The 130,862-nt window shown below is 39.7% G+C and overlaps 16 protein-coding genes, 1 long non-coding RNA gene and 1 other non-coding gene across 36 annotated transcripts; 9 read left to right on the top strand and 9 right to left on the bottom strand.

Moving 5' to 3' along the window:
- The first annotated feature begins 2,939 nt into the window (after window positions 1–2,939).
- On the top strand, window positions 2,940–9,281 carry LOC115741123 (carotenoid 9,10(9',10')-cleavage dioxygenase 1-like). 2 transcript variants are annotated; one of them, XM_030674848.2, is made up of 13 exons: window positions 2,940–3,061; window positions 3,439–3,579; window positions 6,408–6,510; window positions 6,663–6,922; window positions 7,045–7,224; window positions 7,314–7,392; window positions 7,489–7,570; window positions 7,643–7,705; window positions 7,810–7,948; window positions 8,035–8,350; window positions 8,452–8,522; window positions 8,600–8,761; window positions 8,855–9,281. In XM_030674848.2, exons 1-13 carry the CDS (start codon window positions 2,951–2,953, stop codon window positions 8,963–8,965), a joined length of 1,818 nt encoding a protein of 605 aa, XP_030530708.1. In that variant the 5' UTR covers window positions 2,940–2,950; the 3' UTR covers window positions 8,966–9,281. The 2 variants fall into 2 exon arrangements, with proteins under 2 accessions (XP_030530708.1, XP_048133399.1); XM_048277442.1 differs by having other exon boundaries at window positions 8,032–8,350.
- A 1,480-nt stretch (window positions 9,282–10,761) lies between these two features.
- Window positions 10,762–11,601, top strand: LOC115740940 (putative RING-H2 finger protein ATL12). Its single transcript, XM_030674590.1, has one exon. It carries the CDS (start codon window positions 10,762–10,764, stop codon window positions 11,599–11,601), a length of 840 nt encoding a protein of 279 aa, XP_030530450.1.
- A 5,667-nt stretch (window positions 11,602–17,268) lies between these two features.
- Window positions 17,269–21,639, top strand: LOC115741129 (probable lactoylglutathione lyase, chloroplastic). Of its 8 annotated transcripts, none has more exons than XM_048277453.1 (10): window positions 17,269–17,579; window positions 18,033–18,259; window positions 18,361–18,485; window positions 18,588–18,652; window positions 18,853–19,065; window positions 19,169–19,216; window positions 19,748–19,855; window positions 19,979–20,119; window positions 20,406–20,477; window positions 21,504–21,639. In XM_048277453.1, the coding sequence occupies exons 1-9, from the start codon at window positions 17,523–17,525 to the stop codon at window positions 20,445–20,447; spliced, it is 1,026 nt and encodes a 341-aa protein (XP_048133410.1). In that variant the 5' UTR covers window positions 17,269–17,522; the 3' UTR covers window positions 20,448–20,477; window positions 21,504–21,639. The 8 variants fall into 8 exon arrangements, 6 of the variants coding, with proteins under 6 accessions (XP_048133410.1, XP_048133408.1, XP_048133409.1 ...); XR_004015438.2 differs by having other exon boundaries at window positions 17,273–17,579; window positions 18,055–18,259; window positions 19,979–20,069; XR_007198108.1 differs by having other exon boundaries at window positions 17,273–17,579; window positions 18,055–18,259; window positions 19,979–20,069; window positions 21,491–21,639.
- On the bottom strand, window positions 20,412–24,056 carry LOC115741128 (VAN3-binding protein). Of its 2 annotated transcripts, none has more exons than XM_048277448.1 (9): window positions 23,867–24,056; window positions 23,490–23,773; window positions 23,227–23,292; window positions 22,926–22,994; window positions 22,469–22,844; window positions 21,420–21,590; window positions 21,252–21,301; window positions 20,959–21,016; window positions 20,412–20,879 (listed from the first exon to the last, which is right to left on the bottom strand). In XM_048277448.1, coding segments are annotated over exons 1-9 (1,269 nt in total). In that variant the 5' UTR covers window positions 23,868–24,056; the 3' UTR covers window positions 20,412–20,685. The 2 variants fall into 2 exon arrangements, with proteins under 2 accessions (XP_048133405.1, XP_030530715.1); XM_030674855.2 differs by having other exon boundaries at window positions 22,469–22,841; window positions 23,867–24,053.
- A 7,225-nt stretch (window positions 24,057–31,281) lies between these two features.
- LOC115741124 (protein NRT1/ PTR FAMILY 1.2) lies at window positions 31,282–34,223 on the top strand. The gene is made up of 4 exons (XM_030674850.2): window positions 31,282–31,457; window positions 31,569–31,786; window positions 32,602–33,158; window positions 33,246–34,223. Exons 1-4 carry the CDS (start codon window positions 31,343–31,345, stop codon window positions 34,129–34,131), a joined length of 1,776 nt encoding a protein of 591 aa, XP_030530710.1. The 5' UTR covers window positions 31,282–31,342; the 3' UTR covers window positions 34,132–34,223.
- A 1,715-nt stretch (window positions 34,224–35,938) lies between these two features.
- TRNAS-CGA lies at window positions 35,939–36,020 on the bottom strand. The gene has a single exon. It is a non-coding gene; the product is annotated as a tRNA-Ser (tRNA).
- A 582-nt stretch (window positions 36,021–36,602) lies between these two features.
- LOC115741127 (probable beta-1,4-xylosyltransferase IRX9H) lies at window positions 36,603–40,483 on the bottom strand. 4 transcript variants are annotated; one of them, XM_030674852.2, is made up of 4 exons: window positions 38,662–40,482; window positions 37,948–38,197; window positions 37,436–37,647; window positions 36,603–36,853 (listed from the first exon to the last, which is right to left on the bottom strand). In XM_030674852.2, exons 1-3 carry the CDS (start codon window positions 39,564–39,566, stop codon window positions 37,477–37,479), a joined length of 1,326 nt encoding a protein of 441 aa, XP_030530712.1. In that variant the 5' UTR covers window positions 39,567–40,482; the 3' UTR covers window positions 36,603–36,853; window positions 37,436–37,476. The 4 variants fall into 4 exon arrangements, 2 of the variants coding, with proteins under 2 accessions (XP_030530712.1, XP_048133404.1); XR_007198105.1 differs by lacking the exon at window positions 36,603–36,853 and adding an exon at window positions 36,898–37,223 and having other exon boundaries at window positions 37,317–37,647; window positions 38,662–40,483; XR_007198106.1 differs by lacking the exon at window positions 36,603–36,853 and adding an exon at window positions 36,898–37,218 and having other exon boundaries at window positions 37,317–37,647; window positions 38,662–40,483.
- A 1,674-nt stretch (window positions 40,484–42,157) lies between these two features.
- On the bottom strand, window positions 42,158–50,073 carry LOC115741126 (bifunctional purple acid phosphatase 26-like). Of its 2 annotated transcripts, XM_048277445.1 has the most exons (11): window positions 49,799–50,073; window positions 49,220–49,286; window positions 48,140–48,369; window positions 47,000–47,200; window positions 46,735–46,846; window positions 45,989–46,215; window positions 44,714–44,852; window positions 44,144–44,364; window positions 43,160–43,281; window positions 42,884–43,045; window positions 42,158–42,546 (listed from the first exon to the last, which is right to left on the bottom strand). In XM_048277445.1, the coding sequence occupies exons 3-11, from the start codon at window positions 48,308–48,310 to the stop codon at window positions 42,489–42,491; spliced, it is 1,413 nt and encodes a 470-aa protein (XP_048133402.1). In that variant the 5' UTR covers window positions 48,311–48,369; window positions 49,220–49,286; window positions 49,799–50,073; the 3' UTR covers window positions 42,158–42,488. The 2 variants fall into 2 exon arrangements, with proteins under 2 accessions (XP_048133402.1, XP_030530711.1); XM_030674851.2 differs by lacking the exon at window positions 49,220–49,286.
- Window positions 50,074–55,651: 5,578 nt separating this feature from the next.
- LOC115741083 lies at window positions 55,652–57,166 on the top strand. The gene is made up of 2 exons (XM_030674799.2): window positions 55,652–56,244; window positions 56,439–57,166. The coding sequence occupies exons 1-2, from the start codon at window positions 55,753–55,755 to the stop codon at window positions 57,156–57,158; spliced, it is 1,212 nt and encodes a 403-aa protein (XP_030530659.1). The 5' UTR covers window positions 55,652–55,752; the 3' UTR covers window positions 57,159–57,166.
- A 3,555-nt stretch (window positions 57,167–60,721) lies between these two features.
- On the bottom strand, window positions 60,722–65,385 carry LOC115741019 (translocase of chloroplast 90, chloroplastic). 4 transcript variants are annotated; one of them, XM_030674714.2, is made up of 3 exons: window positions 64,927–65,385; window positions 64,529–64,655; window positions 60,722–63,467 (listed from the first exon to the last, which is right to left on the bottom strand). In XM_030674714.2, the coding sequence occupies exons 2-3, from the start codon at window positions 64,650–64,652 to the stop codon at window positions 61,195–61,197; spliced, it is 2,397 nt and encodes a 798-aa protein (XP_030530574.1). In that variant the 5' UTR covers window positions 64,653–64,655; window positions 64,927–65,385; the 3' UTR covers window positions 60,722–61,194. The 4 variants fall into 4 exon arrangements, with proteins under 4 accessions (XP_030530574.1, XP_048133391.1, XP_048133390.1 ...); XM_048277434.1 differs by having other exon boundaries at window positions 64,973–65,385; XM_048277433.1 differs by having other exon boundaries at window positions 65,015–65,385.
- An 878-nt stretch (window positions 65,386–66,263) lies between these two features.
- Window positions 66,264–69,835, top strand: LOC115740941 (uncharacterized transporter C405.03c-like). Its single transcript, XM_030674591.1, has 8 exons — window positions 66,264–66,344; window positions 67,568–67,969; window positions 68,354–68,571; window positions 68,865–68,929; window positions 69,027–69,128; window positions 69,308–69,425; window positions 69,508–69,643; window positions 69,725–69,835. The coding sequence occupies exons 1-8, from the start codon at window positions 66,264–66,266 to the stop codon at window positions 69,833–69,835; spliced, it is 1,233 nt and encodes a 410-aa protein (XP_030530451.1).
- An 8,599-nt stretch (window positions 69,836–78,434) lies between these two features.
- LOC115740943 (spermidine synthase 2-like) lies at window positions 78,435–80,933 on the bottom strand. The gene is made up of 9 exons (XM_030674592.1): window positions 80,846–80,933; window positions 80,651–80,727; window positions 80,324–80,446; window positions 80,134–80,238; window positions 79,934–80,006; window positions 79,756–79,827; window positions 78,813–79,011; window positions 78,580–78,706; window positions 78,435–78,497 (listed from the first exon to the last, which is right to left on the bottom strand). Exons 1-9 carry the CDS (start codon window positions 80,931–80,933, stop codon window positions 78,435–78,437), a joined length of 927 nt encoding a protein of 308 aa, XP_030530452.1.
- Window positions 80,934–83,615: 2,682 nt separating this feature from the next.
- On the top strand, window positions 83,616–86,355 carry LOC115741026 (putative flavin-containing monooxygenase 2). Its single transcript, XM_030674723.2, has 5 exons — window positions 83,616–84,053; window positions 84,189–84,426; window positions 84,818–84,993; window positions 85,179–85,537; window positions 85,854–86,355. The coding sequence occupies exons 1-5, from the start codon at window positions 83,616–83,618 to the stop codon at window positions 86,209–86,211; spliced, it is 1,569 nt and encodes a 522-aa protein (XP_030530583.1). The 3' UTR covers window positions 86,212–86,355.
- Window positions 86,356–88,520: 2,165 nt separating this feature from the next.
- LOC115741028 (thiamine-repressible mitochondrial transport protein THI74-like) lies at window positions 88,521–100,311 on the bottom strand. Of its 3 annotated transcripts, none has more exons than XM_030674726.2 (8): window positions 100,095–100,311; window positions 99,418–99,822; window positions 98,812–99,029; window positions 98,445–98,509; window positions 98,249–98,350; window positions 97,952–98,069; window positions 97,734–97,869; window positions 97,519–97,651 (listed from the first exon to the last, which is right to left on the bottom strand). In XM_030674726.2, the coding sequence occupies exons 1-8, from the start codon at window positions 100,173–100,175 to the stop codon at window positions 97,586–97,588; spliced, it is 1,191 nt and encodes a 396-aa protein (XP_030530586.1). In that variant the 5' UTR covers window positions 100,176–100,311; the 3' UTR covers window positions 97,519–97,585. The 3 variants fall into 3 exon arrangements, 2 of the variants coding, with proteins under 2 accessions (XP_030530586.1, XP_030530585.1); XM_030674725.2 differs by having other exon boundaries at window positions 97,775–97,869; XR_007198107.1 differs by lacking the exon at window positions 97,519–97,651 and adding an exon at window positions 88,521–88,532 and having other exon boundaries at window positions 97,740–98,069.
- LOC115741031 lies at window positions 96,373–108,686 on the bottom strand. Its single transcript, XR_004015421.2, has 4 exons — window positions 108,676–108,686; window positions 107,347–107,353; window positions 96,641–96,896; window positions 96,373–96,543 (listed from the first exon to the last, which is right to left on the bottom strand). It is a non-coding gene; the product is annotated as an uncharacterized LOC115741031 (long non-coding RNA).
- A 5,162-nt stretch (window positions 108,687–113,848) lies between these two features.
- On the top strand, window positions 113,849–117,312 carry LOC115741027 (uncharacterized vacuolar membrane protein YML018C-like). The gene is made up of 8 exons (XM_030674724.2): window positions 113,849–114,013; window positions 114,874–115,275; window positions 115,533–115,750; window positions 116,056–116,120; window positions 116,220–116,321; window positions 116,492–116,609; window positions 116,693–116,828; window positions 117,164–117,312. Exons 1-8 carry the CDS (start codon window positions 113,933–113,935, stop codon window positions 117,245–117,247), a joined length of 1,206 nt encoding a protein of 401 aa, XP_030530584.2. The 5' UTR covers window positions 113,849–113,932; the 3' UTR covers window positions 117,248–117,312.
- A 2,124-nt stretch (window positions 117,313–119,436) lies between these two features.
- On the top strand, window positions 119,437–120,987 carry LOC115741030 (phospholipase A2-alpha). The gene is made up of 4 exons (XM_030674727.2): window positions 119,437–119,578; window positions 119,685–119,727; window positions 119,889–120,014; window positions 120,711–120,987. The coding sequence occupies exons 1-4, from the start codon at window positions 119,441–119,443 to the stop codon at window positions 120,884–120,886; spliced, it is 483 nt and encodes a 160-aa protein (XP_030530587.1). The 5' UTR covers window positions 119,437–119,440; the 3' UTR covers window positions 120,887–120,987.
- Window positions 120,988–122,642: 1,655 nt separating this feature from the next.
- LOC125314844 (disease resistance protein L6-like) lies at window positions 122,643–127,634 on the bottom strand. The gene is made up of 7 exons (XM_048278081.1): window positions 127,539–127,634; window positions 126,451–127,082; window positions 125,285–126,365; window positions 124,817–125,101; window positions 124,492–124,711; window positions 124,317–124,419; window positions 122,643–124,130 (listed from the first exon to the last, which is right to left on the bottom strand). Exons 1-7 carry the CDS (start codon window positions 127,632–127,634, stop codon window positions 122,966–122,968), a joined length of 3,582 nt encoding a protein of 1,193 aa, XP_048134038.1. The 3' UTR covers window positions 122,643–122,965.
- Window positions 127,635–130,862: the final 3,228 nt, after the last annotated feature.

Below are 130,862 nucleotides of genomic sequence, written 5' to 3'. Positions count from 1 at the left end.
CTGGTTGCAGGCATGGCGGCCTGGCGAGTTTGCCTTTGCCCGTGGGTGGCGAGGCTTCCCTTGCTCATCCACATCCCGGCGAGGCCAGGCAAGGACTTTGCGGCCCTCGCCTAGTGGTTGGCGAGCTCCTGCAACCATCGCTAACCATAGCGAAGAAAAGAATGAAGGAAAAGGAAAAAAAGAAAAAGAAAATCAATAAAAATATTATAAAAAATTATCCACATTAGTGCATGTCGCGACACTTCAGCGATTTCCCTCTAAAATTGACTAGATGGATTGGATTTACACAAATGTAAACCGTTTAGAACTCAATTGGTAAAAAAAAAAAGTTTAGGATTTAATTGACACAATTACAATAGATTTAAGACTTTTTTGATAATTTTTCCTCATTATCGCATGTGTGAGCTATAATTACATAACCGAAATCTACGTACTATTCATTTTCTTAGTAAAACGAACCTGCTGTTAAAAAGAAACAAGTAAAAAGTATTGCATTTATTCCATTAGTACGTCCCCTTTTATTTCTGGTGTGTACAAATACTTCGGATAGCCAGTATTTTTCAATAAAAATCCATTTATAGATTACTCTAATAGAGTTAATAGAGTGTGTTTTCTTTGTAATCACACGCACACACGAAGAAAAAAGAAAATGATTTACCGTTGTTCAATTGACCAATGATGGAATCCTTGGAAGTCTCCATCCATGTTGGGAAACCCTCAAATACTTCATATCACCTTGGGGGACTTCATTGTATTTAAACTAAGATAGAATACATCTCTAGCGATAAACATGAATATCTATTAAAAAGACAAAAAAATTATTATTCTTTCTTCTTTACTAATTTAAGACAAATCTCCTACTAAATTTGGACTCTGCTGACAAGTCATCCTTATCTTTCCAATGGAATAACTATAAAAAAAGTCCTAAATATATTGCAATTGTGTCAATTTAGTGTAATTTTTTAAACCAATTTAGTCCTAAATCTTTTGTATTTGTGCCAATTCAGTCTTTCCAGCCGACTAGGAGCTATCGACACTAATGTGGATGCTGTCGGGCGAGCGGCCACGACTCTCGCTGGCCCTAAAGTCTAAGCAAAAAAAAAAAAAAAAAAAAGACAAAAGAAAAAATTATAAAAAAATTAAAATATTACTGAAAATTGCCACATCGGCGTTTGCTGGCCAAAGTTGATCTAAAGGACTGAATTGGTACAAACACAAAAAATTTAAGACTAAATTAGAAACAAAAAAGTTTAGAACTGAATTGACACTTTTCTAATGGATTTAGGACTTTTTTTTGTTGTTGTAATTTTTCCTCTTTCCAGCAGAGTGAGATACATCTGATTTTCATTTTCTACTGCTACATTGTCTTAATCCTAACTCCTCGTTACTAACTAATAAATGGAATTTTCCTGAAATTTCCCCACATCAGCTCCAACATACATAGAAAATAGACGGGTGTCTGAGATATATTGTGAGGTCGTATGACGTCATACTCTAAGACAAGTATATGAGGGTAATCAATCTTTAAAGTGGGACGGATACTTCTTCTTTGGGATTAATTTAAAATGACTATCGTGAATGTAAACTAACACGCTTTTATAACGCAGCCTATGTTTTTAAGTTGCCAGATAATTGCCCAGTTTTCTATTAGCAGCGATGGATTCTTGCACACCCACAACATCGAATGATCCAAGAACGGAATGCCAATTTTCGTAGTTTTCTCAGTTGTCTTGTGCCAAACAAGTGGCAAACTACTAAGTTTACCCTTTTGTTCTTTATTTTTGGCCGATTGTTTAGTTTGTTTTTTTCACATTGTATTTTCTGCACATAAATTCGTTGCTAAGTATGAATGCCACATTTCAAACGTTCAATTTGGTATCGTAATTTGTATCTAATATGTATTTAGCAAACAAAATTTGGTGAATGCTTAGTATCAAAGGACTGTTCTCAAATGCGAAAATTAAGCATGAGTTTGAATTTTTTTTATTCTTTTTGGGGTGTTGCAGTCAAAGAGATAATGATCAATCTTCGTGCGGCGACGATGTTAATTACATAATTCATTCCTCGAGATATTCATCGAATATCAGCACCTTGGGAGAGATCACAAATCATTGACAACACCTGACTACATTTCGTTTCCTTGGTCAATTTCGTATAACGGAAAGAAAAATAACCCACTTTAAGAGATATAAAAGATCCAAAAATAGGAAAATCTTTATCGAATTGTTGATTTTCTACGAAACAACCGGAGGAGATATGTTAAGTGCTCCAAACCATATTGAATTATCGATGTGGCCACTTTGCTCGACACCACTCACGCTCTCACCTCAACAAAGTCATCCATGCATGCCTAGACTAAAGAAAGGGTAAGCATCTTTTTTCAAACAGTCATACTTGAAGACATCGGTAGGGATCGAATTTGAGATCCAACATTTGTTTTCATGCATTAAACTCCAAGTCTTTATCCCCGGCTTTTGCGAACCGTTCGGGTTGCATAAGTATGCAATTGTATTAATATCCACCAGCTTACGCGTTAGAATATTCGAAGGTGAGCAATGGCTGGATTCGACCTATGTCGCGACACTTTGAGATATATCACCCACCCCGGCACATTCCCCTCCCAATAAACGACAGCAGCTACAGCTTTTGTTACAGACTAATTCTAATGACACAGATCATTGGAACGTAGGGTTTTTCTGCTTGGAACTGGTTTTCCTGCTTTCCATCGTCTGTCCTTTCTGGGAGAGAGAAGTGTGAGTGAATATCCGTCTTGGAGAGAGCGACATCTCTGTCATTGGACGACTTTTGAGGCCTCTTGTTATATATAGCTAAGGGTCGTGACTGCCATCACCGTAGCCTCTCTTTTTGTTCCTGATAACCACCATTATAGATGTAATCTCTCATAGCATTGCAGCAGCAGCAGCAGAAGAAGAAGAAGAAGAAGAAGAAGATGGCACTGTCTTCTCATGCTTTGCATGTCACTGCATCTCTTCACAAGCCATCCATTTCTCAAAGTCGTAGTTTTGATCGCCTGAAGCTGTCGGTACCGTTGGATCAGAAGGTAATACTTGTCGAGAGAGAGGGTGTCGTCGTTTCTTTTGGCTGAAAAACTTGCCGTCCAAATTCAGATAGTTCATTCTGTTTGTTTTTTCGGTATTTCATGCGGTTATATTCCAGGCAAAAACGTTCTGCATGCGGAAAGATTGATTCTTTATAACTTTTGCTATGGAAATGCCCTTAGCTTGGCAAGGTCTTAACTATGCATGCTCATTCTCCAATCTCCACATGATTTCAAGATTTCAAGTGAACAGTTCATATGATCATGTGAGACAAATAGATCCTTACTACCCAGCCTCCTCTAACTTATTGCTGTTACACATGCAATCAGATTCAGATTCAGTTTCATTCATGACCTTGCTGAAAATATTTGTCTCCCAGCCTTTGTGGAAGGTCAGGTTGCCACAGAAGCCGTGGCCAGAACACGTGCTTGAAGCCCTGAAAAGCACTTCCAGGAAAATGCTGGAGGCTTTCGTGGATTCCGTTTTCCGGTTCGTCGATCAGCCATTGCTTCCCTCTCAGGTACCAGAAAACTTGAATGACAGACATATGAATCATGGAAGGAGATAGAAAAAGGATTGAAATGGTTAGTTTTTGTGCTCTAGGGATAAAGATTTCATTAGGCATAGAGCTGGAATGGATTGGTTAAACCAGCCATCCAAACATGCTAAGTTCATTCAAGAAGCAACTTCCATGTTACATTGTCATATTCTAGAAAAAATGTCTCACTACCTACTAACTTGATCGCTGTCCAGTTCAAATATATCAAGAGTTCACATAAAATAATGTTTTTCATCTTGAAATGTGAACATGATGTTTGCATACCTTTAGACATTTTTCGTGTTTTTTCACAGGAAAACAATCACACTTTTAACTATCAAAAGTAAAAGTAATTATCAGGTGAAGTTTGAAAGCCCAAACTTAAACCAAAGGGAAATGCTTCCCCGACATTACTATCGGGGACGGCACAATCTCAACCGTAGATTCACACATCATCCCGCGTGTTTTGCATAAAGCATTCATTGATTATGAGATCATGTGGTAAAAAATAACTAACGATCTTGTCAGGCTAGCAACTTTCTAAACTAAATATCCCTTGTGACACAAAAATTTCAGTCGGGACACATAGGGCCTGCATGGTAATCATTCTCATTCTCCGATTTTGATTCAGGGAACAAAAAAGGATGAGAATTGCATTTGGTAAAGCAAATAAATTTGATTTTGATTCTGTTCCCGGAATCGGTTTTGGAGAATCAGAATCATTTTTAGAACAAAATCCAGAACAAAAAAAAAATTGATTCCGGAAAAAAGAATCACTTTTGAGAATCATAAAACAAAATAAAGTCTCACATCTCTTACTTTTCCCTTTCATTTCTCTCGTCATTTTTCTCTCAACCTAATAAAAATAAAATAAAATAAAAAGAAACAAATTTAAAAAAAATTGGAAAATCTGTAAAAAATCTCAAAAAATTTAGAAAATCCCTAAAAATAGAATAAGCTTATATTAGGCTAGTTTGACCTCATTTTCATAAATTTGCGCCTAAATTTCCAGATTTCATAGATTTCACTTTTCCGCAAAAAATGTCACAGAAGATAATGACATCCAACATGTGGATGATAACATATATACGCGTAACCGTGCATCACAAAATGTAAACATCTACACATGAAGCTGAAGTTAAACACCCACTTGGATTGAGGACAGAGGCTGCAAAATGATAGTGAAGGACTTGTACTTTGTATCAAGGAGGATAATTTTTTTTTTTCAGTGGATAATTTGATTATTCGGCTGCTATGTTTGCATGTATTTTGGACAACGTAACATTTACAGAAAAAAATGAGTTATTAATATGGGAATTGTCTCATGCTTCAATCGAACTTCAAACGTAATGTATTAAAATTTGTGTTTCATTTATGACATGCTAAAAAAATGCATTTTAAATTATTTTAGTGTGCATTGGAAATTAGTCTTCAATTTAGGATGAAATTTACAAAGTAACTACATAGTTATTTGACTTAAATGAAAAAAATTAAGAAGAGAAACAGTTTTTTGAAACAGAAATTTTGTGCAGTTATCAAACGCGTTTCTATTCCAGGAACAGAAATTTTGGGCGGTTATCAAACGCATTTTGATTCTCTAAAACTCATCCAGGAATAGAATCAGAAAAAGTCATTTTAATCGAAATTAGTTTTCCGGAACAGAATGGTTCCCATGCATAGCCATAATATATCAATAGTGGTCCATGCACTTCGTGCATTATTGAATAGCCTCTCTGATATCTTATTGCAATTTACGAGATATTTATGCTCATCATGATGTTGTCAAAAACATGAAATCATGTTTTTTTTTTATACCACCGATGGATCAAACTGTATGAGTGGTTTGCAGGAATTATTACTATATTGCGTTTTTAATGATAAAATTTATTTAAAAAAACTCAAAATTAGTAAATAAAGATTAAAATTTTTTGGTGGTTCTATTTAAATAAATAAAATCGACACACAACATATGAAATTATGACTTAAAATCGATTTACGAATCATAGAGGACACAAATTCATTTAGAGAAAGGGGTAATTTATCAAATATTTCCAATTATTTACTATAGAAGAATATTTTATTTCAACAATTTAATGTCAAGGAACCTATACTTTTAAAAAGTTATTATTTATAGCTCATCTTTGCTGTTGAGTATTTTATCAGAATAATGATTCATAAATAGCAACTATTGCTCGGGTATGATTTTGATGATATGATGATTGTCGAAGAAGCTAGGCTTTGATTATATCTCATAACAAAAAATACTAGATGGGTATTTCTTACTGTTTTTAACTTGTTCGCCATTATGACCAAAAAAAAAAAAAAAACTTGTTCGCCATGGCAACTACAGTAAACCAAAGAAGAACATAGTCTTTGAAAAACTGTTTTACTCTGCGGACCAGACTTAAACTACCTATTCCGCTCCTCCTGTGTCAATCTATTCCTATGAAATAGCTATTCCACTCTTGTTTTGATCCATTGGGTGAACCAAAGGTCACGTAAGATAGAATGAAACTAATGTAAGGAACAAAATGGAACTGAATAAAGATCGGAGATACAGTCGATAGATGGATAAGTGATTCTTTATCTCTCTTACATTTGGTATGGAAAAATTGTAATACAATAAGATTGGTAGGAAGTATCATAGATCATATGGACTCTAGACATGTTTTCTGCTCAGTTATAGTGGCTATTCCCATTTAGATACATTCCTACGCACCAAGCACAACCTTAGGATAATTCCAGAGATATAAATAGCAAGTTGATTTGGAAAATAGTGTGCCTAAAGTAAGAGCGTTGCATGCGTGCAGAAAAACTTTGCTCCAGTCGAAGAAATTGGCGAGGCAATTGTGGTCGCTTGCTGCGAAGGCGACATTCCTGTCAATTTTCCACAGGGAGTTCTCGTTAGAAACGGTAGGCAAACTACAAGTTTCAGTTTATTTTTCTTCACTCTGTAAGTAGAGAACTCAAAGTACGCATGGCACTCTCGGCAATGCTTGTAGAAGCAGAAGTACGACTAGCTTCTCAATATAGCTGACAATTGAGTCTAATGTATGGTGATGCAGGTCCAAATCCTCTGTTTGGCGGCCTTAAATCCACGGAATCAATCTTTGGAAGATCAAGCCAAACATGGGTCGAGGGAGAAGGCATGCTTCACGCGGTATATTTTGAAAAGGGATCCGGCGGAAATTGGCTACTATCCTACAAAAACCGATACGTCGAGTCCGACACTTTCAAGTTAGAGAAGCCACAAAACAAGCCGTCTTTTCTTCCAGCTCTTGAAGGAGATTCTTGGGCTATTATGGCTGCTTATCTCCTGAACACTGTATGACTATCCTTCCCTTCATCTGAACTTAACTCTTCTCCAAATATAAACATTATTTATTTGCCTTTACGTAAATTTTTAGCTCTATCTACAGCATAAGTTGAATTATTTCGTCTTAATAGCTTAGGTATGGAGCGGTGAATAAGTACATGAGCAACACTAATGTTCTCGAGCACGCGGGGAAAACATATACGGTTGCAGAGAATTACGTGCCTCAAGAAGTAGATATCGTCACGTTGGAAGCTGGTGGTGATTGGAACTTCGGAGGGGAGTGGGATCAACCTTTCACTAGCCATCCAAAGGTTCGATCTTTCAATATGTACAGTATGCCTCGCCATTTATAGGATTGATCTAATTTCATTGATCTGGAAATGATAACTTTGTACGATAGAGAGCACCTGAATCGGGGGAGCTGGTCACCATGGGAATAAATGCTGCGAGACCTTACTATGCTGTGGGCGTCATATCTGGTAATTCGCTCCATCTTAATTTCACGAAATTGTCGACCTCTATGATAAGCATTACAGGAACAGACTACGAGTCTCGAGATTGGTTAATTGTTTCAGCTGATGGGAAGAAACTCAATCACAAGGCCGATCTCGAGTTTGATCGGAGCATTCTCAGCCATGAAATTGGTGTCACACATAAGTGAGCATTCTAGTTTGGAAACTTCGGACGGCGACAATGTACGAGATTGACCAATGCTTTACTTGGTTTTAGGTACAATGTGATCATTGACCATCCCCTTGTCTTTGACATGAAGCGACTCCTCAATGGTGGACCGTGAGTGGAATCCAAAGTCTTGAATTCTTTACGTTCTTGTATTTTTAGCCATACTTTTCAAGCACGCCAAGCAGCTTTAAACCAATCGCTTTCTTGGAATGTAGGTTACTGAAGTATGACAAGGAAGGGTATGCGAGGATAGGGGTGATGCCTCGATATGGAGACGCGAGTTCAGTCCGATGGTTTTATGTAGAATCAAGCTGCACATTTCACATGTTCAACAGCTTTGAGGATGGTGATGAGGTATATTTTTCCTACAAGCTAAATTGGAGGGTAAAAAATCTCTTAGACCAGGCCTGAACTTGAACAATATTTCTGGACAAAAGCAGGTTGTGGTGAGAGGATGCAGAGCTCTTACAGCGGTGTTTCCGGGTCCCGATTGGGGTACAAACAAGTTCGATTGGTTCTCGAGAGGATTCGACTTCAGAGAACCGGTGGCTGCAAATGCCAACAAACACAGAGGCTATCTGTTTACCCGTGCCCACGAGTGGAGATTGAACATGGAAACTGGGGAAGTTCAGGAGTCCAATCTTACGGGCACCGAATTCTCTGTAGACTTCCCTTTCATAAATGCCGATTTCACCGGCTTGCCTAACAAGTATGGTTATGCTCAAGTCATCAATTCAAAGTCAAGCTCTGAATGTGGTAATGCAATGGCAGTCTCAACTCTCTGGTGCATGTCCACTTGCCCAAAACAGCCCAAAAGATCGGTTCCCCAATGTTTATGCATCACTTGTTTGATTCAGGAATGGCTAAATATGGAGGTCTAGTGAAATTATACGTCGGCGAACCTTGTCCTAGGCTATCCGACTCTGAGGTATTAGTGAAAGTTTTTTTGAGTCACTTTAATTAACCATTGTACATGAAAAGTACCTTACTGCAGCCTTGAATTAGGGAGGAGGAGATCGCGATTACTCGATAAAGGTCGAGTACCATAATTTCGAAAAGGACAGCTTCTGCAGTGGCAGCATTTTTGTCCCTAAGAAAGACGGTGTCGGAGAGGACAGTGGTTGGATTGTCTCTTGGGTACACAATGAAGAAACAGATGTGTCCCAGGTTAAGTTTGGGAGTTTCGATACAATCATCATGTAGCTTTGCCTACTGGGGTAACCACGTTCGACATGATTTTGAGACTCTGAAATTTTGCAGGTTCACGTGATTGATGCACAGAAGTTTGAAGGCGAGCCGGTAGCCAAAATCACTCTCCCTCAAAGGGTACCCTATGGATTTCATGGTACCTTCGTCTCGACGCCCAATTGATGATTGGGACACCAGTTTCTCATGTACAAATCATGGTAGTAGGCCTTACTTTTCTCGTCAGATAATAAGTTTTTGGCCTTTAGTATGTGTTTTTTTTTCCTAACATTCTGAGTCTTGTTTTGTGCTAGTATTTCCTGCTTATCATCAGCAGCCGCATCCGCACCGGAAAAGTAGGGAGTTAAGAGACTGGCTACCTCGAACTGCATAGCTCTATAATCTACTGTACACAATGAATGTTAAAAGTTAAGCATGTGTCAGGATGGTATCGGATGTTTAAGCCATCAAGACAATGACTGCGTTTGGTTCAGTTTTTCAAATGCGCTTTGGGCCTCTAAAGATCTGTGGCCAAATATCAGCGTGCTTTGAAAATTTATTGTTGGGATCACTTTGGGCAAATGCCAGTAACTCTCAAACCTCCCATGTTTTTAACTTCTTTTCGATCGTCCTGCAGATAAACACGCGCGCTAAGTGAGAGTGCAGGGTCTATTTGTTATATTAGCGCACTTTTTGGTTCAGGAGTGGCTAAATATGGAGGTCTAGCCAAATTGCACTTCGATGAACCTTGGTCTATGCTATCTAGTTCTGAGGTAACAAAAGTTCGAATCTAAAACTAATGAATCATACTAAATGTAAGGAATTACTTAAACTTGCCTTCAATTGGGGAGGAGTGATGAGAAGTTGATAAAAGTCGCGTACAACAGTTTCGACGGGAATTATTTCTGCAGTGGAAGCGTCTTTTTATTGCTAAGAGAGACTGCCGGAGAAGACAGCAGCTGGATTGTCTTGTCTCTTTGGTACACAAGGAGGAGACAGACGGGTCCGGAGTAAGTTCGGAGTTCACGACACTAAAAATTGTACTGAGCTTTCAATGAAACAAAAAAGTTCTGCTGCCAACTATGCCCGCTAATGATCTCACGATAAACTGCTGGTTGATGCAATTGATGCAGAAAAGTTTGAACGCTAGCCGATAGCCAAAATCACTCTGCCTCAAAGGGTACCTTATGGACGTCTAGGAACCTAAGTCATGTCACCGAATTGGTCACGAGATACCTCATCAGATGTGCGTACATCATCCTAATTAGCCTTGCTGTTCTCGCCAGATAGTGGATTTTACTTTGCTTGTACTCCGTGATGTTCATATTCCTGAGTTGTGTCATGCAATAACTAATGGACGAGAATTGTCCTTGTTAAGTTAAAGAAGCTTCAAAACTATAGGGTAGTTCAATGTGTGCAGGCCGCATTAACCTGTTCAGGATCATTCATTGGCAAGCCAATTATTTTTTTTTTGGCTTAAAGAAGTTCTAACTGCTTGAAATGGCCGATCATTAGGAGATTCGAAAGAGTAAATCCAAAAAAGGTGGTGGATTCTTCAGAAATGGAATCTGTTATCCGACAACAATGTCAAGTCGGATGAATATTTATTGTTGTCTTTCTTTATGTTCTAAAAGAAGTCATCGCTTCGGTGTTTGTCGTCGAGAATGAAACAAAATCTTCCAGTTGGAGGTTCACAACCCGACGGCAGAATACACAAAGGTTTAGGAACCTTCCTGCCACAAACTTATGTATGCAACCTGTGTAGTGTCCGGTGGCATTGGAAGGGTAGCTTAAATTAGATCGACAGAAGAAGACAGCATAATTGACCTGACCAAACCAATGATTACCGCGGACCATTCCGAATGAAAGACATAATTTCTGTGCCGTATATGCGCCCAGTTTACGCCTTATAAACCAGAAACAGGAACAGATTCGGTATTTTCCATTTGAGCAGATTCAACAGAATCTGATAACTCTTATCCATGAGGGCTTTAGCAGTGCTTGTAATGACTCTTTCCTTGATAAACCATGCGAAATCACAAGAAAATTCTGATTCCGGTTCCAAATTCCCCCACCCAAACTCTAGTCCGGTGTTCATTGCAGGAGTCCTCTCTGTGGTGTTCACTGCGATTCTTCTTGTTTTCCTCTATGTAAAGTTTCTTCACCGACTTCCGCTCGAGCTCCTGAGGCATGAAAACTCCAACTCCACTGGAGTTCAGTTGAGATCTTCAGGGTTCGAGAAAAGTGCAATCGACGCCCTCCCTTTCTTCAGGTTTTCCTCGTTGCGAGGATCAAAAAAGGGCCTAGAGTGCTCGATTTGCCTATCGAAGTTCCGAGATATCGAACTCCTCCGTCTGTTGCCTAAGTGCAAGCACGCATTTCACACGGCTTGCATTGACCAGTGGCTGGAAAGCAACTCCAGCTGCCCCTTATGCCGATACCCCTATGATCTGAGAGAGCTCATGCATTCTGCTAATTCAGAGAGCATGAGATTCGGTGAATGTTCTTCTAACTTGTCGGAGAATCCTGGCCTCAAAGTCTTTGTTCAGAGAGAACAGGATGATCAGGAAACAACGAGGCTCAGCCTCGGAAGCAGGACCCGCGATTTTAGCGAAAGCAACAGAGATGGTCATCCAAATTCCTTTCACAAGTTTAAGCATAAGATCATCCTCTCTGACATGACTATCAGGAACAGATGGAGTGATGTTAAATCTTCAGATTTGCTGTTCCTCAGCTCGGAGATGCTTCGTTATTCATCAAGTGAGAGATTTTCGCCCACGGAGTCGAGCGATGGAGGAGCTGACCGAAACAAAATAAGCTGAAGCCATAGTATTTCGATTTCGAACCCGGCTTCATCTTGCTTTTGTGAAGACACCGCAGCGCGATTCACTAACAATGCTGGGGAAAAGAGGTCTATGTCCGAGATAGTCACCTTTTGGAAATTTGCCTTCAGCATGAAGAACAGGTATCAAGAATCTCCATCTAGCGAGCGCGGTTGAAGAAAGGAGCAAGCGAGGATGCTTTGGCTGCGCATAGCACGTCGAACGGTTCTATCATTTGCCAGAAAAGAAATTAGGAAGGATGCAAATGTATCAGAGAAAAGGACAGATCAACTTTGCACATGATATTGGGCTATGAAACCTTGGTGACTGGCGATCTGCTCAATATTCTATTGTCATCTCAAGATTTAGGACATCTGCATTAAGTTCTGTACATGTTTTGGTTGAAAAATGTCACAGTTACTGCTTCTTTCACTGCACGAAACATGGTGACACCCTTTGATCAGACGCGAAAGAAGTTTTCGTGCTCATCGTACCATCGAAAGTCTTACGTATTATTGTGAAAATGCGATTGAGTCATAAAACTTTGAAAAAGTGCATTCAAATTTTAAAACTTGTAAATTGGTGCAATCAAAGTTTTTACGCCGTTAATTTGGCTAATGAAAATGCTGATGTGCTTTTGTTATTATTCTCTTTTTTACGTGTCATTTTCTTCTCAAATCTTACTTAAGTTTTTATTTGAAATGAACCCAAACTTGAAAAAAAAAAAAAAATGGGGTCACAGGCCCTTGCATGTGGCAACCTTCGCCGGCCCTTTCCAGAGATGGGCGGCGGCGGCCCATTAGTGAGGGCCCTGTGACTCTTTTTTTAACCTTGGGTTTGTTTTAATAAAGATTTTAGTCTTTTTAGTTTTTTAATATAATTTAACTAAATTTTGGGAAAGAAAATTAAAAAAAAATGCCATTTAGAGAAAAGAAAACAACAAAATATAATGTAAGAGATATACCACGATAGCATTTTCCGTTAATAAAATTGACGGAGTTAATGGAGTGATTTGATTATACTGATTTGATAAGTTTGAGGACTTTATTACACTCTTTGTAAGTTTTAGGGCTCAAGTACTTTCGCGGCAAGTATTGGGACTTCTGGCGCACTTATCTTTAAGCAATTTGAAAGTGACTAAACTTAATTGGTATCCAAATGTGGTGAATATTCCTTTACAAGTCAAATTAAGGATAGTAAAGTTAGTAACGTAAAAGCGCTCGTAAGTTCACACATGAATGCTGGTAAATTATAAAAATAATGGGTAATCACGGAAGTATAAAGAAACTTGATTCTTTTCAAAACAAGCAAGATTAAAAGTTGGTATCTTTGAGGCGTTGGGCGAGTTGGTGAGATCCCTGGGCCTTAGACAGTTAAACCGATGAGGTCCCGGGTTCGAATCTCCCCGACCGTGTCTTGGGGGACTTAACCGGTAGCATTGAGGCTCATACCCCCACCATCCCAAGGAATAGTCCATTACACGTAGAAAACCTCGATTATAAAAAAAAAAAAAACCTCGATTATAAAAAAAAAAAAGTTGGTATCTTAATGGGACAATTGTAGGTAACTTCGAGGGAAACTTAATAACTTTAACGGGTTGGTAAGTAACAAAGAAAAATGTCGGTACATTATCAAAGTAGTTGGTAATCATGAAAGTATAAAATAAGATAGGTATGTTTTAAAGATTAAAAAAGATACTGGCAAGTGACTAAAATTGGCTGATATCTTAATATGATAAATGTGAATACACCAGTCAAATTAATATTGGTAGTTTTGTACAGAAGTTAGCAACTTCCAAGATGTTGGTAAGCCACAAATATATGGGAAAATATCGCTAAAAACCCTAAAGTATGCCCATTGTGACACATTTATTTCAAATTTATTTTGTGACATCAAAAATCCGAAACTTATAACCTTTTGACACATTTACTCCAAGCTTTTTGTTATGACACAAATAACTCCAAATTTATACTTGTGTGACACGTTTACTCCAATTTTTTTTTTGTGATACCAAAAAATCCAAACTTGTAGACATGTGACACATATACCCCAAATTTTGAGGTAAATGTGTCTCATGGATATAAATTTAGGATTTTTGGTGTCATAAGAAATTTTTTTGGTTAAATGTATTACACTAGTACAAGTTTAGTGTAAATGTATTACATGGGTACAAATTTGAAATTTTTTGTGTCTAAAAAAAAGTTACGGGTGAATGTGTCACAATAAGCATAGTTTATGGTTTTTGGTGGTTTTTTCCCCAAAATAAAGGTTGTTAGTACTTTACTTAACCAAGTAAGACAAAAGCTTAGTAACTGATTAAAATTAGTTAAATTTTAATGTGACAGATGTTAGTACATTAATCAAATTGAGGTCGGTAATTTCAAATAAAAGTTAATAACTTCAAAGGCGTTGGTAAGCCACCAAAATAATGCTTGGTACATTATTGAAGTACTTCATAATGTCGAAGTATAAAGAAATGTTGATACTATTTGAAACCAAGCGAGACGAAAAGTTTGTAAGTGACTAAAATTAGTTAGTATCCTAATGTGATGAATGTTGGTAAACCAATCAAATTAAGATTGGTAATTTGCATAAAAGCTAGTAATTTTCTAGGTATAATTAAGTTATAAAAATAAAGATGGATAGATTATTAAAGTAGACACTATATTAGCCCAGATGGCAAGGAAATTCGCTCATCTCCTAGTGATCTTGGATCAAGTATTGTTGAGAGGACCTAAGCTAAAATATTGAATGTACTTGACCAATGTGGGAGAGTCGCGGAAAGACAGGTCGAGTAGGTGGAAAAGTCGAGATGCACGAAAGTTAGCTCGGATGCCACCTGGCCCACTCTAGCAAAAAAGAAAAGAAAAAATATTGACAATTTCAAGTAGAAGTATGATAAAAAGTTAATAAGTGGCTAAAATTAGTTGGTATCTTAACGTAACAAAAATTGGTACATAGTCAAATTAAGATTTGTAGTTACAAATAAAATTTAATAACTTTAAAAGAGTCGATAAGCCAGTAGAATAAACGTTACCACATTATTGAATAAAAAGTTGAAAATTGGCTAAAATTAGTCTATATTGTAACGTGAAAGATGTTGGTATACCTATAAAAGTTTGTAACTTTCACAGTGTTAATAAGTCATAAAAACAAAGTTAATAGATTATTTGACTGGTTAATACAAAATATTGATTTCTTTTAAAGGCTAAATACCACGAAAAAATCCAAACTAATATATTTGTGACAAATTTACCCTAAATTAATTTTTTGGCCACAAAAAATCCCAAACTGATACATTTGTGATAAATCAACCTTCCGTTAGTTTATGTTAAATTTTACTATTAAATTGTTGAGTTAGATGACACGTGATGCTTGAAGTAACTATCAATTTGAGGGTTTTTACACGCTGTTTGTCACAAGTGTACCAGTTTGAGATTTTTTGTAGTATTAATCTAATTAACAGAAATTAACGTATGGTAAATTTATCACGGATGTACCAATTTGAAATTTTTAGTGGTAAATTTGTCATATGTGTACCCGTTTAAGACTTTTTGTGATCGAAAAATTAATTTAGAGTAAATTTATCATAGGTGTATTGATTTGAGATTTTTCATGGTATTAACCTTTTGTTAAAGTATGTTGGTCAATGACTAACACGTGACTAGATAAGTTACCGAATACTTTTTCATTATCATCCATATTTATTATTTACCGACCAGTGAATCACCAACACAAAATTGGATCCCGATGAGCACTACTTTACTTAATTGCTATTCAGCATAAAGATTATATTATTGCATGAAAATTTTAAATAAGGATCCTAAATGCTCTCATTTTCTCAAATAAGGATATAAAGTGATCATTGTTTTAAATAAGGGCATGGAGTGCCCTCATTGTCTCAAATAATGGTTTAAAGTGGCCATGACTATTTTAAATAAGGGCCTCACCTCGCTGGCCAGCCATCCGACTAAATATTTCGGCCGATCAAAGGCATTTTCGTCAAAATACAATTTTAACCTTATTTTTAGTTAAATTAAATTAAAAAAATAAAATAAAGTAAAAGTGAAAAAAGAAGAAGCAAACACAAGCAAGGGGGATGGTAGGAAAAAACAAAGAAAAAATAATAAATAATAAATAACGAAAATGTCCCTATCAACTAGTGAGTCCGGACTTTATTGAGATTAATAAGGCCACTTCAAGCTTTTATTTGAAATAATATCTACTTCATGCCCTCATTTAAGATAAAGAGAGCACTTCATGCCCTTATTAAAACAATGTCAACTTTAGGCCTTTATTTAAGATAATGAAGCCATTTCAAGTCTTTTTTTTGAAATTTTCGCTATAATTGCTTCATATCATTGTCGACTCATCTCAAAAGGTGACTTAAATTTTGACATGATGATGAAATTAGAAAGGAAAAATTGTTCAAAATATCCTAAATCTATTGCAATTTTACCAATCCAATTATAAACCTTTTAATTTTGCCAATTAAGCCTAGACCTTTTCACATTTTGCCAATTGAGTTCATCCAGCCAATTTTGGTTAGAAATCGCTGATGTGGATGCATGTCGTCCTATGTGGCATGACCGACACTGTCGTGAATAATTTTCAATATGTTTTTTATTTTCTTTATTTTTGCATTTCTTTTTTTTTTTACAATTGTGACCGACAAGAGCTAGGTGACCCTTTCCAAGTCACTGGCAAGGGCCCATCGACCCTCGCTGGCTACATTAAGAAAAAATATTACTAAAAATTGTCTACATCGGTGCCGGTTATGCCACGTAGAATGGCTGACATCCACATTAGTTTTTTATATTAAAATTGGCCGAATAAACTCAATGGACAAAATTAAAAAGTTTAAAGATGAATTAACAAAAGTACAATAACTATAGAACTTTTTAGACAATTGAGAAAAGGAAAAGGAAGGGCTTTTTCAAGTTATCTATTGTAGGAAAGATTTGATTTTTTAGTGTCAAATGAATTGATATAATAAAGAGAAATGATTAAGCCACACTCTTTAATCTACTATGAGAATAACAATATGTTCTGAACAACAAAAAAAGAGAATAATAAATTATTATAAATTATTATATGATTCATTCTTTCAAGAATTTGTGGCTCACAACATAATGTTACTCTCGTAATGCCCCAAAGACTATTATACCGACAAAATCCTATAATAAGAAAGCAAGACTACTCTTCACCTAAGTAGCACCGATATCGACACGTGACACGATACGACATGCCGACACGTCATTTCTAAAAAAATAGAGAATTTCGACACATTACATATTAAATTTATATCTCATATATATATGATAAATATATATAAAAAAATCAAAGATGAGTTTCTTCTTCTTCTATTATGGATTCACAATTAGTTTTTTGTTTGGCTGACTGAGTATATTAATTTTAGAGTGATTGAAAATACGACTTAAGTATATATATTTTTGATAAATTTACATTTTGACACCTAATTTATTGAAAATGCTTAAAATTGATTAGTGCGTATTGAAATGGCGTGTCGGGATGTTAGACTCTCGTATCGCTGGTGTGTATGGAGCGCTAACCACATGTCGATTATATATCAGAGAGTGTATGAGTATTGAACACGATACGGAGGCCCAAAAGTGTGTCGGTTCTTTCTAGCTTATCACCGTCATCTACAGTCTACACAATAGGAACAGAGTAGGTGATCAAATGGGCCTGAAGCTGAAGCCCATTTACATGCACCCAATCTCCGTCTTCCAAATTCTCATGATTTTTGCTTTCGTTCGTTGGTGACCAAGCAAGTGCAGATTGCAACGCCATGTTGACGAGGATAATGGTGCCAGTTCCATCGCCATTTTCTCTCCCAAAAAAGCGTTCTTTTTCTTCACAATGCTCGTTCAAGGTCTCTTTTGACGACAACCAGAGCAATGAGACTTACTGCTCGAATTTCTCTCGGAGGCTTGCTCTTTTCCAACTGGGCACAGGTAAATTTTCATTAGAAGAGGAAATAGTGTGAAAAGTTTGGATCTTTGGGCTTCGTATTTGTTCTGGTGATGATGACGAGTTCAATTTCACAGCATTGTTCACTTTTTCTTTGTCTTTAACAAGCTCTGATCGGTTCTGCATAGTGGTTTCCTGAATGATAATTGCCAGTTGGCCGATGTTTACTTCTTTATTGGAAATATTCTGATCACTACGGGATTAATACTTTATATTGCTCTTTCTTTTGCGGTGATAGTTTAGTCAGTCTATAAAGGTTGATGCTTGAAAATGTACTCGGAGCATATGTTGTCAGAAAGCTCCTATTTCATGAATAATTCATGAGAGCAGTTTATGTGATGATAGCATTATGTGCGACTATTCTGTAATAATCGGTTGAGTTAGCTTTTTCAACTTCGCTTTATTCTGTTGTTACTAACGTGCCCCACAATCTGAAGAACTTTTGGGGACTCTCTCCAGCTATTCCTCAGTCACAAGTCTTGGGTGTAAAAGCATCTGAATTGCTTAGGCCCGCAGAAAGCACGGTCGAAACGAATAATGTCAGAAATGTAGCGGCAATGAACAGTAATCTCACTGAGGACAGTGCATTGCAGTGGGCTAAGAAGGACAAGCGAAAAATGCTCCATGTTGTTTATCGTGTTGGTGATTTGGACAAGACTATAAAGTACGTCCATTGAATGTTCAACCTGGAATTGCTCATATTACTCAATTCCTCATCCAGTGATCTGCCTTTCATGCAAATAGCTAATTAGCAAGATATTGCAGGTTTTACACTGAATGCTTTGGAATGAAATTATTGAGGAAACGTGACATACCGGAGGAGAGATACTCGAATGCTTTTCTTGGATATGGACCTGAAGATTCCCATTTTACTGTTGAGCTAACTTATAGTTAGTTGTGCCCTTTTAAATTTTTTTTTCCCTTTTGTGAATTTGAGATCTTTGCTCAGATATTCCTTTTATTCTTGGGCATAATTTGCTGATGCTTAACAGATTATGGCGTGGACAAGTACAACATAGGAAATGGCCTTCGCCACTTTGGCATCAGAGTGGACAGTGTAAGTTATCCTTCTTTGTCTAAAGTTTGTTTCTTTCTCGTGTCTATGAGATTGACAGTATCCTTTTTTTATTCGTCTGACTGTTTGCTATGGGAACCTCTAAAAGTTACTTCTTTTGTCTCTTAAATTTTATTTCGCCCAACGAAGTAGTCTTATCCACTGTACTATATTGTGGCTTATTTTCCAATATTTCCTTGCAGGTAGAAAAAGTTGTGAATCTCGTAAAGGCAAAGGGAGGTAAAGTGATAAAGGAACCTGCTCTGCTTAATGGAAGCAGTAAAGTAATTGCCTATGTGGAAGATCCAGATGGATACAAATTCGAGCTGTCAAAAGAAGCAACTGCTCCTGAGCCCCTACACCACGTAATGCTTTGTGTGGGAAATCTCGATCGATCAATAAACTTTTACAAGAAGGTGAGATTAATTATGAAGTGCTTCCTTGTTCCAACCAGACCATGTAAGCTCCGTGGCTTAGACGTGCCTGAGATAATTATTGCTGTTCTTTTTGAACTGCAAGGCTTTTGGAATGGACCTTCTCAGCAAACAGGACAACCCTGAATTGAAGGTGATTTAATGTCCTTCATCTTAGCCAATCTCAACTTATTTGAACTTTTGTTGAAAACATTAAGCTTAGGCTGTCCTATGAAGTCTTAAAAGTTGGGAACATGTACTGCCATGTCGTATTGTAGGTGGGGTGTATCCTCGTGTGGGAGGGTTGTGTGGCAATGAGGATTCTGCATCTCCCTAGATCCAGAATCTGTTTTCTTACTATTCTTTATCTTTTATCCCATGGCATGTGGTGTAAATGTGTAGGCACACTCATTTTCTTTGTGAGTGATGATTAGTAACGTCTCAAGAAGAGTCTGCTCCAAAACCATGTGTCTTTTTCGTCTCTCTTCATTTCATATCTGATGCATTGAACATAGTTTCCCTGATCTGAGCACAAGTTGATGCCTTCAATTATTTTTCTCCAAATTCATGGATGCTTCTTAGTTCCTTCTTAAAACAGTTTATTGGGTATGGTCTGCAGATAATCTCCCGTTAAAATGGCAATGTCTCATTCTCTGATACTTTCAGCATTTTTCTCACTTTCTAGTATGCAGAAGTTACACTGGGTTATGGTGCTGAAGACATGAACCCAGTCCTGAAACTAGCTTACAATTATGGGATCTCAGTATATGATAAAGGAGACGGCTATGCCCAGGTGGGTTCTCCACCCTTATGCTCCCACCAGTCTTTCTTATCCTTTGTGCAAAAAATCGCTGGGAGTCCTTGTGCTCGTTCTTGGTAATCATGTGACACACTGAGCTTTTATGTCTTTCATCAGATAGCGATTGGAACTGATGATGTTTATAAGACGGCCGAGGCAATTAAACTTTTTGATGGGATGATTGCCCGTGAACCTGGCCCGTTACCAGGTATCAATACAAAGATAACTGTTTGCTTGGACCCTGATGGCTGGAAATCGGTACGTCTCTTTTTCTTTTGATTTCCTCGGCTTTGGCAATACTCTTATTGTAATTTTGCCCGGTAGATGTTGCTGGCCAAATGGAAAGAGCTAAGCTCAACAGTGAGGACCTTTATAATCTTTCATTTTGAAAATTTGGTATGCATGTGGAACTCATTTTTATTCTGGTGCCGAATGATTTTGAAAGCATACGCACTCTGTATTTTCTAATTCCATTTAAATAAAAGTACAACATTTGATTCTCTCTCTCTCTCTCTCTCTCTCTCTCTCTCTCTCTCTCTTTTAGGTGTTCGTTGATAATGTTGACTTCCTCAAAGAATTAGAGTGACTGAAGCATCGCAGGGGGGTAGATAGTGAGGTAATCCAAATTCACCTTTGATTAGCTTTTTCATCTTGCTTGTCACCAAGTATTTCTTCTAGTGGTAGCTTGGAGATTACCCCATGACTCTTCCAGGCGTTTTAAGTGCTAGACTTCTCCTTCAATCAATCTCGCCATGCACAACTTTGTATGCAGAATAAAATTTTCTAGAATACTAAATTCCAATCATTCCCCTTTTCCCTCGGGATCATATCATGTTGGAACAGTAGTTCAGCATTTGCTGGATCCCCTCAGTCCACATTTGCTTGTCTCCCTTGCTCTGGCATTCAAACTCAACCACCCTGTCAGCTGTTACTATACCAAAGTAAGCCTTTTCGCCACCGTCTTCCCTTTCCCTTCCAGGCCAGGCTGGGATGTCATGATACACTCCGGTGACTACACCTGCAATTTGGAAATTTGCTTCAGATGAAATAGAGCCAAAAGGTGATGAAAGAGTTTAACATGAAAAGCATTTGCCTACATTTTTTCTTTTTTGTGAATGTTCCTGCCACATGCTTGCTTTTCAGCTTTGCTACCACCTGCCTCCAATTTTGAGTGGTCGTTAGGATTGAAGATTAGAAAAATGTATTAGCTATGGATTGAATGAAGCACGATAATAAATTGCTCTTTCATGAACTCGTGGAGCTCTGTCTTTCAAAGCAAACTAAGGAGAAAAGAAAAGGGAAGGAAAAAGCTTAAGTCCATCAGTAAAATTTGTTGTATCCTTGTAATTTTCTTAACACAAATGTAGTTGTCGTATTATTAGGTTTGTACCTGAAAGTTCGAATTTACATTGAAAGACACTTGTTTCCAGTGAAGGGCTCCTGTCATCGCATTTATGTTAGAAACTGAATTCAGAAATGTAAGAGCATTTGTGTTGGACAACGAAATTACAAGCATAAAATCATGAAGGGTTGCTTTTTTTTTTCTTCTAATACTAACCTTCCCTCGTGCGTTTAAGAAGTTCTCCTCCTTTTGACACAAAGTCTAATGCATTTGGCATTGACATGTAGTTTTCCTTGTCAGCTTCTCCCTTGTCCTCTGCCATGGCAAACGTCGCTCCTCCATAACCCTTTTGAAGCCTTGCTCGCAGGGTGGTGGCTCCTCTTAACGCTGCACAGTTTGAAGAGTAGAAGTTACACTTGATTGGATGGTTGTCGGAGATATACCAAGAGTGATAGTGCCCCTCAAGATGATAAAAGAAAGTATAGTAAGCTCTATGGGCAGGTCAAATTACACAGGTATCCCCTTTGTCCTTTTCCTTTTTTCTTTTAACTACATCCAGAAGGCGAGGAAGGGCAACATCGTGGCTACCCCCATTGGGCTCTACCATGAGGGTTCTAACACCCACTACATCCTACATTTGTTGTGATTTAAAACTGTAGAGAGGTTATCACTTAGCAATAGTCGTAAACCACTGATCGGTAGGCAAGCCCTGTCGCCTTAGCCCTGTCAAAGTGTTAAGAGGTCCAAATCCTATTGATCAAAGTGAGAGACATGCGTTGCTGCCACAAGCAATCCGAAGGGGTGACCTCGTGTTTGGGAAAAGAAGGCCACACCACCAGCAGTTCTGGGCACCCTTTTGTTCCCGAAATGCACCCTCTCCACTTTTCAACAAGTGATTTTTTTTGGGTAAGGGTAAGGATTTTCAACAAGTGTTTATAGCTCCATTTTTCTAAATTTTCTGTGGATACTTGAACCAATCAGCTTATGATGTGCTTTGTATCCTGTAAGATATATTAATTGAATGCGCATTCAAAGAACACCAAAATTTGATCAATAAACACTTGTGACATATGGGGCCAAATTGTAGATTTCTGAACCAGGGATTGTCAAACAAAGTGCAGGGGGTTTGCACTAAGATTTCCCATTGATAAAAGCGCAGTTCTATCCAACTAAAGCTTGCTCTGCCTCTTCTTGTTCCCTTTGAAAAATAATTGGCTTTATAGTCCTAATTATCCTGAAGAGTACGTTTTAAGCATTGCTTGTACCTGTAGCCGCTCCGGCAGTTAAGGCCATGATATCACCATTAGTCCTCGCACTGACTGCGGAGCTCACTGCAGCCGTAATCTGTTGGTGATCGGCTCCCATTTCCTCTGCAAGGTCGATGCAGTGGGATGTCACCAGAGCTGCCGCAGAAGCTATAGCTGCAGTTGTCCTAGAATGCTTCTTCTGGTGATTGGTCGGTTGTTCTGTCAAGGTTGCATTGGATGCCGCAATCACCGCCACGGCAGCTGCGACCCCTGCCACGGACACGGCTGCGTGTAGCTGTGCATTATGGGCCCGGGTTTCCTGCTTCTTCCTCTCTTTCTGGTCCTTCAACCACCTCCCAATCGTTTTCCCCTTCATTATGTTCTTGTAGATCTGCTAAACAAAGTAGCAATATCAATATGATGAAGTGTTGTTTCTGGAGTTTCATGGAAGTAGAAATTTTTAGGTATGATTTACCCCATTTCTGAGAAGTTGTTGATTGGAAAGGAACTCCGGGTTGAGTGCTTGATGGATTAGGAATAATTCCTTCACAGACAAGGCTCCCAACTTAAAACTTGATTTGCAGATTGTCACGTATGTGTTTCACTTGCTTGTATTTCGAAGTGAATTTTCTGAGCTCATGTAGAACATTCTTGGAACAAAAATTAACAGCCATTTTTGTTTGGGGTGCTTGAAAACTTCTTTTCTTTTTGTCCACTTGATGACAAGTGAAGGGCAAGTGTGTGGGGTGAGAAAAATTGGAAAGCTGTGAGTTTACCCTGACTTCACCACTGTCTCTTGGGGAGATGGATTCGGTTTCATTTGTTGGTGGTTGCTGAGCTAGCTGCAAGGTGAAAGGAAGAACTGTCAAAACCATGTACAACCAAAGCAGATGGCAAAGATTCTATAGAAGTAGCTACAAACAACCATAGCCTTACACTCCATCCTAGTGTCTATGCAAGTAGCTACAACCATAGGTTTATGGAACTTCTCCTTTCGGTGACGGAGTATTAAATACGAGTTTGGAATATGAAATCTTACGTAGTCTCTTGGAGACCTGGAAGTTGCATCGGTCGCATCAGTGCCAACCGAAGAAAAAGATGATCTCTCTACGTTGTTATTATTGTCGTTTCCAACGGATACATGAGTAGTGTCGAGAGCTTTTGAGAGCTCCATGGCGGAAACACTCCATGATCTCGCCAGAAACTCCATGGACTCAATTGGAGTCTCAGGGGTCACGCACGACGCTTGCAATGGCGACAAGTTCGCAGGGCTGTTCTCGTCGATATGCTCCAGCTTCTTCTGCTTGACGCTGCATGAAGTCACTGTGAACAACCCTCAGAAGAAAACTCCTGTTAGTCTCGGATGAAACTGTCATTCATTCAAGATTGAGCTCTAACTCAAGAGACAGAGCTTACTTTTTTGCACATTCAAGACTTGAGGAACCTGCAAGAACAAGCTGGTTAGGACTGATTATGATGTGAAGACTGAAGGGTACTTATAATGGGTTGTGGGCAAAGAAGCCTTTTTTTTTTTTTGGTTCTTTATCGAGGAAAGAATCATTATAGAGATATTGGACAACAGGTTGGGACAGTTTTGCTGGTGCAGTTTTAACCGGAGGATTTTATTTAAAAGTGTCCGCCGAGCACTTGTTAAACAATCAAATAACGAAAAATCACATTGACTATCCTCATAATATATATGAATACGTTACATCAAATTTTCATTGATTTTAAGCATGTCTAATAAGTACCTTGAGTACACTCATTAACCAGACACTCAACAAAAATCTCTTTTTTTTAAGGAAATCCTCGATGTGGGAATGCTCTTATCTAAGCATGCTTAATCTTGGAGCAACAATGCTAAACGATATTGGTACGTCAAAATGCTAATTTCCGAGTTAATTCTAGTTTCACATACATAATCCAGAAATGTTCTCTCCCATTAGATTCATTCTTATGCCCCTTCATTATCTTAGAAGTTTGTCTGGGAGCTACACTTTGTCCGCCCTAGCAATCACTTTCCGCTCTCGCCGGTACTACAAATTTAAAAGAGTGCATATTACCAAGCACGCATGTTACATTCTCTTGACATAATAACGTAGTTACTATACGATTACAGCCGTCTCAGATTACGACCATCTCGGACAATTACAACTGAAGTAAGTTTCTAAATAAGTATATTGGAGTTAACACCCAGGAAAAGAAATATGCTTTATAGCATCCAGTTAGAGTCTGATATTTCATTTTGTGATGTAATTCCTGCACTGTCATATTTCCAAAGCTCATTGGCAAAAGAAGCTGTGGTTAGTGGGAAGACCCCATTTTAAAGGGAGATCAACTTTGTCTCGTTACTGGTTGCATCTTCTTTTTCGGCTTTTGGACTCCACTGGTTTTTTGGTGCTTTCCACATAAAAGGAGTTGAAAGACTGCCTTCTTGAACGGCGGGATTCATGATGGCCATGGGGTTTCCTCTTCTTCCTCTTTGCCTTTTGTCACTATGAAGACTGAAATGACTAAAAGCGAGCAAGCGAGGGCCCCGTGTGCAAAACTTGATAGATCCTCTCCATGATTAAACTGTCAAAACAGTACATGACTGCTGCTGAACTTGATGGTTTCGAATTCAGTCCGCATCTTTGAAGCCAGGTTGGTTCTGGTTTTGACTGCATAAAAAAATTTCGGAGACAGGCTCTTCATTCGAAAATTCTACTGAGAATTACACCTGTCCGTCGCAGGTGGTGCAAGCAGAACCTTCCATAAGACAAAGTTTACTTCGGAGTCAACTCAATATTGCTCTGTTCTTCCTCCCCTACGTGAGATAGAATTCATTCTTTCCTCTTTGGCGTACTAAAAAGGGAAAATTACATAAAGTGTCCCTCAATCATGGCTCCATGTGCAATATCGTCCTAAACTTTTAACTTGTTCAGTGTGATCTCCGGTTTGGACTTTTTGTACGCATTCAAATTAGCACCTGAAGTACATGAAAATGTTCAATGATGTCCCGTAAACTTGAATTTCCGGAAGGACAACATTAAACATTGTTATCTAGTTCGGAGACTAAGCTAAACATGTACCAAGAGTTTAAGGATCTCACTGCACATTTGACACAATTCATGGACCATTGATGTCAATTATCCTATTAGAAACATGTTGGAAGTTGCATCTTGTCTAAACTCTCTCGTCCCGGCGAACGCTCTATACCCAGAAATAGATTGGCCTAAGCCATCCGCGAATCATGCATCTATTGGGAGCGCCCTTGCTTATTGTAACATTCAAACTCCGGGCCAAACTCCAAAGGGAATATGCGAATGTTAGCACTCAAGGTGATGACTATTAGAGGGCGGGTATTAGATAATGAATCAGTTTGCAAATCCTCGGTGCATGATACCGAAAGGAAACTACGTGTGATAAAAGGAACAAGCTTGTGACTATCAAGATGCAAGTGATTCAAGACGTACTATTTACTTCAACGTAGAGGCACCTTGGGCGGAGGGGGTAGGGTTAGCTCTTAAGTGCTGACTCCTTAATGATTGCTATTAACTCCAATCATGGTTCCCAATCAAAATTAAATTCTGCACACGGCCTAATGGGAGGATCCCACCTTCCACCACCCAGATCACCACAGTATACAATCATATGATTAATACATGGATTAATAAGCAAGTGGGTATGTACTCATTTTCCTACTCCCACCTTACAAAAGGCTATACAAACGAAGGCCGTCTATTACTTACGGTTTTACTAATTGCTGCCGATTCTTGATTTTGATGGGGAAGCTCAAGACGCCCCACTTCATATAGGAAAGATTCATCTAGTGCACATTCATCAGGATATGAATTGGCACGAAGAAATATGTACATCTTTAAAATGAGCGTCAATTTAGACGCCGTCGCTTCTCACTAATGTTCGATTCTAATTTAACAAGATGCATTGAGACAGTCAAATGAGTAGGCATTTCATTTTGTTCCACGGGATTCGAGCGTTAGGAGAATTTCATCCTAAAATCCTGCCACGTCCTAAAATGATTTTAAGAATGAGAGATGACTTAATGATTAGTATAATGTTGTGAAATTAGCTTTCAAATGTGTAAGAGAAGAACATTGAGTTTTGCTTTTCCTTATCTGATAGATTTGGGATGTGGACTTTACGAGGCTTTCCGGAGATGTCTCTGGGCCTCCAGACAGAGACCCAAAACCAATTTGTTTCTAAGCTGAAAATCGGGCCACCATTGGGCTCTCTCTTTTTGGTCTTGGGCTTAGTTTTCTTGTTGAATTTTCTGCAGTCAGTCACTCCAACAACGGGTATAGCCTATCGGTAGGGATGACCATCGGTCCCTCCCGGTTCAACCGGAGAACCGGCCAGCTTTCTAGAGAACGAGGCTGGTTCTTGGGTAGAAATTCTGCTACCCGGCTAAGGCCGGACTGGTTCAGTTTCTCAATCGGTGGTCTGGACAATAAGTTCTAATCGAGAACTAGTTCGGATAGAACCAATTTGGATATGAATCAATCTTCTCTGACATTTCAAAACAGAATTATGGATGTCGAAATGATGGGAAAAGAGCCGAACCTTCCTAAGCTAAGATAAATGGAAACTTAGATAGAGCATGGTAATACAGGGACTTACATAGAGAATGGTAAGAACCATAAAGTTTTGCAAACAACTTAATTTTAACCGAAGAAGCTCACAACATATTTGGTTGTAGTAATGACTATAAGGCACCGTTCGTTTCGTGAAAAATGTGATGTTTCTATAAAAAAAAATATATATATTCATATCTATTACTGGTTGATTGTCTAGTGTTTGCTTGAAGTAATAGTTAATACAGCGTAATCCCTATTGTTGTGGAAGCTATCATAGTTATTACACGTACTCCATGTGTAATACTTACTCCAAGAGTACGCTTGTCTTTTTTTTCCCCACTCACTTTACAAATGTGAGATTATTAATTATAAGTAGCATTTATTCTATTTGTATAATGATAACGCCAATTACAATTTTTTGTGACTTAATCCAATATTACATGATTGAAAAATAAATTAGTACTGTTTATAATATTAAACCTATCCATAATACTTAGCCTAAAATGAGTTGATCACTATTAGGTATAATTATCGGTGATTTGATTTAGGATGGACAGTTCTTATCCTTAAATCGAGAACCGCCCATTAAAAGCTTGTTCCATAAAATGAGAATCGGGAATCGCACACTTTCCTGGAGCCACTCGGGAACCCAACCATAGGTCCGGTTCCCAAGTGGGTCCATGGAACTCGGCGTTACATTGAGGCAACCGAGAGTGAGGTAAGAGGGAGGCAAGACCCCGACAACACCATCAATTATAGCATATTCATCAACACTAGCAACAAATCAAGTAATAACAACAAGAGTGACCATCACATAGAGGAACAAGAACAAATGAATTCTCAACATTAACCAATCTTTAGTTCCCATTTCCATTAGAGCAAAAATCATTTCATCCAATCACAACAACTTAAAGAGGCTCAATTATAAATTCAGTTGGAAAAAGGCACAGAACAAAGAAACCCTACTTCTTCTTACCACCCTTAGTCGATTTGCATCCCGAGGGCACTACGATCTCGCCCTTGAGCACGGGGATCCCCATGATCTCTCACAACTCCCCGAACTTCTTCCAGAATTTCTCGAATTTGTCGGCATTGAAGAGGACGGCGGAGCAGTTGCTGAGGTAGAAGGGGTGGTTGCAAAATAAGACATCGACGACGTACTCTGCTTGGGTTCCGTTGTGGTCATCACCAGCTCACCGTTGTAGTACACCATGGCGTCCTTGTAGAACTGCGAGTGTAGGTCCTTCTTCCCGCAGCTCACCTGCATGCAATTGCTGCTCCTTGCCGCTTATAACAACATTGAGGCGAGAGTGAAAGAGGGAAGCGAGGTAATGACTATGAGGGAGGGCCGGAGGCAAGGCCGCGATTGTGATGCCACGATAGAGGCCAAAGGTGAGAGCTTAGCTAATAGGCAATCGAGAGCGAGATGAGGCGAAAGAGTTGAGAGGATTGTGCGTGAGGAGAACCGAGAGGCGACCGGAGGCTAGAGCGTGCGTGATGAGGACTAAGGAGTGAGAAAGGAGGTGTAGCAAGCGTGAGAGAGAGCTATTAGGGTTTCTAAAACATAAAATATATATGTATGTATGTATGTATGTATGTATGTATGTATGTATGTATGTATGTATGTATGTATGGGTCCGGTCCCAATCGTTCGAGTGGGCGGTTCCACACCTAGCACCAGGAACCCGACCGATACTCATCGGTTTCCATTTATTAGAATTGGGAATCACCCAAAATTAGCCGATTCATTCCGATTCAACTAGTTTTCGTTCTTTTGCAAGCCCCCAGGTACGATCCTCTAAATTGTCATATTTTATATTTGTAATATGAATGATACAGTGATTTTAATTGCTAATTATTCTAATTGTTCCTCATACTGCTATATTATTATTATTATTATTATATCGGAATAAATGATATTTATTTAATTTAACCACATAAATTTTATTAACTCTAAAGCGTAGTCATAATTTATTGATAATAGATAAACTTTGTACATTAAATTGTTATTGCTTCATAATATGTATGGTGCGTTACACTCATCATTAGCTATTGAAGTGATAACTACTAAATTATGATATTTAATACATATAAGCACATGTTATGTGCTTATCTTTTAATAATTAAAGTAATCAAATAATATGTAATAGTGAATGGGGGTATTAAACTCATGCATCATGATTGCCCATTAAAATGATTATAAATATATTTGCTTTATGAAATTATTTAGTGTAACAGGTAATATAGTGCCTAAACCAACAACCGTTCAATAATGGGCTGATAGGTTACATTAACCTACATATCAATATAATCTTGCACGTTACCTAATTTATCAGATTCTGAAGTTTCTTTCGCTATCACCATATGTTAAAAATAGCTCAATTTTCATTTCTTGAATAACAATGTATTGTTTTAGACCAAATCTAAACAACCCGTTAGAGAAACTTAACAAAGTCATAAACCCCATCCTGAAGCATTGCGGGAGAACAAGCATACGCCTACGTAACCTTTTGATTTGATGCACCGCCTGACCTCAAATGGCGAAAAGGAAGACAATAAACGTAACGGCTGATCTATCGAACAAACTCAAAAGTCAAAAGCCCCTTTATTCTCCCTCGGTTTTGGTCAACGAATGAGAATTCTAATTGGGGAAAGCTTCGTGTCTGCAAGATTCAACCCTAAGACAAAGGTTTCAAACATGAAGATTCTAGTTCTGAAACTCTCGTTCCTCAAATTGGTTTCGGTTTCGAGGTAGACAAAGTGATGAGGAGGGCGTGGCCTTGTGGGGGTGTTGGCAGTGAAATTCTCAATGCAAGTGTACGTGTCAATGAATGTATCGAACAATTAAGATAATGATGAGAAAAAATATCGTCTCATGGAGATTGATGATTATTAAACTAATTAAATACTAAAATGGCCTAATTCTAAAATTTATCTAACAAGTAAAAATATAATTGAAAATAAAATAAAATAGAAATCTTAAAGGCAAAAGTTTGGAACTAGATGCGGTAAATCAATCAAATAAGTTCATTAGGGGATCCGATTTCACCATAACCCCTAAACATGAATTTCAGATCTTTATTCATACAAAAACAATATCAAACATGTGATAGCGGAATTTCCTCTGCTATTTACTATCCTATCCCTAGGTATAGTAATCTTACTCGGTTTGTCAATCCATTGTATCTCTATGTGAATTTAAACAAATATAAGTGCATTAAAATTTGTGAATATTCTCAATTTACAATGAATCTTTTGGATTACCTTATCACTGAAAGCCACACAAATAACATCATATATTTCTATCTACATTATCATTCATGATTACATATTATAATGAACAATTGCATATTATCATTTTTCAGTCTCAAACATGCATATCGGGTCATTCAAATGGTGGCCAATCACTTAAAAGCATCAAGCACAACAATATAAAACTTACATGAAAGAAATCACTTGCAAAACATAAACATCATAAAATTCATATCATCATGGTCGGGCTACATCGTAGCGTTAACCAAAGAAAATTAGAACAAAATAGAAGAAGAAACAAAAATATAAATTAAATCAAACATTTTGAATTAAAGAATGAGAATTCTGTCATCACTTTGTCTTCTTTAAAATATTTGAAAAGCTCTAAGAACAATGAAAGAATGATGCGAAAGTAAAAACCTAGATGCCCCCAAGCTCTCCATGTTATTCTATATATAGGGTAACATTGAAGACTCCTAAAAACAAATAAATCCCTAAAGATACCATGAAGATATCCTAAACATAATTAAATATCTAAGGATGACATTAAAAGTTCCTAAAAATAATGTAATCTTTTAACAATTCTGTTGATAGCATCCTGATTTACTTCTTTTTTTTTTTTCTTATCTTCTCCATATATAATTATTCTGTAGAAATAAAAAAAATTGAATAAATAGAAGGAAATCCAAAAGCTTTCTCATAAATATCGTATTATTTATTGCCTAAAATAGGTAAAATGTCTCAATTTTTATGGGGCTATCATATGTCCACGAGATTCAACTACCCCGGAGACATGGGAGCAACCTGTTGAGCAGTGGGACGACCAGTCAAGCCACTCCCTCGTACGTGTCGACGATTCCGCAACTTCCTCTTGATATTATTTGTTCTCTTTTAGTTTCTCGAGTCCCTTTCGGTTCGAGCGCTCGCCGATATAAATTTTCTTTCACACCCAGCTCACTTTTCCCAGCTAACGTTTCTGTGACTTCAGTGTTCTCCCTCTCCCTCCCTCCCTCGCTCTCTCTCTCTCTCTCTCTCTCTCTCTCTCTCTCTCTGAAGAGCAAAGATGAGTCAAATGGGTGATCGTTCTTGCGATCAACCGGCCAAGAAGACGGTCAGAGAGCCGCTCCTGGAGAACCCAACCCCAAAGGGAGGCCTCAGAACCATCCCCTTTATAATTGGTATTGTGTTCATACACATATCATATACACGTTCGTTCATTGCATGATCATGTCTGTGTATAGTTTTTGCTCATTCCAGTATTGGGGGTGTGTGTGTGTTCATATGTGCAGCGAATGAGGCGTTTGAGAAAGTGGCGAGCTTCGGATTGCTGCCCAACATGGTGGTGTACTTGACCCGAGAGTACCGCCTGGAGAACTTCGCCGCCGCCAACGTCCTCTTCTTCTGGTCTGCCGCCACCAATTTCTTCCCCATCGTCGGCGCCGTCCTCGCCGACTCCTACTTCGGCCGCTACCCGATGATCGGGTTTGGTTCCATCGCCAGTCTCCTGGTAAAGATTCATCACGTCGAGTCGTTTCGATTCATCATGTCGAGTTGCAACCATTAGTAATCCTCTTAACGGGAATCTTGTTTTCATGTTTATGATCTAACCCTCTAATCACTATTAGAAATAGGGTTATAATCAAGATTAATGCTTTAAGACACGGGAATTGATTCAAGAAAGAGATGTGCAAGAGAAAAGTCAACAATGTCATTGTAATAACTATAATCAATAAGTTTCTGACGAAAACCCTACACCTAACATAATCAATAAAACTGAATCATTTTTTGGTTTTTTGTGTTTTGGCGAATGCCGTTGCCTTTGCTTCTGGATTTCTTTTCCTTGGCGAATCATCCGCTGTCCATGTGGATGATGCTGAAATGCCGCACGACTATATTTTAGTGGGTGGAGAGTGACGCGTGAAGCAATGAAACGGGATGCGTCCTAGTCAAGGAGCCGTACGATGCTTTTGCCTTTTCTGGGCATTTGTTTGATTCATCTGTTGTTGGAATTCACGTTAGGCTCGTTTAACTACCTAATTGGCCGGCTTCTTTGGCTTCTGGCCTCGAGCGAAGTTTGGAGATCCCTTCGCTCGCGGTTGTGCAGAGTTTTAGCAGATGAAATTTATGTTTTAATCCAGACAGAAAAGGCGGAAATTCTTTTTTTTTGGTAAGGATTGGCTTTTGTGTTCTTGATCTTGTCTTGAATGAAAAAGGAAAATATTCAACGTTGAATTGCCTTATGTATAGCAGGTTTGTGAAATCATGCGAAGTTTGGTACATTTAAAGTGTTCGGATCAGAATAACAGATGTTTGGTATAACAGGGAATGATTCTTCTATGGGTAACGACGGTGCTTCCGCAAGCGAGGCCGCCTTCTTGCGACGAGTTCGACAAGGACACTTGCGGATCAGCAACCACGGCCCAGTTGTTGCTCCTATATTCTTCCTTTGGCCTCATGTCCATTGGAGCTGGAGGCATAAGATCATCTGCCTTGGCATTTGGCGCCGACCAACTTGACACGGCAGTGAGCTCCGAGAATTCGGGCAACTTGTTACAGAAGTTCTTCAGCTGGTACTATGTCTCGGTCATGGCAGCAGTGATGGTCGCAATGACGTGTGTAGTGTATATCCAAGATGTCGCGGGGTGGAAAGTTGGCTTTGGAGTCCCCGTCATGCTCATGTTCGTATCCACCTTCTCGTTCTTCTTAGCATCGCCTTTCTACCACAGGGTGAAGGTTGAATCAAGCCTGCTCACAAGGTTCTTCCAAGTTGGGGTCGCCGCCTTTAAAAACAGAAGCATCAAACTGTCGTCCTTGCGCCCGAACCAATCGTATCATGTCGGAAAAGGATCGATGCTTCAAGCGCCGAGCGAAAAATTGAGGTACTATTGGGCATACATTGTAATGTGATATACTGGCGATCGCATTTTGGGATTGCATCATTGAATTTTCCTCGCTCAATTCTTCAGGTTTCTGAACAAAGCGTGCCTTATCAGAGACACTGACCAACTACACCTCACAGATGGGAAGGCCCTGGATCCATGGAGTCTCTGCACAGTCGACCAAGTCGAGGAGCTCAAATCGCTAATCAACATAACCCCGTTGTGGTCAACCGGGATCATGATGTCCGTAGCCTCCAACCAGAACTCCTTCATAGTACTCCTTGTTGCCTCCATGGACCGACACGTCACCCCAAGTTTCGAAATCCCTGCAGGCTCCTTCACCATGTTCATGGTTCTCTCTTTGCTAGTCTTCGTCGCTCTCTACGACCGCGTATTCCTCCGTCTCGCCTCCGTGATCATTGGAAAGCCAGTCAATCCGAGCTTGAAACAGAGGATGGGGTCTGGGCTCGCTCTGTCCATCTTCGCCACTGCAGCACTGGCCACCGTGGAATCGGTTAGGCGAAAAGCCGCCATGGAGGAAGGACTTTTGGACGGAACCGGGGTGGTTAAGTTGTCGGCGATGTGGCTACTTCTGTACTTTGTTCTGATTGGATTCGCCGAGGGCCTCAACGCGATCGGGCAAAACCAGTTCTATTACTCGGAGCTGCCTAAGACCATGTCTAGCGTCGCCGCCACTCTGTTCGGGGTCAGCATGGCGGTGGCGAACCTGGCGGCGAGCCTCATAATCAGTATCGTCCAGTTGGCTACTGAGAGAGGAGGGATGGAGAGTTGGGTTGGGGACAATATCAACAAGGGGCACTATGACTACTACTTTTGGGTCATCACTTGTTTTAGCACCCTCAATCTTGTCTACTTTCTAGCTTGTAGCAAGGCCTATGGACCCTGCAAAGGAGAAGGTGGGGATGGTGCTTCAAGTAGAGTGGTTGATGAAGAGATTAGTGCAAGTTCCTAAAATTAGCCAAAGTGATTTTTTTTTTCTTCCTTTGACCATGAGTCAATTTGTCATGTATATTAACTTCTTGTCAGCAATATATGACACTTTCACATGATTGGAGTCACATATTTGGAATCATGTCTCAGATCCAATCACTTGTTTGGAATCACCATGAAGACATATTCAAAGAAACCTCAGAAACGGTAAGGACCATAAAACTCTACAACAACCAATGTGACAGACAATTAGCAGGCTCAAACCAGTCCAACTGACCCCAAATGGTGTTGTCAGGCACCCAACTCTCTCTACCTCCTCCTACTTGTCATTGTCATCAACAAGACTGACCAACCAAGTTGGCCGTTGTGTTCCCTACAGACAGCCCCATCTGATACAAGAGAAGATGCAATGCTGCACATGATCCTGGAGAGTTCAGTGTTGTAGAGCTCTGCTTCCACCAACCGCGGAGAACACCTCAGCCACACTGCTCGGACAATATTTCTGGATCAGCCACATCCAGGAGATGCTTGCCACTCCTCATGCATAGTCCTAGTAATCTCCTCGGATCACGGTCTTCTCCCAGATGCTTTCGACTATGGCCGGTATTGCCATTGGAAGGCTCGAGAGATAGAGGCCCGATTGCCATTCTCTGCTCAAGAGGAGGTCGTGGAGAGAGAGCCAAAGGAGGCTGATGATCATGAATGAGCCAAAGAGCCTGCAAGGATTTCGAAATTGGAAGCATGTTGGAATCACCTTGATTAAGGCCTTGAGCTCCTCCACTTGATCAACCGTTCAAACACTCCGCTGGTCTAAAGCTGCATCATTTGGTTTTGGGTTCTGAATCCTGCGTTTTTGAGGAGTGAAGACAAGCCTCGTTGAAAAAGCCTGAAGAGTGAAGACAGATAACGCCACAAAGAATACTAGTAGCAGTTTATGCAGAGAAAACTTTTGCAATACGTATCTACAGTCAATTCCTTTTCTTTTCTTTTTTTCACTCAGAGCGTTATGGTCTACCCCTCTTTACGAAACATAAAGTCGATCTTGCGCGCCGCAATTGCAATTTGATGCATCTGTTTCTTTAAGGGACCAGAATCACTTGAGCAAAGCTGGTTAGTAAATTCCCGTTGGCCTTGAGCTTCACATAGAAAGGAGAGGTCAAGGAAAAAAAGGGAGCCGAGAAGAACATAAAACACTTTTCCACCGAACCGGTCCTGAAGGTACACAATGCAGGAGAGTGCAACCAGAACTACGGGGGTAGTGAAAATGTAGTAACCATTGAAGAACCTCTGTGGTCGCCCGCGCCAACATACAGTAAACCCAAAGAAAAGGGTGCAGGGTCATGTTTGGCCTTTACCCCATTTGGTTGCCACCTTCTCTAGTGCTTCATTTTCTGTCAAACCCATTGAAGCTATGACACGGAGAAAGAAGAGAGGATAATATGATTGGTATGAATGTCTCAGCCTAAACGTGATGCGATGCGATGCGGGTATCACATGATGATGTGACGGTACATGGTTCTATTCGCACATAGACCATGTATACGGCGTCAGCATCAGCTACATCGATGCACCAAATCTCAGGATTTGAACTTTCATCAACATATGTCAGTCAGATGCTATCTAAATTACTTCAAGCCTTTGCTTCAAACTAAACTCCCCTCATTTCATGTCCTTTGCTCGACAATTCCAGCACATAATGTCGTTTAAAATGGAGTTACCCAACATTTAAGAAGCCCACAAAAAAATATGTCTAATGAATCGACAAGTGATTAGCATATAGACACTGAGGCAAAAAACAAAAAAAGAAAAAGCGAAAAGGAGTGATGTTTCGTCGACAGCAGGATTCGAACCTGCGCAGGCAAAGCCCAACAGATTTCGAGTCTGTCTCCTTAACCACTCGGACATATCGACTTCTCGTGGCTTAAAAATTAATGATAATTAAATAAAATTTGCTAAACTGTACCTGGGCGGAATCGGCTGAATCACATTTTTTCTTCCTATTTGACCGAACACTTTTAAAAGATTTGTGCGTGAAAAACCATAGAATGTGATTTCTGTTCTGCTATTGCTAAATCAACAGTGATCATGAAAGGGTGTCCAATGTCCATTGTCAACCTTGTCTCCCAAATAATTTGTCCTTGTTGCAACATCTCAACAGAATTAGGAGTGATCATTGCCAGTTTCTATTCCGTTTTACCTTCACAAACTTGATTTTAAAAGTGTCTGTTCCTTCTTAACATCGCCAGACATGTTCCTCTGACACCCGTGGTGCGAGCATCCTCGATTCGTGTTCGCATAGAAGAACATGGTGCCAAAGTTCTTCAAGAACCAGAGAACGAATCGATTAGAAGTTTTGATGTATCTATTTAACCACCGTCAATAAAATAATAGCACCAGGTAGACGGCAAAGATTCCTCAGCCACCGGCGGACCCGAGAAAAGAATGCAAATTGTTACGTGAAAATAAATTGAACATGGAAGAGAAACAAGGAACTGGAATCTGAAGTGACTGAAGTTGAAGATGGGTTTGAAGTAAACAGAGGTGAATCTAGCTCGATTGAGTTTTTTCCTTGCTAAAAGAATCCAAGAAAATCCAGAAATAAATAGGCTCATGTAACTGTACAATTGCAAAACCGTGGGAGATGAACACAACGCTACATAGAAGTACACAGAAATCATCTGCAGATGGTCCTCGTTTTGAAATGTCGACCAAGTCGAATCAAATCCCTCTGAAACATGCATCAGCTGCAGCAAAATTGGAAGTACTCATGAGATAATTTCTTACCGCTACAATGGAAGCAGAATGGAAGATGATTCGAGCACGATATCTTGTGTTAACATAGATTTATTTCATGTGAAACCGCCTTCTCATAGCAAGGTACAACTGGTCTTTTCAAACATGCGGAAAAAAACAAGGCCTTCTTGCTGGGTCATCGCAATGAAAACTATCAAATGCAGGATAGGCAGCTCTTATTTGTACAGCACTGGCCTAAAAGCCAAAATTCGTCTCTGCTTAACCACCAAAATAGATTATGAGGACGAATGTAACTATCTTCTTCACCAGTTCAAATGAAGAGGTCGTGAGTATGACCACCATGCCCAGCAGATTTCTGTCCTCTACAATGGTGGGATGCATCTACCTAACTTTGTCTGCTATGACAATTTGAAGTTTTGTTTTGTTTAATTGTCAAGAAAAACGTCCAATTACTTTACTGGACCAATTCCTATGACGTCTTTCATCTCCATAGCAACAATACACAATTGAATACATCCAGACATATCGTTGACAAGGTATGCAGTGAATAGAGATAGTAGAAATTGCATCACCTTGAAGTACCAATTTTGAACAACTTTCCCACCACAAACTGCTATGTCAGTGAGGCAGTGGCATTGAGATAACTCTTTGTGAACCAACTCTGTGGATAAAAGTAACCAGATGGATCCAAATGAAGATGCCAAACCATCACCCTTGAACAGTTGTGGAGTAAGCCTTCCATCTGGCTCTCATCCTCCACAATTTGTTCAACTAATGTGCTCACCTGGACATGCACATCATATTGTAAAACCTCAGTCATCACAGATGAGTCACAAAAATGCATTCAGGGAATTTCAGTCTTGAAACTTGAAATATAGAGGTTGAGAAACAACACTTTCATTTCTTGAAATTTGTGCTCGAATATAGTCCAAGTACATATGTCAGGAACCCAGATGGGGGCCAAAGATAGTTTTGTTTCAGTGGAATTTGAGATTTAGCTGGAGATGGTAACATATTCATGCTTATGTCACTACGGTGGTGCTTCATGACTTGATCAGAGCTACAGAAGTGAAAGGACAATTACCGGGAATTTATCTTTTGGCGTGTCAAACAGCCTGATGGGTTCAACGGTGGGTCTGTGCCATCTCTTGGGATCCCAAAGTATTGTGCTATTGAAGGCAAATCCTGATAGTTCGGCATAAAATCTTTTGAATCCCCTTCTTGATTCATTTGTATGCCACCCAAGTACAGTAGTGCCATTACAAATGGGACCCTCCAGTATGGCTCTGCTTCTGCTATCCGTTACTTTGGCCACCAGCCAAGTTCCAAAGCGCCTACAATAAGAAAGGAAAAGGTTTAACTATGACAGAGCAAGGAGAAGGAGATTCCTTGTGACAACCTTAGAAAAGAAAGTTAAGCTGAGTTTTAGATAAAACTAGGACGTTGCAAAGGGAGCATCTCAATAGGAAGATGGAGAGAGAGAGTTAATCTAGCAGATCCAACTGCTATTCTAGTCAATAAACGGAAGCCTTTTGTCATGGACAACTACGTGGATCTTAATGTGGATGAGGTACAGAAACAGTCCAAAGATAGGTGCAGATCTTGATGCTCAAACAAGCATTAAAGTTCACTCTTGCATCTCTTACTAGGCAATTTAGGAGTCCAATTCTCGATTTAGATACACCCATATCACTACAAATTCAGGAGAATCTCCCTGATAGAACAATAAATTACCAAAGTTTTTCTGCCAGAAAAGAAAAATGCGGAATTTGTCATAGACGAGAATAATGACAAGTACCTAATTTGCCTCATTTGATCAAATAGATCAGTTGCGTAGATATTATCCTCATCTGCGAAGAAAACTGTTCCGTCAAGATGGTGTGTTTCAATGTGAGATAACGCCACATTCCTTTGGTGAATTCTTACATCTGTGAACTCGGTCAGATTTTTATCGCACACGAGATGCCGATACATCATACCAGTCTTCCTCAATATGTCAGCTGTTTCTGGAGACTGCGAGGTCATCTCCACAACTATCCACAACAAAGGAGGTGGTACGAGCTTCAGTGTCTGTGACAGACGATTGAGATAATAGGCTTGAAGCGGGTGTCTCTGTGTCGGGGTCACAACAATCAGAAGCTTCTGAACTTCCCCGTGTGCATATCTAGTAGCCGATACATTATTACTGCTATTTTGGGCAATCAAATACGACAGCTGCTGATGTGATTGTAGCTGCATGGTAGAGTCATTCTCATGGCTCATACTGTAAAATGGTGTCACATTTCTAGCTGTGTCATCGGGCAACTGATTATTCCTGAAACTTGTGCTCCGCTCAAAGGATAAGGCATGGTTCTTCAAAAGGAAGTTCATTGATGCATTCATCGAGGCAAACTGGGTAACTCCAATGAACATCCCAATGATGAAACAAATGAAGAAATGAAATAATGCCCTTCTCCAAGTTTGCCCTCTCGGTTTTGGTCTATCAAAAGGCCTAGAGGGTCGTTGAGAGAAAACTCCAAGTGCAAAAGCCAGAGAATCCAATAAGCCCACCAAAATTGACAGCATTCCACCTGATGGTGTTTGACTCGAGGTCAGGGCACAAGAAGATGACTTCGACAAAGGAGATGAAACTGAACAGGCTTCACCGTTTAGCGTAGTTCCAGGTCGAGGAATGGGGGACAAGGTCCTTCTAATGGATGCCATAGGGAAAGCTCAGTCAAAGGTTCAACTGCTTCTCCGGGTTCCTTCAATGGCTAAGTTAAACCAACCAAACACCATCTAGCGATCCTATTTTTAAGAACTACTTCAAACCAACAATAAAGTCCTGGCCATCTCTATGAGCGCAAGAATCTTAAATCAACACCTAAGTTCCCCTGAATCAATAGCCCAAATAACTCAACCAGATAAACATACAAATCAACCTGTAGCCTATCGCGCTGGCACTGAAAAAAGTTCAAAGCTTGTACCTTCCTGAGGACACCATCCTGAGCTAATTGTGCTCATACAATTCGTGAACTGCCTATCGAAGCCAACATATAATTGCATCAGCATTCTCGAGTTTCCATTCCCTCACATCTCAAGCAAAAATTCTTGAAACCCACTTCACTTCGGAGTGCTGCAGCTCTCAATTAAGGACTATGAACTTTTGAGCTACAACTGACCTCTTAAACCAACTAGAATCACCAAGAACACCAAGCCCAAAATTCCCAGAAGCAAATCCCAAATAAAAACAAACAAACCCACAAAACCTTGAACGAGCACCAGAATTTGCAGTTCAGCAACCGAAAAGATCTACATTCCGCGCCTCAACTCAATCAGTGACACTCAACACTTAAAACACTTGGGTCACCTCAAGAATCAGCAAGAACATGGGTAAAAAAATTCTGAGACAGAACAGCACTTGGAGCAAGAGAAGTGGCAGTCTCCGACTCCTGGAGCTTCGGATCTTTCTTCAACAGTATTGCAGAAGCTCGTTCCAGTGGCTCGAAACCAAGACAGAGAAGCCACTGAAAGTGCAAGGTGCTTTCTTTCGAACCTACAGGGGAGCAAACATGGTTCTCGAAAGCGGAGTCGGAGCCAGAGAGGCAGAGAGTATTGTTCAGCTAATCACATTTGACTCGGACAGTAAGCTTATTTTCCTTTCCTTTTTTTTTTTTTTTTCCCTTTTTTCTTTTTGGGTCCTCGTCTGTGCACACCAATTGGGATTCGGGATCTGAAAAAGCAGCAGCTTTCCCTGCCCGGTTAACATGCCAAGCATTTCTGACCAAAAAAAAAAAGAAAAACATGCCAAGCATTTTCTTGGAAATTAGGAATCAGTTGGCATCTCCGTACCAAATTAAGGAATGTCTTGTCCCTAAGAGCAAAAGTTGTTACGTTTTTCATTTGAGCCGTGTCATATTGTTGGTCGGCTAAAGAGAGAGCCATATTTAGTGCTATTTATTATTGGACGGCAGGATCAATTAAGTGAATGTCCGATTGATTCATATGTATGTAGAGAATGATTTACTTAAACAGCAAATACTACTTTGCCTAACTAGATGATGGAGAAAATTCTAAATAAGGATATGAGGTGTCATCATTTTCTTAAATAAAAGCTTAAAGTGGATCTTATTTCAAATAAAAATTTTAAATGGGAGCCTCACTAAAGGTATTTTCATCATTTTACTTTTGGGATAATGACACAAATAGCTCTTAAACTTTGATCCAATATGTAATGTAGTCCTTATACTTTTAATTTGACCAATATGGCCCTTAAACCTTTAAAACATATTCAATTTAGTCCTTATTCTATTGATTGAAGTTCGGGGACTAAGTCGAACATGTTCGAAAAACATATGGACTATATTGATCAAATTAAAAGTGCGGGGACTATATTGCACATTGAGTCAAAGCTCATAAACCATTTGTGTCATTTTACCTTTCCTTTTTTCTTTTTTTGTCCCTTCCTTTTTGCCGATGGGCAGTCTCGGGTGATGGCCGCCCGCTACAAGGGGTTGGACAAGGTTGCCCTTGATAGTTGTGAGGGACTACCTCGCTTGGGAGAGCCCTCGTCGTGGCCCTCAAGGTCTTGGGCAAGGCAACCCTCGCCGGCTACAACAAAGGAAAAAAGAAAAGAAAAGGAAAAAAAGAAAACAAAAAAAGTAAATAACGAAAAATGACCTTAGTCAGACTTTTTTTAAAAATTTGAGGACATTTCATGTCCTTATTTGAAACAACGAAAGCGTTTTAAATCCTTTTATGGTAAGTTAAGTGAATGTCTACACTAGCGAGATATGTGTGGAAAATAGTTGACTTGCTTCAACACCCGACTGCATGAGGTCTAGGCTTTTTTTCCAAAGCTACTTTAGATTAGGTTCAAACTCCAAAATGTTTCAAAAGGTTATTACCCAATGTAATGTACTTGGCTGAAAAGGACCTTTTTTTTGTTGGGTCAAACTTTGAAGACTCAAAGTTACTGTGCAAAACTTTTCCCAACCGTCAAAGATGAAAATTGTCGTTCTGAGTTCAATATGAAATGAAGGCATTTGTTGAGGAATTTCCTCAACAATTGTCACTTTAGTCACATAGTAACTCCACAAGGAGAAAGATACTTAAGGTGGAGAACACCATGCCCACCCAACAGTTCATGTTGAACTCTGAAAACCTGAAAGTTTTCAGCAACCTGCGGTACACGTGCTGCGTTTCACTCTGTGCACGAAGAAGACCACGTAACATCATGTCTTTGTTTGGTGCAGCCTGTCCTTCGTATGAATCGATTAACCAAGGAAAAGTTTGAGAGCAATAAGTTTTCTCACATAGTATTGTATGTTTCCTTCCATAAGTTTATTACACTCTAACGGATTGCCGTGCAATGGAAATAAAAAAAGGATTCGGAGGACTACAATGATTGAGAAGAAAATGTATTGAATACAAGTTATGTGTTATCCATGAATCTGCTGCTGGTTTGTATATGCTAGCCAGAGCCACTTGAACTATTAATGAACATCATCTAATCCGCTACAAAATTTTACAACCTATCGTGAACTCACATATAAACAACCATCTTATCAAGTACTTCCCTCTGCCAACTCCAATCTTAAATGTCCCGTGACCCAACAAGACCTCGAATCAGACTGTAGCAATCTGCTATGTGATGCTCTTGGAACTATACTTCTTTAGTTTTCTTCGCCGGGAATTGCTTACCCTGCAGGACCACATGTCAATGAACTGTATTAGGACATCATAAGCTACAAGGAAAGATCTGCCATAAATTCATTAAAACGAGAGTCATGATGCCTTACGAGGAGATGCATGATGATAGTGGTCATTGGCTGTTGGTTACTGGTTAACAAGGTTCAAATGCAGAAATGAAAGATACCTCTATACAATTGTTTACTTTGGAGATGGTACTCAGCAAGAGATTCACAAAATGTAATTGGTACAAATGATCTGTGGCCCAGGGCTTGTCCGATTATTATGTTAAAAGTCACCTTTAATACACGCCAAATTTATTTAAATCAAACGTTCTAAAATTTACTCACCAATACTGATTATGCAATATGAAAGAGTCTGTGGCCACCTTTTTACCATCATTGTTCCGATTCCAATGGTAAAACGCATGAGTCCTGTTTTTGATTTCCAAAGTAGAATGGCCATAACTGGCCTCACGAAATGCAGAATAGTCTGGTTGTGGATCTCTGAACCTGTAATAGCAATGTCGTTGCATAACGAATATGCAATGGAGGAAATTTCTTGGAAAATTATCATCAGAATTTCTACCTATGGTGATCGAACTGCAAATAAGATGCCCAACTTACCTCCCGGCAAGGCCTTCCTGATTACCTCCATCTCCAACAGTTATATATAAAGGTGCGGACTTATCTGGTACAGGGTCACGATCACCACTACTAACATTGTATTGTATATTTGAGATCCGATACTGAAAATCAACAAATCCACTTAAAGTCAGTCAAACAGGCAAACACAAGATGTAGTACAAAATCAGTATGATGGAAACATCAACATGCGTAAAGTAGGTCTTTGTTTTTTTCAAGGACGATAGGTCTTTGCTTTTGTCAAGGACACCCCTTGAGACAGTTTTGCACACTCAACTGAGATTATATTGAGTGGCTTCCATTGAACAGAAAACCTAGTTTATCTTGCCATCAAATGGAACTAGAATGAAACTTCATATGTCACAGAAAACATAATTTCGACTAAAATAAGTATGAGGAACTATTCCTATCTGAGGGATTTATTATATTTGATCATTCACCAGAAATCCTACTTATGTACCATAAACACATCAAGTATATAGCAGGGGACATGGGAACAGAGATTCAAATTTACCACGGAAACCAAAAGAAACGTCACAGCATAAGAATGTTGTACAGAAAAATACATTTTACTATCCCAAAACTCATAGAAAGCAAGCATTAATCAGCTTTTATTGTAAATATAAGCACATTAAGACATACTTAACGTCATTTTGCTTTTGAACAGCAACGAGGCTTTTTACATTTTACTTTACACACATAACTTCGCCAAAGTCTGTGATTTCCTATTACTACTAATGTTGCATTGGAGGAACAGAAAGACCATCTGACCATGATCTGGAGAAAATTCAACTAAAGTAAATTTGTTTGTAATTCCATGTGCAACCTCTGATTCTGACAGACAGATTACAAGGAGTCCTCAAAAATAAAACATTATAAATCACTGTAACAGTTCAAATATCTGGAGCATCTGAAAGTAATTGCAAAGTAAGCATTAATAGATGACTCGCCAGATAAGAACCATACCGATCTTTCATAAGCATGAACATGCCCAGCAAAAACAATATCAACTCTGTTACGAACAAACCACTTTTCAAATGCTGCTCTCATACTTTCACCCTCCATGAAGTGTACATTATTGCTATGATACAAAGGAACATGCATCAGAACAATAAGCCAAGGTGTCTTTTCTCTGTCTACCCTTTTAAATTCTTCTCGCAGCCACATCCACTGAAGTGTGTATTTCACTGTTCAAAATCACAATCAATCAGTCCCAACATGCAGAGAAAGGTAGCAATAAAGCAGCTAGTCGGATTAGCATTAAACATGGTTTATTAGTCATTCGAGAAACCAGTTTGAATTTTCTATTATCTTGGTTTAGCCGGTTCAAATTAGCAGACGTTAACTTCTCTCACAAAATCTTATTGGTGTTGAAACTCATTTTTCTGTTTCCTTTTTTTTTTTTTTTTTGGGTAAAGCGTTCTTCTGTTTCTTTTATGCCTTTTACTTGCCAAAGCTTCTATTATGCACATTAAAGGACCTCAAATTGCTATATCAGAATGAAGTTAGGTAGGCAACAAAAAGAAGAAGAACTACCAAAGGAAGAGTAGCTTGAAAGCACGATTATGTGGGCTGAAGCTCGTCTGACGGCATACCAAAGAGGACTGGTGCTTTTCGAGGCCAAATAAGGTGTTGGATATCGATGCAGATAGGATTTGAATGGATCAACCTCCTCCTTCACTTACATAGGACGAAAGAATAATAAAGAGTAGATTAGTAGCGGATATTAGAAACATACATGATCTCCCACACAATAGAAAGCCTAGGAATTCGCATCTTCCAAAAGCATGCTGCTTTTTGAAGTTACAGGACCAGATAGAGTTTAACACTCAAGAAGTCACTTAGAGATTGTTAGTTTTGCCAGAAAGACCTATATGGTTCTTTGAACTCCCATTAATAATTCATTTTTATGCACTACAATGGTAATCTTCTTTCTACAAAAAAAATCTCGTTAAAAAGCAGCACATTAGTTTCACTGAATATTATACAGTGTGCTTTCTTATAATCCTCCATGATAAAATGTTTACAAAAATAAGCCGCATGGGGCTTCTTTTACTTATAAGCCTCTACAAATGACTTTTCCTCCAAAATTTGAAAATGAAACATTTCTAAAACTCATGGAAAAGAATTATAAATGATTCTACATGTCAATAAAGGTTTCAAGTGTTTCGTGTTACATAAAATTCAAAGCGTGAGCGCTACAAAATGTACGAAAGGTTAATAATTAAATAGTAGAAGCCATTTAGAAAGCATCGACACTCTCCGAGGACCTCCATGTCGTGTTGGACGCATGTTGAACACTCCGTCACCCTCCGACACTCTCTGACATGCGACAAACACGTGGTCGGCGCTCTACATACGCTAGGGACACGCGAGTCTAGTATCCCAACATGCCATTTTGACACGAATAGGGATCAATTTTAAGTATTTTCAATAAATTAAGGTCAAACTATAAATTTATCAAAATATATATACTTTAGTCATATACCTAGGCACCCCAAAATTAATATACCCAGCCAGAAAAACAAAAACCTAATCGTGAATCCCTAATAGAAAAAGAAAAAGAAGAAGAAACTACAGCCAATAGTTTCATATGCACATGATAATTTATCTCATATATATAAAAACAAACATTTAATATACAACGTGTCCCAACCGTATCGGAATTCTCTATTTTTTAAGTAATGACGTGTCGGCGTGTCGTGTCGTGTCGCATGTCGCATGTCGGTACTACTTAGGAAGTCAACCCAAACTGAAAAGCGAGATACAAAAACGGTACATTTAAAAAGCACATGTGCAAAGATACTTTACCATGTAAGGCATATATTCTATTTCATGGTTCCCAGCAGACCAGATCCAAGGCTGAAATGCCGCACTTTGTTCAATAAAACGACCCCATGTGTCCCATCTTAGCCCAACATCATTGTACTTGTATCTATCAGCATAAGAAAGATCCCCCAAAAACAAGACTGCCTGTGCTCCACTCACCATGTAATGCTGAAGAGTGGAAAGCGAATTATAAGTCTGGCCCAGATCACCTGCGACATGCATAATGATATAATCTCGTACTTCCCAATATCTTTTATACATGCTAGAGATAGCAAAGTACTAGAAAATGTGAAAAATTGCGATCGATTGACAGGTTTGTGCCTATAAATGGAAGGCAGGTTTAAAATAGAAGAGTAGAAAAATTGTGATAAACAGGAAAATGTTTTTCTTATAAGCAAAAGTCTCTGTAGGGTTTGAATCACGTAGGAGTGTCAAATTTGTCTCTGTCATTTTAGCCCCTCCCCGAACCCTCTCCCGCTCTGTGCTCTCACAGTTCTCTCCCAGGGAACTACAAAATATAAGCTGGTCTGGGAGATACTACTTTCGTTTCACTGAGTGACGATCCACTCTGTGATTAAGAACCTAGACACTGAGCTGTTTTGTTATCAATACTAATCAAGATTCAGACCTTTTGATGGAGTGAAACAATACAAACTCCAAATAAGCCCAAACAACCTTCCCTCTGTCTATTTCGGCTACTGAGATACCGAAAACAGATGGTAGCTCACCAATAATTCCGAACTTGTGTGAAGCATCGGGGTCAATTGTTGGTGGTGTTTGAAACCAAAATTCTCGAGAAGAACCACCACTTCCTACTTTGTAATAGTACTTGGTATCATACTGTCAGCAGCAAATAGACAATTTAAAGAAGATTTCGATCAGAGATTGTAACAACTAGAATATATTGAAATCTTTGCTGAACCTGCCGTCTATAAAACTTAAATAATGATCCCATAAATTGTCAATTCACAGATCAATCCATTAGAGGATCACCTCAAGGCCATCAAGAAGGCAATGATGGATGTAGCCAGATTTATACTTGTAAAAAGTGTAGCTTGTGCTTTTTCCTTCAGCAGAATTATCATACTTTCCTTTCGTGGTGCCATACTGTACCTCACTGGATCCTGGTTCATCAGATGTGACCCATGATATAATGACAGCCTTTCCATCATAGTCACCTTGGGTGATATGAACCTGCAAAAGAAGGAAAAGCAGTGTGACATAAGAAAGACTGAAATGAGCTAAATGAATCCCTAAAAAATCGATTCAAGGTGAATGAAACAAGCTAATGAATTTTTCACAGGGACATCCTGATAGAAAGTAACCTAGTTGAGTACAGAAATTAATAAAGATGACCCAAGGTGAGTAGTCCATTTTTCCTGATGATAAATAAGATTTCATTAAGAAGGTATCAAGGGGGTACCGCCCCTACACAAAATGGCTTCTAGTAGAAGCCACCCATCTGCAATATTGTGCACAAAAGACTGTTCTTAGCATTGCCAACAAACTACATGTGCGAAATTGAACTTTTCTGCTATACCGATAGTGAAGAGTGTACAACCATTCATCCCTAAAAGAATTCCCACATGATTCAACTGCTTCAAATGCTCTTTTGTTGCTCTCTATCCAAATGAGCCAAATAACAAGGAGAGCACCATCTTAGTAATATGTTTCTTTCCAATATTTGAACTAAAAGTCCCTCTTCAAGCCCAAAGTTTGTGCCGCATGGTGCCTGAGGTCACTCAAATTACCCCTAGAATTGCAAAAATAGCGGTCCAAATCATTCTGGTCCAGCTAAAACTTAAAAGTAAGTGTTTCCAACTCCCTTCTTCAACCCAACTTAGGTTTAGACGTAACTTCATCAAATTAAGAGTATCTCATAAGTTAGGATAATTCATCTCTTCAGCCCAATTCCAGGCGTCAATTTACATATCACTGTAAACAAAAATAATTTACTGCAGGCAAGATGCCCTGTAAGATGCACACAAGGAAAGAATGAGATTTCAATGTACAAAAACAATGAGAACCATTGTCTCATTGCATGACTACACCGTTTTTCTCACAACTACCAAATGCTTGAGGGAAACTACAAACAGAAACTTCCTAAACAGTGTCAAAAGATTGATAGCTTACTTGTTGTGGTGCATTATGACCCTTCGGAACTGCAAAAACTTCATTATCGAGGGGAATGTCAGATGATGGCCACTGTGATCGAATGACAGTACTTGTGATTCCAGCAAAGGTATTTTCAACACAGCTCAGGAATATGAAGAATGTTGAAATGAGCCGAAGGAAGGACTGCATTCTAGAAGTCCTCAGCTTAATTGATGATCAGTTAGCTGACAAGTATGATTTATTGCATCCTAAAGGAGATCCATCAAAGAAAAAGCCCATCAATAATCTTCAAAAGAAAGTGCAAATGTGAGAAATGACAATGCAAGCTTTACATGAAAGCTGGTTGAAGGATCCGACAATGACCCCCCCCAAAAAAAAGAAAGAAAAAAAAGAAAAAGAATAAACCAACAATATGAATAGAGAAGATAACCTCATGTGTTCAACGTGATAAACTCATAATTAGCATACATCTTGACTGAGAAGTTTTCAGTCTTCATCAAAAAATGGAAAAAACACTGGCAACTGCAATACTTTTTCCTTCGTTTAAATTCATATCACATATTCATCAAGTTTCCTAGTAGATTGCAGCAATTATCGAAGCCCATCCACTCCAAAGAAACTAAAAAAGAAAAAGAGAGAGAGTACTCATATAATACTTCAAAGGTTAAATTGTTCTCTTTTTCCTTTCTTCTCCCCTTTCAAAGTGAGTTGACCAGCATAAGTCATTCAGGCCACTCCAGATGAACCGGAAAAATAGGTCTGCAGTGACACATATTGGGATCTCAACTTTGAGCTCTATACCCGTTTTTTTAAGCATGACAGAAACATGCTTACTGAGAATGAAATCTCTCATTCAATCTATGGAGCACAAGTAGGCACATTCATAAAATTTTATTGCATGTTGAATGATTCACATAGGATAAGAGCTGTTTCATTCTCACTTTACAGCTTATTAATTCACCCCATACAGTATCATATACAGAACCAATAGAAGCCCATCATGATAAAATGATGACGACAACAATGCCATCCTTCACTAGTGTGAAGTAAAGCAATGGAGATCAATTACGACAGGTAAAGCAACAAGAACAACAAAACCTCCGTTCCCACAATATCACGAGACTATTATCAGCAGCGGCACCCTATATCGGGAGCCAGCACACAACTGTGACCGATTCAAGCAAAGAACATAGTCAAAGATGATAGTTTGTTTTAAGGTAATCGAACAGGAACCACCAGGTGATAGAGTAACCAGGTCCACTCTTCTTTAGTAAGCTGACCATCAAATTCCCTCTCTCCCTCTCCATATCCTCCCATTGCTCTGTAAACGGTCCACTCGAGAACGTTTAATTTAGCTACGGAATTTTACTTCCGAAATGAAAGCATCCCCATTTGCGTCTTTTCCTCCTCCAATTCCTCAATGCCTCATATCTCAATCCTCTCGCACCAAGCAATCGCCTCATATCTTGAGTCAACCCAGGCACACTAAGACCAAGACTCAGATCTTTCCAAAGTCAAGTCAATAAACGCACGATCCCAAACGTGATTCATCCAACACACGACGCGAAAAAGAACGTGGATTACGATCAATTCGGTCCCAGGATAAAAAATCAGAATCGATTTCGGCGGACATGCCAAAGCTAGTGCTGAGACAGTGAGGCGAGAGTGTGAGCTTACCTGCGACTGGAGAGCTCAGCGAGATCGCGTGCAATTGAATCGGGAATCGTCGATCACGCGAAAAGAAGGCGCGTGTTCTGAGGAGAAACTTGTGGAGGTCGGGAGCTTCACCTTCATCGGTTGTTGAGTGAGACAGAGACGTCGGAGCTTCAAGATGGCGTAAGTTAGCAGGAAGATCACGTGGCGTGGCGTGGCGTGGCGTGGCGTAAGTTAGAATTGGAGCAGCGAGTTTTGGGCTGTGTCCAGTTCAGTATCTTGGGCGTACCTAGTACCCCAAAAGATGAGGCGGTCGGATCCGACACGTGGGTCTACTGCTTTCATGGAACGTCAATAGCACCTGCAACTTGGCTTTCCTTCGTGCGCGACTCCACACGTCAATAAATATATATATATAGTTACATTTTAACTCCCAATTTATTGAAAAGTGTTTAAAATTGGCCATGTGCGTATCGAAATAATATGTCGGGATGCTCGACTCGAGTTTCACTGGCACGTCCGGAGCGCTGATCACTTGTCGGAAGTCTAACACCTGTGAACCATACGTCAATCGCGTATCAAAGAGTGTCGGACGTGTGTCGATGTCCAACACGCATTTGACATCACATAACAGGCTCCGAAGAGTGTATGTCCTTTCTCAGTCGGATTAGGTGCACGCGCAAAATCAGAAACACGTGACCAATAGTCATGGGGGAGATCTTCCCGACAATGGCCAAGGACAGGCCCGCCCGATGCTTAGCACACCGAAAACCTTGGAATGAAATATTCGATCAACCAATTCTAATCAAATTTGAAATAGAGTCAAAAGATAGTCACCGCGTTCATGGATCCCTAAACGTCCATCGACGCCACTCACGCAATCAATTGGTCATATTCTATCCCTTCTTTGAGCTCTACCATCATCCCACTCTTGAGGCCTTACGTGCATGGCCGACGCTCTGGCGATTGCCTCAATCCTCGCAACTTTTCGCGGATCTGAGGTCACCTATACTTTTCTTGACAAGCGTGGCATTCAAAAGCTAACTACGCTCTCTCAGTTCCACTTGCTTTCACCTAGTAGGCTTCTAATCAACGGCTAACCCGCTAGGTCTTTGTCACGAAGGTCACGACGGTCTCTTTTGGAAAAATTTCAAATAAAGGTCTAAAGTAAAAAAAGGCCTGACTTCACCTGCTAGTTAATGGCATTTTTGTCACTTATTTATTTTTTAAAAAATAAATTAAATTAAAAAAAAAAAACCAACAAGTGCCATAGGGCCCTCGTTGCCATCGAACCCTGGCCGGTAACCAGCGACCCTAGCCCACCACAAGCAAGGGCTTGCCAATCTAGAGGGCAAGGGTCATGGCCCTCGCCTAGATCGAGTCGAGGGCCACCGCCGGATGGAGTGGGGTTGGGTGACGACCTTGCCAATAGTGGCCCTCAACTTGATTTGGGCAAGGGTCGGGGCTAGGCGACTCGAGTGGAACCTCGCCTCACCATTGCCGAAAGGTTCGGCAATGGTGGGGGTGGAGGGGGGCGACAAGGGCCCAGGCTCTCATTGGCCTTTTTATTACCATAAATTTACTTTTTTTAATTTAATTAATCAAGAAGAAAAAAGGAAAAAAGAAAGTAAATGATGAAAATGCTCTTAACTAGCCAGTGAGGTCAAGCTCTTCTTTGGAACCGATATGGCCACTTCACATTCTTATTTGAAACAAGATTCACTTGAGGCCCTCATGTAAGAAAATAAGGATACTTTAAGCCTTTATTTGAAATAATATTCACTTCAAGAATTTATTTGAGAAAATAAGGGCATTTCGAAACAAACTTCACTTCAGGCCACTATTTAAGAAAATAAAGGCGCTTCAGGCTATTATTTAAAATAAGGACTACTTCATGCCCATTTTTAAAAATTTTCCGATTGTACTATCATTTTCACATTGCTCAGCATTCAGTCCGATTCCACGTCCTGTCACTATGGCACTTACATAACTAGGGAGGAAATTGGACCGTGACGAAATGATAAGACCATGCAAGGATTGGTGGTAACCATGGCACTTTGTGGCTAGACGTGAGGTGCAACTTTGGGTTGTCATTCATGACGGTTCATAAAATGATTTTCGTGGATGAGTGCCTTGAAGCCCAAATTCGCAACTAAATAAAAGTTTTAGGTCACGGACATAATTAAAAACGTTCCTCAATTATTGCCTTTGGAAAAAGAACATTGTAAGTATCAAAATTTGTGTATGGAGTTTAGTTTAGTGCCAAATTTATTTTTCGGCTCACTTAAGTGCTAACTTTTTTGAAAAAACTGTCATTTAAAGTGCCAACTCCAATCCGCTTGGCCGAAAATTCTATATTGTATTTTTTAATTAAAAACTTAAGCCTATGGGCATGTTTGGTTCAGCATTTGCAAAGGACTTTGGGGCTCTAAAGTCCCTTGGCCAAATGCAAATAGCATTTGGTTCTTTTGTTGCTCAACTTTAAGAAAATGCAATTACATTTTCAAAGGCCCTTAAAGGCCTTTAGCCCAAAGGAGGTACTTTGGAAAGTTGCATTTCCAAAATGCAACTATTTTTTTTTGCTTTTAACTTTGTCACTCCACCCGCTGCCGATCGACCTTGCCACCCGCCGACCACTGCCGCCTCCGCCGTCACCGATCGTCTCTACCTTCGCCTATCGCAGCCACTATCGCCGTGGCCGACCACCGCCGCCGACCGTAGCCTTCGCCGACCGCCTTCGACCATCGTTGCCACGCCAACGCCATCTCCGCTCCGGCGCAATCGCTGACCACCACCAATCGTTGTCGCCACTCGCAACCCACTAATGACCACTGTCGTCGTGCCGGCGCCATCGTTGGCTGCAAACGCCGACCACCACAATCGCCAACCACCGCCATCGCCGACCTCCGCCACCAACCGACGCCCCCCACTGCCGCTCTTCGACCGCCACTTTTTTTTTTTTTTTTCAAAAAGCAAAAATACTTTACAAAATGTATTTTTCACTAAACAACATTTATGTCAAAGTTGCTTTCCAATGTGTTTTTAAAATACACTTTACCAAACACTACTTGCATTTTGGAAAAAGCCTTTAATCCAAAGATATTTACATTTTATCAAAGTCACTTAGCCAAATGTTGAATCAAATATGCCCTATGTGGCTCGTCGGAAGATTCACTCAGCAATAAAAAAAGTTAAAAATTAAAATAATATTAAATTTTTTTAAAAAAGCTAAAAATTAACAAAAAGGAAAAAAAAAAAGGAAAAGGAAAAGCGACCCTAGCCGATCGTCGAGAACCGGTTTTTTTTCGTTAACTTTCTTTTCAATTTTTTTTTAGTTTTTTAGCATATTATTAAAATAAATTTGATTCTTTAAAAAAAATTAGCTTATTTTTAAGTTTAAAAGTACAGGTGAACTATTTTTTTAAAAAAAATCACCACATAATATAAAATATTTAATAATAAATGCCACGTAATATTTGTCCGATTTGACACTTAAGCAATCATTTTTTACCCAATTTGGCACTTAAATGAGCTAGTGAAAACTATTAGTACTAAAGTGAGCGTCGTACACAAATTTCAACATTTCTGAATGTCTTTTGCCAATTTCTTTCAATGACATCCATCGATGATATCTCGCAGGTATATGACAGCACGAGATCTCGTTTGACAGGGAAAATTACAAAAAAATACTATAAACGTATTGCGATTGTATCGATTCGGTCCTTAAACCTCTTTTTTGCCATTTAAGTCATAAACATTTTCGCGTTTTTTCAATTGAATCTGTTTGGCCAATTTTGGTTGGAGATCGATAACCTGGACATTGGTCTAACATGGCATGGCCGGTCTTGACATGGATAAATTTTATTAATTTTTTGAAGTTTCTTATAATTCTTTTATGCCTTTTCTTTTTCTTTTCTTCACTTTTTTCTGTTTTTTTCCTGGCTTAGGGCCGGTGACGGCAGCGGCACCCTCTCCCAATGTACAAATCAGTGATTTCCGACTAAATTGGCCAGATTGACTAAATCAACACAATTGCAAAAGGTTTATGACTGGATTGGCAAAAAAAAAAAGGGTTTATAGCTTAATTAGTATAATTGTAATAGGTTTACGACATTTTTGATAATTTTCCTCTTATTGCCATTCCCAACCCTAAAATTGAGAAGATCCAAATCCACGTCACCAAATACAGGCCTTAAGCGGGTGGCACAACAGATGGTTACAGTCCTTAATCAATGTGATTGAGATCAAGAGTTCATGTACGGAAAATCGAACCGATGGTAGAGTTGGGACCGCAGCTAAGGTAGACTTCCTTTCGCAAGAAAACACAAAGTTCATGTGGACTTTAATGCTAGTCAGAAGTTAAAAATAGGCAATCGACAGGGGCTGCCCGCGCAAATCCAATCATGCACGCGGGGTCGAGCATCTTCCTTTCGGAGAACCGTCTCGTTCAGCCAGAGCCGGACCACATTCCAACGCGAAATACTAAACAAGTCAGCAAAGAAACCGATGATTCCTGGAACGTGTTTCATGGGCGACACGGTGCGTTTTTGTTTGGAACATATGCTGCTCGCTAGATTCGAATATGCTGGGACCAGCGAGAATTTACGTAATCCTCCTGGCAAGTGGCAACATCCAGTCAGTTGCCTTCTCCTCTACTTTACTATTTTTCCAGACGGATGACTCGGTTGACCACGTAACCTGCGATAAAGATAGGTTTGTTTGGCAGACCAGCAAGCCCCTTTTGGGCCAAAAGTTATCCTTGCCCTGAAATTCAATAATTGGTATTCGTGTTTTGTCTTTTCTTCTCCTTTGTAGTTTATTTGGAGTTCACGTTTGAACCTTCCCTGTACATAGAGTCTCCTGGACTTTCATTTGGGTCAAAATAAGTGAATTTTCATCTTTCCTTTGTCAAATTGAATTGTTTAGGGAAAAAGGAGAATCAAATTCAAATGGTAGTGAATGAGAAAAGGGAGGAGGAAAATGGGTATTTCCATTTCTTCCCCAATTTCATTTGCAAGACTCAGATTTGTTGTCTTACAATAGTGTCGTGTCCAAGATTTTTATCTTCTCTTTGTCCATTTGCATTAATGCTTGAAACCCAATTGTCACATTATGCCTAAAAAAACTATATACAAACATATGAACGAAATGGGTCCATCGTGCCAGTCAAATGGCACTCATAAAAACACCTAATTTACGCTCCTACATATTTACATTCGATTTTTCCCAAGGAGGAATGGAAACACACACCGTTAAACATATTTTGAAATGCTCTCGTGCCATTATTAATATGCCAATCGTCAAATGTGAATATTTCTAATAATGGAATTATCGATAATCTCGAATTACTCTTACGGTAGCTTGAAAAGGCCACCTCACCCTTTAACTATCCCCAAAATAATTCTCATTGGACCTCGTGTTAGGATCGCCAACCATGCCAAAAGCCACCATGAGGGCTCGTGAACTTTACCGTCAAGAGAGGGAAGTTACAAACTTATTCCATCTCGCCTCATCTGCATCAATAGAAAAGGTCGCCTTGCTCATGCTATCGATTCCAGAGTGTGCGCGACCCTTGCCTATGTCCTCGTACTTTGTAGTTTGCACCGCAGCACGCACCGGACATATTACAATTTGACCGCCGAGGGGCTGGATCGCAAAATCCAACAAATTGACGATCAAAATTAGACGACAACGACAACAACAACAACAACTCATTAGAGGACAGGAATTTAATATACCATTAAGAGGTGAAAAACATGCGGCTGCTTCCGTGCATGGCGATTTGGGGCGCGTTGACTGGTCGTTGAGCCCCATTGTTTCCCAAACTAAATTACGAAATTGCCGTGCGCATTAACTTCATTTCTTCCTCATATTTCAAGAACACCCCCGCCTTGTCTGAAACACACCTTCTGTGTCTCTCTCCTATTCAATTCGAAGGTCCGAGTCTTGTTTTTCTAGAGACCAGCGCCGAGACGACCATGGAAGAAGACCCCAATGATCCAGCGCCGCCGGGCGTCCTCAGCGTCCTCGAGGCCCTGAAGAAGGCCTCCCACGAACTCCAGTCCAACCCCAAGTCCACCGCCGCCCGGCCCGAGTCGCCGGATTCCGGCTCCCCTGCCGTCAAAGCCCTCCTCGAGCTCGAGACCGAGTCCGACAGCCTCCTCTCCAGGGACCCCAACCTCTCCGCCCTCTCCGGCCACCTCTCCACCCTCAAGACCCTCGTCTCCACCCTCCAGAAGTCCGGCGGCCACGGCCTCAGCTCGTTCTTGACCCGCCGGGTCTCCGCCCACTCCATCTCCCGCGTCGCCGAGTCGATCGAGTCCGAAATCCAGGCCTGGATCGACCGGGAGACCGTCGAGAAGCTGGTCGCGGGTCTCCGGGAGAAGGGGTGCGGGGACGAGGAGGAGCTGGTGAAGCTGCTGAGCCAACTCGAGGCCCGAGTTTTGCGAGGGTTCGAAAGGGACTTGCAGGTAGATGGCCATCAATTCGTGTCGCATCACTTTCAGTTAGCGAAATAGTTCAATGCGCTGACAAATTATATTTCCATTAAACCTCGTCTAATCTATTTAGTTTCGAATTAGCTGTGTTCTTGGCGTAAATGGGTTCGAAAATTCGTCGATCAATTGGTAATTGTCTTTGAAGTTAACGATCATGTTGCTGGCAGGACTTGCTGCTGAAGTCGAAGATCTTCGGGTTGCTGGAGACAACTCTGTGGAATCAAAATTGCTCGAAAAGGATCAGAGAGCATGTCGGTTTCACGATCGCAGCTCTGATTCGGTTCAACAAGGACGTTTTCGTGGGTCAAGTGCTCATGGGGGCGACAATCCGCGCATTGATCACGATGGCCTCTGCGCACTCCCTGAAGGTGCTCTGTTCCCTCATCCAACCGATCAAGTCCCCGCTCGTCGACGAGATCGAATCGAACGGCCAAATACTGAAAATCATAAACTTCCTCAACCATGAGGACCTGCAGGTCAAGGTCGTGGCCATGGACTGCATTCTCGAGATTGGCTACTTTGGGCGGAAGGAGGCGATCGATGCCATGATCGAAGAAGGATTAATTAAGAAGCTCGTGGAGTTGCAGAGATCGGAGTTGGGCGGCGATTTGATTGATTTGGGAAGGTTCGAGCAGAACGAGGTTGAGACTGAGAGCATGATCAATGCAGGCAAGAGCAAGAGCAAGAGCAGGAGGTTCTTGGAGAGCCACCCGTTCGCAAGCTGTGTGGCGAGGTTCGCAGTCCAACTTGAGGTTGGAGAAGGGCTGAGGCAGAGAGAGAAGAGGGCGTTCAAGCAGGAGATACTGGCGACAGTGAGGGAGGCGTCGGCGAACGATGCCGAGGCCGCCACCATTGTTGCCGAGGTCTTGTGGGGCTCTTCACCTTGAGGTAAAAACAATGAGGACTTGGGACAGACCCGGAACACAGGACAAGGTGCTTGTGGTGTCGTTCATGTAGGAGGAGAGCCATAAAGGTGATGGAATTGGGGCTCTGTGATTCCAAGCTTACTGGGGGCTACTGCTGTTGTCTTGTTTTTATCAGCCCAGTATTCGATCCCGGGTCTTTGCCGCCGCCGCCACAACCGACATATCTCTGGGCCGCGTGTCCACGGCGGTGGCGGCGATGTTGTAATTAATGTATGTGGGTTCAGGTGATGCATAGGGAAAAGGAAATTGTACAATGGATTCAATTTTTAGTTGAAAATTCATTCTTGGAAAGACCAAGATTGATTTTTTTTTTTTTTAGTTCAGAAGCGGTGAAATCTTTGTTTTTTTAGCATCTGATGTATGAATGAAATGCCACAAAGTTGCGAGCTTCGAGGGGATCAGGTTCGACAAATGATTGTTTACGTGGGTGGGTGAGATTGGGGGTTCTTTGAAAATGTTAAAAAGTGGCATAAGAGCACAGGTCCCAGGATGCCGAGGAGAATCAGCTCTTAGAATATGCTGCTGCTGGAGTTGAACGACAGAATCTGATCTGAGGTCATCCTTGGTTTTTGGTTTTGTCTCGGACGGAAACCAAGTTGTCTATTTCCAACGCCAAAAAAAAAAAAAAAAACAGTGGTTGGTGGGCACTTTGACGGCTAATTTTCTAGAAAACCATCATCTTTAAGTGTAGTTGCAATTCTGCGCCGCACATTATTCTGTCACGTTGAAAATTTCCAACTTTCACTTAAGTATCAAACTTGCCTGCGCATCCAAAAATCATCACCGATTTCATCATAGAAGAGTTTCTTTTTTCTTTGGTGACGTAATCAAGAATATTGGGTTCTAAATTGTATAAAGTACAATTGTGTGGATTATATCGATATTACTGATAACATCGTAAGGTCGCTATTGTTCTTTACAAGGTAAGGGTGTTCATGTGGGTTTTTAATGAACTTTTGATGTCAATAATTTTGAGTAAACTAGTTGTGATTTTTTGACGTGTGGGTAGATTTGAGATTAAAGTGAAAGTTGGACATTTCTTATGAGATCAAAAAAAAAAAAAAAAAGAAAAGAAAAAAGAAAAAAGAAAAATAGGGGCAAATTTGAGACCATACCTAAAATTTGAGGTATTTTAGAAAATCAAGCGGCAGCTTCGTAGCGACAGAATTGACAACCTCTCCTTAATTAGGGAGTTTTCGAATCTTATGATAATTTATGAGAGATGATAATGATTAATCGTATGTGCTTAATAAATTTTGTTAGCTTATCAGAATATGTTAGTGAATTAGTCTTATGAGAATTTGAAAAATTCCTCGAGCTAAAATCACAGATATTTTATACGTGATCTTGATTCTTAAAAGCGGGTAATCTTTCAGATGGTTTAGGAGCTCTCATTGTTTGTTTGTAGTTTCCTAAATGTGTCCGTAAATTATAAAATTTGAAATCGCCATACTTAAGTTAAAAGAAAAGAACATCCGATTTTTAACCCCTCTTTTTCTTATATACAACCACAATTTTAAAAAATCATGAGGTGAAATTACGGATTTTTTTTTGTGGTAGGTAATTTTCAAAAGTTAATGTATTTTCTAAATGTTTCAGTAATTTCATGTATATAAATATTTCATCTTCTTAATAACTTTTTAGTAAGTTAAGAAATTTGAAATCATTCTACTGGTGCTATGGAAAAATAAAAAGAACATCGATTTACCAACCTCTCCTCTTTCTAACGAGCATTAAATAAGGGTGACAAAAAAGAATTACCCAGACCGGACCGAACTAGTTGGTTTTGGGTGGTTCTAGGTTCCAAAAAAATTGAAACTACTGATTTTCGGTCCGGCTTCCGATTCCATGAGTGAAACCTATTGGGTGGTCTTGGGCCTTTCTTATCCTTAAAGCTAGTTCAAAGGGTGAAACTTTCTCTCACACTTATAAACCAAACGCCCATTCTTAGTCTTGGGCTCTCTCGGGGTGAGGTTTTCTCTTGTACTTATAAACCGACCACCACATTCAACAACCGATATGAGATAACCCCAACAATCTCATCCTCACACATTGGGCCATGGATCGGAAGTGCAACAACCAGTAGGGTCTCTCTCATTTTAAAAGCTAGCTTGAAAGTTGAAGTTTTCCCTCACACTTATAAATCGATTATTAACCTCTTTTACAACGGATGTAGGACAATCTCAACAATTTTCTCCTTGCATATCGGACCTTAGGTCGGATGCGTCAACAACTCATATCTCTCCTCTATGACCGTTGGGTTTAAAAGTTGAAGCTTTCCCTCATACTTATAAACCGATTATCAACCCCTTTTACAACAGATGTAGGACAACCCCAACAATCTTTCCCTCGCATATCGGACCTTGGGTCGGATGCATCGACAACTCATATCTCTCCCCTATGACTATTGGGTTAAGATTTGTTGTTAACCTGAGTTTTAATATCAATGTTGAGTGGTTTTAGGTCTCACTCATCCTAAAAGCTAGTTTAAAAGGTGATACTTTGCCTCACACTTATAAATCGACAACCAACCACTTCCATAATCGATGTAAAATAACCCCAACAAAGCCGCCCACCGAACCGTACTGATTTTTTTTCCTTACAAATCTATAAAAAACTAAAAAGCTGTGATCCTTCACAAACCCTCCATCTACTCCTACTGCTTCTCCTTCTTTCGTAGGTTCCATACGTCTGGAATTCTTGATTCGATTCTTAAGATAGAGCTAATACTTGGGTACCCAATCGTTCTTTGAAGCTCTTGAGCTTATAAAGTCTCGAATATATCCCTCTTGCTGATTGACCAGGGTCGAATGGGGACCTACCTCCACGAGCGCATGACCATCATGTTGTCTGATTTTACTGTGGTGGAAACTGGAAAGCCTATGTGCTCCTGTAACGGGAAGTTTATGTTAAAAAGGAAAAGTAAACTTTGAAGTAAAGAAGATTAGGAAAGAAGGTGATCTTATTATTTTTTTAAATAGAAATAATAAAACGACACATAAAAAAAATTGCCACCAATTCGATTAGCCCATTTGAGAACCAAATCGGACCAATCGGTCTAGTCCGATTTGATGCCAGGACCACGTGGGCCGGTTCCCGATTCCAGAAACTGAGAACTGACCAGCCCCTTTGGCCTGGTTCCCAAATCTGGGATGGGAATCGGACCACCCGAGAATCAATTACCCCTAACATGAACGACGTAATCACTTAGGCTTTACAATTATTGCAAGGCTTGCAAGGATCACGCACCGGTAAGCTAACCGCGGCAAAACAAGCGATCCCTGGCTGGTTTCCATGCCATCTCTGCGGCAAAATACTGAAACCATCAACCATGTCAATCCCTTCCACATCACACAGATCATGATCAAAACCGTCGCCAATCGCATAATGCTCATCAAAGTAGATTCACTATCCAAGTGCATCGACAAAGATGCAGGATGTTTTTCATATGAATTCTTCTCACCTGATCCAGCCAATACCTGCATTGGATATGAATGTCCCAGCACCTGCCTATGAGCTTAGTGTTTATAATGAATACCCTTGTTTTTCATTTTGAATGATACTAGAGAGATTCTGAGTCAAACAAAGATCTGAACAAGTCAAACACGCACAAGTCATTCATCTAAGATTGCTATACTATTACTCTGCAAGAAATTTAGTATGTACATTACATTCCCGCCAGAAAATCTCACTACCATTTGCTGTACAAATGTGGGTAACGACATCCAGACTGAAGTTACCAAGCGGCGACCGCAATAGTTCAAGTGACATGCGGTAAAGATAATGTCAAACTCGAAAAAATTGACCCGCAGTATTCCAAGAGATTACAATGGGTGGCATCCAAAGGGCTGGGGGACGCGAGAGCCTGAAACTGCTCCGATCCCCCGCCAACATTTAACCTTCTCCTGTGTGAGGGAAAACAAAGGTTGTTGAATAACTGCATTATTATACCTCGCTCTTTGCATCGGAAGAACGATAGGTGCCAAGCGATGCATTCTCATCCACTCTCTAATGTTCCTGTACTGATGTTTTCAGGGATCTTTCTACGGAAAAGGCCCCTAACGATTGACACCAGTGCGATCAATGCAATCTCCATATGCTCCGAGCTACTTGTTTTCAGAGAAAGCTGTCCCATTTTCCGGTTATTTAGATTCCCGCTGATCGAAACTTTGGTGTCTCGGCTCAAACGGAACTCAGACTGCAAACCACCACTCAACACCATCTCTTTGTCAAAAGAGAGGACCATCATTGACAGACTTATGCTATCTGTCCTCACAGGGTAGTCCCTCCCTCTAACTGTAGCTTCAAGGCTGCCGCCATATGCTACTTGTTCAGCACTCCCTAATCGACCAGCATTCACTACAAGTTTGACTCTCCGGCCAATGTGCATAATGTCTTCAATCTTGGCACCGGTATAGCACTTGTCCCCAAAACATGTCAAAGACACTCCACATTCAGTAATGTTATGCTTCAGATTACTAAGCTTTGTATTGCTGCGGATGTTATATATAAGATCTTTCCCAGCAGATTGAACATCTAGACCTAAAGAACAAGAAGGTCCACTTGTGGTGTCGTAAACTGCAGAACACTCGGAGTGGATACTGAAATCATTCTTTTCTTTGCTCATCTGCCCCGTGGCAAAGGCAAATACATTGCTTTTCGTTTCAATGGATGTCTCCAGATTAATTCCGTCGAAACCCACATCATGGTCCCAACCATGCGGGTCTAAAACAGGTCTGACAAGGAGCTGTTCACTAGTGACAAGGCCACGATATCTATGTAGCGGGCAGTCTGAGTCGAAACTTGGAGGTACGGCCATATCTGGTAACAAAAAAGGCTCGGAAGATGTTTCTTGATTGTCAGAATTGTCGTTGCACTCTGAACTCTCCTTTTTCAAATGCTTATCCTCTCTGAGTTCTCTCTGGCGCCGCAACTCTTCTCTCAACTGCTTCTTCATATAGAGAGTCTCCCTATAGTCCAACTCATCAAGATAATCCTTCTTCTGTGATTTGGTCAACTTCTCAAACTGGGATCTCGATAAAACTTTTATGGGAGGTAATTGATCATATTCATCTTCTTCCTCTGTGTCTGAAAGTATGGTATCATCCATCTCGTAGTCAGCACCACCAGTACTAGGTGGAGGACGATGTCGCAAAAGGGAGGAGAGAAGGTGAGGCAGAGAAGGCTGCCTCTTAGCATTTGGTGGTCCCAGAGCAATGCTGTCTCTAAATTCCAGAAATTTGTTAGCATCACTGAGAACTTTCATACATACGCATAGTAGCAAAAAATGAGATTTCCAAACCTGCCCATTCGGAAGAACTTTTTCTCCCAAGAAATTTTTTCTGCACTGGGAATGGTTCTCTACCAACAGTACAGGATTCTCGATCTTTGAATCTGAGACAGCCAGATGAATGTAGCTTTGAATCAAATTGGCACATTGACCAACATATGATTCATACACGACAGGATAACCATTTGGTCCTTCTGGGAGGGAACAGGAAGCATGTGTCATAACAAGGATTGTGTTGAACCAAATTGCATTGCCAAAAACTTCAGTAAGAAGCTTCAGAAGAGGGAAGTCGCTATAATTCGTATTTATGAGATCGAGGCGTTCAAAAAACAGAACAATATCTGGTGGTGACTTTCGGATATACTTCTTCACAGAGAGCAAAATCTTCCTATTTCTTCTCATGTTAGCAGTAGAAGGAGGAAAAAGACCAGGAGTATCAACAAAAGTTATTTCCATCCCACTGACAGTTCCAGTAACCTCTCTAATGGAATCCGTGGCTGGTTGAAATGCATCAGTGACTGCCTTCGTCTGATCAAAAATTGAGTTTATTGTTGCACTCTTGCCAACTCCGGTTCTTCCCAGGACAAGTACCTTAAATGAAAAATCTAATTCCGGCACACCAGCAGCCTCTTCCTGTGCTGCTTGTGCTCTAGCCTTATCATGAATATGCTTCAGCACTTTTGGATCTGCTTCCCCTGATTGAATCAAGGTTGCCAGTCGAACCCGATACAAGACCTTTGCCGCCAAAAGGTTGTCCTGTTGATGCCCAAGCCGTTGGAGAATCCGCAAAAACTTAATTTGGAGATCTTTGATCTTAGACATAGGATTTGACTTTCCTCTATCAGAACTAGAGTGAGATTGGGAACAAGTTTCAACCAGACCTTGCTGTTGAGAGGGATAATGCTGACTCTCTACCGTTCCATCAGAGGAAGCTGATTGATCAATAGAAGCTTGAGACACTTCCGGAGAATCTGCACGGGCTGAGAAGCATAGAAAGTGAGACGAGTCTTGTTTTCCCCTTTCATGAAGCAAAAAACTCAAGTCTGACCATGCTATTTCTTCAAAAGAACGGGCTTGCTAGCAGTCTGCTAGTCAAGAAACAATTTATTTATGATGCTATGGTCAATATGCTGGATCTAATCATACTGTAACCCTCACAGATGCTTGACATGAAAATACACAGAAAGAAGGTAGCACATGACAGAGAAAAATTTATTGACTTCCAGTACTTGATTATGAGTTCCCATATCACAGTGGACACTGGAAATGGAGATAATAAAGTAGTCTACTACCAAAACAAACAAATTCCTAACCTGTCAAAGACTGCGACTCAGGAATATCAACAGGGAGAGAGTTATCTACACTCAAAACAAGACATGGGCAAGCATAGAATCTGAGATGTACATTAAAAAGATGCCACCATACTTAATAAAATCATATGCTTCAGACTACCCCACCTAGTATCAAAGAAAGCTGTACTAATCTTGCAGTCCTTCCTTCGTACAAGGAGTATATCATGTCAAGTGCACATCATTAGTCCTCTTACTGTATAGCATTTACATCCGGAATTGCACAAACTCTTTATATCACATAATAATCCCTCCCTTTTGGTATTTTGTCTCAATCCACATTTTTTACCCACAATAGCACACTCCATGACGAAAAATTCAGAAACTCTTCGGGAAGGCCATGTTAAGTTCGATATTGAAATCTACAATTCAAACTAAGAGCAGAAAGAAGATGGACATTAAGCACTCCACTAAAGTCAAAATGCAAAAATCAGTTTTAGACTCTCTTCAATGCCAATGCTTGACATAACAATCCGCTTCTTAGCAGATTATTAAGAGAATAAGGAACAAATGTTCCAACTAATATAATCGAACATGCTATGAAAATGAGTTCAAGCATAACCTACGCGGTGTTGCTATGTCCAAACATCACAAGAGAGCTGGACTACCTTTCTTCTTTCCTTTTGGGCAGTCCCAACAATTATCTAAGTGCCAATTTCCATACCCAGGTGGATAAATTGACAGTTCAATACCTTGTTCATGAAGCCCCTCATTTGGTGCCTCGCTGAAATAGCTATTGCTACCAGACAATGGCCTTGATGAGGACAATGAATTCATCAACAACTGCGAAAAAGCCCAATCCCTCACACTCTTCATCCTCTGCAGTGAATTAAAATGAAAAGCAATAAACAGTCAATACTTTGACTGCATCAGAGGAGCTGATAATGAAAATCATACTGATGCACAAAGTGTAAAAAGTTAAGAAAATAATCACCAGCAAAATAAACCAAACCACCACCCCCCTTCCCCCCCCCCGCCCAAAACCCAACCAAAAAAAAAAAACCTTTTAGAGAATCAAGCAAACCCCATATTGACAATTAATCAAAGCGATAACATAAAAAGAAACGCCGCATGATTAGAGTGGCGTTACCAATTAGCAAAGATAGAATCAACGACACGATGACTTCAATCAACGCACAAGCAACGAAGAGCTTTCTTGCTCTTAGCTTCAGACTAACCAAATGGCAACTGAAAATCCTCCCAGCAACACAAAAGGGTACCAGCTTCTCTAATCAAAATCCACAAGCAAACGGGCGGCGACACCAACCGCAATGGGCGATTCTCGAACCAGCTGGGTGCAATCCGACAAGGAGCTGATTCAATCCGAACCGATTGGAGATCCGTACATGTTCGGCCAATCTTTGACCGACCCGATTAAACTCGTCAGCAAGAACGAGCGGCTGAGGACTCGGGAGAAGAGAAACTCGAGGATCAAGATAAGACGCGAAAGCTGACAAAGAACACAGCAACCACACCAAGGTCCTCCGATTTTGCGCCCTGACGATGTTGTCCCGGCAACGAATTCGATTTCCGGAGAAAGCGAAATGAATAGAAAAAGGGGAACGACGGAAAAAAATATCAAGTCTTGGAGGGATCAGATCAGGTCACTCTCGAAAGCGGGCGCGAGCGGCATCTATCCGGGCCGGGCCCAACTCTTGAGGCCCACAAGGAGCGGCATGGAAGTTACGGTCCACGCGATCCGACGTTTATTTAGTGCCTCGTTCGAGAGCTCTGTCTGCAAGGTCGCCATTCTCTTACCCCACGCTCTAAAATTCTTGAAGAGAACAAAACAAAGATGGTCTTTTTTTCTGCATGTGAGAAAGTTCGAAAAACAACCACCCACGTTTATAAAAGAAGCTTGAGTCGACACCTTCGATGGGAAACGTGAGTTGCCGCAAATTAATCCAAGACCAGGACAGACTAAGATTGTTTCTTGTGCAGAACTTCAATTTTATCAACTACTGTGGCCGTCTTGTTGGACTTTCCCAGCTTTAAATTCTCTTAGTTCACATGATGCGTCGAACTTCAACAGCAAGGAGTTCCCGGTCGCAACTCGGGAGGGACGGAGATGGAGAAGGAGAGATGAGCGGCAATTTGGCGACGGCCGAGAGGTGGAGGCGGTGTGTTTCGTCGGGGGAGAGAGAGCAGACTTCAGAGCTCGGTGGCTAGTAGGGAGGGAGAGAGAGAGTAGAGCCATCGCTTGAGTCTTGGGAGTGGGAGAGAGAGTAGACGACTTTGGAATTTCCTATTTATGAGAGCAGAAAAGGACCGCTTGCCTTTCGGAGAGGTCCGTTCACATCCACACACACCAGCACTTCACTCTCTCTCGCTCTCTGCTCTTAAAGGTTCCATTTTTTTTTTTTTTTTGTGTTTGCAAGCTCTGTCTTCTTTGCTTGTAAGCTATATCTGTCAAGAAAAATTGGCAAAATGAGTCCGAGATATAAAGGCGGGTTGATTCTCATTATGACATTTGTGATCGTGTGGGTCACTTCTGCAGAAGTCACTCAGGTTAGTCTCTCTCTCTCTCTCTCTCTCTCTCCCTATCTTTTTGTGCAAAATTCATTCTTGCATTTCCTTTTTTTTTTGGCTCTCTTTCGGATAAAAGAAGAAGAAGAAGAAGATAGGGCTTCAGTCTTTCTTGAGTTACGGCGAGCTTCTTTCCCTGGGTGTAGCTGAACTTTTTGTGGATGTTTTTGTATCACGCGTAATCCTCCAATCATAGGATGTAAATCTGTAAGTCGAGTGGGATTACGCAGAAGCATCACTGAGAATATAAAAATCAGCAAAACATGCTCAACCTTTATGAAAAAGTGGACTGGTATAATAATTTGGTCAAGGATCAAAATGCATCTTGATCTTGCCAATGTGTAAATCCAAGAGCTTACCTATTGGTTTAGAAGTTCTGCGAAAGAGGAAATTTGATCAGATAATCTTCGGTGCCCTTGTCTTTCCACATGGGAGTAAATACACCTCTGTGTGATGCCGTAGAAATTTGGAGATCAGATACCATGTTGAAAGCAGTATGTATTTGGTGGAGGATGGACAAGGGCAGGATACTTTGAGGAATATAGGCAAGGTTCATGGAATAGTGATAATTTCAATAGTTGATGGAAATGGTATTACAATAGTTGGTGGAGGAGCTACATGAATATGGGTTTGTTATAGTGCTTCTCACCACTATTACATGACTGAATACAAACTCCATCTATAGAGCAATTCCACCGACAAAGTGCAACTTGGATCTTTGTACACACATGCTCTTGAACACCACTTTGCTTGCTGCTTATGTCCATCTGAGTAGTCTAGATTGGACTAGGGATTTCTTTGTAAAAAATGGATCATCAATTTCCAACAGATGCATTATCGTTTCAAATTAAGTTAATTAACATGTTCCCTAAATATGAGAATATACATCTAAATTGAGGCAACTCAGCATGTGGGGTTCGTTATACTCGTACACGTGCTTTCCATTTAACCAATGAGTTATTAATCAGAGCCTAAATAAGTGACACAACTTGATGGTGTTTTCAGAGTTTTCATTCGGTGATATTTGTTATTTACATTGTTTAATTGGTGAACCGTGTCTCCTATTTTATCTTGCTCCTATTGCTGATCCTATTAGGTAGTAATTTAATTTTCTTTCCCTGCTGAGAAAAGTTTCTGAATCGGAAGAACATTAGTTCCTCTGCTGCAGTAACTTTTACCGGTTAACATATAAACTTGTGAAACAGGGTGTTTTCGAGGACTACAAGCATCCATTCGCAGTGACCTATCTCGGGACTTCTCTCTTGGCATTCTTTCTTCCCATAACATTCTTCAAGGACTGGTTACTGAAGTCCCTAAGATCCTGCACTAGTGAAAGTGGCGATAGTGCGGAGACAGTCGATACAATCTGTAAAGGTCCAGATTCTCCTGGCAAAAATAATGTGAAGCAGAGTAATATTGAAATGGCAAATCAAGAAGAGTTGAGTGCGGTGGATTCAGCAGGTGAAGAAGTTCGTTTACTTGAAGAAGGAAAGGGCTTTGTTGCAGAGGGAAACAATGATGACATTGTGGAACAAGAGGAGAAGATGAGCAGCAAGCAAATTCTCAAAGTTGCCTGCACCCTTGGGCCTATTTGGTTTGTGTGTGAGGTGAGAGACCATTTTGTTTTTATGGTTAACATTCGTTACTGCGACTTTACTTGTGTCTGATCATTTGTTTTCTGATACAAGGCATGTGATTCTCACAGCTACTCAAGTGGGTGTAAGTATCATTGTGGAGCTTATAAGAGAAGTACTAATTTACCAATACAAAACCATCTTTTCTCAGCATATTTCTCATAATATTGCCACTCATCTATTATACTCTACTGGAATTAATTGATTGCGATATCTGGTCTTACTATGTTCTTTTTATGATCCGCATCATCTAAAAACCTTGCCAGTCTTAATGAGTAATGAGGTTTGAATACCGAGAGAAAATTGCACTTTCTTTAGATATCGCATAGTATTGAAGGGTGTTATTATTGTTTGCAGTATCTCATGAATGCTTCACTCGCTCGAACAAGTGTTGCCAGCTCCACGATATTGCTATCGACATCAGGACTTTTCACTCTTCTGATTGGTGCATTCCTAGGACAGGACTCCATAAGTACAGTAAAAGTAATCTCGGTCTTTGTCAGTATAGCCGGAGTCGCCATGACTGCACTAGGAAAGACTTCAAGTACCGATCAATCACAATCGAGCACAACTGTGTATGTAGTCTTTGTTTTCCAAATTCATTCGACTTCGTAGTTTTGTTTTCATTCTTCCTGATTCCTATTAAAGATCGAACATTCTTGTGAAACAGTTCTGGATCTCACATCAAGTTGATCTAATAACATAATAAATGTGTAGTTCTTGCCTATTATCATCTGCATATTTAGTTCTTTCTTGGGTTCCGCTTTCCATTTACTCTTAATTCACACTTTAGTTGGCATATTGATTGAAATTACTGACCAGCAACTAATAAAGTCTTCTTTTGTGTTCAATCTGTTTTCAACAACAGAACCTCCTCTCTTCTAGGAAATCTTTTTGCAATTCTCTCGGCTGCAAGTGATGGACTATTTGCTGGTAAAGTATTCTCTTTTTCTTCAAAGTAAAATCTCTCTTTCAGTTGAAAGTTTCAACAGGTACGTAGCGGCAAGCATAATCATATGGAAAATTTCAGTGCTTATCAAGAAGTACGCTGGAGAAGGAGGAGAAGGGGTGGACATGCAAAAGTTATTTGGATATATCGGACTCTTCTCGCTTGTCGGACTTTGGTGGCTTGGTAAGAACCATCCTTAATTTTAACTTCCTCGTGAGCATAAGTTTTTTTCGCATGATGGTGTGCTGATGCACTTAATGATATTAAACATCTTGTACAGAATCAGTGGCAACAAAACCGATTACTTTCTGTTCTTCAACAATGGGTGTCTTAACTAGTTGTTATTGCTTGGACTTTTTCAGTTTGGCCTCTCATTGCTTTAGACATAGAGCCCAAATTTGACTTTCCTCAGTCTGCGGCCTTGGGGGCAGTTCTTCTTGCCAACTCCTTCGTCGGAAGTTTTCTCTGTGATTATTTGTGGTTAGTTCAGAAGCTAAACCTTGATGAATGACGATTTCTATGTTTTTGAATCTGATTTATAACACTAGTAAATAATTAATAGGGCGCTCAGTGTTGTTTGGACCACTCCTCTGGTGGCATCACTAGGTGCCTCCCTCGAGATACCTGTTGCCATGCTGGAAGACATCCTAATACATGGTCGGCGGTTTTCGCTGATTTACGTCATTGGCTCGTTCCAGGTACAAGACAAAATCACAGGCTCTACAAGCTTGGAGCATTGTTTTCCTCGTACTAATATGTTTGTGACTTCTTACTTGCAGGTATTCCTGGGATTCGTATTAGCTAACTTGCCGGACTGGTTCTCACCGACATTTGTGTTGCACATGCATTGGGATAATTTTGTACATGGATATGAGATGCTTCGACTCTAGGTTGAAAATACCGATAAATCCATTGCTTGTCTGTCTTTAAGCGTGATCCTTGTTTTTTTGTTGGGTCGGAAGCCTGATCCTTCTTTACTCGAGATCGAGATCGAGAGATCGAGAGAGAGAGAGAGAGAGAGAGAGTGGAAATAAGCATCATTGTCCTCTGATGGCAGCAAGGGTGGCGTAGCATGTCTGCTCCCCCCCCCCAAACAGTTTTTTATTTCATTATTTTCACTTTTCAAGCTTAAATTACAACAGGCTCGTGGTAGAGCAAGTGCCGACAACAGACACGTGGTCGGTGTTTCTATGTTACGCAGCCAACTTGGCTTACAAGTGTGAGCAGGACTACAAAGGAACGTCCCTAGACTCTCTCTCTCTCTCTCACGGTCTCAGTTCTCCTCTCAGGCCGGCCACAAAGCTGGTTAGCCCACAGTCATCAAAGTTAGCTCTCGTCAGTCGTCATAACTCTTATTCCCCTGTCTGTCCTCTCTTTTTCTGGCATCCCGGTCCACGCCTTTGATGTTGGTGTCAAGGCCTCAGGCTCAAACGATGCAATTTCCATCGGAAGTTCGAATCTTGCCATGACCCTGATTTGAAGCCATCAAAAAAGAAGAAAAGAGAAGAAAACCCACAGTGGCTCTTACATGAATGAATAATTTCGCAGAGCAAACAATACAGCGAAAAGCGCGAATTCGAGTTCTGCTCAGGTCTCTAGTGATGCTTGCTCTCCTAAAAATAATCATTTTTTTTTTTTTGTGCATAACGTGAAGAAGGATTATCAATTAATCTGGGCCTTTTTTTTTTTTTTTGGTTGATTAAATTAGTATTGAACGGAAAAAGAAATATCATTGACAATAACACAGTACCTCCATTTCTGAGATGTGGCAAGTACTGTGGTCTTCTGTACAGCGGATGTCTGGGGAGATACCCTGGGATCACCTCGACACTTGCTGCAGGGAGCACGACGCCTGCGTTCAAGCCAGAAACATTGAGTTTCGACTTAGATTTTTTCAACTTGTTCTTTGTCGAGTCAATTGATATAACTAGTTATTGGTCCGCGCGATTCCCTGGATACATTTCCTGAGGATGAATATGGAAACCTTCCTTCTTCTCTCCCAAAACCGCCGCCAAGCTTCATCTGTAGCATATTTTTCTAAAGTTTCTCTCTCCCTCCCTCCCCTCCCCTCCCCTCTTCCTCTTCCCTCTTTGTTTTGCTATCTCTTTATATCCTCATCATCAAGATTTCTTCGTTGATTTTGCAGAATGCCATCGACTCCATGTGAAAAGTTTTGTCTTGTGAGCTTAGAAGTTTGAAACCTAAGCTCCTCGGAAGAATTGCTTCTGTGGATTTGTTCGTTCAATTCGGCTTCGGTGCTTGCTTCATATAGTCGAGCGCTCCGTAAGTCTGCGAGTCTTCTCTACTGTTGTCGGCTTATTGAAAGTGATTTTGTGATCAATTGGTACTTTTTTTGCGGATCTTCTCTGCGGCGACCCAAAAATCGTTAGGCTAATGGATTATTAAGTTAATTATTCGACTAACCTAATATGGATTCTCTCAAGCACTATCAATTCGCAACTTTCGTTTACTCGGATGATTTATGATTTGGAGTCGTCATTAATTATTTTTGTAGGTTGATTAGAAACTTAAGTAAAATAGCGGGAGAATTATTTTATTCCTACGAATAAGTGATTAAGTGTTCGGAGACTTAATTACATTAATTAATTAAAACTAATGCCCTTTTGATACCTTAAATTTCATGAAAATCTTAAAGTTTGGTAACTCAATTAATTTCACTTTTAAGTTCAGAGAATGGAGTGGTTTTTATAATTTCCCTTTCTTAGATGCTACACATGAATGTCAATGAGTGCATGAATGCAATGACATGAATAGACGACTTGTTGGATTTTAACATCGAGAAGTACGACTAACATCTATCGACGTTCGATTGCGCGAATTGCCCAGGAATGTCGTTGGTGCCTGCAATCAAATCTTCAACCCACGATGGTCCGAATATAATCACAGTGGAAGATATTCAAGTTTCACAACATAGATGCCAATCATTTCTCAAAATAATGATGGATTGCCCTTTAGTTTGTTTTGTGTGTTCTTGAGAGAGAGAGAGAGAGAAAGAGGAGAAGTAATGTACGTTCCTTTTTTGACATTATTCAAAACATTCAATCACCCTTGTGCACCTTCGGATATTTATCTATATCTTTTATAGATAAAAAGATAACCGTTCGAAAAACACCTCTTCGTGGACCCTCTCAAACACATCTCTTCATGGACATACCACATCATATACGTAAATAACATGACTAAATAAAGAGATGCAATGCAAGACACACAAAAGTTAACGTCATGTTCGCTATGTGCGAAATTAACTAACCAAATTACCCATGTGGGATGACATAGCATAAACCCAAATCATGATATAAAATACAGGGCACATCACAATGGCATGATATGAGTGTCAATCAAAAACTAGACTAGACATGCAATAGCCATGTAAAATGCGAAAATTCAAGTTTAATTAAAGGGGCATGCTACTTTAATTTGACAACTCAAATGTCAAACATGAACTCTAAATGATATAGCATATTCGTATGATAACATGGCATTTAGACAGGCAATGACATGACAAATATTCATATGCGCACATGCAACATGGCAATTCATGAGAATGCAATTTAAAAAAAAAAAAAAACTGGGGATGACGATTGGTGATACTCGAAAATTGATGTGCAAGAAATACGAGATAATGCAAACATATGCAATGTGATATATATATTAAAAAAATAGAAGGTGAGATAAGTGATACTCAAAAAAGATGATATGATGCAAAGGTATGCAAACATGGATATGCAAAATATGACATGTGAAATATGGTTGCAGGAATGCAAGATATGAACAAAATTTTATTTGTATTTTTTTTTTATAGATTTTCAGCAACTTAAGGATAAGAATGATCATGAAAGATTTCATTATCTTGGCTTTTATTCCAAATTTTTCAATGAGATAAAGCTTCTAAGAAATTTATCTTCCTAAAAAATTTAATTAAAACACGGCTTCTAGAAAACCGTATACCACTAAATCTTTGTAATATAGCTAGGACTTTAACACGCCCCTTGTAACATGTGAATTAACACCACTTTTAACACACGAATTAATGAGTCCCTTCGCATGCAAGCCGATCTTACATTCGCAAGACAATTTGGTTCCACATAATAATTAGCGAAACAAAAAAATCGGGCAGAATAACAATAATAACAAATAGGAGAGAATAATTGGGATTCAAATTCTTGACCTATGCTCTGATATCATGTTAGACACGCTATTCCAAAAAGCTAAAATTATTAAGATACGGGTCAATAATGTATTTATAACATATGACTTAACACTTATTATAAGGACATTCCTAAATCTGCCCAACAATTTCCTAATGTCAACGCACGCGACATCCAAACCTCCCTGTACATTCTGAATAGTCTAAGAAGCATGCTAAAGTTCATTCTTCCTCTAAGGAGTAGTTGGAGCAAATATGATTCCTCACTTAATGACTAAGCTCGACTCATCGTCCTAGTGCATTTTCTTGGAATAAACCTACTAATATGAATCCACATATTCCTAATGATTACTCCGAATGTGACACACCAAGCCCTTCATATGTAATGAAGATTAGTGGAAAAATTATGGAAAAAGTCTTAAACCTATTGTAACTATGCCAATTTAGTTCTAAACTTTTTTTTTTTTAACAATTGTGTCCTAAACCTTTTGTATTTATGCTACTTCAGTCCATTTGACCAGCCGACTACGACGTGAACAATTTTTAATAATATTGTAATATTTCTTTTCTTTTATCCTTTCTTTCTTTCATTTTTTTTTTTGGAAAGTCAATATATGAACTTTGGATTGTTGACCCGGAGAAAGACCGAATTTTGGTCAAGCAAGCAAGAAACGTATCCTAATTGAAGTCTGCCAAGGAATATCTAAAAGGGAAAGTGTGACCATTGACCAATATTTTGGAATCTTGAATGGATTACCTTTTTTCACCTTGTAGCCGGCATCTGCAAGCTTTTATTTTGGCAGAAATATACATGCTTTGTTTTCGTGGGATTCACTTTCTTAAAAAGGAAGTAAGGCCGTGGCTATGAAGAAGACTTGAAGTGCCTATTATAGAGTGCTTGTCAGTGGGTTTTTCGTGGGTCTTTATTCATGAAATTACTTCAAATATTTCAGTGTCAAAGCTAATTAAATCTTAGAACAAGATTCATATAATTCTTTCGTGAGGTTGAGATATTATTTCGTGAGGAATTGTGGGACTAAACACTTATACATTATTAGATGTAAGTGGGGTTGAGAAACACTAACAGTGTTTGAGTAACTCAAGTGTAATTTGTAATCTTTATTGTATCGCTTGTTCTATAGTAAAATTTGTTGCTGCTCTCTTCATGGACGTAGGTCCCTATGATCGAACCACGTACATCCGGTGTCGGATTTATATTCTTGTTTTGTCTATTTTATTGTTCGATTGCTTGTTCCGCGCAACAAAATCCAAAGCGGATAGATTCTCGTGGAAGGGTGTGAGGTGAGGGTTAGGGTTAACGTGTTTAAGTGAGCTGCTAGAATAGAAAGGGGGTCAGTGGTGAGAGGATCAACGAAGAGAGTACCTCGACACCTAATAGAACAGTAGTTGAAGTGGAGACTCGGGGTGAGTGTTTTGGGGTTTTGGTACATTTAGGGTTAGGGTTTAATGTGGATTGAGGAGGGGAAGCCACAGCTAGGCACAAGATAGAAAGGATTTTCTGGTTAGTGGAGACGTGACAATAAGAGTGAAGCACGGCGTGGACCTTGGTTGATAAGCATATTTATCTGGTAAAAGACTCATGAATTATGAAACATCTTGCTCGGCGCTTTCCTTTTTCAATGCTGTCACGGATGCAAAGCTGACTGGAAAAGCAACGGATAAAATCACAGAGTAAAAAATGCCTCCATAAAGAGATGCAAGAAATTTTGTTCACATTGGGGACTGACGGTTCACACCTAGGAATGGATATTTGAATGGTATGACATTTCTATACTCTACGTAGGTTTTATTTCCTTCTTCCCGTTGGAGTTTTCATAACCTTTCACGCAATTCATTATTATGCCTCTTTTTAACTTTGAAGTTTTTCTCTTCCTTCAAGCTGTGGGACTACTATAGTGTGATTTGTATCAAGAGCAAAGTACTGAAGCCTTCACAAACATGCCAATGTTGACATATAAATCATGTATGCAATTCTATAGAACTCAAAAATAATATTTAGGTTTTAAAAATTAACTAGAAGTCATGAGTAAAATTTATTTACGAATCATTAATGCTTGTGGGCCCACTTTGTCAAGTTGGCCTGCAAGGGTTAATGATTCTTAAATAATGTTGAAATGGCTTGCTTAAAGCCGAATGTGACAAAATGCATCTAGAACTCATATTCAACCTATATTTGATGGTGACGGGTCAAAAATGAGTTGGCTTAACAGCTTCAGTGGGTCATAAATGAGCTACTTAAAAATTTAGTGGGTCCTAAATGAATTTTAAATGAGTTAGCTAACACAACTATCTTAAGTTTGACAAAAAAAAAAAAAAAGACAATTATCTTAAGAGAGTAATACATAGAATTTGTGAATATTTCAAAAGCACTTATTATTATTATTATTATTATTATTATTATTATTATTATATTTCCATCTTAATTTTTTTCTTTTCTCTTTTTTTAACTTCTTTTTCATCTTATTTTCTTTTTTCACCTGCCTTGGCCATCGCCTTGCCTTGGCTGCCACTGGTCGGCGACGGCCACTGGCAAGTTCAGGCTGCCAGGATCAGGTTAGCCCGAGGCTTGCTACTTTCGCTAGCTGCCACCGCTCACCGTTGAATACCATCTGTTGCCGCCACACCTCCCCCTGCACCGCTACCGTCGCCACTGCCTCTGCCACCTCCTCCAATTCCCTCGTAGTGATGCTTCTTCCCTTTTTGTGGTGCTTCTTTGTGCTTCCTCCGTCGCCCTTGCCAACATAGTCAGGCTTCTGAAGACCACGAATCACGTGCACGATGTAAGCAATCAGTATGGCCTACTCTTTAGTCTCACGAAAGAACATAAGGACTAATTTCTGCTGTTCTTTTTGTCAGAAAGATCGAATAATGACACGTCCCAGGAAAATAATCTGAAGCAAACGAATAATGCCGAGAAGCAACAGTGCAAGCAGAAAACCACCTGCTCTCGAAAAAAAAAAAAAAGGAGAAAAGAATCTTTCCCCAAGTAAAGCAAGAAGTTTCGCAGAAATCGAGGAGGATCAGGCGCGGGTCGTAACCTGAGCTGTCCGACAAGTCAGTGGAGGCGACAGGCGGCCGCCCATCTACGACGCGCTTCGGTTTGGAAGGCAGAGCCACGTCGGAAGCCGGCGTCGCCTTAATCCTTCTAGTTGCTCGACGAACATCTCCACTCATTTTAGGTAGTGCCACCGGAATCCAGTGCAACCCAAGACAACAGATCTCAGGACGGCCATCGAACTTGCAGAGAACCAATCACAAATCGATCTGCCAGTGCACTGCCCTACAAAACACAATGAGCAATAGGCAGCAACGGGCCGGGGCGATGCTCAGCAGGTAGTGGTCAGTGGTCGAGAGCGGGTAACAATAAAAACATTTTTTTTTAATGAAAAGTAAAAAAATTCAATTTTTTTATTTATAAAAATTAAAATTTTCACTTATATGAAAGTATTTTAGCAATAACATTTTTTTTTTAAAATTACAACAAACAAATATTCATTTAGTTAAATATAGAAATATTTAAATAATATGGGATCGACTTGAGTATGTGTTGAGTATGAGTTGGGAACTAATTCAATTTTAAATATTTTTGTGTTGGTACCAATTGAGTCTATTTGGTCATTTTTGGCTGAAAATCGCTGACGAAGATATCGGTCATCCTACATAGCACGACCATCGCCGATGTGGATGTTCTAAATATTAGTTTAATAATTTTATGATATTATCTTGTCTTTTTTTGGACCTTTTTTTTGGCTGTTGGTAGGCGAGGGTCACCGACGACCCTCATTGACCATGAGTGAGGACTAGATTAAGGTGAGGACCGTAAAGCCCTCACCCTTGATCTGGGTGTCGCGGCCTTGTCTAGCTCTAGTAAGGCCATAGCGAGAATTTTGATCACAATGCTCTCCCTAGCACAGATCTAGGTGAGGGTGTCGTGGCCCTCTCCTAGGGTCGGCAACCCTTGATGGCCAATAGCAACAAAAAAGAAAAGAAAAAGTAAAGCCCAGAAAAGGAAAAAACAAAAAAATTATTAAAAATTTAAAATATTATTAAAATAATGTTAATGATGCCCATTATCGGCCGTGCCATGTAGGATGGCGGGATTCCATGTTAGCGATTTTCGGAAAAAATTGTTCAAATGGTCTCAATTGGTAACGATGCAAAAAGGTTTAAAACTGAATTGGTAACAATGTAATAGGTTTAAAACCTTTTTTGATACTTTTCATGTATGTTGAAGGATAAGCTTCAATCGTAAGCCGTTCCAATCACATATTTTTCCTCGTAGCACCCCATGGGAAGTGTATGAAATATGAAAAATCCCCTTTTGACATTTATATTGTGATCCAAGGGCTACCAATCCCCTAGGGAATTGTCTCCAGAGAGACCCTAGAAGTACCCAAAACTCTCTGATAGCATTTTGTGATCCCATGAAAGTAAACACTTCCAAGATTACGACATTAATTCATGTTAGAACATATAGTCTTATAGTCTTGTAGGCCTTTTCTCTTTCTCTTTTGTCCCATGTAGGAAGAGTACTAAAGTCTTCAAGTGAGCTCCGTACAAAAGTTATGACACTTATATTGTATTTATCCCCAGATTAGTGTAAGTGATATTGGGTTGATTTTGAGATATATATGGATTAGCTTTGGATGACCAATGGAACATTCAATCCAGCTAACTCTTAATGATTAAATAGAGCTATTTATATGGTCACGTTGGTTTTCGGCATCTTCCAGTGTAGTTTGTTGAGTTTGAAACCATTGTTACTCGCAACATAATTGCTTAAAGGAGCCGTTGCGGTTGCAATAAGCGATAAGTCCGAGTTTGTTTGCGCATGTATCACCTAGGAACTTGCGCAAATGGGAATGAGTAACTTAGAGCAGGAAGGGAATTGACATCTAACTAAACAAAACGATAGCTCAGTGTCTATCACTGTTTGGAGATCATGAACACATCAGGTATCATAGTTGATAGAACGAGAAATGATGGACACAAAAAAGAAAAAGGGATAATACAACAGAAAACCCAAATTGATACACATGTTGTGAATTTATTTCAAACTATTTTTTTAATCATAAATAATTAGAAACTGGTATACTTGTGATAATTTTACCCTAAACTGGTATATCTATGATAAATTTATTCTATGTTAGTTTTCGTTACATATAACCGTTAGAATGCTAACGGGTGTACCAATTTTGGAGTTTTTCATTGCATTAACTCAAAAGAAAAATAAAGACGAGTTTGCCCTAGTGACTTCCATCCATCTTTAACCCCGTTACGCTGAGAAACATATCAGTTTATCAGGATCTGGCGCCGACCACCTCCTTCACAAAAGATGGCAGACAGAAAGCAGCAGCATGGATCTGGCACAGAAGGCAAATAGGTTCGCTTTAATAAGACATCAAACTTCTTTGAGTTCACATGATGTGCAACATTCCCTTTTACCTCAGGGTTGTACAACTTTGGTGGGCCTTTAGCCACTCCATTGCTCTCCGTATCCAGCGGATTGACAGGTTTCTGGAAGTCAACTGCCGGCCCGTCGGTGGAGCAGAGCACAAATCCAATGGTCCCGCTAACGAAAGAGAGTGGAGCATTCGTTCTCCTCGTCATAAACTTAACGAAAGAAAAGAAGAAGGGAGATTGCATAAATACGATAAGAAAGTTATGGCTTTCGATACCTTGAGTACGAAGGAATTGCAGCCCAAGCGTATCTTACTGAGCCCGTGAAGATTGGGCGGCATTGGGCAACGGTGTCTTCCACCGTGAAGTCCTCAAGCCAAAAACTGTCTGCTGGAGTGGACATGACGCCTCCGGGACGGAGCGCCCGAGCTACCGATTCTAGGAACTCTTTATTTGCGAGTTCAAGTCCAATAGTCCCTGAATTTTTTTTTCCCACATAATTAGCTCGTACTCCTTTTCTTGGGGGTGTCTGAATGTTGCGAAATATTGGAAACAAGTAGATTTGACCTACCCTATGAGATTTCCTGTTATTATGCCTAGAAAGAATGATTTATTTAAACTTAGGGTTAATATGGTGGAAAATCCCAAATCGATACACTTGTGATAAATTTACTCCAAACTATTTTTCTGACTACCAAAAACCCAATCTGGTACATCCTTGACAAAATTTACCCCATATTGGCACATTTGTGATAAAATTACATTATGTTAGCTTTTGTTAAATTTTAATGTCAAATTACTACGTTGGATGACACGTGACAATTGCCTGGTGTACACATTTGGGGTCTTTAACTTCTGTTTGTCGTAGGTATATCAATTTAAGTTCTTTTGCGGTATTAATTTAATTTAACAAAAAATAATGGAGGGTAAATTTATCACATGCGTATTAGTTTAGGATTTTTGGTGGTCAAACAAATTTTATTTGGAGTAAAATTATCACAAATGTATCGATTTGAGATTTTTAGTGGTTGAAAAAATAATTTAGGGTAAATTTATCACATGTGCACTGGTTTCGGATTTTTTGAAGTAAAAAAATAATTTTAGCTAAATTTATCACATAGATACTAATTTGAAATTTTTCGTGATACTAACCCTTAAATTGACCGGAGATACACTAAATTTCAAAGAGGACGGGGGGAGGCTATAGCCACTCGACATTACCAATGCTCTCAAAGGCATCCAAAATGATCACATCATAAGTTCCTTCAGGAACAGCCTTCATGAATGCCACTCCTGCAATGTTGAAATGAAAGTACGCTAATTAAATAATCTCTCTCCACCTATCCACAATCATCCGTGTGTAAGGACTATAGGAAAAAAAAAAAAAAACACAATGTACCATCGTCAATGTACACTTTCACTCGCGGATCCTCATACCCAACTGCTATTTCTGGGAAGAATTGCTTGTACACCTACCACGCGACATAAGAAGTATATGGACAAGCTATGATCCTCCTGAGCCTTAGCTAGAATTTGATGAACAATGAGAGGCTCAAGCCGGAAATGTAGGAAGGTTTTTGTAGTCTAATTTTTGCTTACATCAATCACCATTTGGTCAATTTCACATATATCGATCTGTTCCACGGACAGGTGACGTGATATTTCCCTCAGAATGCCTCCATCTCCCCCACCAACAAGCAGCACCTATAAAAGATGAGTGTGCGCTTTAACAACATCGAAAACATCAAAAAGATGAAAGAAGTTGAAAGAAATAAAAAGAGAGAAACACCTTTTTAGGGTTCGGGATTGAGCAGAGTGGGAGATGTGCGAGCATCTCCTGGTAAGCAAACTCCTCCTTCTCGGTCAGTTGAATCTGACCATCGAGAATTGCCACCTTCCCATGCTTCGCTGACTATTAAATTTGCAGAGATTATTCAGTTAGCTTACTCTTAACTCCAACAATGCAGGAGTTTTGCTTTCTCCAAGGTTGTCCCTGAAGGAACTTATGATGTGATCATTCTTGATGCGGTTTGAGAACATGGATAATGTCCATTGTCATATGTAATTCTGGCGTGTAAAATTGGATGGAGAACGATCATGGAAGGTAAGAAGTCACCTGAAAAACAACAAGCTCCTGATATTTGGATTTCCCGTGGAACAACATCTTTTCCACCTTGTACAAGCGTACATCACCTTCAAAATGAGAAACCGCGTCATAGATATTCGTCTTTGATTCATAATACAAGTGTCAATGTGTGAGCGCTCAACAGCGCACAACAATGTACGTCTTGACTCGAGCATCGCAACGTACCTGGCCACTCCGGTGAACTCACAGGATACCACTCTATTTTGTCGTTCAAGAGGGTTGTTCTCATCGGATTGGCTAATTTATCCGCCATTCAACTATCTATGGATGTTAGAATGTGCCTCGAGTTTGAGCTCGGAGCAAAAAATCAGAAATTTTGATAACTTATACACAAGATTGAAGTGGAAATTGGAATATTCGTAGATGATCGAAATTGACCCAAGTAGAATACGGACACTTCTTTCATGATCTGGAAGGCCACGAAGAAAGTATATATAAGGAAAGTGTAGCTGGAAGTTTCCTTTCCAAAAAAGGGGCTATATGCATAAGTGTGCAAGTATGAGAGTAATATTCAAAATAGCCTTTTGCTAAGACTTTTACACACAATTACAAGCTTGACTATAAGCTTGTTTGGTACAAACGACCCTCGCGCCCAAAGGACTCCCCCCTCCTTGCCAACTTTAAAGTGAACATGAGCTGTCCAATTTTTTAATACATCAATTTGCAGCACGTTGGAAAAATCTCCGCCGCCAAGGAACAGAAAAAGTTTGAACTGCTCTTCACTTCATCCACGACTTGCCGCCTTTAAATGTGAATCGGGGAGATGCTGGCGCAAACTTCATGTGGGGGAGAATTTTGTTGACACTTTATCCAACCCAAGACAAAACTTAACTTTTCAAAACTTTGCACTAATCAACGATTTTGGCTGCTGGTCCATTGCACGTGGGAAACCTCAATTATCAAAACAAAAAAAAAACAATTTTGGCTGCTGCTTGAATTCTTCTTGTTCACACGATTGGAGTCGGTTGAAAGCACCTCAAATCCCCTTCAATCATCAATATCAAATGTCAACAAGTCTAAATGTATTCCTTCTTCCAAAATAAATTTTATACTTTCCAACAATCTTCGACCGATCCAAAGTTGGACTCCTGATAATGGGGCATATAAATGTAATCCCAAGATTTTGTCTTCCCAAGTCGGTGCATCCGAGTATTCTGGATGGGGGCAGAGGGATATTCGGGACAATTACATCCTGGGCAGGTCCTCCGTGCGTGAAATGCGAAGCAGTCTAGAAGCGCTGTGCATGGATTTAGACTAGAAGAGTGTTTGAGTAACTCTAGCGTCCTGCGGTTATTATGAACAAAGAGAAAATATATCAAGAGCTACTAGAAAATATATGCATAGTTCCCGGTAGGCTCACTTATCTTCATAATTCATCAGGATCAAACTTGTTTCCAAAATACTAATAGTGGTCGGATTGCTTTTTCATATGTAGCACTGGTGTAAAATTGGAGAGCAATCATGGAAGGCAAGTCACTCACCCGGAAAACAAGAAGCTGTCGATATTTGGACCACCCATGAACATTTTTTTTTCCACCTTCAAACCGGAAAATCAAGAATTTCATGTTTCGACTGCGTCTTGATGTGTGGTGATATTGTTTAAGTAGTCAATGCATGAATCTTATTAAGCAGACGTACCTTGTCTCTGCTAGACGAAATCGTGCGATATCGTTCTATATTAACGTTCAAGCACATTGCCCAGATCTGATCAGCCATTTTAACTCGTCTGCAAATGTGTTATAATACAAGACTTCCCTGGATGCACGTCAGTGTGGCTAGAGAGAGCAAAATGAAAAATTCCCTTTCGTCCGCCAGTGCTTGTCCGTTGATGCTTTGGGCTAGACAAGAAAGACGGCCAGGCACGTGGCTTTATTTTGCTCTGGAAATAGTGGACTTGTCATAAATGACCAACGAACGATTTTGCCTTGACTCGAGGAAGGCACACATCTAGGGAAGAAAGATTGGCGCCATTTTTCTTCCTGTCCCAATGATGTTGACGGGGGTGGTCCATTGGAACAAGAAGAAATGCATTTCGCTACTACTCCGAAGAAGGAATGCATTTCGCAATGGGCTTCTGACATGGGATAAATCAAATAGACAGCCGCCTTGAAAGACCTTGTTCATCATACATTTTTGTATTCAGGAAACGTTTAGGAGCCGTGTGATCTCCAACCAAACAGCGTGTTCTCTCCATCTCAGCCTTTTCATTTGTTTGTCATACATCTTTTTGTGCAGCGGAGGAGCACGTTCATTATAACATATTATGTTCGGAAGCAATCACGTCGGACCAAACAGTTCAGAAACCGTGCTCTCTCCATCCAGCCTCTTCATTTGTTTACCTTGCCGGCAAGAGGGTGACATAGTCCATTCATTACGATTGTAACTCTGTATGCAAGTGAGCACTTTGACATCGGAACTTACATGAAACTAGTTGAGAGAAATAAAGAGAGGGACCGCCATTTTTGGGGTTCGGGACTGAGCAGAGGGGAAAATGTGTGAGCATGGTAAACAGCTCATCATCCTTCTCCATTAGTTGAATTTGACCATCCAGAATCGCCACTTTGCCATGCTTTTGCTTCGCTTACTATGAACAAAGAGAAAATATATCAAGAGCCACGAGAAAATATATGCATAGTTCCGGGAGGCTCATTTATCTTCATGATTCATCAGTATCACATTTGTTTCCAAAATACTAATAGCGGTTCGGATTGCTTTTTCATATGTAGTACTTGTGTAAAATTGGAGAGCAATCATGGAAGGTAAGTAGTCACTTGGAAAACAAGAAGCTCTTGACATTTGGATGTGCGCGGATATTATTCAAGCGGTCCATGCATGAGTTTTATTAAGTAAACAAGTCTATGTTAGGCGAAATCACAGGATACCATTCTATTTTATTGTTCAATCCCATTGCCCGATCTGGAATTTGAAAAGAGAAATGGAGAGAAGGATAGCGATCATAGGAGCAGGAATTGGTGGCCTTCTCGCCTGCAAGTATTCGGTCGAGAAGTGCTTTCACCCCGTGGTGTTCGAGGCCGACGACCGCATCGGGGGAGTCTGGAATCACACCCTTCAGTCGACCAAGCTACAGAGTGAAAAGGAAGATTACCGGTTCTTGGACTTTGATTGGCCGGCCTCTGTGCAGGACAAGTACCCCAGCCACACTGATGTCCTGGACTATGTTGAGTCCTATGCTCAGCACTTCAATTTATATCCTTACATCAAGTTCCATTCCAGAGTGAATAGTATCGATTATGTTGGGGAGTCCTTTGAAGAGATGCAGACGTGGGAATTGTGGGGAGGGATGGGGACGGCATTTGGCTCGAAAGGGAAGTGGCACATTACTGTCCTGGACACACAAACTAGTGCCACAGAGGTAAACTAGCTATTTCTTGATAGTTCGGTTCATTTCGATTTTCAGATTTGAGAAGCATCAATACATGCTTATTGTCTAGTTTCAATTTCCGCAATTGCTTGATGTGATGTTAAGTGAATGCTGCGTTTTGGCCAGGTTCACCAAGCTGAATTTGTTATTCTCTGCATCGGACAGTTCAGCGGGCTTCCCAACATTCCGGAGCTCCCACCAAATCATTGCTCCAAAGTGTTCGATGGCAAGGTGATGCATTCAATGGAATATTCAGATATGGAGAAATATACAGCTGCTGAAGTGATTAGAGGAAAGAGAATCACAGTTGTCGGTTCGCAGAAATCGGCAATGGATATAGCAGTCGAATGTGCAGAAGCAAATGGTAAGAGCAATATCAACTAATCTGCTGGTGGACTATTGTCGGGTGAATTGTCACTGGAAGCTGTAATCAATTTCTATCAAACTTTGAAATTCGTAATATCTTCTGAAGGTTCATCTGAAACTTCTGCAGTTTCCTCGAACTACATCAAAACCCCATTCTATAGAAGAGTTAGCCAGTCTAGGAATGGGGTTCTATCATTCTTAAAGTACCTACACCATAAATGAATTTGTATCAGCAACTCCTGATACTTCTTATATGAATTCAATGGTTGCTGTGTGTACTGCGTACCAACAAGGACTAATATGCAAATAGCTTTCCATGCTTTAAATGACTCAGCTTATCTGATATTATCGTTTTCCTTATCTCATTCTCATTTCTTGATCGGAATCAGGAGACAAGTACCCTTGTGTGATGATCCAGAGGAATCCTCATTGGTCTCTGCTCAGCGACGGCTTCTTAATATCTAACCTTGGCTACTTGTACTCCAATCGATTCGCCGAGCTGCTTCTCCATAAGCCTGGAGAAAACATCCTGTTCTGGCTACTTGCCACAGTGCTTTCACCATTGGTATGCGCGTCCTTCCATAATTTTTGGTTTAGTTCCACAATATTTGCTCGTCTAACAGTCATTACCATAACTAGATGACTCTTCAAGTTCTTTTTTTTTTTGGTTTTTTTCCATGGTTCTCTTTGTTATGTGCATCCGCTTGTCAATAAAAATGTCTTTTCACGATGTAACCCTGAAATTTCTAGAGATGGGGCATCTCGAAATTCTCGGAAATCTATCTCCAGTGGAAACTCCCGTTGAAGAAGTTCGGATTAGTACCGAGACACAGCTTTCTTGAGGACATGTCTTCATGTCAAATCAACATGCTGCCCGACAAGTTCTACGATAAAGTGGAGGAAGGAAGCATCCTAATCAAGAGGTCGGAGAGCTTTCGCTTCTGCAAGGAAGGTCTGATGGTCGGCGAAGAAGACAAACCTATCCCGAGCGATCTCGTGATGCTTGCCACCGGATATAAAGGCGATCAGAAGCTCAAGAACATTTTTAGATCTTCAGTCTTCCAAAAGTATTTCGTCTCTTCACCAACTTCATCCATTCCTTTTTACAGGTACCATTTCTTACTTGCGGTTGCAACACCAAGTAGCATCAGTTTCTACTAAGAAACCTTGATATTCAAAATGCATATCTTATTGTCCCAGTGAGGATTAACTATCAAGAACCAACAAGTAAGATAGTATCTATCTAACTCAGAGACGGCAATGCAGCCTTTGACTAACGTTAAGATCTTTTGTGTATCATTACACCATTTAGGTGTGGTACTAATCTCAGGGCATTCAAAATGTAGTTTTTTTCGCCAGAGGATTTTGTAATGGTGCTGCGCGAGATCCTGGTTTTGTCGTAACAGTCTTATATACCAACTTCAGGCAGGTGATTCATCCTCGGATTCCGCAGCTAGCAGTTATAGGATACACGGAGGGCATTGCCAACCTGCCGACTTTTGAGATGGGATGCCGGTGGCTTGTCCACCTCCTTGATGGGAACATCAAGCTGCCGAGCATCGGGGCAATGGAAAAGGACGCAGCGTTGTGGGAAATTCACATGAAGCGGTATGGCGGGAGGAACTTATTGAGATCGTGCATTGGAACCACCAACATTTGGTACAATGACCAGCTGTGCAAGGACATGAAATGCAATCCGAGAAGAAAGAAGGGGTTTTTGGCAGAGTGGTTCCAACCTTATGGACCGACTGATTATGCGGGCCTCGCCGATCGGAAACGCTGAACAACAAACACGATCCTTCTGACAATCACTGAAGAATTCGACATGTTGCTCGTAATATTTTATGCTACACAGAATAGCGAATCGGTTCATGACATGATCATACGCTTGGATTGTTACGGCGAAAGTATTGGATTTGAATGCAACTTCTTGAGACAAAACACCCCTCAAACCATGCTCTACAGATCTTGAGGGCGAGAAAAACGTATCTCCATATGTATCTAGATGTTATCATTCGAATTAGTTATAGGTTGACTTTTAGGTTAACATTTTGGTCAAACTTAAAAAGTCAATTTTTGATCAATATTTCCGTAAAACTTTCGAAAAATCATAAAAAAAACATCAGTTATGTCCTTACATGCATTGTGAAGCTTTTAATTTTCAGTGTTTTTTTTCCTTAGGAAGGGTTAAGAGTTTAACTTTTTGGTCAAACCGAAGGCTTCAACACTCGATCGAAAAATTCCAAAATTTACCAATTTGATTTCTTTTTAGACATTTTTACCACGGCAAATCAAGATTTCAAGTCCAATTTCAAGAATACTGGGCTCAAATGTGAATGCCAATGTACGAGCGCAAATTTAGGGACGTGATTAACCTTTTATAACAAAATCGAGGAGCGCAATTTAAATCCAATTTGGCCAAATTAATTCAATTTGAATATTAATTTTGGAAAAATCAGAATAATCTTGGAAAATTATGCAAAAATGACAAAGCGGGCCAACATGTTTGGGCCGGGTAACCCGGTTGACCCCACCAAATTGGGCCCAATGAGCCTTCAACCCTCGTCAACCTAGTTTGACCCAACTGGGCCGAAGCCTAATAGAATCAATTCGGCCCATAGCATGGCCGCCCTCCTCTCCATATTTACCAAATTGCCAAGTTGAAATACTATTAAATGAATGGTAAACGGGGTCAACTTGGCCTGAAATCATATAAGAACATTTCGACTTGTGCTAGGTTATGGGACGGAGAGACTGGTGTTGTTATCGTTACCTGGAAGTGAAAGAACACGGGGAGTCTCTCGAAGGATCCATGCCAATTGTAACCAGTTGTATTCACATAATGTGTCAACACATATGAAAATTGACATAATTTCCTGCCTATGGTTGCGATTTACTAATTTGTGACGCAACGACCACGAATAGGAATCTGTCAAAAAAATCATAAACCTAATGCATTTGTGCTGATTCGGTCATATAAACCTTTTAATTTGATTACTTTAGTCCATTGAAGTTTTGCCAATGCGGTCCATTCAGCCAATTTTGGCGGGAAATTATTGATGTGGACATTAGTCTTCCTATATGGTGCGAACGCCGTTGATGTGGATACTCTTTTGCAATTTCTTTAATTGGTTTGTTATATATATACATACACACACACATATATTCTTTTCGTTTTTCTTCTCTTTTCCTTCTTTTCTTTCACTATGGCTGAAGTGCTCTGACAAGGGTTGCGGGAGCTCGCTGGCCACTTGGCAAGGCTGGGGATGAGGGGTTTGTGGCCCTTATCCAGTGGTCGGCGAGCTCGCGCGACTGGCCATCCCGGAAGAAAAGGAAAATAGAGGAAAGTAGGTGGCGCATGGACAAAAATCACTCTCAAAGGTATTCCTCCCCTCGGTCTCCTCCATTTTTATGTCAATATACTCATTTGACGCTGAATTCACATTCAAAGGCTCCACATCAAAGCCAAACGCACTCCAATCCCTATAGGATTCACGACAAAGTAATTATGGAACTCTAGCCATCTGCTATTTCTATGCACTACTAATTCTCGATTCTTGGTTTTCATTAAGAACATTGCGTCGGGCCTATCTTGAGCCACTAGAGCCCTGAGAGCTTGGACTATTAAGGGGTGCCCAATACTTAACAGTTCCAATATAAAAGCTTCATTTATAATTCAGTGGCTTATTAGGACTAGCCATCAAAATCCGTAAGTCGATATCTTCAGTCATGCAAATAGAGTGTTTCATCCAGCCAAGTTAGAGTTAGAGATGGGGATTAAACATAATATGACCTTCTCTCTTTTTTGTTTTGCTTTTTCTTTTTCTTTTTTTTATAGGGGGTTGAGTTTGGAGCCTTTCTGCAATTTTTCCTTCTGTACTAATTTGTTTCAGCATTATATCCTTGCCCTTTTCATGAGTAGGTTCCGTGAGCAACGACACACCTTTCTCTTCGTGTGAACTAACTGGATTCTATACACTAGTGTCCACATGTTCAACAAATAAAGGTTCGAACCCTCTCTTTTTTGAGCTTCCTAAAGGCCTAGACGGACAAGATTGATCTTCATCCACCAGCATACCTCGGCTGTGCATGGTAACCATTCCGCTTCGAAAAACTGATTCCGATTAAAATGACTTTTTTCCGATTACTTTCCTGGATGTGTTTTAGATAATCATAACGCGTTTGATAATTACCCAAAATTTCTGTTCCTCGAATGGAAACACTTTTAATAATTGCACAAAATTTCTGTTTCGAAAAACTGTTTCCCTTCCTAATTTTTTTTCATTTAAGACAAATAACTATGTAGTTACTTCGTAAAATTTCATCCTAAATTGAAGAGTAAATTCCAATGCACATTAAAATAATTTAAAACACATTATTTTTTTTTAACATGTCATAAATAAAACACAAATTTTAATACATGACGTTTGAAGTTCGATTGAAGCATGGGACAGTTCCTGTATTAAGAACTCATTTTTTTTTAAATGTTGCTTTGTCCAAAATACATACAAATATAGTAGTCGAATAACCAAATTATCCACTAAAAAAAAAAAATCAAATTATCGTCCTTGATAGGAAGTACAAATTCTTCACTATCATTTTGCGGATTCTGTCCTAAATCCGAGTGGGTGTTTGACTCCAACTCCACGTGTAGATGGTCATATTTTGTGACGCACGACTATTTTGCGGATTCTGTCCTAAATCCGCATGTTGGATGTCCTCATCTTCTGCAATATATATATATATATTTTTTTTTGCAAAAGAGTGAAATCTAGGAAATTTAGGCCCAAATTTATGAAAATGAGGTCAAACTAGGCTAAGCTTATTCTATTCTTAGGGATTTTCTAAATTTTTTGTGATTTTTTCAAAAGTTTTTAATTTTTTGTGAAAGTTTTTATTTTTATTTTGTTTTATTTTTATTAGGTTGAGAGAAAAGTAACGAGAGAACTGAAAGGAAAAATGAGAGATATGAGATTTTATTCTGTTTTGTGATTCTCAAAAGTGATTTTTTTAGAACCATCTTTTTTTTTTTTGTTCTGGATTTTGCTCTAAAAACTTATTTTGATTTTTCTAAAATTGATCCTGGGAATAGAATTAGAATCAAAATCATTTGCATTACCAAACAGGTTTCCCATCTTTTTTTTGTTCCAGGGATTAGAATCAGAAAATCACGATGGGTCTCATGCAGGCCTCGCCTCTGGTTTTCTAAGGTCTCGGAAACAACTTCTTTAGGTTGGTTATCATTTCCCTCCTCCTTGCAAAACACATCCCAAAGGGGCTGTGATCCCCGTTTTCTGATTCCAGCCAGCTCCCAAAGCTGCTCCCCTTAGCTGAATTTTTTTTCTTCATTATAAGGTATATCAATGCAGACATTTGCGTAATGTCCAATCTTCCCACACGAGTAACAAAAGAAGGGCAATCTTTCATATTTAAGATCAAGCTAGATCTTCTTCCACTGTGCCGAGCCAAAAATCAAGCTCTCAGTTCATTTTGAATATCTGACTCCACTGTTGCCGTCGCAATCTTTTGTATTGCAGGCCTCTAGCGTCTATTTTCCCTTCCACCCCCATCGAGCTACGATTGCAATAGAGGTCCATTCAAGTGGAAAACCAAAGATTCTAACCCAGAATGCACAAGATGCAAATTCATAGCAGTGAAGAGGTAAGTCAGTGGTGAAAGTTGATCCATCTTTGACTAATAAAGTAGTGGCCGTGAAGAATTAAAAAAAAAAAAAAAAAAATATTAGTAAAATATTAGAGGCGGTGGCTAAGTCGGTTGATATTCTCTATATAGAAGTTTGGTCCTTGATGTGGTATATAGTCTGCTCCCATGAAAAAAAGGGAAAAAATGCTCCCATGTGTAGCAAAAACCCTATGTTGAGAGGGCTATCCTTGTAAGTCTTTTTATTTATTAATTTTATACCAAATATTCTTTTTATCTTGCTAGTCTTCTTGCCATTATTTCTCTACATTTTATACCTAAACACACACACTTGCACACACGCTTCCACAAAAATCCCAACGGTGGTATTAGAGCCAGGTACGTTCGGATGGTTTTGGGCGTTTGTCCTCACCATCCTCAACTAAAATCAAACCCCGAGCCCGAACCCGAGCCAGAGCATGTGGAGCCGGTGCAGGAGCCGGAGCCGAAGCCGAAGTAAAGGCCTAAGCCAAAGCCCAAGCCCGAACCCGAGCCAGAGCATGTGGAGCCGGTGCAGGAGCCGGAGCCGAAGCCGAAGTAAAGGCCTAAGCCAAAGCCCAAGCCCGAACCCGAGCCGGAGCATGTAGAGCCGGTGCAGGAGCCGGAGCCGAAGCCGAAGTAAAGGCCTAAGCCAAAGCCCGAGCCAGAGCTAGGGCCTAAGCCAAAGCTCGAGCTAGAGCGAGAGCCAAACTAAAACAAAGGTCAACCTCGTCACATGAAAAAAAAAAAAAAAACCCAACTATAAGCGTGTCTAACAAAGGTTACTTGTCTTTATATTCGATGGGAACAACTACAACTAAGAATATTTTGATAGCCCAAGACATAAGGGACATCATTGCAATACCCAACAGTCAGACTCCCAAGTTTCCAGGAGTAATAGATGGTTGGAGAAAGACCAAGCCCTCCCTTCAAGCACTTTATCCTTCTCTTCCTCGTTGCGGAATGTGAAAGAGACAAACCCGTTTCCCTGGTGCTTTATGAAAACATTCTCATTTCGCTAAGCTTTTTTTATCGCTGTCTGAAAGGCTTGGAAATTGAAACTAGGGTTTTTGTATAACTGTCTCACAAGAGAAAGATGACATTCCGTTATTTTTTCTTCCAAAAGTTCCTTATCATAAATCGTGATTTCCGGTTCTTGTAGTGACTTACCAGTTTATCGCAGAGAGTTTCAAGGCGTTCAGCGGATCCATTTTCCTCTTCCATCACAATCGAGCAGCAAGTGGAGTCCCAATCGAACAAACAAGCCGGGCCGAGAAACCTATTATAATATGTTTCAAGTTTTAGCCCGTAAACGAAATCCAATACAAGATAATATTGCGGATTATATTGGTTTCGGATTACCGAACGTATCTCAATTAGGAAAGTCAATATACGGACTTTGGATTGTCGACACGGACTAAATTTTGGTCAGGAAAGCAAGAAAACTATCCTAATTGAAGTCTGCCGAGGAATATCTAAAAGCGAAAAAGTGTGACCATTGACCAAGATTTTGGAATCTTGACTGGATTACCTTTTTTCACCTTGGAGTCGGCACCTGCAGGCTTTTATTTTGGCAGAATTATAAATGCTTTGTTTTCGTGGGACTCACTTTCTTACAAAAAGGAAGTAACCTCGTGGCCATGAAGAGGTCTTGAAGCGCCGATTTCAAAGGGACACCATACGTAGTTGGTCGACAATACTACGTGTGCTACAAAATTTAATTTCCAAATTTATAAGAAATATAGACTAATTTCATATAGGGATTTTACATAAAACGTCAAAATTTGGGGCATACGAGCGAAAATTGACATATTACATGAACATTTAAGTATAAAAGATCACATTACATTTCTCTTTCCCTATGAGTATAGACAAAACAAGTCGGCCACATTAACATGCAGGGTATACTTACAAAAGGCAGCTGATTGGTATTTACAATCCTCAATTTCTTTGTAGGAGGAAAATGAAAAAATCGAGGCACTACTTCTGGATGAAAGGGGCCCAAGAGAGTTCATGGAGCGAGAGAGCTTCAAAAGAATGCCGAACCTGAACTTCCTTCATGTGAGTGGTGTGGATTTTGATACAGATTTTAAGGATTCATTTTCTGAAATAAGATGGCTAGGGTGGATGAGCTGTACTGACTCTTTTAATGCGACCAATGTTCATTTGGAGAAATTAGTCATACTTGATCTATCAGAAGACTTTATTAGTGAAAGCTGGGGAGGATGGAGGTCAATCAAGGTAATATTGAGAAACACTTTCTGTTTTGTACTTGTTGATGATAAATCATTCTATAACAGCTAATCTTAGAACATGTTTTTCCTTGTAGATGAAGAGGCTGAAATTTCTCAATCTTTCACGGTGCTTACATTTATAGTGCACCCCTAATCTCTCCGCGTTTAAAAATTTAGAGATGCTAATACTGGAAGGTTGTAGGTACTTGGAAAAAAATCGACCCTTCCATTGGAGAAGTCAAGTGCCTTCTTTCCTTGAACTTGAAGGCCTGTTCCTCACAACTTGGTGAACTGACCGGCCTCGTTTATTGGACTTGTAGGAATGTGCCAAACTCAGAGAGCTACCTGGAGAAATGGACAAATTGGAAGAACTGAAGGAAGTTGATATAGGCTGTACTGCTATAGAGGGAATATTCCTCCATCTATAGGTTCTTTGAAGAAGCTGGAGATGCTTAATGCCTATGCTTACGAATCATTGGTTGGACTTCCCGACTCAATTAGCCATATGGTGAATTTGTCGACCCCTGACTTGAGTCTTTGCTTCTCTTTAAAAGAACTTCCAGAGAGCATCGGATCCCCTGTGAAATTGCAATGCCTGTCATTAGGCCATAAATATCTTCCATCTGCTTATTGGAATCCGGAGTTTTATTTTTGGTATACTGGTTATTCTTTCTGTCATATCCCTCATTTGATTGGGAAGTTGGAATAGTTGACTGAACTCAACTCGTCAAATGCAGAAATTTCAGGATTACCTAAATCCATTAGGGATTTGGAAAACTTGAGAATTTTGAATGTTGCTCTCTGCAAGAAATTGAGTAGTTAACCTAGAACTATTAGCAAGTTGGGCAACTTGAAAAATTTGTATGCCTCATTTTGCCTGAGTCTGGAGGGAAAGTCCCTATAGATGGATTGTCTTTACTGAAGATCCTTCGATTATCGTCTACGTGCATTTCTAGCTTCCCCTGTTGTCTCGAAGAACTTAAGTTAGCTTGCTGCCGCATGATAAAATTGCCGCCACAAAGAATCGATAAGCTGTCTTCTCTGCAACACCTCGATTTAAGTAATTGTGATCTTCAGCCGCTGCCAGAACTTCCTGCCAGTTTAATAGTTCTAAGAGTCACCTGTCAGCAACACACATTGCCTCAAATTTCTCACCTAATCCATCTTAATGAGATCAGTTTTCATTTTTGCAAGTTGCTGGAATTCATGCCTAAGCGTCCCTCATGAACATTGAAGCTTCGTTTCTACTTGTGTTAACTTGAAAGAGTTGCCAGGTTTGTCCAGTTTGGAATTCTTGTCACAATTATTAATTGAAGGGTGTCGGGAGCTGACAGAAATCAAGGGTCTGGAAGGATTAAAATCCTTAGATTACCTATTTGTATCTAGATGCAAGAAGTTTTCCAACCTTGACGGCCTTGAACATCTAGAGTCTTTGAGAAACTTGGAAATGGTGGACTTCGATGCTTCACTAATGAATGATGATCTCCAGACCCCAAAAAAAAAAAAAAGAATGATGATCTAGTTCAAGTTCAAAGCATTGACAGATTGAAAAACTTGGAAGTGCTGGAAATTAGTTCCTGCGAGTCCCTTATAAGGCCGGACCTTTTGCAATTGACACATTTGAAGCAATTAATAGCTAGAGATTGCCACAATCTAGTCAAAATTAAAGGCCTTGAGAGGTTGAAAAAATTGGAACGCCTAGATATCTGGGGTAGCAAATCCATTGAAACATTACCAGACCTCTCGTACTTTGGTAACCTTGAACATTAGAGACTGCGGGAAGCTTCGTGATATTCAGGGCTTGGATAAAGTGGCATCTGCGGATAGATGATAGAGGGAATCAACTGCAAGGCCTTAGCAAAGTGTCCACATCTGTCGAATTTTCGAAGATTTTATGGAATGGTGGTGGGATCAGTTTTGCATGAACTTAAGGAGATGACAGAGCTCCAACAATCAAGGCAGCTGAACTCTAAAACACGTTCAACGATGCTTTCCACTTTTGAAGAATGATTTGCTTCCTCCCTTGATATCAATTTGGTTAAGTTTATTCGCTTATGCAGATGCTTTCCATTTCATATTATCCATGAGGATGCTCAATCGGAAGATCAATTGCTCCAAATAAGACATACGTACTCTTCAGGAAATCCCTTAACTCCAGTTATCTCAGTCCCTTAACCATTCTTTTACATGGTAAATAATTAGCACGTTCTGATACATTGCTATATATACTTCACGAGATTCCCTGGCTATTTTGTATTCAATGATCAGATTTACGTGCCAAGTTTGACCAAGGGCAGAATATCGGTCAAATTCATCCCTTCTGGAAAAAATCTTTTTAGGATGTTATGTAATATCCATTCGAGCATTAGAAGTTTTACCCTGTGCAAGGTGGATTTGTTCCATTGACACTCGAAATGGACCTTTGAAATAGCAAGGTATACCATATCATGATATATACGATTAAAGAGACGATGTTCACTTTGACCTGGGACATGTAAACCAAAATAAAACCGTATGTGCATCTGGTTCTGATGTGAGATTAAGAATGGAGTGACTGTGTAAATGGACTATTTGTTTTGGCGCGGGAATGAAGGCAGAGCCGGACATTGTAGTTGCTGTGTGAGAGATTTGGTGTCTGACTGCTCTGGAAAGATGGAGATTCCTCACTGGCGCCTTGCGGCATTATTCAGTACACATTGATTCGGTGGACATCGAGTTGATCTGGTGATGTAGCATTGATTTGGAGGAGCTTTGAATGCCTTTCTTAATGATGGTTTTTCCAGTTTGTTGAAGCAGCTCTTTGAGTTGATGCAAATTATGAAGGTGGCCATTTTCGTAACTATTGTTCTTGATAGTTAAGGCAGCTTGAGAGTTTGGAATTATATTCATCCAACTCCTGATTTGTTGAAGGATCGACGCTCAGAAAGCAATTTTCTTATGAACTTGAGGAAAATATCAGCCATAATCATGTGATTCCTAATGCCAAAGATTGAACATCATAACATCAGAAACAGAGGGCGCAGATGCGGAGTTTCAAGATTTCGCATAGACTAAGTCCACATTCAACTATTCGAAATTCTTTTGTTCCATTGCTCTTCCAATTCTACAGGAAAGGAAAACAGAGTCACTTTACAGTTTTCATTTTTCTTTTTCCCGTCTGTTGCAACCGAACAAGAACACACAAAGACAAACAGCAGGAAGGAAAAAAAAATCAAAGAAGAAAGGGATGATCACGAAGTGAGTGAAGGGATCCGAGTTGATATATCCGTCGAATGTGGACAGATATTCAGGGCTTGTGGAGGTATCAGCCAGCAAGCAAAGCAGCTTCCATGACGACAGAGAGGACGTCCACGACACCCTCGACAAGGCAACTGCTTCCTTTAAACGTTTTCCCTCCCGAGTTCTTGAAGTTCGCCATGCAGTTCAGTAAGTTTTGGCTGCACTCCTGGTTCAAATAGTCATCTGCACAACACTCCGCCAGGTCTCAGGGTCTCAGTGTCACAACTCCGATATGTCTATGTGGGCGATGCGACCCGGTGATGAATAAAACATCAAATTAAACGATCACACAATGTAATCTCTTCATCATCGTCCTCCCCCAAGCCTCGGAACAGTAACTAAAGTTGGCTTATGAATGAAGAGATGGTTTAGTAATTTTACTCGGATGTTTTCACCACACCTGGTGTCTCCTCTTCCTTTTAAGTCAGGAATGGAGGTACCACGTCATTTTCAATAACAAGTTCCTTTTATGTTCAATACTAATTAATCAACCACAAAAGATAGAAGCTGCAAATTAATTGACAATCCTTCATCACATTATGCAAAAAAAAAAAAAAAATGGTTTTTTTTTCTTTTGCAGTGAAGCGCGAGCATCACTAGATGCCTAAGTAGGACTTGGACTCGCATTTTCTGCTGTAGTCTTTCAACATTAACATCACCTTTATCCTAAACTAATTGGGGGTCTGCGGTCGGTGAACCCAAATGCTAATAGGAAAAAGAAATAATATATAACTATAAATAGAAAAAAAGGACTAAAAAGGACAGTCTTGAATATAGGAAATCTGCCCCTCCACAATGCTAATAGCTTTCCTCCACTCTGTGCTATGACAAACCGTGTGCCAATCTATTTCCCACTTCATTAAATCTTGTTTTATTACTTTCCCTCAAGTAAGTTTCGGCCGACCTCTGCTACAGTCTTTGCTCTGCGAAATCATTCACTCATGTAAGAACCAATGTGGGTTTTATTTTCTTCTTTTTCGATTGCTTCAAATCAGGGCGAAAGGAAGATTCCAATCTTACGACGGAGACCGCAGCGTTTGAGGCCTGAACACCGACATTGAGGGCATGGACGGGGATGCCAGAAAAACAGAGGACAAACTGGGGAATACGACTAGGAGTTATAACAGGAGCTAACTTCGATGGTTAGGGCTAACCATCGCCATGGCCGGCCTGAGAGAGAAGCACCTAGACTGTGGAGCTTCGTCTTTGCTTCACTGATTCACAGAGAAGAGAGAGAGAGAGAGAGAGAGAACAGTGAAGAAAGAGGGAGCTGGTTCTTGTATTTGATCGCAGATGGTTCTCCTAGCAAATAACTAGGTACTAATTCGCTCAATTTAGGTTTCTGAAAACGATCCACGTTCGACGGTGCATTGCGTTCTTGAAGCAGCTATTTTGCATCAATGCAACCTACGGAGGTTGTGATTGTTGTTCACCTTTTTTCGACAACTCAGTCAGCTTGAGACTCTGGATGTATCCACATCTGATTCCCGATTTGTCGAGGCATTGCAAGCAATTTATTTAAGGTTGATCAACCATGATTGCCATTTTATCTCCTCCTGAAGATTGAGAATCTTCCACGCTTGGGTGCCTTTCAAGCATTTGCATAACATCAACCGATTGGCACCAGACAATCTTCATTCCCTATCATCCTACGACTCCTCTGCAGCTACTGCTAAGCTTGGAACGATCCAACTTCTTTTGTTGTTATATTAAAGTAGATGTTAACAGCCTTTTCGAATTCAAAGTTAAAAATATCCATATGTTGCGGAACGGTTCAAATGACTTGCCACGGTAAGTAGAACTTGATTGGCTGCTTCAATTTAGTTATCTGTGTATACCTCTTCGTGAAAACGTTACCATTTATTTATCGAGTAAAGAAGGATCATGCTTAAAGACAGACAAGCGATGGATTTATCTGTATTTTATCCTGGACCCGGAGTATCTCAGATGTACACATGTACAAATTTATTCCAATGCCAATGTGGGTGAGAACCAGTCTGCCAAGTTAGCTAATACAAATCCCAGGAATACCTGCAAGTAAGAAGCCACGAACCAATTAGTCAAGAAAAACAATGCTCGAAGCTTGTAGAGCCTGTGATTTTCTGTCTTATACCTGGACCGAGCCAAGAATGTAAATCAGCGAAAACTGCCGACTGTGTATTATGATGTCTTCCAACATGGCCAAGGGTATCGCAAGTGAGGCACCTAAGGATGCCACCAGAGGAGTTGTCCAAACAACACCGAGTGCCCTATTCATAATTTATAAGTGGTATTAATCAGATTGAAGAAGGTAGAAATCGTCATTCATCAAGGTTTAGCTTCTGAGCTAACCAAAAGTAATCATAGAGGAAGCTTCCCACGAAGCAGTTGGCAAGAACAACTCCCCCCACAGCCAGAGAATGAGGAAAGGCGAATTTGGGCTCTATGTCTAAAGCAATGAGAGGCCAAACTGAAAAGATCCAAGCATAAAAAAATTAGATAAGACACCATTGTTGAAGAACAGAAAGTACTTGATTTTATGGCCACCGATTCTGTACAAGATTTTGAAAATCATGAAATGCATCAGCACCCCTTCATGCCAAAAAACTTATGCTCATGAGGAAGTTGAAATTAGCGGATCGTTCTTACCAAGCCACCAAAGTGCAACAAGCGAGAACAGCCCAATACAACCGAATAACTTTTGCATGTCCACCCTTTCTCCTTCTTCTCCAGCGTACTTCTTGAGAAGCACTGAACTTTTCCAAATGATTATGTTAGCTGCTACATCTCTGTTGAAAATTTCAACCGAAAAAGAATTTACTTTGAAGAGAAAAAAATGCTGTACCGGCAAATAGTCCATCAGTTGCAGCTGAGAGAATCGCCAAAATATTTCCTAGGAAAGAGTAGGTTCTTTCGTAGAAGGAACAGATTAAACACAAAAGAAGAAGACTTTATTAGTTGCTGCTCAGTAATTTCAATACATACGCCTAATAAAGTATGAATGAAGAGTAAAATGACAGTGGAACCAGAGAAAGAACTAAATGTGCAGATGATAATAGGCAAGGACTACACATGTTTATTTCGTAATCACATCAACTTGATTTGAGTTCCAGAGAACTATCTCACAAGAATGTTCGATCTCTAGTAGGAAACGAGTATAATGAAGACAAAATTATGAAGTCAAATGAATTTGGAAAACAAAGACTACATACACAGTTGTGTCAGATTGTGATTGATCAGTAGTTGAAGTCTTCCCTAGCGTAGTCATGGCGACTCCCGCTATACTGATAAAGACCGAGATTACTTTTACTACACTTATGGAGTCCTGTCCTAGAAATGCACCAATCAGAAGGGTGAAAAGTGCTGATGTCGAGTACGATATCGTGGTGCTGGCAACGCTTGCTCGTGCAAGTGCAGCAGCCATGAGATACTGCAAACAATAATAACACCCTTCAATACTACGCTATATATAATGAAAGTGCGATTCTCTCAGTATTCAACATTATAGCTCAACAAGAGTGTCATGGTTTTTAGATGATGCTGATATTTAAAAGATCATAGTCAGACCAGATATTGCAACCAATCGATTCCTGTAGAGGATAATAGGTGAGTGCCAATTTTAAGCGAAACATGCTGAGAAATGACATCATTTTGTATTGGTAAATTAGTACTTCTCTTGTAAGCCCCACAATAATACTTGTACCAATTTTAGAAGCTGTGAAAATCACATGCTTTGTATCAGAAAATAATTGATCAGACACTTAAAAGTAAAGTTGCAGTAACGAATGTTAACCATAAAAACAAAAATGGTCTCTCACCTCGGACACAAACCAAATAGGCGCGAGTGTGCAGGCCACTTTGAGAATTTGCCGGCTGTTCATCTTCTCCTCTTGTTCCACATTGTCATCATCACGTCCTTCCGAAACAAAGGCCCTTTCCTGTTCAAGTAAACGAACTTCCTCGCCTGTTGAATCCACCACACTCAACTTTTCCTGATTTTCCATTTCCATATTACTCTGCTTCCCATTATTTTTGCCAGGAGAATCTGGACCTGCACAGATTGCATCGACTGTCTCCGGAACACTACTGCCACTTCCGCTAGCGCGGGATTTCAGGGACTTCAGTAACCATTCCTTGAAGAATGCTATGGGAAGATAGAGCGCCAGGACCGAAGTCCCGAGATAGGTCACCGCGAATGGCTGCTCATAGTTCTCGAAAACACCCTGAGACACAAGTCGATACGTTAAGCTGGTAAAAGTCATTGCGACAGAGGAACTGATGATGTTCTTCGGATTCACAAATTTTTCTCAGCAGGGAAAGAAAATCAAATTACTAACTAACAGGATCAGCAACCGAAGCAAGATAAGAGTGAAGCAATATCATCATCATCATCATCATCATCATCATCATCTCCTTCTTTTTTACCCAGAAGAGAAAATGAAAGCAATGCAAGAATTAATTTTGCACAAACAGAGAGAGAGAGAGAGAGAGAGACCTGAGTGACTTCTGCAGAAGTGACCCACGTGATAACAACAGCGATAATGAGAATCAACCCACCTTTGTATCTCCAACTCATTTTATCACTGTTGACAAGCAAAGAAGAACAAAGAAGACAAAACTTGCAAAAAAAAAAAAAAAAAATGAAACCTTTAAGAGCAGAGAGATAGAGAGAGTGAAGTGCTGGTATGTGTTGATGTGAACCGAGCTTCGTCGTTGTCTGTCTGATTTTCCTGAACGTCTCCCCTCTCTCTCTCTCTTTTTCCACGATTCACCCCCTTGGGCTCGTGTAAGACATCTTGTTTTATAGAAGGGAACGATCAACCCTCGTTTTCTCGAACAAGAATTTCTTATTATTTCAAAGAAAGGCCCGACGAAAGGCATTTTTGCAATTTTGCTTTTTTCCCCCTTTTTCCTTTTATGTCCTTTTTTTTTTCTTTTTCCTTCCGTTTTGATAGTGACCGGCCACAGGCGATAGCCGGCCCTCGCCTATGGCCTCATCGTCCCTTGCCCAGTGGCTGGAGAGGGTCGTCGGGCTCTTGCAGGCTTCAAAAAAGAAAAAAAATTAAATGATAAAAGAAAAAAGGAAAAAATAAAAATTAAGCGACGAATATATCCTTGATCAAATGCTTATTTGAAAAAAAAAAAAGAACACTTCATGTTTTTATTTAAAATTTTATACTGATGTTTATCTTGTAATAATGAGCATTGGAAACGTGGAGCAGATCACAAGATCTTATTCTCTTTCTTTTTTTTAGCTACTAAATCATTCTCCTCTTCTCTTCATAAATGAATTGCCAATTCTCGCGCTTGCTCCCCAAAGTAACCAAGACTCTCAAAAATAGTTCTCTGCTGTCCCTGCTGTTCCTCGGCCGAGAATCTCCAACTTGCTGACTTCCCAATTTCGCCAGAAATTAGCGCCTCAAATCTCACCTTCCTTTGCTCGAAACCCACACTTTCCTTGATGGGATTTGGTTTAACTTTCTTGCCCCGTTTCATTTACCTCAATCCCATAATCCTCGAGAGAATAATACTAGAAGTGTCAAAAGTTATGTACGGCACTCAATTTGATGCTAAAATTTTTTCGTCAGATCACTCAAATGCCAAATTGAAGAAAAAACGATCACTTAAGCATCTCGGAGAACAAAATTAATACAAATTTAGTCCACGTGGACTTCTCAACTTTAAAAATTAAAATTAGATTTAAAAAATTGATAAAAATTTATTTTTTTAAAATAAAATTTTTATTTAAATTAATTTTAAAAATAAAATTAATAAATTAATAAAAATCAGTTAAAAATTTAAAGGGGGGAAATTAAAAATATAAAAATATTTTAAAAAATTTATATTTTAAAAATAAATTAGTTTTAGCAAGTTTTAAATTAAATTTAATTTTAAAATTATGGGAAGGATTCAATTGCACCAATTTAAAAAGTTTTAGGACTTGAATGTATTTTTTTTATTTATAAATTTTAAGACTCACTTGCATTTTTGTAACAAGTTTCAAGACCTCTAGTACACCTCTTTTTTTGTTGTTGGAATTTTTAGCTTTTTTTATTTTTAATCTAATTAAATTTGTATTTTTTATTATGCTTTTTTCAGTTTTTATCTTTTTTTTATTGCTGACTGGATCTTCGGTGAGCCACGTCAACTTCAATTATTAATAAAAAAATGCTACGTCGGATTTTCATCCAAGCAGATCGGAGTTGGATGATTATTTTCAAAAAATTTGGTACTTAAATGATTCAAAAGAAACTTTTAACACTAAAGTGAACGCCATACATAATTTTTGACACTCTTTATGTTTTTCTCCCCATAATCCTTGTATTGCACCTTCCTAGCATGCCTGCGCACATAATCGGATCCTCTCAAGACCATCCTAGTTGTTTCCTAACATGCGATCCAGGTCCAACGGCTGGACCGTGCGTTGATTAATTCTTGGTGCCCTTCAGTAATAAACCTGTGTGTTGTATCCCGGGTTTCTAAATACTTTCCTTTCTTCCTTTCTGTCTTATATTAGTCTCCAAAAAGATAAATATGTTCTGGTTAATCTTGGTAGTATGCTTTGCGTTTGTCACTTAGTGGAACTTGTGCATCAGAATTTTGCTATTGTGGAGTGTTTCTACGGTGTGAATCAAAATTCGAAGAGAACATTGATTTGCTACAATGATTTTTCCGGCATGTTATGTGCTTGTGCTGCGAGCGGTAATCTTCTTTGGGTGATCTTTATTCTTCTTCCGACAAGTCAATCCGATAACAATTGTCTTCATTGGGATTCCGCTATGGCGAGAGATCGGGTGGAACTGCCGGAGTCCGCTGATCCTTTGACTTTTGTGATTACATTTTCTAATGCTGCAAGACAGTAAATTGGTGACTGTACAGCTGCAGGGTGGGTTGCTGCAACAGGCTTTTGTTGTAAAAATGATGCAATATTTGTTCGATCGACTATGGTTCTTATGTCCGACCATAAAACTACGGTTCTTACGATTTTGTGGTGATTCGGGGATTTCAGTGATTTAGCGAATTTATGTCCGACGCTTCTGAGGTTTGTTTAAAGAAGTTAAAAAAAATCCCACCACTTGAAGTTATCTGATTCTGTAAAATGCTTAAAAGCTACAGGCTTGGTTTCAGATAAAATTTGTTCATAACAAGCAAGAGGTTTGTGCAAAAAATGAGGTTTGGAATACTAACTTTCTAGGAAAATGTTTTTTTTTTTTTGCAAAAGTCTCGGGATCTCCATGGTAAAACCCATCTTTTACTGTGGTTATATTTTTGGAAAGTATGTTTTATAAAAAAGTTTGATCGTTTCGTTTGAGGGGTTGCCCGGGGCCTAATTGTGCAAACCGTAACGACGAAAACGAATCTTTTTAATAGGAACATGAGTCTCAATGAGCCACGCCCATTTCTCAAATGCAATGTAATGAAATGCAATGTGAGAAATGAATTTGCGAACTGTGATTAGGGACGTACGTTATGAAGCACATACCTCAAACCTCCATGTTACTTGTTCTTTTTTCAAATTCTATTTATTCATTCTCTCCTACGCGACCTTCTATGGTGCGTGTAAGTTATGTGCGTGGCTTGTTTGATATTTGAGAGAAGTTGTAAATCGCAAAAGCCTAACGGATCAATGCTGCGTGGAGGTAAAAAATTCGATCCATAACATCTATTTGGATATCGATACATACGATACCTTTTGAAAAGGAGGACTTCAAAAGAATGATTTGGAGCCTTTATTTTTTTTTTTTATTCATTGTATAATTTATTGTAATGCCTAATGTAATACATATATGATCTGATATGTAAGTGGTCCTTATATGGTGCCCTTGGGGCTTTCTATTTGATTGTATTCCGCTGCACGGATCTCCTGGGAAACGAAGCCACAGGCACGAAGGTTCGGAGCTACCGAAAAAAAAAATTTCACGGGCCGTAGAAGCTCCCTAATCGAAGGAAGGGACTTTGGGTTGCGTAAGCTCGCCAGGTCGTGCTCCGGGCTGCTTAAGCTCACTGTATAAAGAAGAATTTGGGCTGCAAAACTCATTAGGTCGCTGAAGAAATTTTGGGTTGCGAAAGCTCACTATGTCGATGAAGTGTTCAGGGTTGTCTAAGCTTGCCGTGCATAGGAAAACTCTGGGCTACGAAAGCTCGCCAAGTTGATGACGAGACATTGAGCTATGGAAACTCGCTATGTTAAGGTGTTCTGGGTCGTGCAAGCTCATTGTGCAAAGAAGACTTTAGGCCGTAGAAGCCCACCAGGTCGATGAGGAGACTCTAGGTTCCAGAAGCTTGCCAAGTCGATGAGGTGCTCCGGGCTACGTAAGATCGCCATGCAAAGAAGACTTTGGGCTGCAAAAGCTCACAGGTCAATGAGGAGACCCTAGTTTGACAAAGCTCGCCAAGTCGATGAGGTGTCGAGCTGTGGAAGCTCGTCTTGCACAAAAGAAGACTCTGGGTTGCGGAAGCTTGCCAGGTTGATGAGGCGACTCTGGGCCGCGGAAGCTTGCCAGGTCAATTAGGTGGTCCGGGATGCGAAGCTGTCCATGCAAAAAAGGTCCTAGCCTCGAGCTCGCCAGGTTGATGAGCAGACTCTAGGCTGCGAAAGCTCCCCAGATCGATGAGGTGACTTTGGGCCATGGAAGCTCACCAGGTCGATTCCTGGCACGAAGGAAATTCAAGAATGTTTAGGTGAATCTCGAGGCTTGAAAAAGCGACTCGAACGTCAGAGGCTCTTGGATCTTCGAGGAAACATTGCTGCATGAATAAAGAAAATGAATATGCATTCATCAAAGGAATAGACCAGTCAAGACTATTCAAGGACGTACATTTCAAGATTCAATTCCTGAAAATCTTCCCAGTAGTAATACAAAGGGTACAGCTTCAATCAGAATCCACAAGCAACGGGCGACGATAGCAACCAGAATGGGTAATTCTCGAGCTAGCTCCGACAAGAAGCTGATTTAATCCAAACCGATTGGTGATCTGAAAATGTTCAGCGAATTTTTTTACCGAAAAGATTAAATTTGTCGACAAGAACGAGCGGCTGAGGACTAGGGCTGTTAGAACCGAACTAGTGAAAAAAATAAGCATTTTTTTTTCTCCATTCGGATTATTCCGGTTTGATTTGGTTAATCGAACCCATTCGAATTTCTCGACAAAAACTAAACACCAAACTTAAAACCTCTCGTTATTTAATATGGGAAACATAGGTGTTGTCATTCAGTGTGATCGGTTTTGTGTTTAGAAACGAAAGTATATAATATATGAACGTTGTTTTTGTGTTAAGAAATTCTCAACAAAAATCGAAGGCCCCAAAAAAAAAAAAAAAAAAAAAAAAGAGGAAGGATAACAGAAAACCCAAACCAAACCGAGTCGATTGGTTTGGTTCAACTATTCACCTTATCGGTTTAGTTCGACTTTTCTAAAAATTCGATCCTAATCGAATCGTTGACAGACCTAGAGAACTTGGAGAAAAACTCCGGAATCAAGATAAGACGCGAAAACTGACAAAGAGCACAACGCACCGAGGTCCTGCAGTTTTGCGCCCTATTGATTTTGTACAAGCGACGAGCACGATTTTCGGAGAAGCAAAATGAATGCAAGAAGGCAAACGCCGAAGAAAAATCAAGTATTGGAAGGGATTCACGTTGCTCTCGAAAGCGGGCCTGAGGGGTATCGGTCCTGGCCGGGTCCAACTCTTGAGGCCCACAAGGACAGGCATCGAACCTAAGGTCCATGTGATCCGATGGTCGTGCTGGTCCATGTAATTGGACCTAAGCCCCTTGCGTATGTTGTTGGGCAATCGCTCGTGTGTGTCGCAACAGCCATGGCTTTCTGATCGACTGCTTTGCCCGAACGGTGAGAGTGAACCCGGCGATTCCAGCGGAAGCGACTGCCATTGTGGAAGCCCTAAAGTACTTTCAAGGAAGAGCCGAACTGGTGTTGGAGATGGGAACTGATCACTTTGATCTGGTGACGGAGATAACCGGTGCTGCCGATCAAGTAAGTTGGGGAGTAGATGCTCTTATCGCCAAAGCTCAAGCCCGCTTGAGGAATTTCCACAACCTGAAGTTAACCCGTTGCAAAAGAGTTTGTAATAGTGTTGCGGATTGGGTCGTCGTACCCCGCCGCAACAAAACCCTACCCTTTAATTAGGTCTTGTATCCTCCCTCTTAGCCTTTCGGAGTTGCTTTCGTAAGCTAAAATCTTGTACTCTCGGCCTACTTAATGAGAGTTTTAACAGCGTTTTTGAGAGTTTTAACGGCGTTTTTTTTTTTTACCAAAAAAAAAATGTTGTTAGGTTTGGGTTGGTCTCAAAGCTTCCTTTTAAATTTCCTGGAGAGTTATGTAAATAATTTCCTCTATGTCAATTGATTTCTCAAATGAGCGCCACGAGGTTTCTCTTGATCTTTTTATCAACACCTCGGGGTTAAAAGATGAAAAATCGACTGCATCACAAGATAGACTCACACTTCCACGATTGAGCCGCAATTATCCCCAAGAAGGCATGTAAGATGTACTCTATCTGTACTCTTGATCGGCGGCAATTTCATTGAAGATGACTTGGGTTGAGTCGATTTGCATGTCTCAAAGTAGCCTGTTGAAGGTCAGACAATCATGACCTTGAACAATTTCCATGGAGATCTTGCCTTTTGAGTTGTCTCGTATGTTTAACAGGAGTACTAACGTGTTCAATCTTAGGGTCTGCATGGCAACGATTCTAATCCGAAAAAATAATTCTAATTAGATTTGATTTTTTTTTATTCTATTTCCTCGACGAGTTTTAGAGAATCAGAAGGCGTTTAGTAATTGCACAAAATTTTTATTCCAGGAGCAGAAATGCGTTTGGTAATCGCACAAAATTTCTGCTCTTAGGAGCAATTTCTCTTTCCAATTTTGTTCATTTAAGTCAAATAATTACGTCTTATCACTACAAAATCAACCTATATAGCATCACTAATAAAATGAATACACATAATCCATAATCCATAATTAGTCTATTTATTTCGTGGAGTATAAAAACATATGTAAAAATCCATAAGAAAGAATATAAGCTTAATAGGCTATTTGCACTTGAATTTTTGCCATGAATTTGCACTTAAACACCTATATGTTTAACCAAATTCATACCCGATCCGACCCGTATTACTTAAACATTTTTATGTATAACCAAATCATAGCATATTATCTTTTAAAAACTAACTTTTATTTTCCTTTTTCTCCGGCGATCGGTAGTGATCGGCGGCGGGCGAAACAAAGTTAGAGCATTTCACTTTATTCGTCTTGTTTCTCAAAAGTGATTATGGGGCAGAGAATCAACTTTTTTTTATTCTTGTTTTTGCTCCAAAAGTGTTTCGGGAACAGAATAACAAAAATTTTAGGATCGGAATCATGTACGTTACCAAACAGATTTCTCATCCTTTTTCGGAGAATCAAAATCGTTGGCATATAAGCACTTAGTGTGCTTCCTAGTTGACGCGGTTGGGTGGGAACAGATGTTTGACTTGTGTTCTTGATTCGGCTGGGATGAAAGAGATCCAGAATTCAGCATATTCGTGGTGATCCTCCATGTAGCCTTACAAATCCCAAACACCTTCCAATAAAATAAAGCAAAAATACGACAAAAAAATTTAAAAAAAAAAGGAAAAAACCCCAAGTGAGGACAAGAAACACTACCAGTAAAAAGTAAAAAGGCAAGAGACAGGAGAATGAGAATATGTAATAAGCCCTACCCCAGATATCTCCTATATGACCCTTTTTCTTGTAATTATGTTTAGTTTATTCCTTGCACCAAAGTTCTCATGACCCTAATGACAAGCACGATTGATTCACTTTTATAATCCATTAGTCGGTGTAAAGGAGTGTTTGAAGCCCATAATCAACTTGCAAGTCTAGTGAAGAGAAATTTTATCAAATCTATAAATAAAAGAGTTTATACAATTGACTACGGGGCTAATTCCCTAAAAAAAATACCAACTTTATGTCTAATGATGATTCTGGCCTGAACTTTTTTTGTCTTATAAAAAATCACCAACTTTAACTAGAATCTCAAATCTGGCCCCCCTTAATTTGGAACCGTTATAGTTGTCCATCTTGGCAATTCAATGCCGTCAATAAATTCACGTAGCTTGCTGACGTGGATTCAAGATCTATTCATGTCTTCTTAGCATGGAATCCCAGGTAGTTCATTCGCTTTGCCTCGGTCACAGTTTGAAGGATGACGGTTAAGGATGCGTGGTAATAAGTAGCTTCGGATTCCAACGAGATAGTGGATTCGCCAAGCTCACTACTAGAGCCTCTCTTTTTTGGAATAATCCCCACCCCTCAAAGCTTCGAAATAGTAAGCCAAGCTATTTTCTCAAAGATATTTTTTTGTTAGGAAATTATGGCTAAGCGTTGATGGTTCTGTGGCCACGTCGATGATGAAAAGTGACAGAAGTAAAAAAAACAAAGAAAAGGAGAAAACTTGGCTTACTGTTTCGAAGCTTTAGGGGAGGGCTTGGGCTTGTTAAAAAAAAAAAAAAAAAAAAAAGCTCTAGTTGTGATCTTGGTGGATCTCATCTATGGCTTCTCCAAGGGTGGCAATACATAACTTCATAATCCAGTGAGACAGCAGAGTCTTGCGGGTGAAGTGAAGGAGATGATGAACAGCTTAACCGTCATTCATCAAGCTGTGATTGAAGTGAAATGAATGAAGAACTTCGGAATCTGTGCTAAGAAGATAATGAATAGTGCCTTAAATCCACATCAGCAATTCATGTGTATTTATTAATGATATGAAATTGCCACGTTGGATAACTAATGGTTCCAAATTAACAAGGGCCATATTTGGAACTTCAGGTAAAGTTGATAATTTTTTATAAGACAAAAAAGAACTTAGGCTATAATCGTTATTAGACCTAAAGTTGGTGCTTTTATAGGGAATTAGCCCTTTGATTGCGGTGGTTTCTAAATACCAGAAAGATTAACTTGGTTGACTTCTCATGGTTAAATATTTACGAGTACCTTCTTATTATACGAATTAATCATTATTCCAGCGTTACTTATATGTCAATATAATTCATTTAACCGTATTCAATTACTACACTTGTAATAAATGCAATCATACCACATAAAATTTATATTTTACTAATCATACCACATGTATCATATTAGTTGACAAATTAGAAATGAATATTCAATTTCCTTTGCAACATATGTGTTAGTATTAAATATTTGTCTGCGAAAACAAGCGCAAGTAATTACTACTTATATCTCCTACATATAAAAATTTTGGTACTATTTTTCGTCCTGCTTAAAAAAAATCAAACATGACAAAAAATATTCTAATTTGTCGCCTTATATTGTACTAACGGTGTAAAAAGTACCTTAGGGTACACCAATGGCGACAAATTGAATAGTTTGTCATTTTAAATTATTAGTTAACGGTGAGGAAAATTATCAAAAAAGTTCTAAACTTATTGCAATTGTGAAAATTCGGTCCTAAAATTTTTTATGCCAATTCAGTTCATCCGGTCAATTTTAGTTAGCCGGCAATGTCCATGTCAGCCGTTTGGGCACAATTTTTTAAAATTTTTTTATTTTATTTTTCCTTTTCCTTTTCTTTCTTTCTTTTTTTCTTCCCTCTTCTTCCTCTAGCTGGTTGCCGGACCTCGGTGATCGGCTAGAGGCAACAATCGGTGAGGCTCGACCTCACTAGTAGCCAGCGGGGGCGAGCTTCGCTTGAGACCAATGAGGTCCCGCGATCACCTGGAGAAAGAAGAGGAAAGAAAAAAAAAAAAGGAAAAAAAAAAAGACAAATGGAAAAAGAAATTAATTTTTTTTAAAAAAATGTTAAAGTATTATATTGTCGGAAGCCGACCGTATGGACTGGATTAATATAATTACAAAAGGTTTAGGATTGAATAGGCAAAAAAGAGAGTTGAAGACTAAATTGGCACAATTATAATAGGCTTTCGAACTTTTTTTGGCAATTTTTCCGTTAACGATGATGAAACTAAATTTTGTCATTTTAGGTATACCTCAAGGTGATGCACTTCTCAGAGTAAAACAAAGGCGATAAATTGTAAAGTTTGTTGCCTAAGGTCGACCAAAGGAGAAGGGCCCTCAGTTTGTGGACTCAGGTCATTGTCGAAGAGGCCCAAAAAAATGATTTTATCACTATAGGTCTACCTTAAGGCGATGAAATTTTACTTTTATCGCAGTAGGTTCGAAATTTGCCCTCCTCAATGGCAAAGGAGGGCAAATTTCGTCACTTACTAAACCTAACATAAGGCGACAAAGCCATGTTTTTGTAGCTTTAAGTCAAACCTAAGTTAACAAAATTTCATATTTTTCACCATTGGTTCGAAATTATCCCACCTTTGATCGAATCAACGGTGACAAATGTACAAATTTTTTCGTTTAAGTTTAACTTAAGGTGCAGAAATTTTGATTTCTTCACCTTTGATCGATGCTAAAACAACAAGCTTAACGATTTGTCACCTTAAGTTGACCACAAGGCCCCAAGTACTATATTTTGTTGCTTTCAGTAATCTAAGGCGATGGAAGTTAATCTCGTCGCAAAAAAATTTGTTGCCATAGGGTGTTTTACATGTAGTGATTTTACCACAAGCAATGTATAGATGTGCATGACAATACCTTTGCTCTAGAAATTAATTTCTAGTTAGAAGTTGATTTTTCTATTTTTGGAGAGAAGTAGAATTTTTTTACTTCTTCAAATGGCTCCAATACTACTTCTGGAGCTAAAAAAAAAAAAATCTCCAGCAACAGAAAAATAAAGTTATGCAATTAGAAAGATTTTTGCTCCGGAAGTTGCGTTGCCAAACGAAGTAGAATCACTTATGAAGTAGAAATTCTACTTCATAATTGTTGTCATGCGTGTCTAAATCTAGTGGACTCGCACATATAATATGGCAATGTACGATGTGTCTCGAAATCGATCTTGAAATTGACCGGTATTCCCTATTATATAGCAGGCAGCAAAAGATTGCTACAATTCGATAATACTTGCTAGTATTTGGCTTTAGGGTTTGTGTCTTAATAGCAGCTACTACAAAATAATTGGATTCAATGGACCTAACAAAGTCATCTCCTTCTTCTCCCATGTACTTTGTTCGGCTGATGCTGAGGTACCCAAGGTGGGTTGGCCAGTACTCGATCCAATCTGAGGTATTAATCGTAGATCCAATCTGCCTTCACACACATGCTCCGACAAGACAACTTTAGAAAGAAAGACATTGGGGAAAATGATTTCAGTACAAAGGTCAAAGTTTAGCCGCGTTCTTTACGTTTAGGACTCTTATTCAAACACTTGATTATTGAGCAAACTCCTGGAATTAGTTTTCCTACACTTGTACTTTCGCCAAGACGCAGAGAAATATGCGTGCATCTATCTAATTCTCCAGGTCTGCTTAGGGAAATTTTTTTTCTTTTTCTATGGTTTAGCATGTGGGATTGGTATGATTACACTGATCTATAATGTCGAGCACACCGCATCAATTATACGAACATCGCTTTCTGTAAATAAAAAAAAAAAATCAAAGGATTAATATAATGAAAAAATCTCAAATTGGTACATATGTGATAAATTTATTTAAAATTAAATTTTTGACCACCAAAAATCCTAAATTGATACACCTATAAAAAATTGCCCTCCTTGAGTTTCTGTTGAATTGATTTAAAATAATGAAAAATCCCAAACTGGTACACCTATAATGGTATACCCGTGACAAATGAAGGGTAAAAATATCAAATTGTACCCGTCAACCGTCACGTCTCATTCAATTCAGTAATTTGACTGTAAAATTCAATACAAACTAACCAAGGGCAAATTTAGCACATATGTACTAGTTTGAGATTTTTTATGGTAAAAAATTTAGTTTTGGAGTAAATTTGTTATAACAGTTTAAGGTTTTTCGTGATATTAATCGAAAACAAAAGAAGTGAATGTATTCCTTTAAAGACAAAAAGGGTCTTGTGATTATCAATTTCATTTTGTCTTTTGTGTTATTTTCACTTGGTTTAATAATTATTACTCATCCTTTCCGCCGGAATTCGTGACGAAAATCAGATAGCAGATTGCTTGCCATTATACACAGGGACAGAAATACATAGATTGGCACCTCGATGACGGCGAAAGAAACTGATTGGGGCGAATTATGATGATGGGCATCCCTCGGCTTTCAAGATTAGGTCAATGTGAAGGGGAGAAAATGGTGCGGAAAAGGATACCCTAAACAAAGATAAACAAAAGGACGATCGGACGAAAAACAGGTTAGTGGTAGATTACTATATTTTGCCGATTGCCCTTTTGAAGATGCAGTGTGAAAGAGAAGATGTACGACTCAGTGTTGACTGCTGACGGAGGCAATGACATAGGAGGGGCTACTGAATCAGTTCACAACTGTTTTTGTTGACTCCGGGGTTGGGATGTCTGAGCCGAAAAAGACAAGAAATTCTTTGAGGCTCTCCCGTAGGAACAAGGGAAGTCCTTGTAATTCTGTAAAGATGTTAAGATTCTTGTTGGGGGGTCTCATTGCTGGTCCACTCAGCAGGTGGAGCTTCCTCCACTTGCTGTTCTGTTGGTTCTTTTCCCCCGCCTCCCTCTCTTTTCCCCTCCAGTGAAAAAGAGAAGAAGAACTATGTAGTCTATGGCCGTCATGAAATTAGACGATATCTTGCTAGTTGGAGTGAAAATAGAATGAATGTCCAGTTACTGGTGGGACTCTTATGTTTACAATTCTTTTGGGGGAATTGACCACCTGAAAACAAGTCTGGATCGGGCACCAAAACCGGACCCCCTTTAGCTTCGCTTGCGTGGTTCGTGGACGGACTCAGCTCATATTTGATCCAACGAGGGTGAGGAGGGATCAACATGGACAAATGGGTCGGACAAGGTGGAGAGAGAAGAAACCTGTCGGTGAGGGATGTGGGTTAAGACTTACGTGAACATTACTTTTTAAAGATAGAGAGGTTTTTATCGTCCTAAAATCTCACAACGAACGAGAGGCTTTGATATGTGTTATATATAAGTTGACACATGCCTCAAATGGTCATCATCTTGTGTGATTACATCAAGAGTACTCAATTTAAAATTTGACTTATGCGAATCGAGTTGGTTCGTTACGGTAAGAAACGTGTGCCTTTTAGCAAATTTGTCATTTAAAGAGGATCTGATATACAAAACTTCATTAAAGCGTATCTGATACACTAACTTGCTGAGCTAAATAACTTTCTCTGCTGTGACATTTCATTTAGGGAGAAACTTTTTTCTGTAAGGACTCCAAGAAGTCAAAGGCAAAATGAATTGAAATTTCTCCATTCGTTTACACCTCTAGTGAGCCAAAAGAAGAAAAAGTCTTGGCAGTAATTATATTTGATTCAAACCACGGGCCGATCGTCAGGAAGGATGTCATTCCTTTAGTAAGCTTGGCAGTTCTGCATCGACCATACCATGTTCACAATGCTTTAAGTTAAATTTTTATTTTTTTATTTTTTTAATGAGCTTTTAATGTAATGAAATTGGGTAAAATCGTAATCACCAAGTAAAAGAAGAGGGACTTTTGAACAAATGTAAAGAATAAAAAGAGAATTGCAGCAACTAATTAAATGATTTAACTAAACATATGCATTTCGCAACTTGTTGTCATTTTCATTTGAAGTAAAAATGGTGACGACGAGCGGGATAAGAAGTACTTTATTGGCATTTAAACACAACTTATATCTCCTAAGGATCAAATAACCATGCACGAGCTTTGACAATTGCTTCACTGATCGAAAAATCGAAGTATTCGAGCTTCATCAAAGCAAACTCTTGATGCCGAGATTCGTTAATAAGCACTTAATCATAGCAAGATCTCAAGAGGGAATGTAAAGGGGAGAATATACTAACCTCGCGTTAATTAAGCTGTAAAATCTAGCCACAAGATCACGGTCATTTTTATCAATCGGCGGGCCAAATTATTTAGTCTTACAGGCTAGACATGAGGCAGGTAGAGTTTGGGACACGCGGTGTGGGCCCGAGTGGGAGACGCTGTGGCAACTCGTAGGGAGGAGAAGAAGACGTGGTTGACTCAGTCGGTGTGGAAGTAGACAACTGAAACTATCCAATTATTTTTAATGTCGGCGGTTCATGCATGGGGTTCTAAGTTTTTCTTCTATAAGTACCCCATCACATGCAACTTCAGCAATATCTCTCCTCCACCGTCACCCTCTCAATTCACCACCACTTCAATCTCTCTCTCTCTCTCTCTCTTAAACGTTTCATTCTTTTTTGGCAAATTCTGCCTTCTCTGCTCTTCTTTGCTTGTAAACTCAAATCTGTAAAAAATTGGCACAATGAGCTGGAGATATAAAGGCGGGTTGATTCTAATTATAACTGTTGTGATCATGTGGGTCACTTCTGCAGAAGTCACTCAGGTTAGTCTCTCCCTATATCTGTTTGTGCAAAAATTCATTCTTGCATTCCTTTGGGCGAAGAGAAGAAGAAGAAGAAGAAGAAGATATGGCTTCGATCTTTCTTTGGTTATTGGCGAGCTTTCTTTTCCTGGGTGCAGCTGAACTTTTTGAGGATGTTTTTGTGTCACACGCAATCCTCCGATTAAAGGATGTGAATCTGTGGGTCGAGTGGGGTTACACAGAAGCACCACTAAGAATATTAAAATCAGCAAAACATGCTCAACCTTTATGAAAAGGTGGACAGATTTGATGATTTGGTCAAGAATAAAAAATGCATCTTGATCTTGCAAATATGTTAATCCAGGGGCTTTACCAAATGGTTTAGAAGTTCTGGGAGATGAGGAAAGTTGATCAGATAATCTTCGGTCTTTCCATATGGGAGTAAATACACCTTTGTATGGTGGATTGTCATTTTATATTAAGCTACACCTTTGTATGATGGATTGTCATTTTATATTAAGCTAACTAACATTGCTAAGCATCCCTAAACATGAGGATATACATCTCAATGTAGCCAACTCAGCATGCATGGTTCGTTATACTCGTACATGGTTCATCTGGTGCTTTCTATCTAACCAATGAGTTGTTAATCGGAGCCTAAATAAGTGACACACCATGATGTTGTTCTGAGAGTTTTCATTGGTGATCCTAGTTATTTACATTGTTTAATTGGTGAACCGTATCTTGCTTCAACTGCTGATCCCATTAGGCAGTAATTTAATTAGCTTTCCCCTGATGAGAAACATTAATGAATCCGAAGAACATCAGTTCCTCTGTCGCGATAACTATTACCAGCGTTAACATATCAACTTGTGTAGCAGGGTGTTTTCAAGGACTATAAGCAGCCATTCGCAGTGACCTATCTCGGGACTTCACTCTTGGCATTCTATCTTCCCATAGCATTCTTCAAGGACTGGTTACTGAAGTCCCTAAAGTCCCGCACTAGTGAAAGTGGCGATAGTGCGGAGACAGTAGATGCAATCTGCGCAGCTCCAGATTCTCCTGGCAAAAATAATGGGAAGCAGAGTAATATGGAAATGGAAAATCAAGGAAATTTGACTGTGGTGGATTCAACGGGCAAAGAACTTCATTTACTCGAAGAAGGAAAGGCCTTTGTTTTAGAAGCAGAAGATGGTGACATTGCCAAGCAAGAGGAGAAGATGAACAGCAAGCAAATTCTCAAAGTCGCCTGCACCCTTGCGCCTATTTGGTTTGTGTCTGAGGTGAGAGACAATTTTGTCCTTATGGTTGACATTCTTTACCGTGACTTTACTTTTAAGCGTCTGATCTCTCATTTTCTGATACAAGGCATGGGATTTTCACCGTTGATTCCAGTGTCTGGTCTTACTATGTTCTTTCTGTGATCTGCATCATCTACAAACCACGACTGTCTTAATGAGTAATTATGTTGGATATCAAGAGGAAATTGCATTTTCTTTAAATATAGCGCAGTATTGAAGGGTGTTATTATTGTTTGCAGTATTTCATGAATGCTGCACTCGCACGAACAAGCGTTGCCAGCACTACGATTTTGTTCTCGACATCGGGACTTTTCACCCTTCTGATTGGTGCATTTCTAGGACAGGAATCCATATGTGTAGTAAAAGTAATCTCGGTCGTTATCAGTATAGCCGGAGTCGCCATGACTACACTAGGGAAGACTTCAAGTACCGATCAATCACAAACCAACACAACTGTGTATGTAGCCTTTGTTTACCAAATTCAATTTGACTGCATAATTTTGTTTTCATTCTTCTCATTTCCTGTTAGAGATCGAACATTCTCGCGAGATAGTTCTTCTGGAACTCAAACCAAGTTGTTGAAGCAACAAATTAAATTTGTATAGTCCTTGCCTATTATCATCTGAGCATCTAGTTCTTTCCCGGGTTCCGCTTTTGTTATATTCTTAGTTCATACATTGATAGGCGTACTGATTGAAATTACTGACCAGCAACTAATGAAGTCATCCATCTTTTGTGTTCAATCTGTTCTTTCCACAACAGAACCTACTCTCTTCTAGGAAATCTTTTCGCGATTCTCTCAGCTGCAACTGATGGACTATTTGCTGGTACAGCATTCTCTTTTTCCTTCCAAATAAATTTTCTATTTCAGTTGAAACTTTCAACAGAGATGTAGCAGCTACCAATAATCACGTGAAAAATGTCAGTGCTTCTGAAGAAGTACGCTGGAGAAGAAGGAAAAAGGGTGGACATGCAAAAGTTATTCGGTTGTATCGGACTATTCTCGCTTCTTGCACTTTGGTGGTTTGGTAAGATCAATCCCCCTAATTTCAACTTCCTCATGAGCATAAGTTTTTTTCGCATGATGTTGTGCTGATGCATTTAATGATGTTCAAAATCTCGTAGTGGATAAAACCGAGTACTTTCTGCTCTTCGACAATGGTGTCTTAACTAATTTTTTGTGCTTGGATTTTTTCAGTTTGGCCTCTCATTGCTTTAGACATAGAGCCGAAATTTGCCTTTCCTCAGTCTGTGGCCGTGGGTGGAGTTGTTCTCGCCAACTGCTTCGTCGGAAGTTTCCTCTCTGATTATTTCTGGTTAGTTTAGAGGCTGAACCTTGATGAATGATAGATTTCTACCTTCTTGAATCTGATTAACAACACTTGTAAATTATGAATAGGGCGCTTGGTGTTGTCTGGACCACTCCTCTCGTGGCGTCGCTAGGCGCCTCCCTCACGATACCCTTTGCCATGTTGGAAGACATCCTAATACACGGCCGGCGGTTTTCGCTGATTTACATTCTTGGCTCGGTCCAGGTACATGACAGAAAATCACAGGCTCTACAAGCTTCGAGCATTGTCGTTTATTCTAAGCGTGATGAGAAAAATCAATACTATGTATGTTTCAGAAAATCCTTTCAAGTGAAAAAACTTCATTTGAAGAATAAAATTATAACTCGGGCATTGCACGTGTATTGAACGAGCGTTGCACGGGTAGATCAATCACTAATTGAAAAATGTAAACAGGAAAAATCATAAGAAATACATTAAGGGGTTCTCGATGTGATTTGATTAAACAGAAGTAACACTATAGTACTTGATTATGAACATTCATTTGAAGAGAGTTTACAGTAGATGTTTCTTACTTGCAGGTATTCCTGGGATTCGTATTGGTTAACTCTTCAGATTGGTTCTCACCAAAATTGGCATTGCAATTTTTCCATTCATTGAAATAATTCTGTACATGTGTACATCTGAGATACTCCGGATCGAGAATAGATACAGATGAATCCATTGCTTATCTCTCTGTGAGCATGATCCGTTCTTTACTCGATGGATAAATGGCAACAATTTCTCGATCAGGAAAACACGCAGAACTAAACTGAAGCGGCAAATCAATATACGGATCATAACTTTGAAATTGAAAGGCTCCTAACATTTACTTTAAACAACAAAAGAGGTTGGGTCGTTTCGGGTTTAGCAGTAGCTGCAGGAGTTGTACGATGATAGGCAATGAAGGTTGTCGGATACTGATCGGCTGATGTTATGCGAATGCTTGAAACGCGCCTAGGCGACTGAAGATTCTCAATCTTCAGGAGGAGGAATAATTGCAATGATGGTTGGTCTAACTCAAACAAATTGCTGCAATGCCTTGACAAATCGGGAATCAGATGTATGTAAGCTGAACAACACACTCAACCTCCGTAAGCTGCATCAATGCAAGATAGCTGCTTCAAGAACAGAACCACTGAAAGGCAGCAACAGCTCTTTCAAACCAGTAACGACTGAGGCATTTGCAAAAGAATGGTGGGAGAAGTCATTTTCAGTTTTCCGTGATGCGTCCTCAAACTAAACTCATCATTAAAGAACTCGACCGAGCAAATTAGCAGGTAGTTATTTGCTACGAGAACCATCTGTGATCCAATAGAAGAGACTACAAAGAACATCGGTATTGGCCCTATCGGGAGGTCAAACTCGGCATTGCACCACAGCCATGACTAGTTGACTACTAGATCATGCTGCGGTCAGGCGGTGTCCAGGCCAGTTTTATCGCACCCTCGACTCGTCCACCTCGCCCGCTTTTTACTCACTTCACAAGAGCATCTCAAAATGCCTCACTTTGGTCAATCAACTGATCTTTCTTTCTTGTCCGTATGCTGATTTTAGATTGTCCATAAACCAACGAAAGAGGCAAATTTCCTCCAATCCAAAACGGGCAAAGTTTAAAAAAAAAAAAAAAGCCTGAAAGATGATGATCTACCATTTCTAAAGTCACGTTCAGTCACCAACAGGAAATTCGGAGGAATTAAAAATGTGATTTTGAAAGAATCTAGGAAGCAACTCGGATGTTCCTCTGTAACCCCCCCTGTTTTTGTGCGTTGCGTGGGTTCAAAAGCCATGTTCACGACTTGAGACCGACCACCAACCCACTTGCATTACTATACTATTCATATCCATAATCTACATGAGAAATATCTGCACGAGAAATGCCAGTCTACATCAAATTTCACACTCGCTTATGTGCAACTCTCCATGAAAAAGAGACACGTGGCCTTTCGTGATCACACGTTCTTACCGGCAACTTGCCAAGCTTCTGGTTCTCACATCTTTGGTTTGGCCAGCTGAGGTTTTCACTTTTAGCTACGGGCTATTAATTTGAATCCTCAAATTTAAGAAGCTGTTCCTAAATGATTTTTATATTTTATTTTTTTGACTTAATTAAGATTTTACAACTCACGTACTTTAATTTTTTTTTTAAATTCGAAATTTGTGAATATGCAAATGTAGATGTATAAAATTACATGTTTTTTTCATAATTGTATAAAATTTGAATAATATTTTAGATTTTGAAAGAGAAAGCCAAAAAAAAAAAAAAAAGAACCAGTAATTTTTGTTTTTACGTAAGTCCAGAAAAAATAGAAGTGCTCATAACTGAGTCATGCAACCGAGAGATCATCAAAAGCGGGATAGTGAGCGGGAGAGAAGGAAGTATGGTTGCCCTCGCCGATGGCGGCAAGGGTGGCGCATCATCTCTGCTTTCCTCCTTTCTTCGATCCGTTTGTTGTTGCGATCTCTCTTTTTGTGTCTTTTTTTTTTGTGAATTTTCAATATCATTATTCTCGCTTTTCAAGCTTAAAATTCAATCACTCAGCAGCAAAGAGGCCGAAGACCGGCAACAACAGGTTCCCGGTAGAGCAAGCGCCGACAGCAGACTCGTGATCGATGTTTCTATATCAACATCGCACGGCCAACTTGGCTTACAAGTGTGAACAAGGCTCCAAAAGAACCTCACGAGCCGTCAAACGACAAAAGAACCAGCTCCATCTTTCTTCACTCTCTCTCTCTCTCTCTCTTCTCTGTGAATCAGTGCCCTGATCTGAAGCAAAGACGAAGCTCCGCAGTCTAACTGCTTCTCTCTCAGGCCGGCCATGTCGATGGTTTGCCCACAGCCATCGAAGTTAGCTCCTGTCATAACTCTTATTCCCCTGTTTGTCCTCTTTTTTTCTGGCGTCCCCGTCCACGCCCTCAATGTCGGTGTTCAGGCCTCAAACGCCGCGGTCTCCGTCGTAAGTTGGAATCTTTTCTTTCACCCTGATTTGAATCTATCGAAAAAAAGAAGGAAAGAGAAGAAAAACCCACATTGGTTCTTACGCGAGTGAATAATTTTCGCAGACCAAAGACTGCAGCAGAAAATGCGAATCCGAGTTCTGCTCAGGTATCTAGTGATCCTCGTGCTCCTCTGCCAAAAAAGAAAAAAGAAAAACCAATTTTTTTTTTTGTGCACGAAGCATTGTCGGTTAATTTGCAGCTTCTATCTTTTGTGGTTGATTAATTAGTATTGAATATGAAAAGAACTTCTTGTTGAAAATGACGCAGTGCCTCCATTTCTGAGATACGGTAAGTATTGCGGGATTCTGTACAGTGGATGTCCCGGGGAGAAACCCTGTGACGGCCTTGACGCTTGCTGCATGAAGCACGACGCCTGCGTTCAAGCCAAAAACAGTGAGTTTCGGCATCACTTTTTTCCAGCTCGTTCTTCGTCTAATCCATCGATACAACTTATCTTTGGCCGGCGCATTTGCATGGACATTTTATGAGGATGAATGTGGAAGCATTTTTCAAATGGTGAACAATAACTTCACACGTCTATACTTGCATGGATTCAAATACATGTAAAAGTATATTACGGAGTGGGATATAGAGAAACTGGTCCAAGGGACTACTGGGTTATATAGATTTCTGTTCCTTTTCTGTTCCCGGAACAAAAGAACAGGAATCAGATAAATATGAGCATTACCAAAAAAGCACCAAGTATGGTGAAAACATGTCAGTAAAATTACTCTGCCTGCAAAGGCTCCACAATTTTTACTGAACCATCTGTTCATTCATAAGCCAATTTAGTTACTGTTCTCAGGTTTTGGGGAGGATATTGTGGGTAAGGAAATGCATTCATGTTGAAAATAATATCAACATTTACTTTTATAGCAGAACCTGCTTGTCTAGATTATCTTTTTCTCATGGACCGGTCCTGGACAATAACTTCACATATATTTTGGCATTGTCAAATGTGCCGAGCGATGACGATGATGAAGAGATTACATTGTGTGATCGTTTAATTTGATCTTTTATTCACCATCGGGTCGTAGCGCCCACATAGACATATAGGAGTTGTGACACTGAGATCGGGGTGTTGTGCAGATGACTATTTGAGCCAGGAGTGCAGCCAAAACTTACTGAACTGCATGGCCAACTTCAAGAACTCGGGCGGGAAAATGTTTAAAGGAAGCAGTTGCCCAGTCGAGGATGTCGTTAACGTCCTCTCTGTTGTCATGGAAGCCGCTTTGCTTGCTGGGAGATACCTCCACAAGCCCTGAATCTCTGTCCATGATATCGACTCGGATCCTTTCACTCAGTTTGTGATCATCCCTTTCTTCTTTGATTTTTTTTCCTTCCTGCTGTTTGTCTTTGTGTGTGTTCTTGTTCTGTTGCAGCAAATGAAAAAGAGAAATGAAAACTGTAAAGCGCCTCTGTTTTCCTTTCCTGTAGATTTGGAAGAGCAGCGGAACATAAGAATTTCGAATAGTTGAAAGTGGACTTAGTTTACACCAAATTTTGAAACTCCACATCTGCGCCCTCTGTTTCTAATGTTATGATGTTCAATCTTTGGCATTAGGAATCACATGATTATGGCTGATATTTTCCTCAAGTTCATAAGAAAATTGCTGGAGGGTGTCCATCCTTCAACAAATCAGGAGTTGGATGAATATAATTCCTAAGTCTCAAGCTGCTTTAACTGTCAAGAACAATAATTACGAAATGGTAACCTTTCATAAATTGCATCGATCCAAAGAGCTGCTTCAGCAAACTGGAAAAACCATCTTTAAGAAGGGCATTCACAGCTATTGCAAATCAATGCTACATCACGAGATCAACTTCTTGTCCACTGAATCAATTTGTACCAATCATGCCGCAGCAAGGTGCCAGTGAGCAATCTCCATCTTTCCAGAGCAGTCAGACACCAAATCTATCACAAAGCAACTGCAACCTCCAGCTCTGCCTACATTCCTGCGCCAAAACAAACAGTCCATTTACACAGTCATTCCATTCTTTTTTTTTTTTTTGGTAAGGCAGCCATTCCATTCTTAATCTCACATCAGAACCAAAATCCACTTATAGTTTTGTTTTGGTTTACATGTCCCAGATCAAACTGAACATTGTTTATGTAATCGCATAAAGCATGATATAGTATGTCTTGCTATTTCAAAGGTCCATTTCGAGGATAAATGGAACAAATCCACCTTGCATAGGGTAACAAATTCTAATGCTTGAAATGAATATTACGTAAAATCAGAAGATGATTTTTCCAGACAGGATGATTTTGATCATTGTTCTGCCCTTGGTCAAACTTGGCACGTAAATCTGATCAATGAACACAAAATGGCCAGGGAATCTTGTGAAGAAAATATAGCAGTGTATCAGAACATGCTAAATATTTACCATGAGAAAGAATGGTTAAGGGACTGAGATAACTGGAGTTAAGGGATTTCCTGAAGAGTACATAAGGCTTATTTGGAGCAATTGTTCTTCCGATTGAGCATCCTCATGGACCATATGAAATGGAAAGTATCTGCACAAGCGAATAAACATAAGAGGAAGCAAATCATTCTTCAAAAGTAGTACTGGGAGAAGATTAAAACTTAGATTTGCTTGGGATAGTCATTGATAGCTTATCCAGGATGAGCAATCCTTACTTGATGACTCACGACACCTGACGTGCATGGAATGCATTCGGATCACTGTCGGCATTGTCAATAGAACGATTTCTCTGAAGCACCAATGTCATACTCCTACATCAGCTTCCCCGTTCCTTGAATCACTTAAGAGAAGGAAACGATACCTGTTGTCATGGAAGCTCACTAAATTCAACCTAATTAATTTATGTAAAGGGAGAGTAGACAAAAAAAAACTTTTTATCGACAGTTCCCTCTTTCATCAGTAACCAAAATGAAAAATACGAATAAAGAGAAGAACTAGCAAAAACCGAATTGAAGTTGTAAGGGGCCTTTTGGTTCATGGAAAAGGTCATTAGATTTCGCTATCAATGTAGAGGAAATGCTGAAGAAATTGGCAGTAAATCTCGATGAATAGTGCGACCTGCTTTATTTACCTTTGAATGGACACGTGAATCACTCCGACATTGTGGCCAAAGTGCTCGACTCATCGGAGCATTCTTTTTCAGGGATTATTTACTTGTCTGCTGCAGAAGTGCAATGAACATATGAAATTCCAATAAGTTGCATCGCTGAATGTCTTCTAGAGTTCAGATGAGTTGATTCTTGGAGCTCTGTGATCTCCTCAAGTTCATGCAAAATTGACCCCCACCATTCCATAAAATCTTCGAAAATTCGACAGATGTGGACACTTTGCTAAGGCCTTGCAGTTGAATCGCTTTATCATCTATCCACAGATGCAACTTTCTCCAAGCCCTGAACATCACGAAGCTTCCCGCAGAATCTTATGTTCAAATAGTTCAGGTTATCGAAGTACGAGAGGTCTGGTAATGTTTCAATGGATTTGCACCCCCAGATATCCAAGCGTTCCAATTTTTTCAACGTCTCAAGGCCTTTAATTTCAACTAGATTGTCACAATCTCTAGCTATTAATCGCTTCAGATGTGTTAATTGCGAAAGGTCTGGCCTCACAAGGGACCCGCAGGAACTAATTTCCAGCACTTCCAAGTTTTTCAATCTGTCAACGCCTTGAACTTGAACTAGATCATCATCCATTAGGGAAGCATCCAAGTCCACCATTTCCAAGTTTCTCAAAGACTCTAGATGTTCAAGGCCATCAAGGTTGGAAAACTTCTTGCATCTAGATACAGATAGGTAATCTAAAGATTTTAATCCTTCCAGACCCTTGATTTCTGTCAGCTCACGGCACCCTTCGATTAATAATTGTGATAAGAATTCCAAACTTGACAAACCTGGCAACTCTTTCAACTTATCACACCAGTAGAAACGAAGCTTCAATGTTCCTGAGGGAAGCTTTGGCATGAGTTCCAGCAAATTGCAAAAATGAAAACTAATCTCTTTAAGATGGATTAGGTAAGAAATTTGAGGCAATGTGTGTTGCTGACAGGTGACTCTTAGAACTGTTAAACTGGCAGGAAGCTCCGGCAGCGACTGAAGATCACAATTGCTTGAATCCAGGTGTTGCAGAGAAGACAGCTTACTGATGCTTTGAGGCAGCGATTTTACCATGCGGCAGCCAGCTAAGTTAAGTTCTTCGAGACAAGAAAGCTTCCCAACTGCATCGGGCAAGCCAGAAATGCACGTAGATGACAATCGAAGGATCTTCAATGAAGACAACCCATCTATAGGGACTTCCCCTCCCGGACTCTGGCAGACTGAGGCATTTAATTCTTCAAGTTTTCCCAACTTGCTGATAGTACTGGGTAAACTACTCAATTTCTTGCAGAAAGAAATATTCAAAATTCTCAAGTTTTCCAAATCCGCAATGGATTCAGGTAATTCTGAAATTTCTGTATTTGACAAGTTGAGTTCAGTCAACGATTCCAGCTTCCCAATTGAATAAGGGACATGACAGAAAGAATAACCACTATACCAAAAATAAAAATCCGGATCCCAATACTCATAGGGATTATATGTATGGCCTAATGACAGGCACTCCAATTTCGCAAGGGATCCAATGCTCTCTGGAAGTTCTTTTAAAGAGAAGCAAAGACTCAAGTCAAGGCTTGACAAATTTACCAGATGGCTGATTGAGTCAGGAAGTCCAACCAACGATGTGCAAGCATAGGCATTAAGCATCTCCAGCTTCTTCAAAGAACCTATACATGGAGGAATTTCCTCTATAGCAGTATAGCCTATATCGAGTTCCTTCAGTTCTTCCAATTTGTCCAATTCTCCGGGTAGCTCTCGGAGTTCCGCACATTCCCACAAGTCCAAAGAAATGAGGCTGGTCAGTTCACCCAGTTGTGAGGGTAACTTCTTGAGACTCACACAGGCCCTCAAGTTCAAGGAAACAAGGGACTTGACATCTCCAATGGAAGGGTCGATTTCCTCCAAATACGTACAACCTTCCAGTATTAGCATCTCTAAATTCTTAAACGCAGAGAGATTAGGGGTGCTCTGTAAATGTAAGCACCGCGAAAGATTGAGAACTTTCAACCTCCCCATCTACAAGGTAAAAAAAAAAAACAAACATGTTCCAAGATTAGCTGTTGGAAATAGAATGATTTATCATCAACATGTAACGAAATAGAAAGCGCTTCTCAACTTTACCTTGATTGAACTCCATCCTCCCCAGTTTTCACTGATAAAACCATCGGATAGATCAAGTACGACTAATTTCTCCAAATGAACATTGGTCGCCTCGAAAGATTCGGGACAACCCTCCCACTTTAGCCATCTTAACACAGAAAGTGAATCATTAAAATCTGTATCAAAATCCACACCACTCACATCAAGGAACTTCAGGTTAGGCATTCTTTTGAAGCTCTCTCGCTGCATGAACTCTCTTGAGCCCCTTTCATCCAGATGTAGTGCCTCGATTTTTTCATTTTCCTCCTACAAAAAAATTGAGGATTGTAAATATATGAATATAATTCGTTTTGGCTATGGCTGAATGGAAACAAGAATTTGGTCTATTGAACTTGACTTTCTTCTAGAGCAGAAGAACAGTAACAACAGAATTATGAGGGACTACCATTAGAGAACATGGGATAGACCAAAAGAAGACATCATTGTTACCTTGCGTCGTAGAACTTTTATGGCTTCCTCGTCCCATAGTCTGCTGCAACGCCAAGGCTCCATATCTTCTGGACGAGCAATAGCTCTGCCTAGATCTCTTAGTTGATCATGCATTCTCAACTCATTGTTATCATCAACTTTTATTAACGAACGGTTAATCAGTATTTGCAATCCGATTCTTGGGAAGAATTTGAGATCCTCCCACAGGTAGGTGGCAATTCTTTTTTCAGTTCCTATGAAAAAACATGCTATGTCTAGAAACATTTGCTTTTCCTTGTATTTTAATGTATCATAACTTATCCTCAGCTTCTCTTGTACGGTCTCATCAGGCGCATTCCTCAATTTCTCGAGCATCTCTCTCCACACTATTCGATCTTTTACTCCTCGGAGAAGTGAACCTATAACCATGAGAGCTAAGGGAAGCCCTCCTGTGGTGGCAACAATATCACTGGAAAGAGCCGCAAGTTCTGCCGGAGGTTCCTTCCCATCAAATGCAAATCTGCTAAACAGATGCAAAGAGTCTTTGGCATTCATTTCTTTGAGTTCGTACTCATATTTAGACTTCAAGAGGGTCTTATCTCGACACGTAATTATGATCCTACTTCCTGACACGAAGCTGCAACCTCCAATCAATTTATCAAGGTGGTCTTGACGATCAACATCGTCCAGAAGAATAAGTACCTTCTTCTGCGTGCAACGGGATTGGATCGTATTAATTCCTATATCAGAATCAGGCACTCGATAGTCATGAAGTTTTAGTATATCCGAGATCAATTGAGATTGCACATGCCCGATACCCTTGCCATCAATTGTTTCTCGAACATCCTTGAGAAAGCTGCGGCACTCAAATTTGTCAAAAAGCTTGTTATAAATGGCCGTAGCTAGAGTTGTCTTACCGACGCCCCCTATCCCATAAATCCCAACAACTTGAGTGTCGGGACGAGCAGTATCCATCAATTTCATGACCTCAGCCACACGATCATCAATTCCAACCACGTTCACTGGAAGACGTGGCTGGAAATCTTCTTGCTGCTTGCCCATCACAATTTCCACAAGTTTATTTACCAATTCCGCTTCATGCCTGTCAAGTCAAACAATACAACACATGACAACTTATTAATGGCTCAATACAACAAGGATCTGTCAAACGAAGGTAAACGAAGTACCCATCAGCAAATTTCTCTGATTCGAATACTCTGGAGTCACCTGCTTTTTTGAGCGCTTCCCTTCCTTGTCGGTTGACCTCCTCGTCGAAACGATGCTCACGGCGCCGGAAGGCATCTCCGAAGCTCCCCCGCAGGTACCGCACGTCCTCAGGACTCACCTTGTAAAGCACGGGCAAGACTAACTGTCCTCTGCTTTCCTTGCACTTCATTATGTGGATGAGCTCACGGAGGCACCATCGGCTAGAAGCATACGTTGGCGAGATGACCGGGATTGAAACTCTAGAGCCGGTGATTGCGCTGATGAGATTTGCCGCGACGTCCTCGCCGAAGGGGAGGTTCTCATCGTCTCTGAACACGAAGTTCGGATGGAACGGCAGGCCCACATCCTTGAGTCTATGGTAGAGGTGATCGACGAAGCCATTGCGAGTATCGGGGCCTCTAAAGCTCAAGAATACGTGGAAGTTGTTTCCACTCACAGAGGTGGACGAAGCAGACAATTCTTCCAGGAGGTCAGGTCTTGGTTGCCTCGACATGGCCGGAGTCGAAGCGTCGGTGAGTTCAGCTCGCTTGAGTTGTCGGGTCAAGGTATGATCTTCCAGTGCAGTGCACGCCCGCTCTCTGAGTATACTCGACTGTTATAGGTAGTTTTGAGCAGGAAATGATCAGTCGAGTATCTCTGCAGCACATTTACAGCGTCGTTGATAAAGAGGAAGAAGGGAAAGGAGGAGGCAAGGCAGGAAGTAGAAGTAGGCTCTGTCGTTTCCTATATTTCACGTTTTCTTTTTGGCCCACTGAGAATCCAGAGAGACGCTTCCAAATTATGATATGAAGTCCACCTTATATCAAATAAGGACATAAAATATTTATATATAATTTAAAATAAACACTTGAAATAGATATTGTTACAAATAAATATCCGAATTGGCCGTATCAATCTTAAATAAGAGTCTAACCTTTCAGTTGATTAATAGAATTTTGTCATTTACTTTTTTAAATTTTTTGTTCTTTTTTCTTTTTTCAATTTTTTATTTTCTTTTCTCCGGTGGCTAGTATGGTCAACCACCCGCAATGGTTGGAGAGGGCTGGACTTCCAAGTCAGGCAAGGGTAGCCTAGCCCAGGCAAGGCTAGTGTAGGCGAGGATCACCACACTCATGGCCGGCAAGGGCCTAGATGAGGCGACCATCGCCAACAGCTACGAGGGCTTGGGCCAAAGCAAAGAGAGAAAAAATTGAAAGTAAAAATAAAATAAAAAAACTAAAAGTTGAAATTATCTTTGGACGAAAAATGTCCTTGATCAATTGGAACACTTAGGGTGCGTATGATAACACTTCTGGAAGTGGATTTCTACTTCAGAAGTGCTTTTGAAGTAGAAATTCGTTTGGTAATGTAACTTTCAAAGCGTAAATCCGTTTGCTAAAAAATTTTATTTACGAAAGAAATTTCCACATCTAAAGCGAATCTTCACTTCTGAAGTTATTTTTTTCCAATTTGAAAAGTTAAAAAAAAAAATAGCTTCCTCAACTCAAGAAATACTTCTCGTCTCGCCCTCTTTTTATTGCGACTTCATCCTCTTTTCGATTATACCCACCTTCGCTAACCTCCGCCGCTGCGGATCGTCACCGCTTGCCGACCATCCCCGACCTCCATTGGCTGCCTCCCACGACCACCGCCAACCATTACCTGTCCCCACCCACCGCAAATCTTCGCTGGCCGCTACCCGCTAACCGCCCTCACTAGCCAACTAGCGCCGACCTCTGTCGGCTATAGCCCAACGCCGACCATCACCGCAGCCAATCACCCCGGACCTCCGCCCGCTACCACCAACCTCCGACCACTGCCCATTGCCAACCTTCGCCGATCGCGATTGTCGTCAACCGCCTATCTTCATCGGCCGTGGCCGCCACTAACCACCACCGCCCCTTACCACCAACCATCGACCACCGCGTCGGTCGCCATCTCCCGCCGCCCGAGTGAAAAATAAATAATAAATAAAAGAAATTTTAAAAGAAATTTAAAAAGTTCAAAAATAAGGTAGAAATTTTTCGGCCGTTGATAATAATTTTTTATAAAATATTTTGTGTTATTAATATTTCAGAAGTAGAAATTTTCAATCGTTATCAACCGAATTTCTTTAATTAGAAATAACTTTTGGAGTAGAAGTAGAAAAATCAATTTCCGCTTCTGAGAAGAAGTAGAAAAATTAACTTCTGGTCAAAAGTTGATTTCTAAAGCAAAAATGTTACCATGCGCGCCCTTAGCCGGCCAGCCAGGTCAAGTCGGCTAATAAAGTCAAGCCCTTATGTGAAATTAACATGGCTACTTCAAATCCTTATTTGATATTGACATGATCACTTCAGACTCTTATTTGTAATAAGGTTCACTTTAAGATTCTATTTTAAAAAAAAAATGACATTACTTCATGTTCTTATTTGAATTTTTCTAATTATATCATTGTCATATTATCCTATAGACTCCATACTACGCACGGGAAAAGGACTTGTGAAATAGATGACAGTGACAAGAAATTATAAGGCAAGAAGTACGCTTGATCTTCGTGGGCATAAGGGACGACAATAGCCATCACATTACCGCAAAGCATTATTCATCAATTGAACTTTCTCATCCCTCCCAACCACTCCCCCTTTCCGAATCTCCCAAGGTCATCATCATCGACTGAGTTTGCCTCCAACCGTCCGCGTGGCCCTTCATTCCTGTGATTTAGAGTCTTCACCTCGAATTGTTTACCGGAAGTTTTTGTCTTCCACGGAAACATTTCTTAGGAATCAACGCCCACGTATCCTGCGTAACCTTATAATAACCATGGATACAGATATTTTAAGGCAAGATATTGTCGTCGTGACAAGTTTTGCATTTTCTTTTTTAAATAAGGTGGCTTGTCACTTACGGAAAGATGAGGATTTTATTAGCCTTCTGTCCTTGCCGACAGTGTCGCGACCTAAAAAATCACGTTTAGGTTAATGGATTATCAGGCTAATTTTGATGACTAACCCGATACGGACTCTCCCAAGCCTTACCAAATTGCAACTTTGATTAATTAGAATGATTTAAAACTTGGAGTCGCCACTAACCATTTTTGGTAGGTTGGTTAGATACCTAAATAAAATAGCGGGAGAACTATTTTATTCCTACGAACCAGAGATTAAGGATTCGGGGATTTGGTTACATTAACTAATTAAAGCTAATGCCCTTTCGGTACCTTAATTCCATGAGATGTCCTAAATCGACGACTCAAGCTTGATTGAATTTAGGCTCAAACGAGGTGTTTTTATGTTTTCATTTATTTAGAATGGATGCGATGCATGACATGCAAGACTAATCTATATGCAAAAATTAACTAATCAATTAAAACATGCAAGTTGACATGGCAAAATATAACATGCAACATGGACATGCAAATATATAATATGTGAAAATGTGACGTGCAAAAATGCGACATTGCAGAATGAATATACAAACATGCGAATGACTATGGCATATTAAAAAAATGATATAAAAATGTAAGGCAAGCAAATATGACATAGAAAGTGAACATGTGACATGCGAATAGATATGGTATGCAAGACAAGAATTTAGGCCTAGCCTATATGAAATGCAACATGTGATATGCATGATGTGGATTTTCGAAAAAAAAAAATGTGGTCTGATGATGTTTAGGTGATATTCTTTTCTAAAAAAGGATATGCAAAAGATATGATACGAATAGGATATGCAAGATACGCATAGATGACGGGAGATATGCAAGATATGCAATGATATGTTATCCTAATCTACACGAGATATGCATGAGATTTTTTTTTTATTTTTTTTATAAATAAGATGAGATATGCATGAAGTCACAAAAGATGACAATGAACTGATTTTCATTCCTTTTCTTTGAATTTTCGGCCAGATTAAGAATATTTTGATTTGATTCTCTTGATTTAAATTTTCAAAATAAACTTAATGAGATAAAGTTTTTAGGAAACTTTATCTTCCTAAAGATTTAATCAGACATGGTTTATAAGAAACCATATCTCACTAATTTTTAGGATTTTTTTAAAAGTTTATCAGGAAATTTAAATCAAACAAGATCTCAATCAATTGCAGAATATCAATCCAATCAGATAATTCAAGATAGCAATCCAGATAAGTCGAAACGAATCAAACCCCATCCTCTTGCATTTTTTCAAAAAAAGATATTCCTAAATCTAAATTCGGCTTTTTGAAGATAGCAAATCGGATCTAAACGGCGATAGATCAGATTAACTCAATTCCCATCTTTACTAAGTTGGAGGGTCGTATCCGAACGGCGACGGACAAGTTTATCCAACTTAACATAGATGTTGCCTATTAGGGAATAAAATTCCCTAATTTAGATTTAGGATTTTTTATTCTGAAAACATATCCAATG

This window comes from Rhodamnia argentea, chromosome 4, assembly GCF_020921035.1.
Source record: "Rhodamnia argentea isolate NSW1041297 chromosome 4, ASM2092103v1, whole genome shotgun sequence".
In the NCBI taxonomy this organism is placed as follows: Eukaryota; Viridiplantae; Streptophyta; class Magnoliopsida; order Myrtales; family Myrtaceae; genus Rhodamnia; species Rhodamnia argentea.
This window is presented reverse-complemented; position numbering and strand designations above follow the sequence as displayed.

Excerpts from the sequence above, each read along its gene's own strand:
- LOC115741123 (XM_048277442.1), top strand. The coding sequence starts at position 2,951 with ATGGCACTGTCTTCTCATGCTTTGCATGTCACTGCATCTCTTCACAAG. Across the intron at positions 3,062-3,438 it reads CGGTACCGTTGGATCAGAAG|CCTTTGTGGAAGGTCAGGTT; the intron begins GTAATACTTGTC and ends TTTGTCTCCCAG. Across the intron at positions 8,351-8,451 it reads AAAGTCAAGCTCTGAATGTG|GAATGGCTAAATATGGAGGT; the intron begins GTAATGCAATGG and ends TGTTTGATTCAG.
- LOC115740940 (XM_030674590.1), top strand. The coding sequence starts at position 10,762 with ATGAGGGCTTTAGCAGTGCTTGTAATGACTCTTTCCTTGATAAACCAT.
- LOC115741129 (XM_030674862.2), top strand. The coding sequence starts at position 17,414 with ATGTTGACGAGGATAATGGTGCCAGTTCCATCGCCATTTTCTCTCCCA. Across the intron at positions 18,486-18,587 it reads TACTGTTGAGCTAACTTATA|ATTATGGCGTGGACAAGTAC; the intron begins GTTAGTTGTGCC and ends GATGCTTAACAG. Across the intron at positions 19,066-19,168 it reads CAATAAACTTTTACAAGAAG|GCTTTTGGAATGGACCTTCT; the intron begins GTGAGATTAATT and ends TTGAACTGCAAG.
- LOC115741128 (XM_048277448.1), bottom strand. Across the intron at positions 21,591-22,468 it reads AACTGCCGGAGCGGCTACAG|CGTTAAGAGGAGCCACCACC; the intron begins GTACAAGCAATG and ends CAAACTGTGCAG. Across the intron at positions 21,302-21,419 it reads TCTTAAACGCACGAGGGAAG|GAGCCCTTCACTGGAAACAA; the intron begins GTTAGTATTAGA and ends ATGCGATGACAG.
- LOC115741124 (XM_030674850.2), top strand. The coding sequence starts at position 31,343 with ATGAGTCAAATGGGTGATCGTTCTTGCGATCAACCGGCCAAGAAGACG. Across the intron at positions 31,458-31,568 it reads AACCATCCCCTTTATAATTG|CGAATGAGGCGTTTGAGAAA; the intron begins GTATTGTGTTCA and ends TCATATGTGCAG. Across the intron at positions 33,159-33,245 it reads GCGCCGAGCGAAAAATTGAG|GTTTCTGAACAAAGCGTGCC; the intron begins GTACTATTGGGC and ends TCAATTCTTCAG.
- LOC115741127 (XM_048277447.1), bottom strand. The coding sequence starts at position 39,566 with ATGGCATCCATTAGAAGGACCTTGTCCCCCATTCCTCGACCTGGAACT. Across the intron at positions 38,198-38,661 it reads GATCAAATGAGGCAAATTAG|GCGCTTTGGAACTTGGCTGG; the intron begins GTACTTGTCATT and ends TTCTTATTGTAG. Across the intron at positions 37,648-37,947 it reads CGCCAAAAGATAAATTCCCG|GTGAGCACATTAGTTGAACA; the intron begins GTAATTGTCCTT and ends GTGCATGTCCAG.
- LOC115741126 (XM_048277445.1), bottom strand. The coding sequence starts at position 48,310 with ATGCAGTCCTTCCTTCGGCTCATTTCAACATTCTTCATATTCCTGAGC. Across the intron at positions 44,365-44,713 it reads TTCAAGCTACTCTTCCTTTG|TGAAATACACACTTCAGTGG; the intron begins GTAGTTCTTCTT and ends GATTTTGAACAG. Across the intron at positions 43,282-44,143 it reads TTCATGCTTATGAAAGATCG|TATCGGATCTCAAATATACA; the intron begins GTATGGTTCTTA and ends GTTGATTTTCAG.
- LOC115741083 (XM_030674799.2), top strand. The coding sequence starts at position 55,753 with ATGGAAGAAGACCCCAATGATCCAGCGCCGCCGGGCGTCCTCAGCGTC. Across the intron at positions 56,245-56,438 it reads GGTTCGAAAGGGACTTGCAG|GACTTGCTGCTGAAGTCGAA; the intron begins GTAGATGGCCAT and ends TGTTGCTGGCAG.
- LOC115741019 (XM_030674714.2), bottom strand. The coding sequence starts at position 64,652 with ATGAAGAGTGTGAGGGATTGGGCTTTTTCGCAGTTGTTGATGAATTCA. Across the intron at positions 63,468-64,528 it reads TGAGGGGCTTCATGAACAAG|CCCGTGCAGATTCTCCGGAA; the intron begins GTATTGAACTGT and ends TATGCTTCTCAG.
- LOC115740941 (XM_030674591.1), top strand. The coding sequence starts at position 66,264 with ATGAGTCCGAGATATAAAGGCGGGTTGATTCTCATTATGACATTTGTG. Across the intron at positions 66,345-67,567 it reads CTTCTGCAGAAGTCACTCAG|GGTGTTTTCGAGGACTACAA; the intron begins GTTAGTCTCTCT and ends CTTGTGAAACAG. Across the intron at positions 67,970-68,353 it reads CTATTTGGTTTGTGTGTGAG|TATCTCATGAATGCTTCACT; the intron begins GTGAGAGACCAT and ends TATTGTTTGCAG.
- LOC115740943 (XM_030674592.1), bottom strand. The coding sequence starts at position 80,933 with ATGGCGGATAAATTAGCCAATCCGATGAGAACAACCCTCTTGAACGAC. Across the intron at positions 79,012-79,755 it reads GGATGCCTTTGAGAGCATTG|GGACTATTGGACTTGAACTC; the intron begins GTAATGTCGAGT and ends AAAAAAATTCAG. Across the intron at positions 78,707-78,812 it reads GCAATTCCTTCGTACTCAAG|CGGGACCATTGGATTTGTGC; the intron begins GTATCGAAAGCC and ends CTCTTTCGTTAG.
- LOC115741026 (XM_030674723.2), top strand. The coding sequence starts at position 83,616 with ATGGAGAGAAGGATAGCGATCATAGGAGCAGGAATTGGTGGCCTTCTC. Across the intron at positions 84,427-84,817 it reads CGAATGTGCAGAAGCAAATG|GAGACAAGTACCCTTGTGTG; the intron begins GTAAGAGCAATA and ends GATCGGAATCAG. Across the intron at positions 85,538-85,853 it reads TCATCCATTCCTTTTTACAG|GCAGGTGATTCATCCTCGGA; the intron begins GTACCATTTCTT and ends TACCAACTTCAG.
- LOC115741028 (XM_030674726.2), bottom strand. The coding sequence starts at position 100,175 with ATGAGTTGGAGATACAAAGGTGGGTTGATTCTCATTATCGCTGTTGTT. Across the intron at positions 98,070-98,248 it reads TGTTGCACTTTGGTGGCTTG|TTTGGCCTCTCATTGCTTTA; the intron begins GTAAGAACGATC and ends GGATCTTTTCAG. Across the intron at positions 97,870-97,951 it reads TTCCTCTATGATTACTTTTG|GGCACTCGGTGTTGTTTGGA; the intron begins GTTAGCTCAGAA and ends AATTATGAATAG.
- LOC115741027 (XM_030674724.2), top strand. The coding sequence starts at position 113,933 with ATGAGCTGGAGATATAAAGGCGGGTTGATTCTAATTATAACTGTTGTG. Across the intron at positions 115,751-116,055 it reads TCACAAACCAACACAACTGT|AACCTACTCTCTTCTAGGAA; the intron begins GTATGTAGCCTT and ends TTTCCACAACAG. Across the intron at positions 116,610-116,692 it reads TTCCTCTCTGATTATTTCTG|GGCGCTTGGTGTTGTCTGGA; the intron begins GTTAGTTTAGAG and ends AATTATGAATAG.
- LOC115741030 (XM_030674727.2), top strand. The coding sequence starts at position 119,441 with ATGTCGATGGTTTGCCCACAGCCATCGAAGTTAGCTCCTGTCATAACT. Across the intron at positions 119,579-119,684 it reads CAAACGCCGCGGTCTCCGTC|ACCAAAGACTGCAGCAGAAA; the intron begins GTAAGTTGGAAT and ends TAATTTTCGCAG. Across the intron at positions 119,728-119,888 it reads CGAATCCGAGTTCTGCTCAG|TGCCTCCATTTCTGAGATAC; the intron begins GTATCTAGTGAT and ends AAAATGACGCAG.
- LOC125314844 (XM_048278081.1), bottom strand. The coding sequence starts at position 127,634 with ATGGTCGCCTCATCTAGGCCCTTGCCGGCCATGAGTGTGGTGATCCTC. Across the intron at positions 124,420-124,491 it reads ACAACTGGGTGAACTGACCA|AACTGAAGGAACTCGATATA; the intron begins GCCTCATTTCTT and ends ACAAATTGGAAG. Across the intron at positions 124,131-124,316 it reads AATGCCTATGCTTGCACATC|TGGTTATTCTTTCTGTCATG; the intron begins GTTGGTTGGACT and ends TTTTTGGTATAG.